This window comes from Portunus trituberculatus, chromosome 12 (genome assembly GCF_017591435.1).
Source record: "Portunus trituberculatus isolate SZX2019 chromosome 12, ASM1759143v1, whole genome shotgun sequence".
NCBI classification, from domain to species: domain Eukaryota; kingdom Metazoa; phylum Arthropoda; class Malacostraca; order Decapoda; family Portunidae; genus Portunus; species Portunus trituberculatus.
In genome coordinates this window covers 13,179,535-13,310,219 of record NC_059266.1, presented here as the reverse complement: position 1 = coordinate 13,310,219, position 130,685 = coordinate 13,179,535, and the positions used below count along the sequence as shown (strand labels likewise).

General features: G+C 40.1%; 2 protein-coding genes across 3 annotated transcripts in view; one reads left to right on the top strand and one right to left on the bottom strand.

The window, feature by feature from the left end:
• The first annotated feature begins 10,573 nt into the window (after positions 1 to 10,573).
• LOC123502805 (protein CIP2A-like) lies at positions 10,574 to 92,812 on the top strand. Its single transcript, XM_045252070.1, has 13 exons — positions 10,574 to 10,753; positions 17,324 to 17,623; positions 18,861 to 18,975; positions 23,321 to 23,491; positions 23,687 to 23,800; positions 25,773 to 25,906; positions 28,122 to 28,277; positions 36,827 to 36,956; positions 56,348 to 56,616; positions 74,240 to 74,399; positions 76,252 to 76,367; positions 78,003 to 78,183; positions 92,783 to 92,812. The coding sequence occupies exons 2-13, from the start codon at positions 17,337 to 17,339 to the stop codon at positions 92,810 to 92,812; spliced, it is 1,863 nt and encodes a 620-aa protein (XP_045108005.1). The 5' UTR covers positions 10,574 to 10,753; positions 17,324 to 17,336.
• Positions 92,813 to 130,532: 37,720 nt separating this feature from the next.
• Positions 130,533 to 130,685, bottom strand: part of LOC123502602 — a 37,883-nt gene continuing 37,730 nt past the window's right edge. For both annotated transcript variants that reach the window (XM_045251766.1, XM_045251767.1), the window contains exon 4: positions 130,533 to 130,685. This exon is cut by the window's right edge. The gene's annotated coding sequence lies outside the window, so the exon portion shown is untranslated.

Sequence of the window (130,685 nt, the reverse complement as noted above, 5' to 3'; positions counted from 1 at the left end):
TTTTATTCTTCCTCTAATAACATACTGCCCTCTTGCCTTGTCTCTCTCAGCCCCTTCCAATCTTCTAAAACTACAAAAGGTCCAGAACCGAGCAGTTCGTTTCGCACTTGGAACGAAGTGGTTCGATTTCCGGACCTCTTCATCTCTTCATGAGGAGTCCAACATCCTACCACTAAACATCACACTCTACAACAGAATAAACAAACAACTAAACACGTTTCCAGACAGACACACAGACACATACAACTTCCTGAAAAACCTTCCACGACCACACAGACGTCTACCCCACACCACCCTCCTTGACCCCACAGATGAACCTCCTGATCCTATCTACAGATAACGGACTCCTCTTCCCCTCTTTCATATCCTCCATCTCACCTTTCTTTCACTCCCTCTTACTAACTAACTCCTACTCCTATCCATCCTCCCTATCACTTCTTCACTAACACACCTTATTTTTTTCTCTATCCATCCTCCTTTCACTTCCATTCACACTCTCCTCTCACTTATCTTCATTACTAACAGTACCACTCCAGGTGTCAGAGTGGCATCACCCACACCCCCATCACATGCCCCTTCCTACGGGAGTGGGCCCGCGTGCCAACGCCTAGTGGTGTTTTCATATTTTTTGTCTTATGGCTTTGTATTCATCTTTTTGTTTTTATGCATTATTTTTCCGTCTCGCAGCCTAGGCTTTAAGGGGGCACCGGACCACCTCCAAGGGTCGGGGACAGCATTACCGCTCCTCCCAGTGACGGCACGGCATGGGGCCCCCGGCCGTCTGCATGACGTTCCGGTAGTGGCACCCCCTGTGTCTGTTACTGCGGAGCGGCCAGTACTGATGGAAGGTACTGTGAACGCACAAAATGCGGGAACATTTTCATCACCTCCACAGAGGTAGTTGGGAGCGGCCAATGCTGGGCGAATGACGAGAACAACCGCACCCCTCCCTCTGACGGCGCGGCAATGGGGCCCCCCGGCCGTCTACATGACGTTCCGGCAGCGGCACCCCCCCGCGTCTGTTATGGAGGGGCCAGTACTGATGGAAGGTACTGTGAACGCACAAAACGCGGGAACATTTTCATCACCTCCACAGAGGACGCGGAACTGTTCGGTCATCTCGCCGTCACGTCATCCACCCTCACAAACAAACCATCTCCATCCAATTGACCCTTTTAATCCTTTACTTATATCCATAGCAGGTTGATCTCCCCAGAACAGGGTGATACTCCAGGACCGGACCACTCCCGGCGGACACCACCAAACACCAATATCCACTCATCACATGCATTTAATCACAAATAAAATATTCATAACCCCCCTCACCAACCTCGCTAATAAAGTTAAACCATATCCTACAACCCCAAATCACCAATTCTACTACTATCCGTGGTTCGGAACCCACGTAAAACTGTAGGTCCCTCCGCTATACGGAAGTACTTCTCACCCCATCCTCTCTATGTGTCATCCTTTCCCTCTACTATCACGTACTTCACTCTTCCTGCTTCACGGTGTTTGTTGTTTGCACTGAAAACGAGAGGGTTTGGCCGCCACTTCCGTGTGGGTGCGTCGCCCTCGTCCGTGGCATTGGCGGTCCTTTGCTCTTGCGTGCTCGGTAGTAATGCGCTCTGCTTGGCTCCCCCTGGTCTGGTGCCGGCCTCCCTTGCCGCGTCCATCTCTTCTATAAAGAACATATAATAGACCAAACGCTCAGTAACCACAAAAGTCCATCTTGCGCCTGGGTCAAGCCCCAGTGACTTTATCCTCTTACTGAAGCTCCCTTCTTATCACCCATCTATTCTTGTTCTGTCCCCACTTCCCCCTCTCCATCTTTTCTTTTTTAATTCTGATTCTGATTCTGAGGCCTGTCATTCTCTCTGAAAAAGCCCTATGGGCGAAACGTTGGAGAAATAAAATACTCCTGCTACTCCTGAGTTTCTTTCCACCACTCACCAACCCACCTGTTCTACATTGTTACATATATATATATATATATATATATATATATATATATATATATATATATATATATATATATATATATATATATATATATATATATATATATATATATATATATATATATATATATATATATATATATATATATATATATATATATATATATATATATATATATATATATATATATATATATATATATATATATATATATATATATATATATATATATATACACACACACACATACATACATATATATATATATATATATATATATATATATATATATATATATATATATATATATATATATATACATACATATATATACTCGTCCCTCCAACTGCTTACTCTGTATAAGGGCCTTATCCGTCCCTGTATGGAGTACTCTTCGCATGTTTGGGGGGGTTCCAGTCACACAGCTTTGCTTCATAGGGTGGAATTGAAAGCTCTTCGCCTCATCAACTCCCCTCGTCTCACTAACTGTCTTCAACCTCTTTCTCACCGCCGGAATGTTGCATCCCTTTCTATCTTTTGTCGCTATTTTCATGCTAACTGTTCTACTGATCTTGCTAACTGCATGCCTCCCCTTCTCCTGCGGCCTCGCTGCACAAGGCTTTCTTCCTCTCATCCCTATTCTGTCCAACTCTCTAATGCAAGGTTTTAACCAGTACTCTCAATCATTCATCCCTTTCACTGGTAAACTCTGGAACTCCCTCCCTGCATCTGTATTTCCGAATTCCTACAACTTGTCTTCTTTTAAGAGGGAGGTATGGAGGCATTTGCTCCCCTAATTCTGGCTGACGGTTTTGGCACTTTTTACACTTTCTAGAGGGCCAGCACTCTCAAGTGGGCCTTTTTTTAACTTTCTATTTTTTGCTCTTGGCTGGCCCTCTTCCCTACGTAAAAAAAAAAAAAAAAAAAATGTTCCACTGTCTCGATCGTCCTCTCCGAGTCACACATCAGGCGCACTTTGCTGCGGGACTCAGACCACCTGTAACTCCTTGCATTCACATCCATACACTGTGCCCTCGCTCTGAAGAGATCACCACCCAGGCTTCCATCATATACTACCTTTCATACATTGGGCCCGGCCTCTTTCACCTTGTACCATTCCAGAGTAGTCTTTCGTTCCATCTCATTCCTCCATTAATTCAGTCCCATATTCTTCATATCTCTGTCTATCTCACTCCTCCACTTCCTCACATCCCATTCAGTTCCCACTCTGCCTCCTCTTGTCACGACCCATTCCGGCTCATTCTGATTCATCCCAGCCATTCTCACAGCCCACCCAACCTGTAGACCATTCCTCTCTGTCATTCCCATGCACCTCTTCCTCCGTTTGCTTTAACTTTCACTCCACAGATACACCTTCCTTGCTATTCTTGCATCATCTCACCACTCAGGCTTCCCTCGTACCACTTTTCATACGGCCTCTTTCTCTCTTTACCACTCCAAAGTACTCTTTTGTTCCATCTTATCCTTCCATTCACTCAATCCCACATGTGTCCCTACTATGTCAATCTCACTCTTCCACTTTCTTACAGCCCTCTCTCTGCCTTCCCCATTTCTAGTAACCATGCTCCAGTCACTCTCAACATGCCTCTTTTCAACACGCTGAAAAGCCCTACCTACCCACTGATTTTCCATACTTATCTTCTCATTCTTAATCTTTACACAGCCATCCGGACTCATCCACATCCCCAGATACTTATATTCATCTGTCTGCTGCACCTCATTCTCTCCTAATCTCCACACATGGTTCCTCTCATCCTCTGACCTATTCACAACCATTACCTTACTCTTTTCACTACTAAATCTCACTCCAAAATCTCTTCCATACCCATCTACTACATCAAGCATACTCTGTAGCTCTTCTGCTGACTCACTCATGACTACAACATCATCTGCATACAAGAGCACATCTATCTTATCATTTCCCACATTTACACCTGCATTCATTCTCCTCATTCTAGCAGCCAATTCTTCTGTATATAAGCTAAAGAGGGTTGGTGATAATATGCAACCCTGCCTAACTCCTCTTTCACTCTTCACCCAGTCTGTCGCTATATCCCCTAGTTTATACTTAGCTCTTGTATCCACATACCGTCAGGGTAGAGCATGGATATCTGAACTTGATTCATGCATTGTATCCTTAGACATAGTAAAACAAGTAGGTAGTTTTGTTATTGATCAGAATACAATGCTGCCCTCGGATCATGCACCTGTTTATGTTGGATTCAAAATACCTGATGTCAATATGGATAGTCTTGAAACCCGTGCATCCTGGTTGGGTGACCACGCTGTCTTGCACAATAGGCAGACTTGCTCCTTACTTAAGCGTCCTGTCAAGTTTAGTACTGTAAATGCTGAAAGATATGTCAATGCACTACTACAGCGTGGTCATCTTCACCTGGGTGGTGACATTGATGCTCAAGTGAAGGCGTTTAGCGATGTGGTGTATGACTGTGCCCGTGATAGTAAATGCCAAAAACCCATTCCTGTGACTGGAACAACTGAAAGGTGGGATCGGTTGTTAAAAGAAAACGATGAGGCTCAGTTGTGGAAAGCGATTAACTGGCAAGGTGAGGTGGAGCTGACGTCACTTGCGTCAAACGGCGTGTCACTCCCTACTGATGAAGATTTTAAGAATCATTTTGAACTTATATACAACCCTCCAGATGTATGTTCTCCTAATGTTGATAACGTTTATAGTGATGTGTATATGCCAGTGTTAGACGACCCAATAATGCCAGAGGAGGTAATGAAGCAGGTGAATAGACTCAAATGTAACAAGGCGTGTGGTCCTGACGGTGTGCCTGCCGGTGTTTTCAAACTGTTGCCTCCGGCATGGATTATGTCTCTGAGTATTTTGTTCAGCAGTATTTTTATATCAGGCTTGTATCCATCGTCGTGGGTTACAGCCAAACTGTTTGCTGTGTTTAAGCGTGGGTCTCATTCGGTGGTATCAAACTACAGAGGAATCAATGTCATCAATAGCGTTGCGAAACTGTACGACATGGTATTGTCAGCAAGGCTATATGAGTGGTTTACGCCATGTCGTGAACAAGCAGGTAGCCAATCAGGGAGAGGATGCCTTGAGCATATTGTTACGTTGCGTTTGCTGTGTGATGTAGCTAAAAGGAAGAAATTTAAGTTGTTTGTTACGTTTGTTGATTTTTCGCAAGCGTACGACAGAGTGCCCCGTGATATTTTGTTTAGTATTTTAAAACGTTTGGGTTGTGGTTGCACTATGCTGTTGGCTTTATTTGCAATGTATAGTCTCACGAACTCAGTTATAGGCTCAGCAATTATTGTAGCTACTATAGGAGTACGTCAAGGATCCCCGACATCTTGTTTGATATTTATAATCTTTGTGGATGATATGATAAGACTGATAAAGCAGAACTGTGACATGGATGGTTTCCTGTCTTGGCTGCATCTCCTTGTTCTCATGGATGATACAGTACTTTTATCCACTAGTAGAAGAAATATGATCCGTAAAATTGGACTTTTGAATCAGTTTTGTGCGTCACATGGTATGAGAATTAATGAGTCCAAGACCAAGTTTTTTGTTGTTAATGGAGATGACGCAGATAAGGAGACCATGCAGTTGGATGATATGAGTGTTCGTGCATGTGATCACTATATATATTTAGGTAGTCCTTTTGCTAGTGATGGTTCAACAAGTACTGCCATTAAATTGCATGCTCAGAGTAAGATGTGTCATGCACTGAAATTTGTGTCATTTATCGATAAAACAACGATATCCCATTTTATGTTAAATGCAAAGTATTTCAAGCTGCTTTCATGTCTACAATTTTATATGGCTGTGAATCATGGCTGAGTGGCGACACGAAACCTATCAACAAATTATACATGTGGTGTATTAAACAATTATTAGGAGTAAGGAAAACTACATGTAACGACCTCTGCCTGATGGAGCTCGGTTATGCCCTTTGCGTGCCCTCATCAAGGCCAAACAACGCAAGTTCTTCAAACAAATGTGGAGGGACAGAAATGAAATGAATGACGATCCTCTGGCTCACGCCATTCGTATTGTTTTAGACAATGGCGGTCACACTTCACGGTATATAAGAGACTTATTGAATTGTGATACAGATGATGTAAACTTTGCTATTGATGAAATTAAAATTAAATTATCAACTTCAGAATCAAATAGAGTAAAGTTGTACATGTCAATAAATCCTGAACTTAAAGTCCATGAGGTGTATAGATCTAAAATTAAAGTAAATGAAATAGAAAGGATTTCATGGACTCGATTTAGAATAAGTGCCCATTCTCTTGCTGTTGAGGAAGGCCGATGGAACCGTCGTGGTAGAGGTCGCTTGCCATTAGAAGAACGCTTGTGCTCTTGTGGAAATATTCAAACTGAGCAACATGTAGTAGCTGACTGTCAAAGAACATTGCATATACGCCAACAATTCAATTTGATATCTTTTAAAAATTTGATGCTAGAGAGGCAAGATTTTATCAGTGTATGCTCTATTGCTCACCGCATTCTTGCTGAGTTCTTGTAGTTTTATCTACTTTTTGCTTCTGTTTTATTCGTTTATTTTTGTGTCGGTTTTAATATTTTGTATGCTCTTTGTTGTTGGTTTTAAGTACTATTCTTATCGTCAGTTTTCTTGTAATCTTTAGCTTATAGTTTGTTAATTTTTTACTAACTTGAGTTCTTGTAGTTTTATCTATTTTTTTGCTCCAGTTTTATTCGTGTAAATTTTATGTTGGTTTTAATATTTCGTATGCTAATTTTTGTTTGTTTGTTTAAGTACTATTCTTACCGTCAGTTTTATTGTAATTTTCAGCTTATAGTTGTTAATTTTTTACTTTCTATTTCAAACATGTCTGTGTTATCTTTTATTAATGTTTTATATTAATTTTAGTACTTTTAGAGTCGAGTTAGAATTTCACTAACCAAAGTTTAGCTGGGAGATTAATTAGTATTTAATGATTAAGAAATTATTAAGAATCTTGATGTGCGCATGTGTAGAAAAGCGAAATACTAAATACAAATGTGACCAGAATATTATTTTGTGGACCATTGGAATGTATTGTTTATACAAGAAGTTGTAACTATTTTGTGGTCAATAAATCTAATCTAATCTAATCTAATCAAACTTGCCAGTGCCCCATCCTCTCACATTCACACACCCAATCCTCATGCATCCTGACGCCCTGTGGGTACCTCCTCTTCCTTTTACATTTACACACTCTCCTCCCGCAGGTTCCCTTTCTCTCGGTAACCTGCTCTCTTTCACGCTTCTGTCCTCCTCTCTCATACAAACACCTGCCCCTTCTCTCTGGATTCTGTCCTATTCCTGCTGCCTTCCTCCCAACGCTGAGCCCACTCCACCAAGTTCCAGGCCACCCACACCTTTCCAATAGTGGACATGTGTACGCCATCCTGTGTCCACACCTGCCTCCAGTCCATCCTCTCCCACAGCTGCATCCCATCACATTTCCAGTCTTCCAGTCTTTCTACTACCTTTCCATTCACCCATCTCCTCTCCCGGCCAAAGACCTGACCCTCCTTGTCCCTCCTCTTAGGGATACACATCACCAGGGGCCTCCTGTGTGTTTTACGCTCCACCACTCTGACTATCTCCTCCATCACTCTCACTGTCTCTCGTCCTCCTATATCCTCCAGCCCGTTTCCTCCTCCCTCTACCACCACCAGGTCTTCAGGCTCCATCTGGTGAAGGGAGCTCATCACCGCCTAGGGAGCTCATCACCGCCTGGTGGGGTGGTGTAGGCTTAAAAGGGTCAGGCGATCTCTAATCCTTTTTAATTGCCCTAGTACTGGGAGAGATTTGGCACCGCTGTAGCCGGGAAGTCCCCTTTTCCGGTCCCACCCAAAGTGACTCCAGAGCGTGGTTTGACTATAGTTGGGCTTTTCAGCGTGTTGAAAAGAGGCATGTTGAGAGTGACTGGAGCATGGTTGCTAGAAATGGGGAAGGCAGAGAGTGGGATGTAAGAAAGTGGAAGAGTGAGATTGACATAGTAGGGACACATGTGGGATTGAGTGAATGGAAGGATAAGATGGAACAAAAGAGTACTTTGGAGTGGTAAAGAGAGAAAGAGGCCGTATGAAAAGTGGTACGAGGGAAGCCTGAGTGGTGAGATGATGCAAGAATAGCAAGGAAGGTGTATCTGTGGAGTGAAAGTGAAAGCAAACGGAGGAAGAGGTGCATGGGAATGACAGAGAGGAATGGTCTACAGGTTGGGTGGGCTGTGAGAATGGCTGGGATGAATCAGAATGAGCCGGAATGGGTCGTGACAAGAGGAGGCAGAGTGGGAACTGAATGGGATGTGAGGAAGTGGAGGAGTGAGATAGACAGAGATATGAAGAATATGGGACTGAATTAATGGAGGAATGAGATGGAACGAAAGACTACTCTGGAATGGTACAAGGTGAAAGAGGCCGGCCCAATGTATGAAAGGTAGTATATGATGGAAGCCTGGGTGGTGATCTCTTCAGAGCGAGGGCACAGTGTATGGATGTGAATGCAAGGAGTTACAGGTGGTCTGAGTCCCGCAGCAAAGTGCGCCTGATGTGTGACTCGGGAGAGGACGATCGAGACGGTGGAACATTTTTTTTTTTTTTTTTTTTTTTTACGTAGGGAAGAGGGCCAGCCAAGAGCAAAAAATAGAAAGTTAAAAAAAGGCCCACTTGAGAGTGCTGGCCCTCTAGAAAGTGTAAAAAGTGCCAAAACCGTCAGCCAGAATTAGGGGAGCAAATGCCTCCATACTTCCCTCTTAAAAGAAGACAAGTTGTAGGAATTCGGAAATACAGATGCAGGGAGGGAGTTCCAGAGTTTACCAGTGAAATGGATGAATGATTGAGAGTACTGGTTAACCCTTGCATTAGAGAGTTGGACAGAATAGGGATGAGAGGAAGAAAGCCTTGTGCAGCGAGGCCGCAGGAGAAGGGGAGGCATGCAGTTAGCAAGATCAGTAGAACAGTTAGCATGAAAATAGCGATAAAAGATAGAAAGGGATGCAACATTCCGGCGGTGAGAAAGAGGTTGAAGACAGTTAGTGAGACGAGGGGAGTTGATGAGGCGAAGAGCTTTCAATACCATCCTATGAAGCAAAGCTGTGTGACTGGAACCCCCCAAACATGCGAAGAGTACTCCATACAGGGACGGATAAGGCCCTTATACAGAGTAAGCAGTTGGAGGGACGAGAAAAACTGGCGGAGACGCCTCAAAACACCTAACCTAACCTGAATGCAGGAGTAAGAGTGGGAAATGAGAAGATAGGTGTGCTCCTTTATGCAGATGATGTGGTGGTCATGAGTGAGTCAGCAGTTGAGTTGCAGAGAATGCTAGATGTTGTGGATGGATATGGGAGAGACTTTGGAGTTAGGTTTAGTAGTGAGAAAAGTAAGGTGATGATAGTGAATAGGTCTGAGGATGAAAGCAATGCAGTATGGAAAATTGGAGAGAATGAGATGAATCAGGCACGAGAATATAAGTACTTGGGGATGTGGGTGAGTCCAAGTGGGTGTGAAAAGACAAAGAATGAAAAGTTAGGTTTAGTGAATCAGTGGGTAGGACGATTGGGGAGTGCAGCAAGAATGAGAGCAAGCAAATATGATGTGCTGAGAGAGGTGTGGAAGAGTGTGGCGGTGCCCAGCATAATGTATGGTATGGATGTGATTGCATGGAATGAAAGTGAAATTGACAAGCTAGAAGTGGGACAAAATAGAATAGGTAGAATGGCACTGAATGCTCCAAGGTACACAGCAGTAGAAGCTTTGAGAGGGGATATGGGATGGAGCACCTTTAGGGAAAGACTAGTTAAAGCCACACTTAGATACAAGGTCAGGCTGGAAAGAATGGATGAGGAAAGAATAGTGAGGAAGGTGTACCTGTGGAATGAAAGTGGGAGTCAGTGGAGGAAGAGGTGCATGAGAATGACAGAGAGGAGTGGTTTACAAGTGGTATGGGGGATGAGAATGGCTGGGAGGAATCAAAGTGAGCGTGAATGGATCGTGACAAGAGGAGGCAGGGTAGGAACTGAATGGGATGCAAGGAAATGGAAGAGTGAGATAGACAGAGAGGTGAAGTGGGTGGGACTGAATATATGGAAGAATGGGATGGAACGAAAGAGTACCCTGGAATGGTACAAGGAAAAGGAAGCCCCGATGTATGAAAGGTGGTATGATGGCAGCCTGGGTGGTGACCTTCTCTTCCGAGCTAGGGCACAGTGTATGGATGTGAATGCAAGGAACTACAGGTGGTCTGAGTCCCGCAGCAAGGTGTGCCAGATGTGTGACATGGGGGAGGACGAGACGGTGGAGCATGTCATGCTGGAGTGTGAGAAGTATGAGAGAGACAGGCATGAGATGATGCAAGTGATCTTGAGTGAATTAGGGCATAATAGGAATGAAAGAGTGGAGAAGACAGGAAGGGAATGGATGGTGTTGCTGCTGGGACTGTGTAGAGAGACGAGTGAAAGGATGATGGAGGCTGTGAAGGAGTATCTGGAAAGAATGTGGCGAGCGAGGTGTAGGGATCATTAACGAAGAGAAATGCTACTTTTTTTCTTTCTTTTTTTTTTTTTTTTTTTTTTTTTTTTTGTCCTCTACAGGAGCAGCCGATCCAAAGGCTTGGCTCTGGAGCGATCCCGAGCCACCTGTAGCATCAAGATCAAGATCAAGATCAAGACAGTTGAAGACAGCCCGCGGCCCGCGCCACACAATACAAACACAGCCGAGCGGGGTGGAGCCGCGCCACAAACACTCTAATATTATAGAGCTGTGAGTATCAAGTCAGTTTAAAGGTATTGTAAAATACTGAGTGAACAGTGAAGGTGTGTAACATGGAAATAATCTTGTAGTTAACGAAGCATGAATGGTAGAGAAAAGGAGACAAAGGTTTAGGAAACCTTGCCCTACAGCCTCTTGGTGCACACTTACCTGTTGTGTAGCCGCCTCTGTAGGCCTCACCAACAGTTACACCGCCTCTGTAGGCCTCACCAACAGTTACACCGCCTCTGTAGGCCTCACCAACAGTTACACCGCCTCTGTAGGCCTCACCAACAGTTACACCGCTTCTGTAGGCATCACCAACAGTTCACCACCTCTGTAGGCATCACCAACAGTTACACCGCCTCTGTAGGCCTCACCAACAGTTCACCACCTCTGTAGGCCTCACCAACAGTTACACCGCTTCTGTAGGCATCACCAACAGTTCACCACCTCTGTAGGCATCACCAACAGTTCACCACCTCTGTAGGCCTCACCAACAGTTACACACAGGTGTCTGGAGCTTACTTAGCCTCTTGAGGTGGAGGAGGTGATGGTTTGTGACTAACATAACATAAATAATAAGATAACAAAGGGCCACCAGGGCCCATGTAGGTTATCCTGTATCAGTCGCACAGCGACCTCGTCATCAGTACTTAAAGATACACTTACAAGTACACAATACATTATATACTAATTCTAAATATTTGGCCCATTAACAGGGCTAAGTCCTGCAGCGAAATCCTCTACAATTTGTGGTCCCCATACATGGGGATCATGTCTTATTTAACTATAGTAAATTTCTTATAAAAACTGTCATGCAGTTTGCCTGATTTATGTCTATGTTTTTTAGTAGAGTTTGTTTTGAACATAAGTGGACAGCGGCAGGGAAAGCGTTGTTAAGTCTTCCTAACAACAGTCAATGGTACATCCATTATCTGTTTTCTTTGTTACTGTCTCATTAATAAGAGAAGGACTTGTGTCACCGTAAGTGGCAGGACTTGTCATGCTTTGAAGTAAGTGATTAAAGTCACTTAATCTATTTTATCAGTTTCAGTTAAAGTATAGAAGAAATATTTTAGGTAATGGTTCAGTGTAGCTGGACTACACCTCCTTATTCTTGGATTGTTTCCTTCCACTCTTTCACAAAGCCCACCGTGCCAAGTTTTTGTATGTAGCATGAAGCAGGACCTGTGGGAAAGGAAACATTTCATGCCATCAGGAAAAATAGATCTACTATAAGAAAATAGGTCAATACTGTGCTTTACATCTCATCTAAGGTCTCTTCTCCTCAGTAAGGTAAGATCGGGTTGCATATATGTTACGTTTATATTAGAGGTTAGGTTAGATCAGAGGTTCTCAAGTCAATCCCCCCTAATAAAGTTTTAAGGTTTTCATCACCCCCTATCTTTTAATTCAAGAACAATTGTTCCATTGGCAGAAACCATGTGCAATAGTAGTAGTTTTTGACATCAATGATGGCAGCCAAGAAAAAAACAAAAAACATTACATGATAAAAATTACTATGTGCCATCAAAAAGAATAAGACGTGGTGTATCCAGAGCCAATTTAGTTACCAAGGGTTGTTGATGTTGCTCTCTTGAAAGCTGTCATGTTGTAGGAATGGACAGTAAAGCTGTGAGACATTGAGGATTGGTGGAAGGTTGAAGGTAGTGTTGACAGTACGGCTTCATTTTCTTAAGTTTATTTACTGAAAATAGTTACTTATGGTTTGGTATTTCTATTAATCAAATGGTACCAGGATTTCTTCGGCATTTTACAGATTTTACCTAATTTAAATCATAAAATTTTCAGATGGAAGCTTCAATGGTCCCTTTGACCCCAGCAGTAATATTCACCAAGGAGCTTAGGTTAGGTTTGAGTTAGAATAGGTAAAGTAGGATAGTGATTTGTTTTCAACATGGCATGAAATGTTTCAGTTCCAATATGTCCTGCTTAGCGGCAGATGATAAAACCCGTCTACAGAAAAATTCCCGGTTGTTTGTAGCATCAAGAGGGTTGGTGACATTCTTCTGCCACTTTGTACCACTGTATATATATATATATATATATATATATATATATATATATATATATATATATATATATATATATATATATATATACATACAGGTGATCACACCAGAAACACCTCACCTCATCCAGGACAGTTAGTGATGCATGAAGAATGTCATCAGAAAGATCAGCATATGCCATCTTGCTGTTGGTTACACATCATTACTCTAGCACTGACGATCTTTTGTTTATTTCAACTGAGAGGCACACTTTGATAGAGGATACATGCTGCCGGGAGCATGGGGTGCATGCTGAGTCAAGGTGTATTTTGGCCAAATCTCGGCAAGAAATCAACCAATTGGTTTGGCCATAGACATTTCCATGTATTATTTGGCAACCAAGTTATAGTATGACAGCTGGGGCAATTTTGAGCTCAAAAATTTTGTTGTGAAATCAATTTTTTTTGAAAAGGGAGACGTTCAGCAACCAAGGTTCCACTGTACTTAAGTTTAAAGCCATGGAAAGCTCTCACTGCCTGATTTAGTTTAAGATAGTACAGATAATAATAATAATGATAATGATAAACGGTTTATTTAAACATAAGCAGCTCGGAAGCTGAAAATATACATCTTACAGGGAGAAATATCTTAATATTACATACTTGTAATTACATACTTAAAATTAAGCACAAGTACAGTGTTCACGTGTTGAGCATGTGCAAGTGGTCACAAAACACTCCTGCTACAGATTATTAGATTCATAGTGATGTCAAGTACTACATGGCTTCAATGACCATTACTGCTCAGTCACACAGCATGCCCTCTGCATAGTGCATACATCAACATTTTTAACATATCATGGAATTAGCCTTAGAACTTTGATACCATCTTGTATATTCTCAAGTTTTCTATCTCCGCTGATGCCTTGCTCCCTCAAGAAGTACAGGTAACTCTCAATTTACGCGATAGATGCGTTCCAAGAGGCATTGCGTATATCAAAATTTGTGTAAAACATACTTGTAATTCTCATAAGAAACAATAAATAATATGGGGGATTTGGGATGTGGTCCCAAAAATTTTGCAAAATTCTCTATTTATTTGGCTAAATTAACATGTTTTTATTATTTACCATTCTAAGTACTAGAAGTGTATTTAAAGTAAAGGGAAAAGCAAGAAATAATAAGAAAAAGCAAAAAAATAATAAGAGAAAACAACAAAACAAAGAATATGTAAACACAACACCCACTGCGTCACTGCCTTCACCGCTCACACCACAGTCAGTCACCATCTTCCTCTGAGCTTTTCCACTTTATCAAAAATCCACTTATCAAAAATAACCCCACAGTATAAAAGTAAACACTAGGAAAAAAATAAACACAGGACGCCAATGTTTTCACCCCTCACAAGCACTCACCGTCGCTGTCCACTCTTTGGTGCACAGTTTGAAAATGCAGTTAGGCCAAAATGCATATAAGCAAACCATTCGCGCAAATTTGATTAATTACAGTGATCCCTCGTGTATCGCGGTTAATGGATACCAGAACAGCGAAGTAGGATTTGCCTCCCTTAAGGAATTTTTGTGTATGTGTATGTGGGTACCAGAATGTTTAAAATATTTAAACAGTATTTATACTTTACATATACAGTATTTTACTTAAATCTATTTAATTATAAAACCTTATACAGTAATTATACATTTGCTCTCTCTCTTTCTCCCCTCTCGTACGATACGTAACACTCACCCTCTTCTGCCCTCTTTGATCATATCCAAAAGTTTAACTTTTTCACTGATGGTCATCATCTTCCTTTTTCTAGAGGAAGCTTTCGCAGGGGCACAGCGCTTAGGTGGCATTGTAAGGGCTTAACGAATCACTACTTAAACAAAAAAAAGTTATCGCAAACACAAAACTAAGAAACAGTATGCGAAACAGTCAACAGCGTGGATGAGACTGGGAGACTGGCGAGATACAACAAGGGAAGATGTTGGGTGAGGCTCCAATGATGTGCAGCCAATCAGCTGATGGGGTAAATCCATTCTTGCTCTCATTGGTCAATCTCGTGCCAGGAACCAATCATGCGCCTTGTATGAGTGCCCGTGGGTATGTACAAAGCCTCTGAGTCAATTCATCTTTTTGTTTGGCATGCTGGGAAACCTTCTCTCTCACGCATCAGCACGAAACAACGTGTTTTCCCGCAATATGGCTGTATTTTTTTCATTTTTATTGCAAACCGCAAAGCAGCGGGGAACCCGTATATGTATACAAACAATACTTGCACAGTACTTAACATTCATAGTAATGTACATTGTTGTCGTTATTACACACCAAATTACCAAATTACTGTACGTACAGTATTTGTAAGTGATGCCACGGACCCCATGTTATAGCGAAAAAATCCGCAGAACTTATCTATGAGTATGTATAAAATCTGTGAAACAGTGAGGCCATGAAAGTTGAACCGCGAAATAGTGATAGTATATAATATTTTTTTGGTTGCGTATTAACAAAACCGCGTAAATTAAACACGCGTAAAGCAAGAGTTACCTGTATCCTCTAAAAGGTTGGCTACAACAAAGAAGCCTTCAAACATTCTGTTCTAGCTTATACAGATGTTGGCCTCAGGTATCACCAGTTTCACATACTGCTCTGACATACACATTCTTAATAAAGTGTTTGCTCTTTGTCTTTTCAGTGTAGCCATACCTTCCTAGAATTTTTCCTTCCCACCATTTCCCTTCACAAATTTATTGCACTTGTACATGCACTCATTCCATGTCTTATTATCACTCCACTTCATTAATTGCCACAGTACACACTCTTGATAACTGTTTCTAACTCATACACACACTCATTCCAGGTCTCATTATCACTCCATTTCATTGATTGCCACAGCACACTCTTGATTACTGTTCCCTAATCCATGTCCAATTCACAAGTCAGTGTTGGAGGATGGATGCATTGTATTCCTTCAGCTACACCTTCACAGCCTTATACATGTTTCTTCCTTTCATGATCCCTGCAAGTGAGTGATACTCTGGCATGCCTTCATTTTACTGATCTCTTTTATATTTTCTTATTGACCTGGAAATGATGGTATCACTCTGTATCTTTTCACATCTTTTCTGAGACATGCAAACATTCAGGAAGTAAGCAGTTCATGCAGGGAAGCCACAGAACACCAGACTTGATGTTTCTAAATATTATGACCAGGTCAAATTATATAAATCAAGTAACTTCCATCTTATATTGAGAGCTAAAGATTTAAAAACTGATTAAAAATAATAATGGACTGTCCTCCAGATAACTATCACATCTTCTTCTTCAGTGACAATCCTCTATCTTCCTCCTCTAACTCGAACACCCTCAGTCTGCCCTTTACTAGTAATCTAACTTGAGAATTTTATCAACTCCCTTCTTCCAAGTCATTGCAGTCTGTGTTATTGCCTCAGTGTTGTACATCATGCTATCTTTTATTGTTATTTTGATACTGACTGCTCTTTTGATTTTTGTACCTGGATAGTTTCTACTGTCTCTCACCCCTATTCTGACCACCTCTCTAATCCAAGAATTAACCAGTATTCTCAATCTTTGGTAACTTTTCTGGTAAACTTTGGAATTTTCTGTTTGCTTCTGTATTCCTCGTTCCGATGCCTTGTCAAAAGGGAGGTTTTGAACATTTATTCTCCAACTTTGGATTGTTTATTTGGTTGTTCTCTTTGGGAACTGACTCTTTTTGCTGTAGGCCAGAGGTTCTTTTACATAATGATTTAAGAAACTTTTTCCATTCTAAATCTTTCTTGTGCCTCACCGACCATTTATTCCATTAATATTTTAAATCTCTCCCATAAATTCCTGGCATATTTAGCAAAATTTTTCTCTATTCACAATTTCACTCTCCTGTAATCGTTTTCTTAAAAAAAATTGCAGTAATAACTACATTGTTCCTTCATGTGGTAGTTCTTGCCTCCTTGCCAGGTCACACAATGGGAAACATCCGACCACCTACTGCATCATTTCCACACTTTATAATTTTCTGGTGGTATGCTATCAGTTCCTGCACCTTTATTGTATTGGCTTGCTTATATTGGCCATGGTTCATTGTAGTGGTGGTCAAGAGAAATCATGGCCAATAAAAAGAACTAGGTGATGGTAATCATCTTAATCTCCCAACTTAATAGAAGCAGTTTTAGCAAGAGATGAGATGTGAAGTTTCCAGTTTACATTATAAGTAAAGGACAGACCAAGGTTGTTCAGTGAAGAAGAGGGAGACAGTTGAGTGTCATTGAAGAAGAGGGATAGTTGTCTGGAAGGTTGTGTCGAGTTGATAGATGGAGGAATTGAGTTTTTTAGGCATTGAACACTGCCAAGTTTCCTCCGCTCCAGTCAGAAATTTTAGAGAGATCTCAAGTCTGGCATTCTGTGGCCAATAAAACTTGGCTTCTTCTTATTGTTGTTATTGTTGTTATTATTATTGTTATCATTATTAATATTATTATTATTATTATTATTATTATTATTATTATTATTACTATTACTACTACCACCACCACCACCATCTTATCTTCCAGGCGTGTTACTGGCATGATGATTACCTCCAGGCAGCAGATCAAAGACTGCACCACGGCTGCCTATGACTACCTTAGGAGCAGGTCAGACAAAAACTCTGTTGCCCTCCAGAAGCAACTGCAGAGCTTGTCTTTGGTGAGCAATGTGGAAGTGTTTGAGCCCACTTCCCTGGAGAGTGTGGAGCTGTACATGTGCCTGGAGAAGCTCCTCACCCACGCTGAGACCAAGTCAACCATGGTGGGGAAAGTGTTAACCCTCCTCACTCACATCTCAGAGTCCCACACCATTAGGGAGGCTCTCAGGTAACACACCATTGCTTGCTGTTGGTAGATGGTTCTTAAACATCTTTTTATTATGAAGGAATGTCAAGAGATGTGCTGATTTTTTTAGATCTGTTAAATACCAAATTTTGTGCTTATACATCTGAACATATTAAATTGGCTTACTGTGCCAGAGACAGAGGTGAGTCAGGAGTAACTTGAGGATTGGCACGTTAGTGGACCTTTCTTTGCCCTTGGCTGGTGTCTCCCTCAAAACAAAAAATAGATAAATAAAACAAATAGATAAATAAATATAAGTGAAAATAGATACAGGTATTTCTTAATTTATGTGAGGGATACATTCTTGAAGAGATCATGTAATGTAAAAGTCACATGAAGTAAACATGATTACTGAACCAAGCTGTACAGTATATACCAAGTGTGGAGCATTGCATTCACCTCACAATCTTCTCTGCCTCTGGGTGCCACATGTTCAAACCTTCTTCCGTTATATCACAATGTAAAGAAAGCTGCCAGCGACTGCTCAAGACAGTGTGTCAGTCTTGTTTTGCTAGTATCAGCTCCAGCCCCCGGGCACTAAATTCAACCCGATACCTCTAGCGGGCAACATTGACAGCCGCATATTGACATGTGTGAACCCACCTTAAGTTGAAGGATATGAGTTGTGGGATGTGTACGATATGCTTGGCAAGGCACTGAGAAAGAAGAGCAGAGAGACATCAACACTTTGTTTGTAACATTTTTATCATCTCTTATAGATGCATATGGTAATTACAAAATAATCATTATTGTTTTAGGGAACTCATATAAAGGGGCACCATGCAAAGGGACAGCATGATGGCTGAGGGAACACCTGGTGGCTGCATCACCAAACTAAACCATTTGCCATAATTGCATAATTTGAAAAAAAATGACAAGGCTTTTTACCTTGTGATATTTCAAAATAGCATAATCTAAACATGCATAAATTGAGAAATACTGTATCTGTTGATGGAAATTTTGACAACTGAGTCCAGAAAAGGGATACGTTTGTGGAAGCCAGGATGGATGCATTTGAGGCAGTGTGGCAACTGTTCATGCTGGGAGTGGTGCACCCTTATTGCAATAGAAGTAATGGAAATGAAGTGATTGGAAACCATTATCTCTTATTGTGTGTGGATTACTTGGTTGTTATTTGTTTTTGCAGTGCAGATATTTGAACATTTTACTGTGTGTGTGTTCAGTAAGTGAAGACTAATGGTTAATATCTTCTCTTCAGAGACAATGTGAAGATAGTTCCTGTCTTGAGCAATTTTCTGGTGGAGTCAAAACTCTCCAAAGAAAATCACCTCAAGACTTTAAATCTTCTGAGCATGACCTCTTACAAAATTAAGGTAAGGAGTAGTTTCTAAGTATTGTCCATTAATGATCAAGCTTTTCAAAAGGAGACCCACATTCTTGAATCTTCCAAATTTTCCACCATCTGGCTTCAACTCAATAGTCACTATTTAACTAAATTTATGTGCTGTCTATCTCTCCCTTAACTCCTCTGACTATAGTAAATTCTTTGACTTTTTTAATTATAAAGTGGAGCACATTGTCTATATCCTTTTGTGGTAATCTCTATTCTTGGAGATTTCAATGTTCACCACCAGCTTTGGCTTTCCTCTCCCTACACTGACCATCCTGTTGAACTTGCCTTCAACTTTGCTATCCTCCATGACCTAGAGCAACTGGTGCAGCACCTGACATTCTTGATCTCTTCCTTACCTTTAATCCTTCTGCTTATGCCGTTACCTTATCTTCTTTGTTGGTTTCCTCTGATCACAATCTCATTTTTTGTGTCTTGTCCTATTTCTCCAATTCCTCCTCAGGATCCCCCAAAGCAGAAGTGCCTCTGGTGTTTTGCCTCTGCTAGTTGTTGTGGGAGCTGAGAAGATTTTACTCTGATTTTCCCTGGAATGATTACTGTTTCCGTGTCAGAGACCCATCTCTATGTGCTGAACTCATAACAGAGGTGATATTGTCTGGCATGGAGGCATACATTCCCCATTCTTTTTCTCAGCCTAAACTTTCTAAACCTTGGTTTAACACAGTCTGTTCTCATGCTATACATGATAGAGAGGTTGCCCACAATAGGTACTTGAGCCTTCCGTCTCCTGAATCTCACGCCCTTTATATATGTGCCCGGAATCATGCCAAGTCTGTTCTTCAACTTGCCAAACATTCCTTCATAAATAGAAAAACGTCTATGATAGAGAGATTGCCCACAAATGGTATTTGAGCCTTCCGTCTCCTGAATCTCATGCACTTTATATTTGTGCCTGGAATCATGCCAAGTCTGTTCTTCAACTTGCCAAACACTCCTTCATAAATAAAAAAATGTCAGAATCTTTCAAACACCATCTTCCCTCTTGACTTCTGGCATCTAGCCAAAAACATATCCAATAACTTCACCTCTTCATCTTTCCCTTCTTTATTTCATCCTGATGGCAACACTGCCATCTCTTCTGTCTTTAAAGCTGAACTCTTCTCTCAAACCTTTGCTTACAACTCCCCCTTGGATGATTCTGAGCTTGTCCCTCCCTCTGACTTTTTCAGGCCTACAATTCAAGTTCTTCTTTGTAATGATGTTTTCCATGCCCTCGTTGGCCTAAACCCTCGGAAGGTTTTGGTCCTGATGGGGTCCCTCCTGTTATTCTCAAAAAATGTACTTCCTTGCTTGTACCTTGCCTGGCCAAACTCAACTTCTACCTTTCCCTCTTGCTGGAAGTTTACTTACATTGCTTTAATCTCCTGCTTATCTTTTTTTTTTTTTTTTTTTTTTTTCTCTCCTCCATATATCTCAACAAAAAGATTCTTAAACACTTCACAATCTTCTATCTGATTTCTAGTATGGTTTCTGTCAAGAATTCCCTTCTGCTGATTTTCTGGCTTTCCTTACTGAGTCTTGGTCTTCTTTTAGAGATTTTTATAAAACTTCTGCTGTTGCCATAGACATATCAAAAGCTATATTGATAGAGTCTATCACAAATCTTTGAATTCCAAACTATCTGCTTATGGCTTCTATTCTTCTCTCTCTAACTTCATCTCAAATTTTTGTGTGGACTGTTTTATCGTTGCTGTGGTTGATGGTCACTGTTCTTCTAAATCCATTAATAGTGGTGTTGCTCAGGGTTCTGTCTTGTCACCCACTCTCTTCCCATTATTCATCAGTGATCTAAACTAAACTTCTTGTCCTATCCATTCTTGCACAGGTAATACCACTCTGCACCTTTCCAAGTCTTTTCATATACTATTCTTCCTTTCAGGAAGTAAACAGATCTCTTAGGGGAGCTACAGAATGCCTGAGTTTTGATCTCTTTAAAATTTCTGATTGTGGCAGAGGAAACTTAGTTGTGTTCAGTGCATCAGAAACTCAATTCCTTCATCTATCAATTCAACACAAGCTCCCAGTCAACTATCCCCTCTTTCTCAGTGACACTCAAATGACCCCCTCTTCTATACTTAATATGTTTTGGACTTTATCTTTGCATAAATGGGTTGAATCATAAGCCTTTCAGCTCATTAACTTGTCTTTTTCTAATTGACTGTCTTCAACCTCTTTTCCATCCCTACAATGTTGCATCTCTTGCTATCTTCTGCAGCTTTTTCCATGGCAACTGCTTCTCTGACCTTGTTAACTGCATGCCTCCCCTCCTTGTACAGCCTCGCTGCACAAGACTTTCTTCTTCCTCTCATCCCTATTCTGTCCAACTTTCTAATGCAAATGCTGATCAGTATTCTGAATCATTCATCTCTTTCTCTGGTGAATTGCAGAACTCCCTGCCTGCTTCAGTATTTCTATCTTCCTATGTCTTGAACTTTTTAAGAGGGAGGTTTCAAGACACTTATCTTCAGTTTTTTTATCATTGTTTTTGTCTCTATGGAAATTGTCACTTCAGTGGGCATTTTTTAAGCTATATTTGTTGACCTTGGCTGGTATTTCTCCTACATAAAAAAGACACTACAGAGGACACAACTTGTGATCTTTGCACATGATTTATAAATTGGTCTTTGAGAAATTTTGTTTAGATATCTTGCCTTATCGCATTTTACAAGTTAAAATATTGGAGGTCAATTGTTTCCTTACTGTCCCATTGTCTCCTTGTATGCCATGCAGCAAATACAAAAGTATCCCAAATGGCAGTTGATATAGGTTTAAATTTTGTGTGGCATTTAATGAGCAATTGTTTTGACTACGGAAATTAGATCCTCAGTATAAGAATGATGCAACTCAGTTCTGTAATGGTCACCACACACAATTCATGATCAATAAGCTCTGGGTTTGAATTTCTGGCAGTGAAGACTCTATTGTGTTCATGTCCTTTAACAAAATAGCCTGTGTTACCTGGCAGAGAGTAGGGGAGAGACAAAAGTTAAGGAGTTTACCTTGTAACCCAGCAGTACAGTACCAAAATGGCCATTGTTCATGCCATGTCCAGTAAGAAATGGTGGCATGTACTGGCGTATACCTAGACGTCCACATATCTCATAGTTTAGAAAGATGATTAATAATTGAGTGGAAGTATTGATGTGTTCTTGGCAGACATCTCTCCCAAGTTATCAATCTGTTCATACTCAGCCTTATAGTAGTCATTATTGGTGTTGAGGTGTTCCTGTGTGTGGTCACTCATGGGACAGTCTCCCATCAGTCTTTTCATACTTAATTTCATATAGTAAGGCCCCGCACTTGGCGAATCTCAGCTTGTCGAAATTCACTTTTGGCGGTAGGGCCGCCACGGACCACCAAGTGCACGCTTGGCGATTTTAATTTAAACTTGGCGGCCACACGGCAAACCACGCGGCTCTCCGGTGACGTCAGACCTCTCTCTAAACCTATCAGAACGCAGTGTGAGTCCCCTTCAGCCATATTGTTTTTTCTACTCTCTGTTCTGCTAGCGTGGGAATGAATTATGGTGATTTACCGCCAACATGGCTTCTACCAGCACAACAGGTGATACTGATGGTGGGAAGGACAATGGTGGTGGCGCCACGACAAGGATGAAAGTGGGTGAGGGAAACGGGTGGAAAAATGGGAGTTACAGCCTTTTATGTCATGTCTTATTAGCTTTATTTATTGTTTATTGGTCTGTTTTGTACATGTGTTCTAATATGTGAAGGCAAAAGATTTTAATTCAGCTGGAAAGATGGTATTTTAGGGGACAAAAGAGGGACTTTGGCATTGACCAAAGACTGATTGAGGCATTTTTTAAGCAATTTGTATGGTATAATGAATTCGTGTTTGGCGAAATTCGCATTTGGCGGTAGTTTCGCTGGACTAATTAATTTACCAAGTGTGGGGGCTTACTGTAATAGTGTGAAAATACTTAACCGCTTCAATACTGGGACACATTTTTACCTTGAGATTTGTGTACGATTAGGAAAGGTCTGTGGAGGTCTGAAGATGAATGGCCACAGACTTCACTATTTTAGTAACCCACATAAGTTTCTGAAGCTGTATAAAATAACCAAATAGTAAGCAGAATGAATATGGAAACACATCATGGTATTGAAGGGGTTAACTTTGATATACTGCGAACTGAATTGGTGTTGAGGTTGAGGTGTTCCTGTGTGTGGTCACTCATTGGATAGTCTCCTCCCAAGTTATCAATCTGTTCATACACAGTCTTATAGTAGTCATTATTGGTGCTGAGGTGTTGCTGTGTGTGGTCACTCACTGGACATGCTTGATGGCAGATTGCATATTTGGAAGGATGGATCATGGAGCTGGTCCCATTCTTGGCAGCCACAGTGACAAAGGGGATTGCTGGAGAGGAGTCCCTTCTGGCAGCCATTCAGATCTTGGCCAACCTGTGTCGATCCAGCTCTGATGTGGTGGAGTATTTGCGTCGTATCCCCAATAACAAGGTAAGGGACAAATAAAGGCTAAGCTCATGACACTATTTGTAATGTGTATTTGAGCACACCTATCACTTTGTCTGTGGTTGATGCAAATAGATATACCGTGTTCATTGGTCATAGATCTATTGGTGGTACATTTTTATTTTGTAAGTTTTTAGGCCATGGGGAGCATAAATAATGGATGAATTACCTTGTTTTTAGATGCTGCTGACATCTTTGTCTGGCATGAAGAATGCAACAATGTACGTCAGATTGCTGGTTTTGGAAGTGATGTTCCTTGTTCACCCTGAATTGAGTGAGGAAATTTTCTCAAATGTGAGTAATGACATAAAAGATTGAGTTCATAGTTTAAAATTAAAGTGTGAAAATTCTTAACCGCTTCAATACTGGGACACATTTTTACCTTGAGATTTGTGTACGTTTAGACCATTGTATTGACATTAGGGAAGGTCTATGGAGGTCTGAAGATGAATGGCCACAGACTTCACTATTTTAATAACCCACAAAAGTTTCTGAAGCTGTATAAAATAACCAAATAGTAAGCAGAATGAATATGTAAACGCATCATGGTATTGAAGGGGTTAACTTTGATAATCTGCAACCTGAATTTAAAATGGATCAGATGTTTATACAAAAACACACACAAAAAAAAAGTTATAAGTTAAAACAAAGAGGAGTGGTTCAAAATTTAGTATGCCTTGCTGCCAAACTGTTGAAATAGTGTGAGTCAAGAGGCAGGATAAAGTGTGGAAGCAGCCAGGCAGGGATTTATCAAGATTAGTCAAGAGGCAGGACAGTGTGGAAGCAGCCAGGCAGGGAGTTCTCAAGATTAGTCAAGAGGCAGGACAGTGTGGAAGCAGCCAGGCAGGGAGTTCTCAAGATTAGTCAAGAGGCAGGACAGTGTGGAAGCAGCCAGGCAGGGAGTTCTCAAGATTAGTCAAGAGGCAGGACAGTGTGGAAGCAGCCAGGCAGGGAGTTCTCAAGATTAGTCAAGAGGCAGGACAGTGTGGAAGCAGCCAGGCAGGGAGTTCTCAAGATTAGTCAAGAGGCAGGACAGTGTGGAAGCAGCCAGGCAGGGAGTTCTCAAGATTAGTCAAGTGGCAGGACAGTGTGGAAGCAGCCAGGCAGGGAGTTCTCAAGATTATATGTAAAAATTGAGAATACTGGTTTGTTCTTCAGTTCTTGAGATTATTTGTGAAGATTATTAATACTGGTTTGTTCTTCAGTTAGGGAGATGTACTTCTCTTCAGGGTCTCCCGAGGTTGAGGTGTATCCACCAGTTTTTTCTCAGCCAATTTAGGGAACCTGAGGAGGTGTTTTGCAATTTTTTTTATTTATTTACATTATTATATAATGTGAAGAAATGATAATAATTACTATCTTTGTTATTATTATTATTATTATTATTATTATAATTATCAGAGATGGGTGAGATTCAAAATATAGCATTCTGATTAGTGATTACTGATTGGCCAGCTCATCAGTCTGATTTGATTATCTGGTTTGGATGCCAAAAATCTTTTAAATCCAGTTAGTGATTATATGATTATCTGATTTGATTAAAATTTTTAAAAGCTATTTGATATTTATAAAGCAATGAAATGTTTTTAAACCAATTTTCAATGTTTTTTAAAGGAAATCTAATGTTTTTTTTACCCTAGATAAGCCATTTGTAACTAATACAAAAAGAATAAACATTTTACTTTAATTAAAATATAACAAAAGTTTGAACTATACAGTACATATTACACAAGATACACACACTAATACTAATATTTTCTCTAAGAAAAAAGATAAGGTCAACTTTGTTCCTTATATACCTCATAGTATTTAAGGTTGCCTAGTCTGCTGTAAGCCTACCAGCTTAGTCCTCGTCTTTCTTAATTCATTTATTTATTTCAATTTTTTTTTCTGGGGAAGACAAAATTAATAAGAGGAAAGGCATACTATTGTGCCTCAGTTCACTGAATCGTGTTAACTAGAGGTGAATACAAAGGTGTGTTTGTTATGTTGCAACAGAATACTAAAGACTCAATGAACATTCTGTGGTGGGAAATGTTCTGGTCTTGTGTGAGGAGGTTGTGAACTCAGTCCATCATATCACATCACTTGATTATTGCCCATGTTTATTGATTAAAGAAGCAACCATTCTCTGCACTTGGTATGATATGAATTAAAACAAAATGGAAATCCCATTCCAATTGACTAAGAACTTTTAATTAATGTTTCAATAGAAACTGTTGGTTCATTAGGATATCTGATCCTTAAGATGGACTCTCTTCTACAGAGTAAAACTGTTGATATGATCTTCACTGTTGCCATTGAGGGTTTTAAAGAGAAGAGAGTGGCATGGCTGCAGCTTGCTGCTGATGTCTTTGAAGAGTTGGCTCTGGTTACATCCTTTGAACCCGTCCTCAGAGAGTAAGTACACCTTGTTGCAACAATACTAAAAATATCATTGTATGTCCATTTTTCTTTGGTACATTGTTTCAATATACCAGTCATCTAAATTTATTAATCAGTTATCATGTGAGGCAGTCAACTTTTATCCTGTAGAGCCTTGTCACTTATCAAAAGGCTGAATGTGTAGTATGGTCAGGATGTGTTGTTGAAGTAGGTCAGTATAATGATGCTACTCTCTTGTTATGAGGGACGGAAGTCACCATTTGTTGGGACTTACTCCATTTCCTTGTTGACACTGTTGAAAGCATCATAGTAATACAACTACATCCTTGAGAAAGAGAGAGAGAGAGAAAATTGCATTGTATTGCATTGCATTCCTGACGTGTAGTCGAGTGTCCCACTCCCCAGTTCGCATATAAATTCAGTGTCATCTTTCTCATTACATTTTGACCATCTTTCTTGTTTCTTTGTTTTGAGTCTTGCATACTGTTTAGTCAGAGTTGCTCTTAATAATGATAAAGTCAAAATTCATCCAAAACCTAAAGAATGCCACTAGAATTTTTTTTAAATCTAATTGTTTCTGTTGTATGAGTAAGCATGCCTTGAAGGGAGGAGTTGTGCAGCCGGCCTGTGTCCAGCCCTCTCTGAGTGTGCCTGACTCAGAGTAATGTGCTCTGTACTTGGCTACCAACCTGATGTCAGAGAGAGAGTGTGTTATTGTCAGTGTAGAAAGAGGTAGGGGGAGACAGATGGGATGCAAGTGGGTGGGTTAACAGAGTATATGATTTATATTATTTGGCTTCATTGTATATGCACTAGTTTCTTTGCTTTTAACACACTATTTGATGCCTTGTAAGACACCTTTTTCCCACAAGAAAGTCATAGAGAATGGACCTACGTCTTACAAGGCCAAGGTTCAGCTCAAGCCAGTGGCTGGTTGTAAGTCTAGGGCAACAGTGGCCCTTGAGTCAAAGCCAAACAATGTGTGATCACTTTTACACCACAGAAACAGCCCCTTCCCCCCAACTTCAATGCCTGCCCAAATTGAGATGTGTCTTGTAAGCCGTCATGTGGTGATTACTGTTGGTGTTTGCCCAAAAGCTCTCTGAAGCCATTTAGTCCTTAGGTTCAACATTGTGAGCAACTGTAATTCCCCAGCAAGGTGAGTTGGGTCTTTTGTGAGATGGAGAGGGCAAAGATTATCCTCTGTTTTATTTTGTTGTCTAAATGTTCATGTTTCCATGTTGTATTACTGAATGGTGCTGGCTTCAATGTCCTGAACAGTTTATGCATGTTGGCAGCTGTGTATGCACATATACTCCCCTGATTTTGATTGTGTGAGGTGATGTCTAAGAGGCTGTACATAATATTACCCAGCTGGAGACTGTGTGATGTTATATAGGTGGATTTGTTCTGTTGTCTCTTGTGACAGCAGTATTTCACAAAATACTACAATCCTCATCGCTGTGTGTTCTGTGTCATAACTGTTTGACCCCAGAACACGGCAGGCTGTTCTTTCCAGCAAGTCAATTTAATTTGTTGCATTGCTTCCTTGTTGGTGGGAAGATCAAACTGAGTGGTAACCTCAATTGTTTATGCTTTGTTTTATATCCCGCACTGGATTATAAGGCAACTCAGGGAGAGGAGGCTGGCTCAGAGAGTGGCAGATGTAACAGGGAACAGAATCTGCAACTGTTAGTTAGCCACTGCAGAAGGCTAGAAGGCCCCTGTAAGTGTGTATTTGAGCACTGCACTAGGCTATGGAGGTGATAGCCTGGGGAAAGGTAATCTAGTTGTAACAACGGCCAGAGGGGTGATAACAACATACAGTGGAACCTCTGTTGCTGAACGTCTCTCTTTTCAAGTAAATTGGTTGTTTAACAAAATTTTGAGCTCTAAATGGCCGCACTTGTGCTTTGACTTGGCAAACAATCCATGGGAATCTTGTGACTTCCAAGACTTGCCATACCAGCAAAACATCTTGGAAATCATTTTTCTAGTTTAAATTTTTTCTAGTTTTTCTACATTTGCAATAAAATTCTTATTTTCTGTGCTAGTATGGCAAATCTTAGGAATCACATGATTTTGCAAGATGTTTGTTTGGGGTTCCATATTGGTTTATGAAGGAATCACAGCTGATTGCAGCACAGAGGCACCTCATCTGTTCCAGGAGAGCTAGTGATGCATGCAGAACATCATCAAGAAGTAAGTCATAAAATGTTTTTCTTTTCAGGTACCAGAATTATGACACTTATTTGCAGCTGCTGCTCAAATACATGACACACGATATTTCTGAGCTGCTCGCTGAGGCACTCCTGAACTTTATGTGCTGCCTTGTCAAGTTCAACCATCAAGATACCAAGTCACTCCATGAAGATATATTTGTGAAGTAAGTATATGTGTAACCAGTTAGGCACTGGACTCAGCTGGAATGAATTACAGGTATCTGTGGTTTATCTAAATACAATGTTCAGAAAAGCAGTTGGCATGAAAATAGGGACACATGATAGTAAGAGGTGCAACATTGCAACAGTAAGAAAGAGGCTGAAGATGGTTAGTCAGAGGAGAGGAATTGATAAAATGAAAACTTTTATTATACCCTACCTAAAAAGTAGCAAGTGGAACCCCCCCCCCCCCATACATGTGAAGCATACTTCATGCATGGGTGGATGAGTCTGTACAGAGTTAACTCTTGATGGGGTGAGAGAAGCTGCTGGAGATGACTCAGAATGTCTAGCTTCATAGAAGCTGCTTCAGCTAGACATGAGATGTGAAGTTTTCAGTTTAGATCAAAAGTAAAGGAAAGATGTCTAACTTCTGCAACATTTATAGTCTTAAGATCTAATTTTCAATCTGTAGAACACCACCACTCCTCTATTAAACCTCATCTTTTCCTCACCAAAACACAGCTGTCTCAGGCAACTGACAGTAGCCTCTTCTTTGTTCCCTCCTACTTTCTCTGTTCTCATTTTTGTTCCAAAGCTGGATGTTGCGTGTATGTGTGCAACGACTTAACTTGCTCTCATGCCCACGCTCTTGAATCTTACAAGTTTTTCACCTTCTGGCTTCAACTCGTTCTCTAATTTCATCTGTGCTGTCTGTCTCTTGCCTAACTTGGACTATAGTAAATTTTATTACTATTTAAACTCCAAAATGGAGCATATTTTGGCCCTCTACCCCTTCACGGAGATCTCCATTCTTGGAGATTTCAATGTTCACCACCAGCTTTAGCTTTCCTCTCCCTTCTCTGACCATCCTGGGGAAATAGCCATCAACGTTGCTATCCTCCATGACCTAGAGTAACTGGTGCAACACCTTACTCATATTCCTGACCGTCTTGGAGACATGCCCAACATTCTTGATCTTTTCCTTACCTTTAATCCTTCTGCTTATGCTATCACCCTATCTTCTCCATTGGGCTCCTCTGATCACAACCTCATATATATATCATAGTAGTGTTCAGTACCTCTAAAACTCAATTCCTCCATCTGTCAACTCAACACAGCCATCCAGACAACTATCCCCTCTTCTTCAATGACACTCAGCTGTCCCCATCTTCGTTGAATATCCTCGGTTTGTCCTTTACTCATAATCTAAACTGGAAACTTCATATCTTATCTCTTGCTAAAAGAACTTCTATGAAGTTAGGCATTCTGAGGCATTTTCACCAGTTTTTCTCACCCCTCCAACTGCCAACTCTGTACAAGGGCCTTATCCATCCTTGTATGGAGTACTCTTCACATATTTTGGGGAGTTCCACTCACACAGTTTTATTAGATAGGGTGGAATCAAAAGCTTCTCATCTCATCAACTCCCTTCTAACCGACTGTCTTCAGCCTCTTTCTCAAAGCTGAAATGTTGCATCCTTTGTTATCTTTTATTGCTATTTTCATGCTAACTGCTCTACTCTAACTGCCTCCCCTCCTCCTGCAGCCTCGCTACACAAGACTTTCTTCTGTTCAACTCTAATATAAGAGTTAACCAGTACAGTGGAGTCTCCATACTCGAACTTGATTTGTTTCAAATGGCTGCTCGAGTATCAAAAAGTTCAACTATTGATACCTATAAATCAGGCAGTTCATTCTAATCTTAACAAAACCTCAACATATATATATATATATATATATATATATATATATATATATATATATATATATATATATATATATATATATATATATATATATATATATATATATATATATATATATATATATATATATATATATATATATATATATATATATATATATATATATATATATATATATATATATATATATATATATATATATATATATATATATATATATATATATATATATATATATATATATATATATATATATATATATATATATATATATATATATATATATATATATATATATATATATATATATATATATATTTATTTTTTTTTACATTACAAGGGCACTGGCCAAGGGCAAACACAGTGTTGGAAAAAAAAATCCCGCTGGTTGCCAGGCCCTGTTAAAAGAAAAGTAGAAAGAGAAAAACAGAAAAATCTAAAAGGAGGGTCCAGTTAACGTAAGAGGTGTCTTGACACTCCTCTTTTGAAAGAGTTTAAGTCATAGGCAGGTGGAAATACAGACACAGGTAGAGAGTTCCAGAGTTTACCAGTGTAGGGAATGAAGGAGTGAAGATACTGGTTAACTCTTGCATTAGGAAGATGGACAGAATAGGGATGAGAAGAAGTAGAGAGTCTTGTGCAGCGAGGCCGCAGGAGGGGGGAAGGCATGCAGTTAGCAAGTTCAGAAGAGCAGACAGCATGAAAACAGCGGTAGAAGACAGATAAAGATGCAACATTGCGGCGGTGACTTAAAGAATCAAGACAGTCAGTTAGAGGAGAAGAGTTGATAAGACGAAAAGCTTTAGATTCCACCTTGTTTAGTAAAGCTGTGTGTGGATCCCCCCCAGACATGAGAGCCATACTCCATACACGGGCGGATAAGGCCCTTGTACAGAGCAAGCAGCTGGGAGGGAGAGAAAAATGGACGAAGACGCCATAGGACACCTAACTTCTTGGAAGCTGATTTAGCAAGAGTAGAGATGTGAAATTTCCAGTTTAGATTTTTAGTGAAGGATAGACCGAGTGTGTTTAATGTAGAGGAGAGGGGAAGTTGAGTGTTATTGAAGAAGAGAGGATAGTTGTCTGGAAGGTTATGTCGAGTAGATAGTTGTAGAAATTGAGTTTTGAGGCATTGAACAAAACCAGGTTTTCTCTGCCCCAATCAGAAACAAGTGAAAGATCAGAAGTTAGGCGTCCTATAGCATCTCGCCTTGAGTCATTTAATTGTTGTTGGGTTGGGCGTCTGTTGAACGCTGTTGAATAATGCAGGGTGGTATCATCAGCATAGGAGTGGATAGGGCATTGAGTCAGATTTAGGAGATCATTGATGAATAATAGAAAGAGAGTGGGTGATAGGACAGAACCCTGTGGAACACCACTGTTGATAGTTTTAGGGAAGAACAGTGACCGTCTACTACAGCAGCAATAGAACGATCGGAAAGGAAACTGGAGATGAAGGTACAGAGAGAAGGATAGAATCCGTAGGAGGGTAGTTTAGAAATTAAAGATTTGTGCCAGACTCTATCGAAGGCTTTCGATATGTCAAGGCCGACAGCAAAGGTTTCACCGAAGTCCCTAAAGAGGATGACCAAGATTCAGTTAGGAAAGTAAGAAGATCACCAGTAGATCTGCCTTTACGGAAACCATACTGGCAATCAGAGAGAAGGTTGTGAGCTGATAGATGCCTCATTATCTTCCTATTAAGGATAGACTCAAAGGCTTTAGAAAGGCAGGAAATCAAAGCTATAGGGCGGTAGTTAGAAGGATTGGAGTGGTCACCTTTTTTAGGGACAGGTTGAATGTGAGCAAACTTCCAGCAAGAAGGATAAATAGAAGTAGAGACACAGATGAAAGAGTTTGACCAGGCAGTGAGCGAGTTCGGAAGCACAGTTTTTGAGAACAACAGGAGGGACTCCATCCGGACCGTAAGCCTTCCGAGAATCAAGGCCAGAGAGGGCCAGGAAAACGTCTTTATAAAGAATTTTAATTTTAGGGATGAAGTAGTCAGAGGGTGGAGGAGTAGGAGGAATATGCCCAGAATCATCCAAAGTTGAGTTGGTAGCAAAGGTTTGAGCGAAGAGTTCAGCTTTAGAAAAAGAAGAGACAGCTGTAGAGCCATCTGGATGAAGTAAAGGAGGGAAAGACGAAGAAGTAAAGTTGTTAGAGATATTATTGGCTAGATGCCAGAAATCTCGAGAGGAGTTAGAATTGGAAAGACTTTGACATTTTCTATTGATGAAAGAGTTTTTAGTAAGTTGGAGAATAGATTTGGCATGATTACGGGCAGAAATATATAGGGCATGAGTTTCAGCAGTTGGATGGCTACGGAACCGTTTGTGAGCCGCCTCTCTATCATTGACAGCACGAGAACAAGCAGAGTTAAACCAAGGCTTTTTAGCTTTAGGGTTAGAGAAAGTATGAGGAATGTATAGCTCCATGCCAGAGATAATCACCTCTGTTATGCGCTCGGCACAAAGAGAAGGATCTCTGACATGAAAACAATAATCATCCCAAGGGAAATCAGAATAGTACTGCCTTAGTTCCTCCCATTTAGCAGAGTTAAAATGCCAGAAGCACCTCCGCTTAGGCGGGTCCTGAGGCTGCACTGGAGTGATAGAACTGGTAACGGAAATTAGATTGTGGTCGGAGGAGCCCAACGGAGAGGAAAGTTTAACAGAGTAAGCAGAAGGGTTGGAGGTTAGGAAAAGATCAAGAATGTTGGGCGTGTCTCCAAGGCGGTCAGGAATACGGGTAGGGAACTTCACTAGCTGCTCTAGGTCATGAAGGATAGCAAAGTTGAAGGTTTGTTCACCAGGTTGGTCACCAGCCAAAGCTGGTGGTGAACATTGAAATCCCCTAAAATGGAGATCTCAGCAAAAGGAAAGTGAGATAAGATGTGCTCCACCTTGGAAGTCAAATAGTCAAAGAATTTTACATAGTCAGAGGAGTTAGGTGAGAGGTATACAGCACAGATGAATTTAGTTAGAGAGTGACATTGAAGTCTTAGCCAGATGGTAGAAAATTCTGAAGATTCAAGATTGTGGGCACGAGAGCAAGTGGTGTCGTTACGCACGTATGCGCAACATCCAGCTTTGGATTGAAAATGAGGATAGAGCAAGTAGGAGGGAACAGAAAAGGGCTGCTGTCAGTAGTATATATATATATATATATATATATATATATATATATATATATATATATATATATATATATATATATATATATATATATATATATATATATATATATATATATATATATATATATATATATATATATATATATATATATATATATATATATATATAATATAAATTTTGCTTTGTACATAGCATAAGTGAAGGCTGGTTATGGATAACATAGAATAGGAGAGGAGAAGGGTGGGGAGGAGGAGGGAGGTCATTGAAGGACAAGTCACCATCCATGAAAACATCTTTGTAACTTTTCTCCTGATGTGATTCCTGTGAACCCACTAGTGGAGTGCTGTGGCTCACTAACACTTGCTCTTTCATTAGATACCTTATTTTCACCACTAATAAGCCTCTTTGGTGCCATCGTAAGTTTCTAAATGAAAAACTACTGAATGCAGAAGAATGTTGTTTTGTCTCAAGACTGCGGCAGGACAAAGGATGTGCACTGTCATCCAGTATACCATAGTACTGGTATTACTGGGAATACAGTATTAGAACAGAACAATGGCAGCGGTGAGAAGGGAGAGGCCAGAGCTTTGTGTATGACCATATGTGCAGCCATTCGATTACCAAATATTTTCACCTCTAATAAGCCTTTGGTGATAATGTAAGATTATAAATGAAAAACTATGACAGAAAGTACAAAAATGTTATTCTGATGACCAAAACAGCACAACTGGCAGAGAAGTGGGAGGGAGAGGCCAAGGAGCTTTTGTGTACAATCACATGTGTGGCTGTTCAACTTTCAGGCTTTTTTTTTTTTTTTTTTTTGAGTATTAAATTGAACTTTTGTGTGCGAGTAATAAAAAAATTAACTGTTAAGACATTTGAGTATTGAGTCTCCATTGTACATTCATACCTTCCTCTAGTAAACTTTGGAACTTCCTGCCTGCTTCTGTATTTCCATCTTCCTTTGACTTGACTTCTTTTAAGAGGGAGATTTCAACATATTTGTCCCTGAATTTTGGATAACTCATATGACCTTTTTTTTTCCATCTTTTGTTGCAATTTGCCAGTTTTCCCTCCTGCATAAAATAAATAAATAAATAAATAAATATTGTTCTATTTCTCCAGTCCCTCCTCAGGATCCCCAAAGTGGAGGTGCCTCTGGCATTTTATCTCTGCCAGTTTGGGGGACCTTAGGAGGTATTATGCTGATTTTTCCTGGTGTGATTGCTGTTTCTCTGTCAGAGACCCATCTCTTTGTGCTGAACATATAACAGAGGTGATAGTGTCTGGCATGGAGGTGTACGTTCCTCACTCCTGTTCTCATCTGAACCTTCTAAACCTTGGTTTAACACAGCCTGTTCTCGTGCTATACATGATAGAAAGGTTGCCAGCAAAAGGTACTTGAACCTTCCATCATCAGAATCTCATGCACTTTATAAATTAAGCACACTAGGACTGCCTCGTATGGGCCTGGCGGCCTCTTGCAGCTTCCCTCCTTTCTTATGTTCTTATATTTCTGCCTGGAATCATGACGAGTCTGTTTGTTCTTCAACTCGCCAAACACTCCTTCATAAGTAGAAAATGTCAATAGAAAATGTCAAAATCTTTTAAATTCCAATTCCCCTCGAAACTTCTGGCATCTGGCCAAAAAGTTCTCCAATAATTTTACTTATTCATCTTTCCTTCCTTTATTTCATCCTGATGGCACCATTGCCATCTCATCTGTCTTTAAATCTGAACTCTTCTCTTCCTCCCTCTCCTCCTCCCTCTGACTATTTCATTCCTTCAATTAAGATTCTTCATAATGATGTTTTCCATACCCTCACTGAACTAAACCCTTGGAAGGCTTATGGACCTCATGGAGTCCCTCCTATTATTCTCAAAAACATGTGCTTTCGTACTTGCACCTTGCTTGGCTAAACTCTTTTGACTATTTCTGTTGACTTCTATCTTTCCTTCTTGCTGGAAGTTTGCCTACATTCAGCCTGTTTCTTAAAAGGGTGACCATTCTAATCCCTCAAGCTCTTGTCCTATAGCTTTAATTTCTTGCTTATCTAAAGTTTTAATCCATCTTCAATAGGAAGATTCTCAAACATGTCACCTCACAATCTCCTATCTGGCTTCTGTCATGGCTGCTCTACTGGCTTTCATTACTGAGTCTTGGTTATCCTCTTTTAGAGATTTCAGTGAAACCTTTGCTGTTGCCTCATACATAACTGAACTTCTTGCCCTATCCACTCCTACACTGATGACATCACCCTGCACTTTTCCACATCTTTTCAGAGACAAACATCCCTTCAGGAAGCCAACAGATCATGCAGGGATGCTACAGATTGCCTGACTTCTGATCTTTCTAAGATTTCTGAATGGGGCAGAGAAAAGTTAGTAGTGTTCAATGCCTCAAAAACTGAATTCCTCCTTCTAACAACTTGACATAACCATCCAGACAACTATTCCATCTTCAATGACACTCAGCTGTCCCCATGTACCACACTGAATATCTTAAGTCTGTCTTGTACTCATAATCTTAACTGGAAACTTTACATCTCATCTTTTGCTATATCAGCTTCTATTAAGTCGGGTGTTCTGAGGTGCCTTTGCCAGTTTTTTTTCATCCCCCCAACTGCCCATGTATGGAGTACTCTTTGTATGTGTACAGGGTTCAACTTGCACAGTTTTGTTTGATAGGTGGAATCCAAAACTTTTTAGTCTCATCAATGCCTTTCTTCTGACTGACTGTTTTCAGTCTCCTCACTGCTGCAATTTTGCATCTCTTGCTAATTTCCTATATTTTATTGTTGTTTTCATGCTAACTGCTCTTCTGATCTTGCTGTTTGCATACTTCCCCTCCTCTGTGGCCTCGCTGCACAAGGCTTTCTTCCTCCTCTCACCATTATTCTGTCCAACTCCCCAATGCAAGAGTTAACCAGTACTCTCAATCATTCATTCTTTTCTCGGGTAAACTCTGGAACTCCCTGCATGCTTCTGTATTCCCAATATCCCAGTGAATTTAACTCATTTAAGAGAGAGGTTTCAAGAAAATTTACCCCTTTCTTTTGGCTAACACTTTTGAATCTCCACAGGAATGGCAACTAGCTGTGTCTTTTTCTAACTTTTTGTTTCCCTTGGCCAGTTATTAAATTAAAAAAAGCAAAAATGAGGATCTTATGTTTAAAAGAGAGGGACATTTAAGTCTCATTGAAAAAAGAGTCATAGTTGTGTGTAAGGATGTGTTGAGTTAATAGATTGAGGAATTGAGTTTTTGAGGCATTGAAAACTTAAGTTTGCTCTGCCCAATAAGATATTTTCAAGATTTATGAAGTTAGATATTCTAAATTGTGTGTGTGGCTTCCCTGTGTGATGTGTTTTTTTCCCGTAGGCTTAATCATCTCTAGAAAGATTAAGAAAAATGAACTATCTGTTGTAGACTTTAGCCCCTTCAATACTGGGATGCATTTTTACCTTGACTTCTGTATATGATTAGACCATCTTAGTGACATTAGGAAGAGTCTATGGAGGTCAGAAGTTTAATGGCCACAGTCTTCACTATTTTAATCAAGACGCGAGTTTCTGAAGGTGTATAAAATCATCAAATAGTGACCAGAATAAATATGGAAACATGTCATGGTACTGAAGGGGTTAACTCGGAGATGCTTGAATTCTTGATAAGAAATATAAGGTTTACCATTGAATTATGATTTTCAGTGTGACTAAATGGATAAAGTGCCAAGGATGTGGAGAGATTGCTATGCAAGTAGTTAGAGAGTTGCTGGCGAAGGCTGCTGCCAGTACTCTGACTGAAGCATCCAGGGATACTTTTGTGGAGGCCATTAAGGTTTGTTTTGCTCTGACTGTCTTTGTGTTTGTATCTCCCTTATGGTTAAAATCTAGATCTCAAGGGTCTGGACTTGTTGCTTCTAGAGACCAATCACTATCTACAGTACAGGTTTCCCTCTTTTTATGATTCGGTTATGTTTCTAAAAACATTCTTTACTCATTTTCTCAAACTAAATCTTCCAAACCTTGGCTTAACACAGTCTGTTCTCATACTTTACATGATGGAGAGGTTGCCCACAAAAGGTACTTGAGCCTTCCATCACATGAATCTCATGCACTTAATATATTCTCCTTTAAATCATACCAGGTCAGTTCTTCAACTTGCCAAACACTTCTTAATAGAAAATGTAAAAATCTTTTAAAATCCAGCTCCCCTTGAAACTTTTGGCATTTTGTCAAAATCATCCTCAGTAACTTTACTTCTTCATCTTTCCCTCTTTTATTTCATCCTGCTGGCACCACTGCCATCACATCTGTCTTTAAAGATTAACTCTTCTCTCAAACTTCTCTCCTTTCTTGATATCTGAACATATTTGTTCCTAGCTTTAATGTATTCCTCCTATCTATTCATAGTTTTTCTTTTTCCTTTTATTCCAAGCATTGATTTTAGTTATTGTAACAATCTTGCATTCTGTAATGAACCACTCCCTCTTGTTTTTTGCTTACTCTTCCTCTTGGCACAAAGTAGCCCTCTTATTTTTAATATTTTGTTGCCCTTGACAATTCTCCCTCTTGCATAAAAAAAAAAAAAATTCTCCACAGCAGTGTTGTATATCTTCTAAATTTACTCTGTTTTTCTTGAATGTCCTGTGCCTGCTTGATATTTCTCCAGTTGATCGCAACAAAGAAATCTCTTAATTTCCCCAAATCAGTTTTCCCATATCTAAATTTCTGTACACAGGTGTAGGTACAGTAATACTCCACTTAACGACCGTTTGTTTAACGAATTTCTGGTTTAACGTACTATATAAAGTTTGACCAAAAAGTCCGCATAACGTACAACCACATCCGTTTTAGTGAATTTTGTGGGTTTGAATTTGCTGGATGAAGAAGGACTGAATGTGGTAGCTTCGCTGTGATTGTCTGGCTCCCGCCTCTGTCTCTAGCACTCCTGGAGCTGGATCCAAGATTCTTCAACGTCAGAGCAACCTCTTGCAGCGAAATGGTATCCATGAACGCTTGGAGGGACGGTGACAAGGTTGCTATCAGGTTGCTCTGAGGTTGCTGGGAACACCACCTCTCCAGGTGGTGTTACTGTCTTATATATGCAGTTATGTTCACAAAACAACATTTCTATTAGCTTTTTACAAACCTTGCCCCCAAGAAAGGATTGTTTTGTAATGCATAAAGTGAAATCTTACATGGAATATAAAAAAATAAAGAGATGAGCCACAGACGAAGCGGGAGACTGTGCCACTCAGCCGCTTCTTCTTCTTGTGATCTTTTAGCCTGCGTGTTGTATTACTGTGTTTTGGAGCCTAGGCATTCTGGGTCAAATTTGGATCAGTACCACGCTGCCGCTCATTGCAAGCACCACTCCCCAGGTGTATAAACATTTTTTTCTGTAATATTTGCCTCTAAGCATGGCTTCCAAGCGACCAGGAAGTGATAGTGATGTGTGTAAACCAAAGAAAAAGTGCAAACATATGACAATATCAGTGCAACAGAAAGTGGACCTATTGAGGAAGCTAGATAAAGGTGTTTCAGTGCAGACCCTATGCCAACAGTACGACATTGGCTCATCAACCGTTTATGATATAAAAAAGCAGATGAATCAACTTCTCAAGTTTTACAGTGAGTGTGAGAGCAAGAACATGGAGGTTCATAGAACACTTAAGGAGGGTAAAGCAGTGATTTAGACAGTGCTCTCATACAATGGTTTAAGCTTCGGCTCGCTGGTAACGTCCCTGTGTCCGGCGATATGATAATGGCGCAGGCAAAAATTTTCCATGCTGAACTTAATTTACAAGAACGTGTTTTTTAGATACTTCTGCATGTATATTTTCATGTACAACTATCATATATCAAAACAATGTTACAGCTACCTTTGTATAATGCAGTATATAGAGTGTGTTTTGGGGACCACTTATAGTTCGGAATTTTCCATGGTCCGGCAAGTCTAAGGTCCGGTGGTTGCCAGATTTGGGAGGTTCAACCTGTATATATATACAGTAAGTCCTTGTTATACAGTAGTTCCTTATCCGGTAAATTCACAGTTACAGTATTTGAAAATTATTACCCTCGATTCGATATAGGGTAAGAAAAATTCACAGATATGGTATCCGCTCATGTCATCCGAGAGGGCCCAGTGCGGGGAAGCAGGGGTGATGATGTCATCTACGCCACACCTCCCCACTATTCACAGTACTGACATCAACTTGACCACCCTTGGAGCTTCTTATCTCTTCCTCTCCCCCCCTTTTTTTTTTAACTGCATTACATATTACTTACATGCATTACTAATTAGATGAATAAATGGAATATTAAAGGGTCTATTGTAAGCACAAATATATTCATAATAATTATGGCAAACATTAAAAGCCTACTACCAGTGGCCAACCATGCAGCAATTGATAAAGGGCACAGATGGGCCTGGCAAGCCCACTATCAGAGAATGGTGGAAGTCGTATAACATCAAGCACGCCTTAGATAGCATCAAGTCATCTTGGGATGAAGTGAAGACATCTACCATGAACTTGGCGTGGAATAAAGTATGGCCAGAATGCCCGCGTGACTTCCCAGGCTTCCCTGAAGATGACATCAGTGTGATCAGAAATAACAGTAAATCTGTGCCATAAGGCTTGCTTCGATGAAGTTGATGATGTTCAAGATCTTTTGGAAAGCCATGCTGAACCTCTCTCAAATGAACTTATAGAGCAAGACAAGGCATCACAAGAGAGAAAAAGAGGTAGACAAGGAAGAAATACCTGTGCGTGGCCTGGACATCAAAACTTAGAGAATGTCTCGGTGGTATCGAAAAAGCTCTAGAACCCCTGAAGGAACGTGACCCAAATCCTGCCAGGAGTAGCAAAGTGGCTCATGACATAGAGAAAAGTGTCAAGGTTTATTAAGAAATCTATGATGAAAAAACAAGAAAAACTAAACAGTCCTCCATTTACTCGTTCTTCAACCAGTCAGACATGCCGTCCCTGTTACACCTGCCGACCCTGCTACAGCTGGCTGTTCCACATCCACTACTGATGGTTTTACAGCTGGCCCTTCATCCATATCCTCTTCAAACCAGTGAAACGTGCAGACTCTGCTACAGCTGGCCCTTCCTCCATATCCTCATTTTTCAAATCAGTGAAACGTGCAGGCCATGCTACAGCTGACTCTTCCACATCTTCCGACAGTGCAGATGATGACGTCTGCACACTCAGCAGAAGATGAGTAAGGGCTGAAATCCCTATTGCCCCTTAGCCTCAGGAGGGACATCATGTGATAGAATGCATGGCGAGTGAAAGGTAAATAAAAACGTTTTGTTTATTTCTTTTGCGCAGTACTTTACATTTATTTATTTTTTTATGACGATTTTCATGTATTTTCATTTCTGTAGGGGTGACTTTTGACGTGCTGCAATGCATTCCCTATTATTACATGTTACAATGGGTTCGGTATACGGTAATTTTGATTTACGGTAAGGTATCCAGGAACGCATATGTGTACCGTATACTTACTGTATACTTAGTGTATATATATATATATATATATATATATATATATATATATATATATATATATATATATATATACAGTCAGCGCCCAAAGTGATGGCGCGAAACATCCCGCTCCATAATTTTCGGCGGGAATCAAACCACACCCTAGCAACAAGAATCAAATCCGCCGATTTTGTTGGCGCATAAATAGTGGGCTCATACACGTGACCTTGAGCAGCTGATGAAGTGTAACTGTCTCAGTGTGAGGCATTACTTCATACGGGCTGGGTATGTCTGACTGTCTATGTTGCACCACGTGTTTTTTCTTACAAAGTTTGCATTGCTAACCTATCTTGTGCGTAGCAATGGGGCCAAGGAAGGAGCTGACAAAAGATCAAATTGCAGCTATAAGTACCCTGAGCCAAATAGGAAAAGGAAATAAAGAAATTGCTGCTATCACGGGTGTTACACTCCGTAGTGTGCAGCGTTGGACGAAAAAATGCAGGGATGTGGGAGGGAGTGTCCCGCCGCCTTCTGAGAAGAAGAGGACTGGGAGGCCTCGTGTCACATGTACAAGGACCCTGAAGATACTGAAGCGTCAAGTGGACAATGAACCACGCATCAGTGCCAAAGAACTCAAGGAAAAGAACCCTAGGCTCCTTCAGGAAGTCTCAGTGTGAACAGTTCAGAAACGCCTTCGTGACGACCTAAAATTCTGGTATCGTGCACCACGAAAGAAACCCATTTTAACAGCGGTACAAAAGAAGAAAAGGCAGTTGTTTTGCCGTAAACATTTAGCATGGGATCCAGAGAAGTGGAAAACAGTTCTCTGGTCTGATGAGGCAACTTTTACAGTGACTGGCAACCGAGGAGGGAAAGTTAGGCTTCGTTATGGCTCAGATCCTTACCTCCCTAAGTACACTGAGGGAACTGTAAAACACCCAGCAAATGTTATGGTATGGGGAGCATTTGGGTATCATGGCACTGGGACATTGGTAGTGTTGCCAAAAAATGTCACTATTAACAAAGATCGCTATCTTGAGCTTCTTGCCGAACACCTTGAGGACTGTTTCACTAAGTGCAACAGTGAAATATTTATGCAAGGCGGTGCACCAGCTCACACCGCCAAATTGATCAAAAATTGGTTTGACTGGGTACACATTGAATACATCAAAGATTGGCCAGGTAATAGCCCTGATTTAAACCCGATAGAGAACATCTGGAGTTTGATAAAGCGCCGCTTACGTTGCCGTGACACCTCCTTAGTGGACAAACTTGTCAACCACATCCAGGAGATTTGGGAAAACCTGGAGCCTTCATTCCTACAAAACCTGGCTTTATCTGCTCCAAAACGTTTACAGAGTTGCCTGAAGAGGCATGGTAACCCAACCAAGTACTAGAGGAAAGATAAATACCATGAAAATAACTTTCTTTCTATTTTTCTTTTGTTGCGAAGCGAAAAAACATGCTGCGCCATCACTTTCGGCGCTGACTGTATGTGTATATATATATATATATATATATATATATATATATATATATATATATATATATATATATATATATATATATATATATATATATATATATATATATATATATATATATATATATATATATATATATATATACAGTAAAACCTCAGCTCACGACCATAATTCGTTCCTAAATCCTGTTCGTCACTCAATTTGTTCGTCCCATGAATCAATTTTTCCCATAAGAATGTATTGAAATACCATTAATCCGTGCCAGACCCCCCCCCAAAATAAAAATCATACTTTTGTCCATAAAACCCATTCAAAATAGACCTTAAATGTATGCATGACATGAACGAAATAATTATAAAAAGCCTAAATTGTTTTACTTACCTAAATGCTTTCAAAATTATAATAAAATGAATAAAAAAGAAAAGGTTATTTACTTGAGAGACTGGACGTTGATGGCATGATGGAATGGAGGAGAGGAGGATGAGGAGGAGGACAGATAAGATCCGAGAAGACAGTCATGAGAGAGGACTTTGGATGTGCGCAGTGTGCCAGAGCTACACAACAGCTGGCAGCTGTGTAGTGTCACAAGTCAGTGCTGCTTTGTGGGACCCCATTATAGTGAACATCGGCGTGGGAAACATGGAAAGATTGCCAGTCTTCGTCTCTGCCTTGGAAGACCCTTGCCTGCTGGGGATTGACTTCCTCACGCGTGTGGGAGCAAGTTTAGACTTCCAAGAAGGGAAATTAAAGATACGTGGCCAGGAAGTTTCTTTGATCCTTGGAGGTGATGCTCAGCAGTAGGGCGGTGTTCCTTGCCAGGCGAGCAATGAAACAGCTGCGATGGATGTGCCACAATCTGCAGTACCTGGACATGGCCAGGATGATGATGACAGCAACACATAGAGCCACCAGAGCAACGAGGATAACGCCGAGAAAGCTACAGTAGAGCGCGCCGGTAACATCACCATGCACAGGAAAACAGGAGAAAATCGTGGTGGCATGGAGATTGTGTTATGTAATATTTTTCGTAGGCTCCTGTTTCTATTTTCTTTTGTGCTTATGTTTTGTTTTGTTGTTGTATAATAGCCGCGTAGGCTATCACACAAACCGCGTTCGTCCCCCGAAATATCGTTCGTCCCCTGGGTCGATATATTGACAAATTTTTTTGTCGTCTCCCGAATTGTTCATCCTTAGAGACGTTCATCAAGTAAGGTTTTACTGTATATATATATATATATATATATATATATATATATATATATATATATATATATATATATATAATATAGATAGATAGATAGGTAGATAGATAGATAATTGTTCATCCTTAGAGATGTTCGTCAAGTAAGGTTTTACTGTATATATATATATATATATATATATATATATATATATATATATATATATATATATATATATATATATATATATATATATATATATACAGTAAGGTCCCGAGTTACGTCAGAGTTACGTTCCTGAAACATGACGTAAGTCGATTTTGTACGTAACTCGAGTTTTTGTACTTTCAAAGCATATTATCGAGTTTTCAACCAATCATTTTTTATGGTTATTCAGGTAAGTAAAAGGTTATATTGTTATATTGGTATATTATTTACAACTATTTAGGAATATAATTGATTAGGGCTGCGAACGCAAAGGACTGCAGGTTGCCGAGAGGAGCGGCCTGAGGCCGCCAGGAGGGTGGGCAGGTCGAATGTTGTGACGCCCAGGGCGGACAGCTGGGAGCGTTATATAAGTAAAAGGTTATATTGTTATATTATTTACAAGTATGTAGGAATATGAAACACAAGCTTGTTTTTGTTGTTGATTAGGGCCGCGAACGCGAAGGACTGCATGTTGCCAGAGGGGTGGACGCCTGAGGCCGCCAGAAGGGAGGGTAGGCACAGGTTGAATGTTGTGACGCCCAGGGTGGACAGCTGGGAGCGTAGTGCAGTGCGGTGGGAGTAGAAGCGTGGGCAGCGGAGCAGGAAATGCAATAGGAAAGGGCAATAGGGATCAGCAGACAGGCGCAGACGGTGCAAGTGACCTGCAAGTGCCGTGTGGCCCAGACGAAGGCTCTGGAGTTGTTATTGTTGTGATAGGTGCGCGAGCCCTCAAGGTGGTCAACCTCCCTGTTGTCATGGTAATGGGCTTCCCATTTTCTTCTTCACTCCCTTATACACAGCTGCTGCCTCCCTTCTCATGTCTTTTAATTATGTCCACTTTTCTTGTAGCGTAATGGTTTTCCTTTTCTTAGCATCACTGCTATCACTCAGGAGTTTTCATTTTGGTGCCATTGAGCAAGATACTAAGATAGTCAGCAAACGCAGATGTAGGAACACTCTTGCCAGGGGCGACGGTGTGGTGGAACTGAGGCACGAGAGTGTTATTGTATTCAAGCATGAGGTGGGCGGTGTGGTGGATAACCACTAGTGACGCCTGGCCAACAATAACAATAAACCCGCTTTACGATTTATAAATTTTCAATTTTTTAAATCTTAAATTGCCTTATAGTGGACTGACGTAAGTGCGAGTTTGACGTAACTCGAGACCGACGTAACCCGGGACCTTACTGGATATATATATATATATATATATATATATATATATATATATATATATAGATAGATAGATAGATAGATAGATAGATAGATAGATAGATAGATAATATAAACATGTTTTATTAACACGAGAGAATAATAGAGGGAAAGAATAGGGGTAGGGGGGAGCTGAGCATGGGAGAAATCTTCATAAGTTACTCCTGAAAATGTTTCTACCAACAGTTGGCAGTACTGCTGCTGTCCTCCAAACTTTAGCCCACACCACAACTTGTTCTCCACCGTGTGTGTAAGCACTGTGCATGCACAGCTTTCACTGCTGATTAGCTGTTACTGTGACTCTGCTTGTAACCTACCAAATGGTGCAATGGTTGGAACAATGCTGGAGACAGATCAGTGACAGCAGAAAGAGAGGCGCAGCTGCATCATGGCCAAAATAACCCAGTTTTGAATTTGTCTTTTATCGTCCGTCAATTAAAAAAAAAAAAAAAAAGCTGATGTCGATATGCGTCAAAATGCTTAATATCAGTGCCGATAATTGGTCGATCCCTAGTCCATTTACATTTGTATAACATATTCTGTACTGATTGATGTACTTTTCCTTATTCTTACATCTCTTACTTCACAGTAATACTTTTTCTTCTCCTCTGTCCATTGTTTTCTTTCTTTTTTTTTTTACGCTCATTTATCAGTTCCCTTTACTTCAACCTTCAGTCTCATCCAAGTCCCTATTTATTCGTGTACTTTTATAGTCCTCATCACCAGAGAGCTTCCATGACCCATTTATCACTTTGCCTGTACAGTACCTGTGTTGTAACTTTATCCTTATAGTTCTCACCTTGTCTTCCTCATATTTTCCAATTCTGTAGAACTTGATGCACCACCTGACCTTCTCCACTTGTCACTTTCTTTAGTACCCTGCTCAACTCATTCCTTTACTTTTCCTCTCTGTGTATTTACACAATTTTGCAAAACTTTCCCACAACACTTGCCAGTGACTCTTGTTTATAGTTTAGGGGCTTGGTCTTTTTCCCTCCTTTGTATATAGGCACTATATTTGCTCTTTTCCACTCCCTTGGTACTTCCCTTCCAGCAAAGAACTGTTGCTCACATCCCAAATTGGTTCCACCAGTTCTCTACATTCTCTAAGTGTCCATTCTGACATTCCATCTGGCCCCATTGTTTGTTTTTAAATCCATTTTTGTAATTATGTTTTTTTTTTTTTTTTTTTTTTTTTGCACCATAACATTGCTAGCCTTTCCTACGTCACTTCATCCTTTGGTTCTATAAAATTTCCATCTACATTAGATACAGATCTAGACCTCTCTTTCATGTGTTCACTCACTTTTTCTGTTGTTTCATATATACATTTCCCTTAATTGATTTATCAATGGTCTCTCTGTTTGTCATCTTTCCATTTTTATGCTTGTAGCTATATTCTTTTCAAACTCTTTTTCCTTCTTGTGTGTGTGTGTGTGTGTATTTACCTAGTTGTATTTACCTAGTTGTAGTTTTACAGGGCCTGGGCTTTATGCTCGTGTGGTCCCGTCTCCATATCTACACTTATCCAATTTTTCTTTAAAACTATGCACACTCTTTGCTGACACCACTTCCTCACTCAAACTGTTCCAAGTCTCAACACATCTTTCTGGGAAACTAAATTTTTTAACATCTCTCAGACATCATCCCTTCCTTAGTTTCTTACTATGCGATCTTGTGCTTCTAAAGTCAAATTCTTCTCTCAGGATCAGTTTCTCATTATCCACTTCATCCATTCCATTAATCAATTTATAAACTTGTATCAGATCCCCTCTCTCTCTTCTCTGCTCCAAGGTTGGTAGATCCATTGCCTTTAGTCTCTCCTCATATGCCATCCCTTTAAATTCTGGAACCATTCTTGTAGCCATTTTTGTAGTCTCTCTAATTTTCTTATGTGTTTCTTTTTATGGGAGTCCACACAACTCCTGCATATTCCAATCTAGGTCTTATTTTAGTACTTATCAATTTCTTCATCATTTCCTTGTCCATATAGTGAAATGCTACTCCAATATTCCTTAGCAAATTATACGTCTCTCTGAAAATTCTATCAATATGGCTTACCAGTTGATTATTTTCTTCCATTGTCACTCCCAAGTCCTTTTCCTTTTTTACTTTTTCTAGTTCTACTCCATCTCCCATCTTATAGATTCCCACTGGTCGTCTTTCACTTTTTCCCATTTCCATGACATGGCTTTTGTCCACATTGAATTCCATCTCCCATTTTTTGCTCCATTTCCAGATCTTGTTTAAGTCTTCCTGTAGTATTTCACAATCCTCTTTTGTTTAATGACTCTGCACAGTTTCGCATCGTCTGCAAACAGATTTATGTAGCTGTTCACTCCTCTGGCATGTCATTTATATATACGAGAAAAGTATTGGTGCCAATACTGACCCCTGTGGCACTCCGCTGTCTACTGTTCTCCACTTGGACTTCATATCTTTAACTATCGTCCTTATTTCTCTCCCCTTAAGTAATTCTTCATCCATCTCAATGTGCTTCCTTTTAAGCCACCCTTCTCCTCTAACTTCCATAGTAATCTTTCATGTGGCACTTTATCAAAAGCCTTTTTTAGATCTAAATAAATACAGTCAACCCATCCTCTCTCTCTTGTACTTTATCAACTATTCTAGAGTAGAAACTCAATAAATTTGTCACACATGACCGACCTTTTCTAAAACCAAATTGGCTATTTGATAATATTTTGTTGTCTTCAAGAAACTCAATCCATTGCTTCTTTATTACTTTTTCACACATCTTGCATATTACACTAGTTAGTGATACCGGTCTGTAATTTAAAGGTTCTTCCTTCCTTCCGCTCTTATATATGGGAACCACCTCAGCTCTTTTCCACTCCACTGGCACTGTTCCATTTTCTATTGAGCATTTTATGATGTTGTATATTGGACTTGCTAGTTCTTCCCTACATTCTTTCAGTATTCTGCCTGAGACTTCATCCGGTCCCATTGCCTTTTCCTCATCCAATTCCATCATCAACTTTTTTATTTCAAGCTTGGTTACTTTAATCTCTTTCATATGGACAGTCTCTCTATTACCCTGTGGTCTTTCAAATTTGGATTCCTTAGTAAAGACCTCATGAAATTTACTATTTAACAGTTCTGCCATACTTTTGGGTCTTCCACTATTCCGTTTTCTCCTTTTAACCTTTCTATTGTTTCTTTTTGTCTTATTTTTCCATTTATGAATCTGTAGAACAATTTTGGTTGTTCCTTACATTTTTGACAATGTCCTTTTCATAGTTCTTTTCTTCTTCCTTTCTCACCTTAGCATATTCATTTCTTGCTGTTTTGAAGTTTTCCTTATTTTCTGGATTTCTGTTTCTTCTCCACCTTTTCCATGCTCCATCTCATTTCTCCTTTGCCCTAGCACATCTTGCATTAAACCAATCTTTCTTTCCTTCTTCTTTAGGTCTATATTTGGAACATATTCCTGACCCCAGTTTTGTATATTTCCAAAAATAAGTTATATTTCTCTTGAACCGTTAATGAGTTTTCCATCTCCTCCCAGTTTACGTTTTTAAAATAGTTCTTGAGATTCTCAATATCAGCCTTTCTGTAATTTAATCGGTCTCCTTTGTATGATTCATCTCTATCTTCCTTTCCTTCTTCTGTGTGTGTGTGTGTGTGTGTGTGTGTGTGTGTGTGTGTGTGTGTGTATTTATCATTGTATTTTATATCTCTTATGCTCTGGTCTCTCTCCATATCTACACTTATCCAATTTCTCTGTGTGTTGTGTGTTGTGTGTATTTACCTAATTGTATTTACCTAATTGTAACATAGGAGCTATCTCGTGTTGTCCCCTCCATATCTATTAATGTCCAGCTTTTCTTAAAATCATGAATATTCCTTGCTTGACCACTTCCACGTCTAAACTATTCCATGCTTCCATTCTTCTATGAAAGCTATATTTTTCACATCTCTCCTATAAGTGGCCATTTTTAGTTTTTTCCCATGCCCTCTCGACATTCTTCCATTCCACATACACAGATCTTCCCTATCCATTTTTCCATGCCAATCATCACTCTGTATATTGCTATCAGGTCTCCCCTTTCTCTTCTGTTTTCCATTTGGAAGTTGCATTCTTTTCAGTCTGTCTTCATAAGTCAAATCTCTTAAGTCAGGCACCATTTTCTTGCAGCCCTCTGTACTTTCTCTAGTTTCCTTATGTGTTTCTTTAAGTTCGAGCCCACTGTATTGTTGCATATTCAAGCCTTGGTCTTATCATTGCAGTAATTATTTTCTTCATCATTTCTTCATCTAGATATCTAACGCCACTCTTATGTTCCTCAATAAGTTCAATACTTCTCCAATTATTTTGTTTATATGTCTCTCTGGCGATCATTGGTAATTGTCACCCCAAGGTCTTTTTCTTCATGACTTTTTTATGTCTTCATTTCTATCTTGTACATACTCCTGATTCTTCTTTCACTCTTGCCAAACTCTATTTTCTTGCATTTTGTCTTTGAACTCCATTTGCCATGTACAGCTCCATTTCCATATTCTGTCCAAGTCTTCCTAGTAGTTCGCAATCTTTGTCACATCTCACTTTTCTAATTTTGCATCGTCTGCAAATAGGCTCACATAACTGGACACCCCATCCACCATGTCATTTATGTAGATCTAACATTACTGGTGCCAACACTGATCTGTGGAACTCCACTCTCCACCAATCCCATTCTGATGGTCTGTCCTTAATTATTGTTCTCATTTCTCTTCCTACCAAAAGTCTTCCATCCATTTTAGTAAACTGCCATGCACTCCTCCTACCATTTCAAGTTTCCAGATCATCTCTTTTACTTATCAAAGGCCTTTTTAAATCCAGATATATTCCATCAGCCCAACCATCTCTTTCCTGTATTACATCTATCACCTATCAGGTTTGTGTGTGTGTGTGTGTGTGTGTGTGTGTGTGTGTGTGTATTTACCTAGTTGTATTTACCTAGTTGTAGTTTTACAGGGCCTGGGCTTTATGCTCGTGTGGCCCCGTCTCCATATCTACACTTATCCAATCTTACTTTAAAAGTGTGCACACTCGTTGCAGACACTACTTCTTCATCTAAACTGTTCCACGTCTCAATACATCTCTGCAGGAAACTATATTTTTTAATATCTCTCAGACATCTTCCTTTCTCAGCTTTTTACTATGCGATCTTGTGCTTGGTGTCATATTCTTCTCTCAGGATCAGTTTCTCATTATCCACTTGGTCCATTCCGTTGATCAATTTATAGACTTGTATCAGGTCTCCTCTCTCCTTCTTTGTTCCAAGGTTGGTAGATCCATAGCCTTTAGTCTCTCCTCATATGTCATCCTTCAAGTTCTGGGACCATTCTTGTAGCCATTTTTGTAGCCTCCAATTTTCTTATGTGTTTCTTTTTATGAGGGGTCCACACTACTCCTGCATATTCCAATCTGGGTCTTATTATAGTATTTATCAATTTCTTCATCATTTCTTTGTCCATGTAGTGAAATGCTACTCCAATATTCCTTAGCAAATTATATGTTTCTCTAAAAATTCTATCAATATGGCTTACTGGTTGATTGTTTTCTTCCATCGTCACTCCTAAGTCCTTTTCCTTTTGACTTTCTCCAGTTCTACTCCATCTCCCATCTTATAGATTCCACAGGTCGTCTTTCACTCTTTCCCATTTCCATGACATGGCTTTTGTTCACATTGAATTCCATTTCCCACTTCTTACTCCATTCCCAGATCTTATTTAGGTCTTCTTGCAGTATTTCACAATCCTCCTTTTGCTTTATAACTCTGCACAGTTTCGTATCATCCATAAACAAATTTATGTAGCTGTTCACTCCTTCTGGCATGTCGTTAATATAAATGAGGAAAAGTATTGGTGCCAATACTGACCCTGTGGCACTCCGCTTTCTACTGCTCTCCACTTGGACTTCATATCTTTAACTACCGTCCTTATTTCTCTCCCCTCAAATAATTTTCTATCCATCTCAATGTGCTTCCTTTTAAGCCACCCTTCTCCTCTAACTTCCACAGTAATCTTGCATGTGGCACTTTGTCAAACGCCTTTTTAAATCCAAATAGATGCAGTCAACCCATCCTCTCTCTCTTGTACTCTATCAACTATTCTAGAATAGAAACTCAATAAATTAGTTACACAAGACCGTCCTTTTCTAAAACCAAATTGGCTATTTGATATTAATTTGTTGTCTTCAAGGAACTCGATCCATTGTTTCTTTATTATTCTTTCACACATCTTGCATATTACACTAGTTAGTGATACCGGTCTGTAATTTAAAGGTTCTTCCTTCCTTCCGCTCTTATATATGGGAACCACCTCAGCTCTTTTCCATTCTACTGGCACTGTTCCATTTTCTATTGAGCATTTTATGATGTTGTATATAGGACTTGCTAGTTCTTCCCTACATTCTTTCAGTATTCTGCCTGAGACTTCATCCGGTCCCATTGCCTTCTCTTCATCCAGTTCCTTCATTAACTCTTTTATTTCAAGCTTGGTTACTTTAATCTCTTTCATATAGATTGTCTCTATTACCCTGTGGCCTCTCAAATTTGGATTCTTTAGTAAAGACCTCCTGGAATTTTTATTTAATAGTTCTGCCATACTTTTGGGTCTTCCACCATCCCGTTCTCTCCTTTTAACCTTTCTATTGTTTCTTTTGCCTAATTTTTCCATTTATGAATCTATAGAACAATTTTGGTTGCTCCTTACATTTTTCGACAATATCTTTTCAAGTTCTTTTCCTCTTCCTTCCTCACCTTAACATATTCATTTCTCGCTGCCTTGAAGTTTTCCTTGTTTGTTGGATTCTATTTCTCCTCCACCTTTTCCATGCTCCATCTCTTTTCTCCTTTGCCCTAGCACACTTTGCATTAAACCAATCTTTCTTTCCTTCTTCTTTTGGTCTATATTTTGGGACATATTCCTGACTCCTGTTTTGTATATTTCCAAAAATAAGTTATATTTGTCTTGCATTGTCTCTGAGTTTTCCATCTCCTCCCAGTCTACGTTTTAAAATAGTTCTTGAGATTCTCAATATCAGCCTTTCTGTAATTTAATCGGTCTCCTTTGTATGAATCGTCTCTATCTTCCTTTCCTTCTTCTATATCTATTTCTAATATTGCATGGTCACTCTTTCCCAATGGGCACTTATATCTTATATCATCATTCATTTGTATACCCTTGTAAAACTAGGTCCAATCTCGCTCGTCGTTTCCTCTGAATCTTGTGCATTCCTTTACTCTCTGGTCCATCATATTGTCTATCATTAGGTTCAAGAATCTTTCTCCCAGGCTTCTTCCCCATACCACTTTCATAATTTTCCCAGTCCACTTCTTTACAGTTGAAATCTCCTACTAATATCACTTTTCTCCTTTCTTTAATGATTCTCATTAGACTCCTTATTGTGTCATCTATCATGTCTTTATATTCTTGATTGGTCCATGAATTTGTTTTTGGTGGCACATATGTTACAATGATTGTTAACTCTTTTTTATTAATATGCATCTTAATATACAATACTTCTGCTTTTCCTTCCCACATTCCACTTGGTTTATCACTATCTCCTTCCTTAACATTATCATGACTCCTCCTCCTCCTTTTCCCACTCTGTCTCTTCTCCATACATTATACCTATTATCCAAATCTATTTTGATTGCCTCATTTAGTTTTGTTTCAGCCAGGCATACAATATCTGGATTTTCTTTCCTTATGTAATCTCTTAATTCTAATTTACTTGATAAAACCCGTCTGTGTTCGTATACATCATTTTTAGTCTTTTGCCTTTATCATTTTTAGTTAAACTTGTTCCACTTTTTCTCTTCCTTCTCGTTTATATACCATTTCCTTATCCTGTCTCCTAGAATTCTCCAAAAATGCCTTCTTCTCCTCTTCTGACCTTTCATTATTCTTTTCCTGCTGCTGCCAGTTCATTGTATCTCTTCCTTTCTTCCTCATTTCTATTTTTCTTTATATAGATATCCTTACAGCCTTCTGTTTCTCTAAGTTTTGTTGTTCTATATAATATTTCTTCTGTTGCTGCTTGTGATTTTAGTAGTATTTTAATTGGTCTCGTTTTCCTTCTTGATATGGTCCCATTCTGTTTATTTCTTCTACTTCCTCTTCCAAGTTCTGCCTATCTTCGTCATTAAGATTCTTCAGTAGGTCTTTGACTGATTTCATTTCTTCTTTTCTCTTTTTGGTCTATATTTTATATTTTTTCTTTTATTCCAAATACGACTACACTCTTCTTTTTTCTGCAATTTCTCTAACTAGATTTTCTTTTGTCTTGAGGACTCCTATCATTTTGTTTGTCATATTTTCTTCTTTTTCTTTAAGTTGTTCTTGAATCACCTCCTGAAAATCGGCCTTATCTTTCTTATCTTGGACTCTCCATGCTTGTACTTCTTTTTAATCACGTTCTGTACTCTTTCCTCTTCCTTGTTTACTAGATCTTTCAGCTTCTCCTTTTCTTTCTCGGCTTTACCGAGTCCTTCTTCCATCTGCTTCTTGTAGTTAGCTACTTCCTTTTTTAGTTCTTCGTTTTCCGCTCTTAGCCTAGCTTCATTTTCTTCCACTTTTCTTATCCTTTCTCTCAGTCTTATAAACTCCATTTCCTGTTCTTTATTCTCTTTCATTTCCATCTTCTCCTTTATCAGTTTATCTAGTTTACATTCAATATTGAACACTCTCTTAAGTAGTGAAGTTGTCGTCGTATCAAACCCTTTGAATACACGTTTTCCCTCACCGACATAGTCATCATCAGCCCCTTCTCTATTCTCATGTCTGCATTTGGATGGGATATCTTTTTCTCTCATTATTCCTTACTAATTGATTTCATGGAGGAAAAAAAAAAAAAAATGAGTCCACACTACCTGCCCAGGCCACTGTAAATACTACACAACAGGTGTAGTGAAGATCAGCTGATCGTCGGAACTGCGCCAATGCGTCCGCTCCCAACCGTGTCTCTCGTGTGTGTGTGTGTGTGTGTGTGTGTTTACCATGTTGTATTGTACAGGGTTCAAGTGGGGCTTATAGTGTCCTGTCTCCAGGTTTCCATTTATCCAATTTTTATTTAAAGTTTTGCACATTATGTGCTGTAACAAATTCATTATCCAATGCATTCCACTTTTTCACCATTCTGTGTCGAAAACTATATTTTTCAATATCCTTCTCACACTGCCTCATCCTCATCTTCTTTACATGTCCTCTTGTCCTTCCATCATCTTCTGTCACCAATACCAGGTTCAATGCCATTGACTATCTTGTACAGTGTTATTAGGTCCCAACATTCTCCTCTATCTTGTAAGGTTGGTAGTCCCATTTCCTTCAATTGTTCTTCATATGTCAGGTCCTTTAGTTCTAACACCATCTTTGTAGCAATCTCCTGTATCCTTTCTAATTTTCTTATATCCTTTTAGAGCTCAGAGACCACACCACGCCTTGGACGTATCATGCTTGTGATGATTTTTTTCATTATATCTTTGTCTATGTATTGAAATGCCACTTAAATTAGTCAACATTTTATATGATAATCCAAATATAATTGCTTATGTGCTTTTCAAAGCTTAGATTTTCCTGTATAATCACTCTCAGATCTTTTTCCTCTTTAGTCTTCATTATTTGTTCCTCCCCCCTATATTATAGGTCCATACCTGTCTTCTTTTGTTCTTTCCTAGTTCCATTATGTGACATTTCTTGGCATTAAACTCCAATTTCTACTTCCTATGCCACTTATAGATCTTGTTATGTCTTCCTGTAACAGCAGACAATCCTCTCTGGTTTTTATAACTCCTAGCAGCTTTGCATCATCAGCAAATAAATTAATATAACTGTTTACCCCATTGTGAATGTCGTTTACATAAACCTGAAACATAATGGGGGCTAACATTGACCCTTATGGCACTCCACTTGCTACTTTATCCCAAGATGAGTATGTATGCGTGATCACAGTTCTCATTTCCTTATCCTTCAAATAATCTTGTCCATTCTAGCAGACTTTCTTGCACTCCTATGTTCTCTAGTTTCCAAAGTAGTCTTCCATGAAGGCCTTATCAAAAGCCTATTTTAAATCCAGGTATACTGTGTCCACCCATCCATCTCTATTTTCCAGTTCTGTAATAGCTCTCGAGTAGAAGCTTAATAAGTTTGATACACATGACCACCCCGTCCTGAACCCAAATTGCCCGTTTGATATGACTTGCTCCTCTTCTAGAAATTCAATCCATTTTTCTTTGATAATTATTTCACATAACTTCCCCAAAACACTTATAAATGACACTGGTCTGTAGTTTAGTTGTTCAGTTGCCTTTCCTCCTGTAAATATTGGTATTATGTTGGCTCTCTTCCACTTGAGTGGAACTTTCCCTTAATTTATTGAACTTGTAATTATTTCCTAAATTGGATCCAGTAGTTGCTCTTTACATTCTTTTGACACCCAGCCTGATACACCATGTGGAGCCATTGCTTTAATGACATCCAACTTATCTAATAATCATCCTGTATCCTCATTTTGCACTGCAATTTCCTGTAATCCTTGGCAATGCAATGTCCTATTAGGTTCTGTGAACTCTTCTGCAGTGAATACCATTTTGAAGCTCTCATTCATTATTTCACACATTTCTTTCTCTGTTTGGTATGTCTTTCCTTCTTTAATTATTTTTTCAATTGTTTCCTTGTTCTTTGTTTTGCCATTTATTAACTTGTAGAAAAGTTTAGGTTCGTCTTTGCTTTTATTCACCACATCTTTCTCAAATTTTTTTCTTCCTTTCTTCTTACTCTAATATATTAATTTCTATCATCCTTGTACTGCCGTCTGTTATTGTCATTTCTCTGTTGTATAAGTTTCTTCCACGCTTTATCTTTTGCCTTCTTAGCTTGTATGCATCTAGCATTGTACCAAGCATGTATTTTTTTCTTATAAACAGGTAATTTTTTTTCTTTACTCCTTTATTATATTTCTGCAAGAATATGTCTTATTTCCCTTGTACTGTCTTTCTGCACATAATGTTTCTTCACTCAGTATCAGCAAAAGAGATCCATCATTTCTCAAAAATTAAAGATGTGTGTGTGTGTATTTACCTAGTTGTATTTACCTAGTTGTAGTTTTACAGGGCCTGGGCTTTATGCTCATGTGGCCCCGTCTCCATATCTACACTTATCCAATCTTACTTTAAAAGTATGCACACTCGTTGCAGACACTACTTCTTCATTTAAACTGTTCCACGTCTCAATACATCTTTGCGGGAAACTATATCTTTTAACATCTCTCAAACATCTTCCTTTTCTCAGCTTTTTACTAAGCGATCTTGTGATTCAAATGTCATATTCTTCTCTCAGGATTAGTTTCTCATTATCCACTTGGTCCATTCCGTTGATCAATTTATAAACTTGTATCAGATCCCCTCTCTCCCTTCTCTGTTCCAGGGTTGGTATATCCATAGCTTTAGTCTCTCCTCATATGTGTGTGTGTGTGTGTGTGTGTGTGTGTGTGTGTGTGTGTGTGTGTGTGTGCATATGCCTGCATGTGTGTGTGCATGCGTGCGTGTGTGTGTGCATGCACATGTGTGTGTGCATGCGTGCGTGTGTGTGTGCATGCATGCACAATGGCTCTTGAACTTTACTTGTGGCTTTATTCTCCAGATGAGCCTTACATCCAGTGAGGATTCTGACATGACACCACCTGAGTTGCAGCGCATTATCATCATCTTGGGTTCAGTGGATACTATTTGTGCTTCAAATGAAGTTCTGCAACTCAAGCTAGCTCTGAAACTTGAACCAAGCCTATTTTCAAACTTGCTTAAAAGAACATTATTGCTTGACTCCCACTGCCTAAATGATGGTCAAGAAGATGTCACACATAGTGAGAGGTCCTCTACAGCATCTTCAGGATATGAGTCCACAACCTGCAGGTTAGTTCCCTCCTTCCTGTTGTGCTTTTTATGTAGGAATGTTACTATTATGTTTGATTAAAACACTGATTCTAATGCTGGTCTGAATGTTTTGTTTGTTCTGACATATACTAATTACCCATATGTAATTACATATGCCTGTATGCCATTATTCCCACACTCAGCACAGAAAATCAACCTGCACCTCTATATATAGAGATTGTGCCTATAGAAGTTCTATGTCACCTCTGTGCGCATGCACACCGGGAACCACCAGCCCAGCTGGCCAACCATACCTCAGATCCTTTCTGTGCTCAACACGGTGTTCACCTGCGCCTCGTCTCGCTTCTTCCTGCCTTCCTTTTGTGCCCGCTTCTTTGCTGCTTCGGAGTTGTGTTGGATGCAAGAGGTGGTTGCCCTGCGGGGCTTTAGAGCCACATTCCTGCTGTGTGGCTTGTCGGCCTGCCATATGTTCAGCCAAGGACTGGTGTAGTGAGTGTTTCCACCTCTTCCTTCTCCAGTTCCAAGCATATGTGAAGGATGCTGAGAAGCATTCTGCTAAGGAGAAGAAGTGGGCCAAGTCGTTATGCGGTTCCAGTGAGAAGCGTTCTCATCAGCAGAAGCCGGCTTCTGAGGCCCCGTAGGCCAGCAGGTTTGTCGCTGTAGAGGCTGATCTGGCTGCTATGAAGGCTTCTATTGGTCAGTTGTCAGCAGTTTTGTTGCCCCTTGCCTCTGGTTCCGCGTTTTCAGGGTTTGCAGAAAGCAGAGCGAGTGTGCATCCGCCCCCCAGGTTGGTGCCGGCTGTAGCAGGGTCCCGGTCTCCCCCCGGCTCAGACCCTTCAGTGGTGGCTGCTGGTAGTAGTGGAGCAAGTCTCAGTGTGTGCCCTCTTCCTGGTTTAGTTCCAGGAGTGAGTGGGGGCCAGGCTCTCTATGTTCCAAGCCCTGCCCCGGAGTTGGCAGTCAGGTGAGTGAGTTTGATGGCGGCCCCGTTTTCTGCCCTGCCACCAGTAGTGAGTGGCGTGCCTTCTCCCACTGTTCCTGGCCCTCCACGGAGTTTTTGGGGCTTGGTGGAGTTAGTGTATGTGCGATCCTTCTCTCTAGTCTGGCTCTGGGAGGGAGGGGGGTCCAGTCCTCTACTGTTTCAGGCTCTTCCTTGGACTTTTCTGGTGTGAGCTTCAGTATGGACCCGCTCTACTGTGGCCCCAGCAGTGAGTGTGGTGCAGACTCCCACTGTGTCAGGTGCTTCCAGGGAGTTTTCAGGTCTCGGTGGAATGAGCTTGCGTGCAGCCCCACTTCATGGAGTGGCTCCGTGATTGAGTGGTTTGCAGGCACCCTCGGATCCTGTTTCTTCCGTGGCCAGTCCTGGGGTCGGTGGATCGAGTCTACGCACTGCTCCTCTCTCTGGTAAGGCCTCGGGGGTTTGTGCGGAGCCAGCTCCCACCGGGCCAGTCTCCTCCTTGGGCCTTGTTGGTGGTGGAGAAACGGGACTTCATGCAACACCACTCCCTGGTGGATTGCCGGGTGATGGCAATTTTGCAGGCTCAGCAAGCGTGTCTTCCATGGGCCTGCCTCATGCTGGTTTGCTGCATGGGTCAATGCCCTCGCAGGTCCCGCCCCGGCCAGTTGATACGGGCGTGGACGCTGGTGGCACAGTAGTTAGTCAGGCTGCTGCCATGGGCTGGCCTTCGTTTTCTGAAGAGGTGGATGAGGTTTTTGAAGATGTTCCCTCTGGGGAGGCTGGCACTCCAGATGAGGAGGGTGCATCCTCCTTTCATGACCTTATTACCTCAGTGAGAGAGTCTTTGGGTCTCCCCATGCCCTCTTCTCTTGCCTCCACTCTTCAGACTGGTGTCAAGCACACCTCTGGGACTTCTTGGCCTCGCCCCACTCCCTTGGTGCTGCCTCGTTCTCCTTTGGCTCTGGAGGTTTGCAGGGAACAGCTGGGCTGTTCCCTGGGGATCTCTAATCCAGCTTCTGCCAAGCTCGCCTTGCCCAGGAGGTGGGCTTCAAGGGCAGAGAGGTGGTACACTCCAGAGGGAGATTCCCGTGGGGCTCCTCCTCTCAATGATGAACTGCTTCATTTGGTGGAGAGTAAAGATCTGTCTGCGAGTCTTCCCTGGCATATGGCTACTCAGTTAGATGGTATTTTGAGTACAGGCAACCCCCGCTTAACGAAGGGGTTACGTTCCTAAAAAACACTTTGTTAAGCGAAACTTTGTTAAGCGAACCAATTATAACAAGTTTAACCCCTGATTTGAACTTCCATTGAGAGTAATCAAAGCGAGAGTGCATCATAGTACAGTGAAAGGTTTAACGAAAGTAAAAATTATGAAGTTTAACATTTAGACAGTTAAATTAAATTTAAGTCATTATAATGTACACTAATGTATGTATGTATGTAGCTTTATAATGTTGATGATCTTAAATTTATGAAGGAAGGGAGAGTGAAACGGGAAAGACACTAACAGGCAACCTGTGGAATGTAAACAAAGTGCGCATCATTGTACAGCATACAAAACTTATGTACCACATTTCCACAAGGCTTTCCATTTTATCCATTGTAGAGTCATGAGTTCAGGTGGTTCTTTTACCTTGCAAGGAAGATACAGTCTCACCAGCCTTCTTAATAGAGTCTGCTGACTTGAAAATAATAGAGACAGTATATGGAGTCAGATGGTGGCCAGCAATGCTATAGTTTTCTCGCCTCTCTCATGTCTGTGAATAATATCCAGTTTCACTTCGAGAGTAAGAGACTTCCTGGTCTTCATAGGAACACTAGGCCACATTGCAAGGCGTTTTGGTGGTAAATTGAGCGAGTGGAGATGAGCTGCTGCTGACGCTGTTATGGGCGTGAGTGGTGCGTGTGTTGTGATTGTTGTCCACGAGAGGATCTTGATCTTGATCTTGATCTTGATTCTACAGGTGTCCCAGGATTTCTCCTGAGGCAGGCCTTAGTATTTGTGGCTCCTGGTGTATTCAAAAGCTTGTCAGCTTGCGTGATATGACGGGGCTTCCAAACTTGGAAAAAAGTACCTGGATAAAACTTCATTAAAGCGAGTTTGGTGTTTGTTAAACGAGCAGATGGTAGTAAAATGAAACCTTTGTTGTAGCTAAATTTCGTTGTGTGAACCTTTGTTAAACGGGGGGTTGCCTGTTACCTGGTTGATATCACTTCCTGGACGGATCAGGTTCTGGAGGCCTTTGCTGGCATTTCCAGTGCTGCCTGGGAGCTTTTGCCAGGGGAAATTTAGATATTATGCAGCCCTGTGAAATGCTCTGTTTGAGGATGATGATGTTATGCAGGCAGGCTGTGGTGAGAAACCTCCCTAATACTTATGGTGATCGAGAGAAACGGCAGTTGATGTCTTTTTCCATTGGCCCCCACCTTTTTGATGGTCAGACTCTTGCAGCAGTGGAGCAGAGGGAGTTTAAATCCTCGCAACGCTCACTCGTTTCCCAGATTGTTCGTGGCTTGGCTTCCTCAGCTTGGGGTGTCAAGGCTAAGGCCAGTGGGGCCGTTGGTTCCTGACGCCTTGCGCCGGTTGCGCCTCCTTTGGTTCTGCTCCCTCCTGTTCCTAAGGTGAGGGGATCCTTTCGCTCTCGAGGAGTCTTCCGTGACCGCTCAAGGGGCCATTGGGGCTCTCGCTAGGGACACTGTGGAGGTGCCGCTAGTAGTTGGGGCTTGTCTGCAGCAGCTCTGGCAGGAGTGGGAGAACATTGGGGCCTGCGAGTGGGTGGTCAAGACCTTTCGGTATGGTTACGTTCTCTCCTTCCTTAGGGATCCACCCCTCTTGGGCACGCCTGTGGAGTTTCCAGCAAACAGGAGGGCTTGGACCATCATTCAGCTCTGGAGGCCATGGTTTCCGAGATGCTGATAAAGGGAGCTATAAAACCGGTGGTAGACGCTCAGGCCGTGTTCTATTCTCACGTCTTCCTTGTGCCCAAGTCTACAGGGGGCTGGAGACCGATTTGTGACCTTTTGGTCTTAAATTGTTTCCTGGTGGTGACCCACTTCCGTGTGGAGACAGTTTTGTCAGTGCTGGAGTCAATGGCCAAGGGTGAATGGATGGTGTCCTTGGACTTGCGGGATGCTTACTATCAGGTTCCTGTCCACCCTCGGTCATGCAAGTACATGTGGTTTGTCTGGCAGGGCAGAGTTTACCAGTTTTGGACTCTGTGCTTCGGCCTTGCCACGGCTCCTCAGGTATTTACCAAGATGATGGCTCCCGTGTCGGCTTGGGCCCATCACCTTGGCATACCTTTGCGTCATTATCTGGATGATTAGCTGATTTCCGGTCCTTCTTGGGCTTCATGCCTCAACAATGTCCGGTCTCTTCTGTTTCTGTGTTCTTGAGTGGGGATTCAGGTCAACTGGGCCAAATCCAATCTGTCTCCCAGCCAAAGAAGCAGTGTTTGGGTATGGCTCTTGACACTGGCAGAAACAGAGTCTTCCTGTTGCCAGATCGGGTCAACAGTTTTCAGGCTGTTGCTTGACAGTTTCTGCTAGCCAAGGCTCCACCAGTGTCCTTCTGGAGGTCTTTGCTGGGACATCTTGCATTCTTAACACAGTTAGTGCCAGGCGGGCTCCTGCGGATGAGAGCTATGCAGTGGTGCCTAAAGAGGCATTGGTGGGCTACTTCCAACCCAGATTGGTGGTGAGTGGCTCCAAGTTGTCAGCGTTTGCAAGACCTTGCTTGATGGTCGGTTCTGGATCAGCTTCTGAAAGGCGCCCTGTTTGTATTGCCGGCCCTGGAACAAACCCTGTTCTCAGATGCTTCCCAGCTCGGGTGGGGAGCTCACCTGGGAGATTCTCTGGCTTTGGGAGTCTGGTCTGTGGAGGAGCAGGGGCTCCACATAAATCATTTGGAGCTTTTGACAGTCTTTTTTGGCTCTCCAGAGTTTTCAGCAGGCCTTGTCGGGATCGGTGGTGTCTGTGATGTCTGACAATTCAACAGTGGTCACCTATCTTAGGAGGTCTGGGGGCACTCGTTCCAAACCTCTGTCAGCCTTAGCAGGGACAGTTCTCCGCTGGTGTGAGAGCCGGTCCATCTCTGTGCCCTGTTTTCGTTCCAGGATGCTGTAGTGTAATTGCGGATGTGCTCAGTCCAGTGTGTCGGTTCAGACTGGACCCTACATCCCGAAGTTTGTAGGAAAGTCTTCCAAGTGTGGATATCTCCTCTGGTAGATCTGTTTGCCACAGCACTGACTCGTTGTCTGTCCCTATATGTTTCTCCTCTTTCGGATCAGGGGGCCTGGCAATAGGATGTGTTCTCTTTTCCGTGGGATGGTCTGGATCTGTACGCCTTTCCACCGTTCACTCTGATCTGCCATGTTCTGGTGAGGGTTCGCAAGTCACAGGCTGTGCGTATGACACTAGTGTTTCCTCTTTGGCCTCAGGGAGACTGATTTCCCCTGTTGCTGGACCTGCTCGTGGACAGTCCCCAGATTCTTTCCATGTGGCAGTCTCTCCTTCGACAACCTCACTGTCCACTCTTCCACGGTTCTCTGGAAAAGCTCCATCTTCACAAGTGGCGACTCTCCAGGGTCTCTTCCAAGCGCGAGGTTTTTCACGCAAGGCTGCTAAGTTCATGTCTCGACCAGTCAGGCAGTCTTCCGCCTCAATTTATCAGGCAAAGTGGAGAGTCTTTTGTGGTTGGTGTGAGTTGGGGGGGTTTGGATTCGTGCTCTGCCTCTGTAGTGCAGCTGGCAGACTTTTTCATTTAACTGTTTTGAGTCAAAGCGCCTGTCAGTGTCAGCAATTATGGGTTATTGTTGTGCCCTAGCTTGTTTTCTGCGTCAGTCAGGCATAGACCTTTCCACTGATCTAGATCTTTCTTCTCTGTTCCGCTCCTTTGTGGTCTCTTGTCCACTTCGTTTGCCTCAGTTACCTGCCTGGGACCTTTCTCTGGTACCTTCGATCCTTGTTACATCCTCCTTGTGAGCCTTTGCGGTCAGCCTCACTGAGGGATGTCTCACTTAAGACCGTGTTTCTTCTGGCGCTGGCATCAGCTCGTCAGGTTAGTGGGCTTCACGGCCTGTCGGTTGAGGTGCGTCACTCCAAGGGATGGACGTCCATGACCTTTTCCTTTGCCCCCGATTTCCTGGCTAAGACTCAGTGTCCGGGCCAGCATTCATTTGATGAATACACAATTTCTGCTCTTCTTGATTTTGTTGGGGAGGATGAGGTAGACCGTCTTCTTTGTCTGGTCCGGGCAGTCCGTGAGTATCTTCACAGGACTAGGGATTGTCGGCCGTCCTGCTCTAGGTTGTTGGTCACAGTTTTGGATCCCAGACAAGCTGTCCACCCTCATACCTTGTCTAAGTGGATTTATCAAGGGATTTGGAGGGCTTATGTGAGTGTCTCGGAGGAGGAGTCGTGCCTTCTGAAAGTGAACACACATGAGGTCTGGGCCATTGCGACCAGTGTTCTCTTTAGAAAAGTTAAGAGTCTGGACTTGGTCCTCAAGGCTGGCACGTGGAAGAGTATGACCACCTTTGCCTCTTTTTACTAAGAGATGTTACTCATAGGTATTTAGATACTTTTTCCCTTGGGCTGATAGTTTCAGCACTGAGGGTTGTTCACTGATGCTGGTTTAGTTTCATTCTGTTTTTTCCTTGTTGTCAGCAACAAGATTTACGGATACGTTATTTTTCCCGTTTGGGGGTATTTTGGAGATCGTGTTTGCTATCTTCGGGGTTGTGTTACACCCTCTCACCTATACTTGGGAATCTGGCATATGTAATTACATATGGGTAATTAGTATATGTAACAACAAAATAGTTTTTAAAGTAAAAACTTTTTTTTGTGAATATATTTACCCATAAGTAATTGCATAGTAAGAGGTTCCCTTCTTCCCTCCCCTCTGTGTTTCTGTCAATTTTGGCAGAAAGGATCTGAGGTATGGTTGGCCACTTCTATAGGCACGATCTCTATATATAGAGGTGCTGGTTGATTTTCTGTGCTGGGTGAGGGAATAATGGCATATAGGTATATGTAATTACTTATGGGTAAGTATATTCATAAAAAAAGGTTTTACTTTAAAAAAAAATTTTTTCCTGATGTAAGACAACAAAAATGAGTAACACCTTCGTTTGTCAGGGTCACCAAATGTTCGCATCTGGTTGATGTGAATATATGTCTTACAAAGTACCTTCTGCATCTGGGACTTGTGGATACAAGTCCTGGTTTAGCAAGAGATGAGATGTGAAGTTTCCAGTTTTGATCATTAGTAAAGGACAGACTAAGAATATTCAGTGTAGAAGAGGGAGACAGCTGAGTGTCATTGAAGAAGAAGAAAGTTGTCAAGTTCATAGATGCAGGAATTGAGTTTTTAAGGCATTGAACACTACTAAGTTTTCTCTGTCCTACAATCAGAAATATTAGGAAGATAAGAAGTCAGGTGTTCTGTGGCATCCTGGTGTGATCTGATGACTTCATGAAGGTTGGTCGTCTCAGAAAAATGACGTGGAAAAGTGCAGAATGGTGTCATCAGCATAAGAGCGGATAGGACAAGAAGTTTGGTTAAGATCATTAATGACTAATAGGAAGAGAGTGGGTCACAGGACAGAACCCTGAGGAACACCACTGTTAATAGATTTAGGGGAAGAACAGTAGCCGTCTACCACACCAGCAATAGAACGGTTGGAGAGGAAACTTGAGATAAAGTTGCAGAGAGAAGGATAGAAGTCGTAGGAGGGCAGTTTGGAGATCAAAGGTTTGTGCCTGACTCTATCAAAAGCTTTTGATATGTCTAAGGCAACAGCAAAAAGTTCACCAAAATTTCTAAAAGATGACCAAGACTTGGTAAGGAAAGCCAGATGATCACCAGTAGAGCAGCCTTGACAGAAGTCATACTGGTGATCAGATAGAAGATTGTGATGTGATAGATGTTTAAGAATCTTCCTATTGAGGATAAATTCAGAAACTTTAGACAAGCAAGAGATTAAAGCTATAGGACGGTAGTTTGAGGGATTAGAATGGTCACCTTTTTTTGGAACAAATTGAATATAGGCAAACTTTCAGCAAGAAGTTAATAGACATTGTAAAGCATGGAAGAAATCAGTACAAAGAATTTGAATTGAAGGCATGGAATAGATGGATGGAGAAGAGAGAGGGACAAGCCCAGAATCATCCAAGGTAGAGCTAATAGCAAAGGTTTGAGAGGAGAGTTCAGCATTAGAGACAGAAGAGATGGCAGTGGTGCCATCAGGATGAAATAAAGAAGGGAAAGATGAAGAAGGGAAGTTATTGGAGATGTTTATGGCTAGATGACAGAAGTCTTTAGGGGAGTTATAGTTTGAAAGATTTTGACATTTTGTATTTATGAAGGGAGTGTTTGGCGAGTTGAAAAACAGACTTGTCATGATTCTGGGCAGAAATATAAAGTGCATGAGATTCAGATGATGGAAGACTCAGTACCTTTTGTGGTCAACCTCTCAATCATGTATAGCATGAGAACAGGCTGTGTTAAAGCAAGGTTTGGAAGGTTTCATTTAAGAGAAAGAGTGAGGAATGTACTCCTCCATGCTGGACACTGTTATGCGTTCAGCACACAGAGATGGGTCTCTCACTTGGAAAAAGTAATCATTCCAGGAAAAATCAGCATACAGGCAACCCCTGTTTAACGAAGGTTCACACAACGAAATTTAGCTACAACAAAGGTTTCATTTTACTACCATCTGCTCGTTTAACGAACACCAAACTTTCTTTAACAAAGTTTTATCCAGGTAATTTTTTCCAAGTTTGAAAGCCCCGTTATATCACGCAATCTGACAAGCTTTTGAATACACCAAGAGCCGCAAATACTAAGGCCTGCCTCAGGAGAAATCCTGGGACACCTGTAAGATAAAGATCAAGATCAAGCCTCGTGGACAACACGCACCACTCACTCCTATAACAGCGTCAGCAGCAGATCGTCTTCCCTCGCTCAACATGCCACCAAAACGCCCTGCAATGAGGCCTAGCGTTCCTAAGAAGACCAGGAAGTCTCTTACTCTTGAAGTGAAGCTGGATATTATTCACAGACACGAAGAGGCGAGAAAACTATAGCCACCATCTTGACTCCATATACTGTCTCTACTATTTTCAAGTCAGCAGACTATTAAGAAGGTTGGTGAGACTGTATCTTCCTTGCAAGCTAAAAGAACCACTTGAACTTGTGACTACAATGGATAAGATGGAAAGACTTGTGGAAATGTGGTACATAAGTTTTTAATGTGGTACAATGATGCGCCCTTTGTTTACATTCCACAGGTTGCCGGTTAGTGTCTTTCCCGTTTCACTCTCCCTCCCTTCATAAATTTAAGATCATCAACATTATAAAGTTACGTACATACATATATTAGTGTACATTATAATGACTTCAACTAAATTTAACTGCCTAAATGTTAAACTTCATGATTTTTACTTTCATTAAACCTTTCACTGTACTATGATGCACTCTCGCTTTGCTTACTCTCAATGGAAGTTCAAGTCCAGGGTTAAACTTGTTATAATCGGTTCACTTAACGAAGGGTTTTTTTAGAAACGTAATCCCTTCGTTAAGTGGGGGTTGCCTGTACTTCGTCAGGTCCCACCAACTGGCAGAGGCAAAATTGACAGACACCTCAACTTCTTCTTCTTCTTCTTTTTTTTTTTTTTTTTTTTTTTTTATACATGTTTTCAGGTAAGAAAAATGTATTTATAAATAATAATTACTGCATAGAAACATGGTGTGCGTATCTTTGACTTGGCCCTTTGTGCTAAAGCTAGTAGTAACTGTAAAGTCAAACCATTGTTGGTGTATCATTCTGAGAACCCCAGGGCCTTTAAAGCATGTAAGGTGTTAAAAGAGAAACTCCAGGTCATGTGGTGTGCCAATAGTAAGGCATGGGTAACTCGCCAATTCTTCCTCTGTACTACATATACAAAGTTTTATCACAGCGTTGGTAAGTACAAATGCAAGTTGGGAGTTTTTGCTTGTGCTAACTCGGCAGGTTTGGCGAGAAACACACAAAATAGTCTGTATTCACATACTGATTACACTTGGAAATTCAATAAACGAGTGAGTACAAATGGTGTTCTGCCCACAAACAACACTTCTTCTTTACAATGCAAAAAAAACAGAAGTCTCTAGATGCTATGGTTACCAAAATATCACAGGTTGAATGAGGTGGTACGTTGCTGTACGTGGCCTTGCGTCCATCAGGTTCAGCGGCTTTGGATAGACTGATAGAAAATGGGCCCTTTGCATCTCTCTCTCTCTCTCTCTCTCTCTCTCTCTCTCTCTCTCTCTCTCTCTCTCTCTCTCTCTCTCTCTCTCTCTCTCTCTCTCTCTCTCTCTCTCTCTCTCTGTTTTATTATTAGTAGTAAGTATTAGTGAGGTGCACGGGAAAGGTGGAGGAATCGGACACCGTGAAATCACCGTTGCTCCCACCTTTCATTTGGTGACACAATGATGTATAGCATATGTTTACTCCTGATGAATGTTGCCAGCTCACAAGTAAAGAAGACGGGAAGAAAATAGCCAGAATATAGCCCAAAAACGCCTAAACATCTATCGAAGTGCCCCAAGTCTTGCTTGATGAACGTCTATCGATGTGTCCCAAATTTTGTGGGTGAAGTTGTTATTTTGGGCAATATAGTACAAACCGCCGTGGCACAGTGGAACCATGCGTGCTTTGGGATCTGAGGGGTCTCCAAGCACACGGGTTTGAATCCTGTCCTCGGTCCGAGTGTAGGTTGGGCTTCCTCACTCGGGGCAACGGTTTCCTAGCGGGTGGGCTTTGAGATAGGAGGTACCCCCCAAAAAAGTATCCTCTTTAGCCCATAAATTCTCGTGAAAAGCCCACATGGTATAAAAAAAAAAAATTATATCATGCATACAATAAACATTGTATTTATCTTATATTAAATCTATATTTAGTTGGTATTTAAAGCATGTTAATTTTTTGGATGGGTAAATTCTTATCACTAGAACTAATAAATTTTATTTCCATTAATTTCTATGGGAAAAATTGATTTGATATACAATTTTTTTTAAATGTAATTATTGTCACAGAACGAATTAAATTCGTATGTCGAAGTACTACTGGATATATGTAAGTAACTTTATAATGTTGATGATGTTGAATTTATGAAGGGAGGGAGAGTGGAGTGGGAAATATGCTAGCTGGCAACCTGTGGAGTATAAACAAAGGGCGCATCATTGTACCACATAAAAAACTTATATACCACATTTCCACAAGGCTTTCCATTTTATCCATTGCAGAGTCACAAGTTCAGGTGGTTCTTTTAGCTTGCAAGGAAGATATAGTCTCACCAGCCATCTTAATAGAGTCTGCTGACTTGAAAATAGTAGAGACAGTAGATGGATGAAGATTGTGGCGAGCAACGCTATTAGTTTTCTCGTCTCTCTTGTGTCTGTGAATAATATCCAGCCTCACTTTGAGAGTAAGAGACTTCCTGGTCTTCTTAGCAATGCTAAGTGACATTGCAGGGCATTTTGGTGGCATGTTGAGCAAGGGAAGACGAGCTGCTTAATTAAGATTAAGCAGCTTGCTTGATTAAGAACATAAGAAAAGAGTAGTAGCTGTGGGCACATGACACTGTATCAGTGTTTGAGAACAAAGCCTCTTATGTTCTTAATATTTGCTTATATATGGTAGCAAACAAAGTGAGCTGATTGCTTATTGTTTCATCTTGACCAAATTGCACATGGAATTTATCTAATGTTTTGGACATTACTTTGAGTTAAAAGAAAATATATATTTTTCTTTACCTTTTTCACTTTGAGTTAAAAGAAAATATATATTTTTCTTCACCTTTTTCAAACATTATGTATGTTTTGTATGGATATTATTCTATTTCTTGACATAACTGCTGAAATATGATTTATTTCACATTGCTGTCAAATGGAAGTGTTAAGGTTAGGGAGGGTTAGAATGGGTGCTGATAAATGGAAGCAGTATTTCATTAGTAATTCACTATCACTCAGTGCCACAGAATCAAGGTTATTCTCATGGCATGAGCATCTATGAATATTAAGATATGATATCCATTATAGCAGGCAATAGAGGAGTGGAAACATAAAATATCGTGGTGAAAGCAACACGCAAGCTAAAAGGGTCACAAAAAGAAGAAAAAGTAGCCGAGTTGCTGCGAGTCTCCACCTCGTCTGTGGCCGATCTCATCTCTGCTTTAATTTTTGGTATTCCATGTAAGATTTCACTTTATACATTACAAAACAATCCTTTCTTGGGGGCAAGGTTTGTAAAATGCTAATAGAAATGTTGTTTTGTGAACATAATGCATTATATGTATAAGACAGTAACACCACCTTAAGAGGTGGTGATCCCAGCAATCTGATAGCAACCTTGTTACCGTCCCTCCAAGCGTTCATGGATGCCATTTTGCGGCAGGATGTTGCTCTGATGTTGTTTAAGTTTCTTGGATCCAGCTCCTGGCAGCCAATAAACACTTTTAGGCGGGCTACTAACCTCCACCCGCCAACAGCAACGAATCTTTGTGGATGCTATTTTACGAAGGTATGTGAGTAGGAGGTTGCTATGGAGGTTGTCTGTACCAACATAGACAACAACCTGCTTCTTGGATCCGGCCCTGGAGCTCCCACCTATTGGCCAGCTGTGGAACTTTCTGGCGCGCAGCTTGAAATTGCGTCTGATGCTCAGTTTGAAAATGCGATTGGGCCAAATCGCGTATAAGCAAACTGATCGTGCAAATTAAATTATTTATAATATTTTTTTCAGTCGTGTTATAACAAAAACACATAAATCAAGTTACTTGTATATACAGTAATACAGGCAACCCCCACTTAATGAAGGGGTTACGTTCCTAAAAAACACTTTGTTAAGCGAAACTTCATTAAGCGAACCGATTAGAACAAGTTTAACCCCTGATTTGAACTTCCATTGAGAGTAAGTAAAGCGAGAGTGCATCATAGTACAGTAAAAGGTTTAATGAAAGTTAAAATTATGAAGTTAAACATTTAGATAGTTTAATTTAAGTCATTATAATGTACACTAATGTATGTATGTACGTAACTTTATAATGTTGATGATCTTACCTTTATGAAGGGAGGAAGAGTGAAACAGGAAGACACTAATCGGCAACCTGTGGAATGTAAACAAAACAAAGTGCACATCATTGTACTGCATACAAAACTTATGTACCACATTTCCACAAGGCTTTCCATTTTATCCATTGTAGAGTCACGAGTTCAGGTGGTTCTTTTACCTTGCAAGGAAGATACAGTCTCACCAGCCTTCTTAATAGAGTCTGCTGACTTGAAAATAGAGACAGTATAATATGGAGTCAAGATGGTGGCCAGCACTGCTATAGTTTTCTGGCCTTTCGTGTCTGTGAATAATATCCAGCTTCACTTCGAGAGTAAGAGACTTTCTGGTCTTCTTACGAACACTAGGCCACATTGCAGGGTGTTTTGGTGGTAAGTTGAGCTACGGAAGACAAGCTGCTGCTGACACTGTTATGTTTTGACTGGGGAGTGAGTGTTGCGTGTGTTGTCCACGAAAGGCTTGATTTTGATCTTGATCTTCATTCTACAGGTGTCCCAGGATTTTTTCTGAGGCAGGCCTTAGTACCAGCAGCTCCTGGCGTATTCAAAAGCCTGTCAGCTTGCATGATACGGTGGGGCTTTCAAATTTGGAAAAAAATTACCTGGATAAAAGTTCGTTAAAGCGAGTTTGGTGTTCGGTAAACGAGCAGATGGTAGTAAAATGAAACCTTCGTTGTAGCGAAATTTTGTTGTGTGAACCTTCATTAAATAGGTTGCCTGTACTCCGCTTAACAAACAGGATAGGGGGTGTCAAAGCTGTTCGTAGAGCGAAAATGTGTTAAGCGGACGTAATTTTCCCATAGGAAATAATGGAAATAGGGGGGAGATGCATTCTGGGCTGGTCCCTAACATACCACATGGGTTAAAAAAAAATTATATAAACGTTTGGCAGCATATGGGGCCACCAGTGTACCACTGCTTTTATGATGTCATATGAGTCATTGGAAGTTAGAGGAGCTACGTACAAATTCTCTCACATTATCACATTTATGTTCACAAAACATTTCTATTAGCTTTTTAGAAACCTCGCCCCCAAGAATGGATTGTTTTGTAATGCATAAAGTGAAATCTTACATGGAATACCAAAAAATAAAGCAGAGATGAGATGAGCCACAGACGAAGCAGGAGACTCGGCCGCTTCTTCTTCTTTTGACCCTTTTAGCTTGGTGTGTTGCCTTTCCCCATGATATTTCTTTCCACTCCTCTATTGCCTGCTATAATGGATATTATATCTTAGTATTTATATATGCTCATGCCATGAGGATAACCTTGACTCCGTGGCACTGAGTAATAGTGAATTATTAATGAAATACCACAGTATTTCATTAGTAATTCACTATCACGGAATCAAGGTTATCCTCGTGGCATGAGCGTATATGAATACTAAGATATGATATCCGTTATAGCAGGCAAGAGAGAAGCGAAAACATAAACATCATCATGAAAGTAACATGCAAGCAAAAGGGTTACAAGAAGAAGAAGAAGCGGCTGAGTGGCCGCGAGTCTACCACTTCGTCTGTGGCTCATCTCATCTCTGCTTTATTTTTTGGTATTCCATGTTAGATTTTAATTTATGCTTTACAAAACAATCCTTTCTTGGGGCAAGGTTTGTAAAAAGCTAATAGAAATGTTGTTTTGTGAACATAAATGCATATATAAGACAGTATTGCTGCTGTGGTAGACGGCTACTGTTCTTCTCCTAAAACTATCAATAGTGGTGTTCCTCAGGGTTCTGTCCTGTCACCCATTCTCTTTCTATTATTCATTAATGACCTTCTTAACCAAACTTCTTGCCCTATCCACTCCTACGCTGATGATACCACCCAACATCTTTCCATGTTCTTTCAGAGACGACCAACCCTTCAGGAAGTCAACAGATCATGCGGGGACGCCACGGAATGCCTGACTTCCGATCTTTCTAAGATTTCCGATTGGGGCAGAGAAAATCTAGAAGTTTTCAATGCCTCAAAACTGAATTCCTCGACACAACCTTCCAGACAACTATCCCCTCTTCTTCAATGACACTCAACTGTCTCCCTCTTCCACAATGAATATCCTCAGTCTGTCCTTTGCCCATAATCTTAACTGGAAACTTCACATCTCATCTCTTGCTAAAACAGCTTCTATGAAGTTAGGTGTTCTGAGGTGTCTCCGCCAGTTTTTATTGCCCCTCCAACTGCTTACTCTGTATAAGGGCCTTATCCGTCCCTATATGGAGTACTCCGCATGCTTGGGGGGATTCCAGTCACACAGTTTTGCTTGATAGGGTGGAATCGAAAGCTCTTCGTCTCATCAACTCCCCTCCTCACACTAACTGTCTTCAGCGTCTTTCTCACCGCCGAAATGTTGCTTCCCTTTCTATCTTTTATTGCTATTTTCATGGTAACTGTTCTACTGATCTTGCTAACTGCATGTCTCCCCTTCTCCTGCGGCCTCGTTGCACAAGGCTTTCTTCTTCCTCTCATCCCTATTCTGTCCAACTCTCTAATGCAAGAGTTAACCAGTATTCTCAGTCATTCATCCCTCTCACGGGTAAACTCTGGAACTTCATCCCTGCATCTGTATTTCCGAATTCCTACAACTTGTCTTCTTTTCGAGCGAGGTATCGAGGCATTTGCTCCCTTAATTTTGGCTGACAGTTTAGGCACTTTTTACACTTTTTAGAGAGCCAGCACTCAAGTGAGCCTTTTTTTTTACTTTCTTTTTTTTGCCCTTGGCTGGCCCTCTTCCCCACATTAAAAAAAAAAAAAAAAAAAAAAACACCTTGAGAGGTGTTCCCAGCAACCTCAGAGCAACCTGATAGCAACCTTGTCACCATCCCTCCACACGTTCATGGATGCCATTTCACTGCAGGAGGTTGCTTTGACATTGTTAAAGAATCATGGATCCAGCTCCAGGAGCGCTAGAGACAGAGGCGGGGAGCCAGCCAATCACAGCGAAACTACCGCGTTCAGTCCGTCACCTGGGAAATTCAAACCCAGAAAATTTGATAAAACTGATGTGTTTGTACGTTATGCGGACTTTTTGGTCTAACTTTATATAGTACGTTAAACTGGAAATTCGATAGATGAACGTTCGTTTAGCGGATTATTACTGTATATATGTATATATAGGAGAGGCAAGACAGCACAGGTGGTTCTGCTTTTGGGGGATGATGAAGAGGGATTGTTTAAGCTAGAATTAGATTGTTCCTCAAAAATTGCTCTCAGCATGATGAATAAATGTGAAACGATGTGCTGAGAAGGGTAGGGAGAGTGGTGAAAGTGTAAAAATATAGATTTAAATTTAGGGACTGGATGTGATTTTTAGGTTTATGGGAGCAGTGTGTGTGCCAAAACGTGTAAGTAATGTAAATGTAAGCTAGCTTTGGTAATGCTGTATTAGACAAGAATCCCTAAGGAGTTCCTAGGCAGGCAGAATGTTTGATAATGTTAGATTAGTCACCGTAGGCTTATATATGAAACATTCCCTAACCAGTGGGACCTTTGTCACCCCTGAACCCATGAACCCATGAACCCTTGAACCCATGAACCCCTGAACCCCTTTCAAGGATTCTAGATAGTCACTGCCATATGCATTGTGATTGTTTCCAGATTGAAGTGAGTGGTTTAGGAGGCAGGAGCGGATTTAGGAATTTTGGGGCCATAGGTAGAGGTAGGCATGGGTGCCCCTCCCTCTGCACCTTTTATTGTAGGGATGCTTCCTCAATCCTTTCTTTCTGCACAAGCTGAGATGGACTAATCCAATATAGTGAGGACTGAATGGGGCCCCATTTTCTTTATACATCCATAGGATCACCACTCTGCTGGCATTTTAGCTAATGGATTTTAATAAAAAACATAAATAATGTGTGCAAATAATAAAACCTCTATTAGCCATAAGTGTATGAGGAATTTCATGGGGCCCCCAGAAACTCAGGGCCATAGGCAACCACCTGGTGTTGCCTAACAGTAAGTCTGCCATTGTTAGGAGGGTCAGGGCACATAACAGGGGCAGGGGGAGGGGGCCTAGGACTTGGGACTTGCCTGGCACAGCAGAGCAGCACTGAGTTGTATGTTGTATGCTTTCCATTCAGATATAAGTTTGACTTCAATATAAGGACATTAAGAAGTAATAAATAATCACTGTGTAACATACTTATCCCAAAGTCAGATTGATAGAGTTGAGGTGAAAATTTTACTGTGATGTGGCAACTAGTAACAGGCACCCCAGGAACCACTCATGATGTATTGTGGTAGTGGTGATCAGTAGCCAATGTTTTCAGTACACGTCATTTTGGGTCTTGTGAGTTGTGTGAGCTGGTGAGAGACACAGTGTTTGGCGTGTGCAGCCTATGATATACAGATGAAAAGAATGAAGACCTTGAAGTCTCAGAAAGAATGTTTATGTCTGACTGGCTGTGGTTATCATATATTGATTAGATTTTTTTTTAAGGAGTGAGTGATATTTGTGCTCTTACTGTGAAATTAAATGCACATCTAAAGTGCCAAGTTCTTGACAACAAAAATTTATATATATTCTGTTATTACTCTATAGTCCCTCCTGCATACAAAAAAAAGTTTCTTTTGCAGCAATCATGGAATAGCTTCTTGTGTGGCTGAAGAGCTGAGCTCCAAATGGGACCTTCAGATGACCTTGAAGAAGACAGTGTCCAAGGCTGTCATTCTTATCCTGGCAGTGATGAAAGGTCTTGGTGCCATCAAGTCGGAACACTTGGCCGAGTACAGGAAGGTACAGTACTCTGGGTATTAACTAGTGTGGATTGGTATTAGGAAAAATAGTTTTACTTTGGTACTGATTGTATAATATAATGTGTTGGCATCCTTGGTCCTACAGTCATGAATCAGCTGTTTCCTTGTAGGCTATAAGAAGATAAATAAATAAAAATAATAATGTGTTTGGTGTTCCAAAGAAAGTTTGTTTTAATGAAATGAGGGTTAGTATACAAAATGAAAATTTAGCTTGCTGAACTTGCTAATATATTCTGCTGCTCCTTTCTCATATTTTAGTGATCATTTTTCACCAAAAGCCTTATTCCTTGAAGTGCTGTGGGACTTATTAAATCTGCATTTATTTAAACAAATTCAAAGAAACACCTTAATCACTCTATAACTTTAATCTCTTGCTCACTGAAAGTTTTTGAATCTATCTTCAGTAGGAAGATTTTTAAATATTGTCACTTCACAATCTTCTATTTGATCGCTAGTATGGCTTCCATCAAGACCACTTTACTGGTAATCTTTTGGCTTTCTTTACTGAGTCTTCGTCATCCTCTCTAAGGGATTTTGGTGAAACTTGCTGTTGCCTTAGATATACCAAAAGCTATTGATAGAGTCTGCCACAAAGCTTTAATCTTATAACTTCCCTCTTGTGGCTTTTATCCCTCTCTCCGCAACTTTATCTCAAGATTCCTTTCTGACTCTTCTATTGCTGCTGTGGTAGACAGCCACTGTTCTTTTCCTAAATTTGTTAACAGTGGTGTTCCATTCTCTTTCTGTTATTCATTAATGATCATCTTAACCAAACTTTTTGTCCTATCCACTCACACTGCTGATACAACCCTACACTTTTCCATGTCTTTTCAGAGACAACCAACCCTTCAGGAAGTCAGATCTTGTAGGGATACCACAGATTGCCTGACTTCTAATCTTCCTAAAATTTCTGATCAGGACAGAGAAAACTTAGTAGAGTTCAAAGCCTCAAAAACTCAATTCCTCCATCTATCAACTCGTCACAACCTTCCAGATAACTATTCCCTCTTCTTCAATAACACTCAACTGTCTCCCTCTTCTACACTGAATATCCTCCATCTGTCCTTTGCTCATAATCTTAACTGGAAACTTCACATCTCTTCTCATACTAAAACAGCTATAAAGTCATCTCAAATACCCAAACACTTGCCAGCATTGCCTCTCAGGGCCGGTCACTGCTTGTGTTTTGTTGATGGTGTATGTGTTATGCACATAAGCTAATATTGGAAATTTTTGCATTTTTCCACTTCTATTTATCATGTCAAGGAGAAAGAAGTGTACCACACACTAGCATTGTTGCCTAAGAATGAATAGGTACGAAACAAAAACATATGTAAAAAATACAAAGAAAAGTAGAAGTAAATTACATCCAGGTCACAAGTCCTAGATGTGAGTAACTCCAAACATTCATAGAAATATATTGACATACATTATCATCAATCAAACACAAATAACACCTACATATATATTCAATTGTTTGTTCAGTTTTGCAGCAGAGTCTATGTATAATGTCAATCTGGAATACCCATTTGTTGGGAAACCATATAAAGACTTATGGATGAAAGTTGGTAGAGTCTTTATAGAGACAATTTTTTATTTGGTAGTACACTCATCTGCCCTGCCCCCCTGAAGGGGTTAATTGTTTTATGATCCAATTTTCAGGAACCAATTCCAGTTGCCTATTGGGAATGCCTCTATATTCCATGGATGAAAACTTTTTAAATGGACATCACTTCTTCATAGTATTACAAGTAAATATATTCATAATACTCATAACCACTTTAGAGGTGAATGACATTGGAGTGTTCCTTTAACCTTGTTCTCTTCAACAGGTGATGGGGTTGCCAGTGGTGATGAGCCATCTGATGTGGGGCGGGCAGTCAGGATTGACGGAATATGTTACCAGGGCTTGGACAATTATCTCTGATGGCAGTCTCTCAAAAGAATGGTATGATATTATTGAGGTTTTCTTCATTGGCATCTCTGTTTGTTGTTGTATTGTGAGAGATACATGTAGACTTAATTGTTCTCATGGACAGAATGTATTCTTTGATAATGATATGAGTATTAGCCTCATGTATGAATTTCTTGTATACTTAGGGATGTATGCCGTGCCTTTGCTAAGCTGCTGGAGTGACTCGACTTAAAGACTTGATTTCCAAACTATGCTCCAACAGCCTCTAGTGTTACAGTAAGCCCTCCATGTAACGGATCTCGATATACCGGATATCCCATATAACAGACAAAAATTTGACCAGACAGACCATCGCTATAACAGACTTTCATTCGTTATAGCGAGGGCATCGTCCCATAACATGTTGCAGGAACTCCATGTGGCGTGCTGTGGGAGCGGGGCAGCGGCAGTTATAAATACCGAACAAACTTTGGGATATGACGGATCTCTCCGGTATTTGCATTGGATATAACAGATCTGTCTGGTATTTGTATTGGACATAACGGATCCCTGGTTATAATGTATCTTGGGATATAACGACAGACCCGTCCCCATATTGCCCGTTATGTCGCGAGTTTACTGTACTTAGAGTTATGTCCTGTTACCCACTCTCTTATTAGTTATTCATCAATTATCTCTTAAACTGAATTTCTTGTTTATCCACTCCTATTTAGTAATCCCTCATCTATTGCAGGTGTTTTGTTCCAGAACCAACTGAGACAGGTGGAAATCCACAAAATAGAGACAGTATTGGTTAAAGTGATCCTTCGGAGTATTGCGATGTTTTATCTTATTTTTTATTTATTTGTTTTTTCCCATAAGCCTCCACAACCTCTTACAAACCTTATCTTCTAAACACTTAAAACTTTTTTTTACACTCCTAAACACTTTTTAAACATTCCTTCAGCACGTGAGTGAGTTTCAGTTTTCCTGCTATCGTAAGGCTCTTCCTCTGTTTCTTGCTGGCATGAAGTGTTCTTGATCTTGATGCTACGCATGACTCAGGATTTCTCCTGTTGTATTGGCAACTCCTGTAGGGATGCTGAGAGCTATGTTGCTGGGAGTGGAGGCTACAGTCACTGAGCCAGTCAGCACCCAGGATACAGAACAGCATGCTCTCACTTATGTATATAATCTGGAATGTGAATATGTATGTACATGTGTTGTCTTAGTTATTAGTTAACATCCTTTGGTGCCAAATGACACCTTAGTATGTAGCAGATGAATTTATTTATACAGGTAACTCTTGATTTACGTGTGTTTAATTTACGTGTTTTTGTTAATACACGACCAAAGAAATATTATAATCAATTAAATTTGCGCGATTGGTTTGCTTATACACAATTTGGACCACATCCCACGTCCCCCTTATTATATATTGTTTCTTATGAGAATTGCAAGTTTGTTTTACTTGAATTTTGAAATATGTGATGCCATTTGAAACGCATCTCGTGTAAATCAAGTTACCTGTATATTTATTTGTTTATTTCTATTTTATTGACTTTTCATGGCCTGTGGTCTGTTTTCCCGTCATATGTAAGAAGGCCTCTGTATTAGTATGATTATTGAAAGATGAACAAATTTCTGTAGCTAGCTATTGGCTGTAACCTATAACCATTACACTTTCAGCCTAGAGGCTCTTGTTGCTGCCACAGAAGAAATTCCCTCAAGGACAGACAGTGTGTCTTGGTCTCCCACCAGAATGTTGGGCTTAAATTTTCACTCAGCAGCATCAACTTTACCTCTAGACTTTGAGGAAAAAGTGGACACCTTGATTGCTCGACTTGGAGGCACAGTCCAGAAGATGGAGGTGAGGTGTTTGCATCTTGTTACTTACCATTACATGATGGAGTAATGTGAGTGAAGGAGGCAGATGAAGCAGAGAGTGAAGTGGGTAAAGGAGGAATAGGAGGAGTTAAAGTTTGATTAAATACTCTCCTTTCACTAGTTTTGCATCGCTTTCTTCCCTATGTATAGAATTAAACTTGAGGATTGTGAAACTTAAGATATTGAAAATACTGAAAAGTACATTTTCATTCCAGTCCATAAAGAAATTGTCTTCCTCACACTATACTCCTTTATCTTAAAGTACAGTGTGTGTGTGTGTGTGTGTGTGTGTGTGTGTGTGTGTGTGTGTGTATTTACCTAATTGTAACATACGGGAAAAGAGCTATGCTCGTGTTGTCCCGTCTCCATATCTATTAATGTCCAGCTTTTTCTTAAAATCATGAATATTCCTTGCGTTGACCACTTCCACGTCTAAACTATTCCATGCTTCCACCCTTCTATGAGGGAAGCTATATTTTTTCACATCTCTCCTATAAGTGGCCATTTTAGTTTTTCCCATGCCCTCTCGACATTCTTTTATTCCACATACACAGATCTTCCCTATCCATTTTTCCATGCCAATCATCACTCTGTATATTGCTATCAGGTCTCCCCTTTCTCTTCTGTTTTCCAGGGTCGGAAGTTGCATTCTTTTCAGTCTGTCTTCATAAGTCAAATCTCTTAAGTCAGGCACCATTTTGTTGCAGCCCTCTGTACTTTCTCTAGTTTCCTTATGTGTTTCTTTAAGTTCGGAGCCCACTGTATTGTTGCATATTCAAGCCTCGGTCTTATCATTGCAGTAATTATTTTCTTCATCATTTCTTCATCTAAATATACGAACGCCACTCTTATGTTCCTCAATAAGTTCAATACTTCTCCAATTATTTTGTTTATATGTCTCTCTGGCGATAGGTCATTGGTAATTGTCACCCCAAGGTCTTTTTCTTCATGACTGGTTTTATGTCTTCATTTCCTATCTTGTACATACTCCTGATTCTTCTTTCACTCTTGCCAAACTCTATTTTCTTGCATTTTGTCGTGTTGAACTCCATTTGCCATGTACAGCTCCATTTCCATATTCTGTCCAAGTCTTCCTGGAGTAGTTCGCAATCTTTGTCACATCTCACTTTTCTTAACAATTTTGCATCGCCTGCAAATAGGCTCACATAACTGGACACCCCATCCACCATGTCATTTATGTAGACCGCGAACATTACTGGTGCCAACACTGATCCCTGTGGAACTCCACTCTCCACCAAGCCCCATTCTGATGGTCTGTCCTTAATTATTGTTCTCATTTCTCTTCCTACCAAAAGTCTTCCATCCATTTTAGTAAACTGCCATGCACTCCTCCTACCATTTCAAGTTTCCAGATCAGTCTCCGGTGTGGTACCTTATCAAAGGCCTTTTTTAAATCCAGATATATTCCATCAGCCCAACCATCTCTTTCCTGTATTACATCTATCACCCTCGAATAGTAACATATCAGGTTTGTCGTGCATGAACGCCCTTTTCTAAAACCAAATTGACACTCACAAAGTATGTCATTTTTCTCCAAGAAGTCTGTCCATCTATTCTTCACCACCCTCTCACACATCTTAGCTACCACACTTGTAAGTGACACTGGTCTATAGTTCAATGGGTCTCTCTTGTTACCTGATTTATAGATTGGGACAATGTTAGCTCTTTTCCAGTCTTGGGGCACTACACCTTCCCTTAATGAGGCATCAATTACTTCACAAACTTTTTCTGCCAGTTGCTCCTGCATTCTCTTAAAATCCATCCTGATACCCCATCAGGTCCCACAGCTTTTCTCACTTCTAAACTCCCCATCATATTCTTGATCTCCTCCACAGTTACTTGAAACTCCTTCATAATCCCTTTCTGTTCCATTACCAGTGGTTTGTCAAAAGCAGTCTCCTTTGTGAATACCTTCCGAAAGCATCCATTCATAGCCTCTTATCTTCTTTGACCCACTGAGTTAACACATTTTCCATTGTGTGTGTGTGTGTGTGTGTGTGTGTGTGTGTGTGTGTTTACCTATTTGTGTATTACAGGGCCCGAGCTAAGCTCTCTGTGTCCTGTCTCCTTGTCCATTCCTGTCATATCTCTCTTTCATCTGATTGACACACACCGTCAACGACATCACTGCTCAGTTTATTCCACTTATCAATGCTACGATGCGGAAACTGTATTTTCTCACGTCATTTAGACAGATGTCTTTTATTAGCTTTTTCCATGTCCTCGGAGATGATTACTTGTGGTCACCTTTATCAACTCTCTGTCCAGTATGTCAATCTTGTTCACCAATTTATACATAGTTATCATGTCTCCTCTTGTTCTTCTCTCTTCTAATGTGGTCAGCCCCAGCTTCCTCAGTCTTTCCTCATAGTCTAACTCCTGAGTCCTGGTACCATCCTTGTTGCCAGCCTCTGTACCCTTTCTACCTTCTTCACATTTTTCTTCATATGTGGTGACCAGACACAAGCTGCATATTCTAACTGGGGTCTTATTAAGGTACATAATATCTTCTTCATCATTCCTTCATCTAGGTAGTGGAATGCAAGGCCAATATTTTGAAGCATGTTGTATGTTTTCCAAAAAATCTTGTTAATGTGTTTCTCCAGTGACAAAGTGTTTTGCACGTTACTCCTAAGTCTTTCTCCTCATTGGTCTCTTTAATTTTCTCATCACCCAGCCTGTAATCCCTGTTTGGTCTGTATCTACTTCTTCCCATTTTCATAACATGGGTCTTGTCTATATTAAATTCCATCTGCCACTCCTTACTCCACTCATATATTTTATCAAGATCTTCCTGTAACTTGTTACAATCTTCCACATTCTTTACTCTCCTCATAATTTTAGTATCGTCCAAAACATGTTCATGTAACTGTCAATTCCTACTGGCATATCATTAACATAAATCAAAAACATGATGGGACCAAGCACTGACCCTTGTGGAACTCCACTGGTTACCTTCTTCCACTCGGACTTCCTTCCTCTCACCACTGTTCTCATTTCTCTTCCCATTAAGTAATTTTCCATCCATTTTGCTAGTTTATCATTTACTCCTCCAATCTTCTTTAGTTTCCACATCAGTCTATTGTGTGGTACTTTATCAAAGGCCTTTCTCAAGTCCAGGTAGATAGCATCCACCCATCCCTCTCTATGTTGTAGTATGTCAGTCACTCTTGAATAAAAACATAATAAATTGGATACGCACGATCTTCCTTTTCTGAAACCAAACTGTCTTTCACTCAGAATGTTTTCACTTTCTAGATACTCACTCCACTTAGCTTTAATTACTTCTTCACATACCTTGCACAATATACTAGTCAACGATACTGGTCTATAATTTAGCGGTTCCATTCTACTACCATTCTTATATATAGGCACAATGTCAGCTCTTTTCCACTCTTTCGGGACTAATCCTGTTCGTATGGAGGTTTCCACAATATCAAATACGGGTTCAACAATTGATCCTTACATTCTTTTAGCAACCTCCCAGATATGCCATCAGGCCCCATTGATTTATTAATATCCAGATTGCTTATAATTTTCCTTACATCTTCCTTAGTAACCATGATGTCCTGCATTTGCCTTATTTCCGTAGGCCTTCCTCCCATAAAATGCTCCTCCTTTGTAAACACTTTGCAAAAGTTGTCGTTCAAAATTTCAGCTATATCTTCAGCATCCTCATATACTTCTTCCCCCATTTTTTACCTTTACTATTTCCTCCCTTATATTTAGTTTTCCATTTATGAATTTGTAAAACATTTTGGGTCACTATCACAGTTTTCCACCACCCTCTGTTCATATTCCTTCTGTGCTGTTCTCCTTACTTCAACATATCTATTCCTTGCTGTTTTGTAAACTTCTCTTGATAATACATCACTGTTTTTCTTAAGTTTCTTCCATGCCTTTTCTTTGTTCTTTTTGCTTCTTCACAATTTCTATTAAACCACTGTTTATTATTTAAAGTCCTCTTTCTGTGATATGGCACAAACTTTTTCACAGCAGAGTTATACAAATCCATAAATTTATCGTATTTCAATTGCATATCCCTTTCCTGGTATACCACGGACCAGTCAATTTCATTAAAGAACTCCCTTATATGGTTATAATTTGCCCTAATATAATTTAATTTTTCCTCCTGTGTTCCACAATCTTATTCGTGCTTAATTCCGTATCCAGCTCAAAGCTTAGGACATCATGATCGCTTCTCCCCAAGGGACATTTATGTTCAATTTCCTCTTTTAGAGATGCCCTGGTAAATACCAAATCCAACCTTGCTGCAACATCTTGTCCCCTGCACCTTGTTGGTGATCTCACCCACTGTGTCATCAAGTTATTTGTTGCTACCTTTAACAATTCCTCTGCCCACTCACCACCGTTCACCACTTCGTAGTCTTCCCACACTATTTCTTTACAATTAAAGTCTCCGACTATCATCACTCTATCCTTTCTGATGAGTTCTTGCTTCATTCTGTCTAGAGTATTTCTCATCACCATTTGGTACTGTTCATATTCCCAAGCACTGGTTCTGGGTGGTATGTATACTGTTATAATATTAATGTCCCTCTTGCCATCTGTTATAAGCATACTTATCACTTCCTCATTTCTCTTACTATAGTTCACCTCCTTCACTATCAGATCTTCCTTAGTAAGAACCATTATACCACCACCTCCTTTATTTTTCTATCATTTCTCCATACTTTGTAGTGTTTTACAACAAACCAGTCTAGCTTTATTTCGGGCCTTAGCTTTGTTTCCACTACACACATTATGTCCAGTTCGTTATTTCTTAGGTAATCCATACATTCTAGCCTCTTAGACAGAAATCCATCTATATTCATGTAAGTCACTTGTATTCCATTCCTAGTCTCTTTCTTCCATGTAATGTCTATTCTGCCTGTTTTATCCACCACTTCTTTAGCCTCCCATTTCTCATCATCCAAAAAAACTTGGTCTTTTCCTCCTCTGTTTTTTCGTCATTCCTCTCTTTCACTTCAGTTACAAGCTCTTTCATTTTCATTTGCTCATCCTGTGACATATTTCTTCTTATGTAAATTGTTTTGGTTTCTTCAGAGTTCTTAAGTTTCCAAGCCCTCCTCAACAAGGCCTCAACTGCCACCTGAGACTTTAATTTCAATTTTAATGGTCTATTCTTGCCTTCCCCAAAAGCTCCCAATCTCACACTTTCTTCTACCTCAGCATATAGGTCCTCTTTCTCCACAGAGATCTTGTTCAGTAAAGACTTAATCCTGTCATTTTCCTTATTCCTCCTATCCTGCCAGTTTCTGTTAGTTTCCTCCCTCAATCCTGTTATGATCACACATTTTTTCTTTTCAGCAATATCTCTCACCACATACTCATTTTCCTTTAGTGCCTTTACCATTTCACTCTGCGTAATCACTTTATTTTCCTCTTCCTGCTTTTTCACTATCTCCCTAAAGGACCTTTGTACCTCCTGATGTTCATGGTTCACTTCTTTCATCCTGGCATCAATTAGATTAAGGCATTCCTCCTTCCTCAAGTCCCCTTCGGATATTTTCATTTCCATTTTTAGGAGTTTAGCCTTCATCTCTTCACATTGTTTCCTTAGTTGTTGGTTTTCCTTCTCCATCTCTACTTTTTCCTTCAATAGCTCTTTATTCGCTATCGTTAACAAATAGATCTCTTTTTTGAACGAATCATTCTCGGCTATAACTCTATCCAGTTTTTTTTCTATGGACAAAATGTTTAGGAACTTACTTTTCAGTGCCTGGATTCTTGCATCCATATCTAATTTCTCCAGTCATCTTGGAGTAGTTACAAAACCTTCAAAATCCTTGGGTTGCCTAGGAGTAGCCGCCATGTTTGTTATCGTCAGCTGATTACGGCCAAAAAGTCACCGCCCACACTCTCCTCTCAGGGACCACTCTCCATATCCCTCACTTTCAACACTATGCGACAGTAGGGCATCAACAGGACACTAACTCAGAGGTACCCGGGCTCTGTAACACCATAGGTATTTTCACTTCTTCCCGTCCGCAGCCGGAGACGAGCCGTCCTCTGTCAGTGTGTGTGTGTGTGTGTGTGTTTCACTGTTTGATCTGCTGCAGTCTCTGATGAGACAGCCAGACGTGTGTGTGTGTGTGTGTGTGTGTGTGTGTGTGTGTGTGTGTGTGTGTGTGTGTGTGTGTGTGTGTGTGTGTATTTACCTAGTTGTACCTAGTTGTAGTTTTACAGGGCCTGGGCTTTATGCTCGTGTGGCCCGTCTCCATATCTACACTTATCCAATCTTACTTTAAAAGTGTGCACACTCTTTGCAGACACTACTTCTTCATCTAAACTGTTCCACGTCTCAATACATCTCTGGAAACTATATTTTTAATATCTCTCAGACATCTTCCTTTCTCAGCTTTTACTATGCGATCTTGTGCTTCGGATGTCATATTCTTCTCTCAGGATCAGTTTCTCATTATCCACTTGGTCCATTCCGTTGATCAATTTATAGACTTGTATCAGGTCTCCTCTCTCCTTCTTTGTTCCAAGGTTGGTAGATCCATAGCCTTTAGTCTCTCCTCATATGTCATCCCTTCAAGTTCTGGGACCATTCTTGTAGCCATTTTTGTAGCCTCTCAATTTTCTTATGTGTTTCTTTTTATGAGGGGTCCACACTACTCCTGCATATTCCAATCTAGGTCTTATTATAGTATTTATCAATTTCTTCATCATTTCTTTGTCCATGTAGTGAAATGCTACTCCAATATTCCTCAGCAAATTATATGTTTCTCTAAAATTCTATCAATATGGCTTACTGGTTGATTGTTTTCTTCCATCGTCACTCCTAAGTCCTTTTCCTTTTGACTTTCTCCAGTTCTACTCCATCTCCCATCTTATAGATTCCCACAGGTCGTCTTTCACTCTTTCCCATTTCCATGACATGGCTTTTGTTCACATTGAATTCCATTTCCCACTTCTTACTCCATTCCCAGATCTTATTTAGGTCTTCTTGCAGTATTTCACAATCCTCCTTTTGCTTTATAACTCTGCACAGTTTCGTATCATCCGCAAACAAATTTATGTAGCTGTTCACTCCTTCTGGCATGTCGTTAATATAAATGAGGAAAAGTATTGGTGCCAATACTGACCCCTGTGGCACTCCGCTTTCTACTGCTCTCCACTTGGACTTCATATCTTTAACTACCGTCCTTATTTCTCTCCCCCTCAAATAATTTTCTATCCATCTCAATGTGCTTCCTTTTAAGCCACCCTTCTCCTCTAACTTCCACAGTAATCTTGCATGTGGCACTTTGTCAAACGCCTTTTTAAATCCAAATAGATGCAGTCAACCCATCCTCTCTCTTTGTACTCTATCAACTATTCTAGAATAGAAACTCAATAAATTAGTTACACAAGACCGTCCTTTTCTAAAACCAAATTGGCTATTTGATATTAATTTGTTGTCTTCAAGGAACTCGATCCATTGTTTCTTTATTATTCTTTCACACATCTTGCATATTACACTAGTTAGTGATACTGGTCTGTAATTTAAAGGTTCTTCTTTCCTTCCACTCTTATATATGGGAACCACCTCAGCTCTTTTCCATTCTACTGGCACTGTTCCATTTTCTATTGAGCATTTTATGATGTATATAGGACTTGCTAGTTCTTCCCTACATTCTTTCAGTATTCTGCCTGAGACTTCATCTGGTCCCATTGCCTTCTCTTCATCCAGTTCCTTCATTAACTCTTTTATTTCAAGCTTGGTTACTTTAATCTCTTTCATATAGATTGTCTCTTTATTACCCTGTGGCCTCTCAAATTTGGATTCTTTAGTAAAGACCTCCTGGAATTTTTATTTAATAGTTCTGCCATACTTTTTGGGTCTTCCACCATCCTGTTCTCTCCTTTTAACCTTTCTATTGTTTCTTTTTGCCTAATTTTTCCATTTATGAATCTATAGAACAATTTTGGTTGCTCCTTACATTTTTCGACAATATCTTTTCAAGTTCTTTTCCTTTTCCTTCCTCACCTTAACATATTCATTTCTCGCTGCCTTGAAGTTTTCCTTGTTTGTTGGATTCCTATTTCTCCTCCACCTTTTCCATGCTCCATCTCTTTTCTCCTTTGCCCTAGCACACCTTGCATTAAACCAATCTTTCTTTCCTTCTTCTTTTGGTCTATATTTTGGGACATATTCCTGACTCCTGTTTTGTATATTTCCAAAAATAAGTTATATTTGTCTTGCATTGTCTCTGAGTTTTCCATCTCTTCCCAGTTTACGTTTTTAAAATAGTTCTTGAGATTCTCAATATCAGCCTTTCTGTAATTTAATCGGTCTCCTTTGTATGAATCGTCTCTATCTTCCTTTCCTTCTTCTATATCTATTTCTAATATTGCATGGTCACTCTTTCCCAATGGGCACTTGTATCTTATATCGTCATTCATTTGTATACCCCTTGTAAAACTAGGTCCAATCTCGCCGGCTCGTCGTTTCCTCTGAATCTTGTGCATTCCTTTACTCTCTGGTCCATCATATTGTCTATCATTAGGTTCAAGAATCTTTCTCCCAGGCTTCTTCCCCATACCACTTTCATAATTTTCCCAGTCCACTTCTTTACAGTTGAAATCTCCTACTAATATCACTTTTCTCCTTTCTTTAATGATTCTCATTAGACTCCTTATTGTGTCATCTATCATGTCTTTATATTCTTGATTGGTCCATGAATTTGTATTTGGTGGCACATATGTTACAATGATTGTTATCTCTTTTTATTAATATGCATCTTAATATACAATACTTCTGCTTTTCCTTCCCACATTCCACTTGATTGATCACTATCTCCTTCCTTAACATTATCATGACTCCTCCTCCTCCTTTACCTTCTCTGTCTCTTCTCCATACATTATACCTATTATCTAAGACTATTTTGATTTCCTCATTTAGTTTTGTTTCAGCCAGGCATACAATATCTGGATTTTCTTTCCTTATGTAATCTCTTAATTCTAATTTACTTGATAAAACCCCGTCTATGTTCGTATACATCATTTTTAGTCTTTTGCCTTTATCATTTTAGTTAAACTTGTTCCACTTTTTCTCTTCCTTCTCGTTTATATACCATTTCCTTATCCTGTCTCCTAGAATTCTCCAAAAAAATGCCTTCTTCTCCTCTTCTGACCTTTCATTATTCTTTTCCCTTACTGCTGCTGCCAGTTCATTGTATCTCTTCCTTTCTTCCTCATTTCTATTTTTCTTTATATAGATATCCTTGCAGCCTTCTGTTTCTCTAAGTTTTGTTGTTCTATATAATATTTCTTCTGTTGCTGCTTGTGATTTTAGTAATATTTTAATTGGTCTCGTTTTCCTTCTTGATATGGTCCCATTCTGTTTATTTCTTCTACTTCCTCTTCCAAGTTCTGCCTATCTTCATCATTAAGATTCTTCAGTAGGTCTTTGACTGATTTCATTTCTTCTTTTTCTCTTTTTGGTCTATATTTTATATTTTTTTCTTTTATTCCAAATACGACTACACTCTTCTTTTTTCTGCAATTTCTCTAACTAGATTTTCTTTTGTCTTGAGGACTCCTATCATTTTGTTTGTCATATTTTCTTCTTTTTCTTTAAGTTGTTCTTGAATCACCTCCTGAAAATCGGCCTTATCTTTCTTATCTTGGACTCTCCATGCTTGTACTTCTTTTTTAATCACGTTCTGTACTCTTTCCTCTTCCTTGTTTACTAGATCTTTCAGCTTCTCATTTTCTTTCTCGGCTTTACTGAGTCCTTCTTCCATCTGCTTCTTGTAGTTAGCTACTTCCTTTTTTAGTTCTTCGTTTTCCGCTCTTAGCCTAGCTTCATTTTCTTCCACTTTTCTTATCCTTTCTCTCAGTCTTATAAACTCCATTTCCTGTTCTTTATTCTCTTTCATTTCCATCTTCTCCTTTATCAGTTTATCTAGTTTACATTCAATATTTCACACTCTCTTAAGTTTTCTCTTCTAGTGAAGTTGTCTTCCAGTTCGTATCTTGAACCCTTGAATTTAAGTCATCATGAAGTTGTCTCCCCTCACCTCATCACCGCCATAGTCATCATCAGCCCCTTCTCTATCCTCATGTCTGCATTTGATGGAATATCTTTTTCACTCATTATTCTTTAATAATTGATTTCATGAAGAGAGAAAAAAAAAATGAGTCCACACTACCTGCCCAGGCCACTGTAAATACTATAGAACAGGTGTAGTGAAGATCAGCTGATTGTCGGAACTGCGCCAGTGTGTCTGCCCTCAACCGTGTCTCTCGAATGTGTGTAATTCACTGTTTGATCTGCTGCAGTCTCTGACGAGACACCCAGACGTTACCCTACGGAACGAGCTCAGAGCTCATTGTTTCCGATCTTCGGATAGGCCTGAGACCAGGCACACACCACACACCGGGACAACAAGGTCACAACTCCTCGATTTACATCCCGTACCTACTTACTGCTAGGTGAACAGGGGCTACACGTGAGAGACACACCCAAATATCTCCACCCGGCCAATCGAACCCTGGTCCTCTGGCTTGTGAAGCCAGCGCTCTAACCACTGAGCTACTCCGTGTGTGTGTGTGTGTGTGTGTGTGTGTGTGTGTGTGTGTGTGTGTGTGTGTGTGTGTGTGTGTGTGTGTGTGTGTACCTATTTGTGTATTACAGGTGCCCGAGATAAGCTCTCTGTGTCCTGTCTCCTTGTCCATTTCTGTCATATCTCTCTTTCATCTGACTGACACACACCGCATCAACGACATGACTGCTCAGTTTATTCCACTTATCAATGCTACGATGCGGGAAACTGTATTTTCTCACGTCATTTAGACAGATGTCTTTTATTAGCTTTTTTCCATGTCCTTGGAGATGATTACTTGTGGTCACCTTTATCAACTCTCTATCCAGTGTGTCAATCTTGTTCTTCTCTCTTCTAATGTGGTCAGCCTCAGCTTCCTCAGTCTTTCCTCGTAGTCTAACTCCCTGAGTCCTGGTACCATCCTTGTTGCTAGCCGCTGTACCCTTTCCACCTTCTTCACATTTTTCTTCATATGCGGTGACCAGACACATGCTGCATATTCTAGCTGGGGTTTTATTAAGGTACATAATATCTTCTTCATCATTCCTTCATCTTGGTAGTGGAATGCAAGGCCAATATTTTGAAGCATGTTGTATGTTTTCCAAAAAATCTTGTTCTCTGGTGACAAGGTGTTTTGCACGGTTACTCCTAAGTCTTTCTCCTCATTGGTCTCTTTAATTTTCTCATCACCCAGCCTGTAATTCCTGTTTGGTCTGTATCTACTTCTTCCCATTTTCATAACATGGGTCTTGTCTATATTAAATTCCATCTGCCACTCCTTACTCCACTCATATATTTTATCAAGATCTTCCTGTAACTTGTTACAATCTTCCACATTCTTTACTCTCCTTATAATTTTAGTATTGCCTGCAAACATGTTCATATAACTGTCAATTCCTACTGGCATATCATTAACATAAATCAAAAACATGATGGGACCCAGCACTGACCCTTGTGGAACTCCACTGGTTACCTTCTTCCATTCAGACTTCCTTCCTCTCACCACTGTTCTCATTTCTCTTCCCATTAAGTAATTTTCCATCCATTTTGCTAGTTAATCATTTACTCCTCCAATCATCTTTAGTTTCCACATCAGTCTATTGTGTGGTACTTTATCAAATGCCTTTCTCAAGTCCAGGTAGATAGCATCCACCCATCCCTCTCTATGTTGTAGTATGTCAGTCACTCTTGAATAAAAACATAATAAATTGGATACACACGATCTTTCTTTTCTGAAACCAAACTGCCTTTCACTCAGAATGTTTTCCCTTTCTAGGTACTCACTCTACTTAGCTTTAATTACTTCTTCACATACCTTGCACAATATACTAGTCAACGATACTGGTCTATAATTTAGCGGTTCCATTCTACTACCATTCTTATATATAGGCACAATGTCAGCTCTTTTTCACTCTTTCGGGACTAATCCTGTTCGTATGGAGGTTTCCACAATATTAAATACGGGGTTCAACAATTGATCCTTACATTCATTTAGCAACTGACAGTGATTTTCCCTTCTTGAGTGTCACCGAGCCTCAATACTCACTGCGTTCATACTCAGGGATGGATGGTAACTCCCTGCTGGAAAGAACGAAATGGACCATGTATAACAATAGTATGACTCAAAGCAGTTAACGGATATGAATATTGTCAGAGTAAACACTGATACAACACTTACTTTTTGATGTTAATTGTCACGCCTCGTAATGCAACCTAAGACTCACCCTAATACCTACAGACTGGCCAGCTGATGTAAAGGGGTTCTTAGGCAGCGAGCCGGTGACCGAAAGTATCGCTATGTGTGGTTAACCGGCTATGATATATTATGTTGACTTATAACGTTTGTGGTTGGTTATAATAGTGAGGGTTATTTCTGTACACTTTTATGTCTGTCACAATTTTCTAAGTTTCACTGTTCACTGTGGTGGTGTAGAAGTAACTTTCTCTCCCATCACTCTTTCCCCTCCAACTCCCCACGCTGCTTAGTCACGGTGGCGAGTTTCATGGAGATCTGAAACCTCAAACACCGTTCATACCATTCCACTTCATTATTAACAATGTTTCATTCACACATTACCACAATTTATACATTATTTACATAAACACATATGTATGACCAATAAACATCGGTCTCTAATACTCAAAATAGAGTAAATACACTGTCACGTCTTCATTTCTGTGGAATAATTTCCACATCCTGGGGGCCACAAGAGCCAAGTTCGTTTCATTTAGACGAGTGGTCGCATTTTTTTTTCTAAGTCATTAATCCTATACTCATGCGCATCAATAGATATCAAGCACTATCAGTCTGCCTTTGGAGTCGTGCTTGTGTTGCAGCTTTACGTAAAGGCCTCGTTTGCGTATTGCTTAATTCTTCATCGCTGGATACTTCAAGAGGAAGTATTTTGTTGACTGTTCTTATAGATTCGACGCCTTTCGAGAAAACCCTTACCACTGTAAGCGATTCATATCTATCTGGCATAATACTGATTATTTTTTCAATGGGCCATGTGGATGTGCTTGTATCACAGTCAATTAGGACTATGTCTCCAGGTTTCAGTTTGGTGGGTGATGATGTTGACAAACCATAGTGATGTTCTCTGAGAGAGGTCAAATAGTCTTCCTTCCAGACTTTACTCCACTGTTTTATTATCTTATTGAGTTTATTGAAGTGAGTGATTAAACTTTCTTATCCCACAGTTTGTACATAGTCTGGATCCTTATTTTTTTCTCGATTCATGAATGGCGGTATGATATCTATTTGAGACCCCTGTATCAAATGATTCGGACTTAACGGCTCGGGCTCATCTATGTTCTCTTGTATGTAAGTGAGTGGCCTATTGTTAATTCTGGCTTCTATTTCTACTGTGACAGTCCGCAGTTCATCCACCGAGATTCTCTTATTATGAAGCACTTTCCTGGGGCTTCTCTTTACTACACCAATCATGCGTTCATAGAATCCGCCGTGCCATGGAGCTTTAGGCGGGATAAACCTCCATTCACATCTACGAGACTGGAAAAATTCTTGTACTTCAGGAAGACTAAAGTAACTTTTAAGTATTATTTCTGAAGCTTTGAAAATTGATCCATTATCTGAAATCACAAGCTCAGGGCATGATCTCCTCCCAGTGAATCTCCTAAAGGCTCTCAAAAACCCACTGGCAGACATATCGGTTACCAATTCCAAGTGAACCGATCTTGTGTATGCACATGTAAATAAGCATATGTACACTTTAGTAGGGAGTACTCCACAGTCACTAGCATCTGTAGGGTCCCTTAAATATATTGGCCCTGTGTAGTCAACTCCAACAACTTGAAAGGGTTTACAACTCGTAACTCTTTCTTCAGGTAGTGGGGGTTGGCCTGGGTATGCTATAGGCCTTGAGTCGTACCTTATTGTGGATTTCACCGCTTGACGAGCCTTTGGTATCCAAAAGCTCTTGCGAGCGTTAGTAAGAGTATCAGCAACTCCTCCATGTAGTGAAATTCTGTGGCTTTCTTTTATTACTAAATCCGTGAAGTGATGGTGTTTGGGCAATAGGACGGGATGCTTTGCGCTATACATTAATGGCGAATTATGTAATCTATCACGACATCTTATAACACCATTATCGAGAAATAACCCCAAATCAGTGACAAGCTTCCTTGCCCCCAGTGTCTTTCTAGACGTCTCGAGACAGAAACCTTGTTTTACAGCGAGTGTCTTTTTAGACGTCTTAGATCCAGAGCTAGTCCCCAACAAAATGTGTAAGATATCAGAGTAACACTCTGCTTGTACCTGTTTCACCAAGATTGTTATGGGTGAAACGCTCACGCGATTCGTCCATCCCTTCCTCGCGTAAATGTTATTTATAAAATTCATAACATAAGATGTGATACGAATCAACTTTTCTACAGAAGAGTAATGATTTAAGTCTATCAGTGTTCCTGGTTGGTCACAGTCTTTCGTGGAGAGTACTTGTGTTATCTCAAAGTTTGATACGACATACGCTTTCTGTTCAGGCCAATCTGTTGAAGTATGAAGCCATTTAGGTCCATGAAACCATAAGGTGTCCTTGGTGAGTTTCTCTATAGTAGTAGCTCCTCGACTTTATAGATCTGCAGGATTTGATTTTGTACCCACATGCCGGAAGCAAAAGTCTGTTTGCAGCTTTGCAATATCACTCACATGATTTTTTACGTAAGGGATCTTAGAGGTGTCACCTTTTATCCACTGTAACGCCACTTCATTATCCGACCATTTGTAAGTTGATGTGATATTCATATGATCCAATGTTTCACAAACGTGTTTGTCGAGTCTGACTCCAATCAATAAGGCTGTTAGCTCTAATTGTGGAATAGTTCTGGGTTTTGTTGGTGCTACACGAGCTTTACTTGTTAAAAGTATAGAGCTTGCATCAGTAACTATATACACTGCAGCCCCGTAGGCTTTCGTTGATGCATCGCAGAAAATGTGTAAGGTACAAGTATCCATTTTGTTTGCTGTAGCCCTTGGTACCTCAAACTTGCATACTCGAAGTAGCTCATTCTCGATTAGTTCCCATCGTTCAGCAAAACTAACAGGTAACTCATCATCCCAATCAACCTTTAAGCTCCACGATTCCTGAAGCAACATTTTTCCTCTTATAGTTATAGGAGTAAATAATCCCAGAGGATCAAATACTTTGCTGACATTTGATAATAAGAGGTGCTTGCACAGTGGCTCTTGCTTTGGAAATTTAACTGGTTTGATTTTCAAGGTATCCTCCTCAGTATTCCATTGGAGTCCGAGGACAGAGGAAAGCTCTGGTACTTCGTATTCAGGGAAATCGTTCCTTATTTGCTCTCTAAGCACATTATTATTGGTGGACCACTGTCTCAAAGGCATGTTTGCTCGATTCAGCTCTGCATTCGCTTCTTTGTATATTTTTATTAATTGATCTTCACTACCAGTAGATCCTTGAAAGTTATCCACATAAAAGTTGTTGGTCAAAATATCCTTCAGGGTATTAGCAGAATTCCTTAAGTGAAAGTCTATGGTAGCTTGAAGTAGAAATGGTGAGCTGGTCGCTCCAAACAATACCGACTTAAAACGATACGTCTTAATAGGACCCTCCAAGTTATTCGTATCTGCTGGCCACAGAAACCTAGTGTAGTCTCTATCTTCTTGCAGGCCAATCCTTAAGAATGCTTTTGAAATATCCGCGCTATACGCATACTTCGTCAGTGTAGGACCAGTCATGAGACAATCATTCAATGATGGTGTGTGTGCATTACTCCTTGAGCTACAATTGAATACTATTCTTAGAGGGGTTGTAGCAGAATCCTTTTTTACCCCATGATGAGGCAAATAGTGACTCTTATCTGTCGGATGAGCATTCGGTACCTCCGCAATGAACTCGCAGGCATTCTGTTCATCCAATATCTTCTGGTAGTCACTGATTTGACCCTTCCTTTTAAGTTCTTTTACCAATGAATACATCTGACCCTTAGCCTTGCAATAGTTATTTTCTAGTTCTGGCTTATTAATTTTCCAAGGTAATTTTACCCAGTACTGTCCAGATTCGTATTTCACCGAGTCAAGGTATTCCTGGTAAGCAATTCTCTCCTCTTGGAGTGTCTGAGTGGCATCTATGCCTATTACATCCAAATCCCATAATTTATGGATGGGAGGATCAGTGAGTAATTGAGTTTCTATGTCCATCATAGGGTCTGGCTCTGCGGATATTTGCATCACAAGTACTGCTTCTGGTGTAATGGACTCAGCTCTGTTGGTTATTCCCTCGCTGTCACTAAGTCTGAATTTGGAAGGAATCTGACCTGTTATTATATAACCCGAATGTAACTTTAGCAGATGTATACCATCGTATAGAGATGTATGGAGTGATATAAAGTCATAATAATGATCAGCTCCAATAAGCAGGTCTATTGTTCCTATTTTATCGTCTTTCACAACGGATTCTGCGAGGGTTACGCCTTTCTTTGTCAGGTGCTGAACGGCATTTGTCAGCCCTGCAGTCACAATGCTTGTTGGGAGCTCCGGTACAACCACTGCAGTAATTCTCTTAATTCTGTTTCCCATTTTTTATCATTGGTTTCACTATGTCCACTTCCTTGCTAAGAGGTTGACTCATAAATCCTTTGAAAGTCATTCTTGTGCTTTGTTTAATAGGTAGGCCAGTTTCTTGTACTAACCTTGCAGTGATAAAGGTTTTCTGAGAACCGTTGTCAAAAAACACTCTGACACGTCTCTCTCCATTTGTTAATTTTAACTCGGCCCAAGCTGTTGCTAAAGCTACTCCACTAGAGGTTGTCCCACTTGCTACATTTACGTGACTTGTGCTTGGTGTATCAGAGTGGTCACGTTCTGTATTATCAGATGACTGTTTATTATTTTGAGGGCCTGTGCAAACTCTAAGTTTATCATATGTCCGGCAAAGCGTTGTGTGATGATTGCCCTTTTTGCATCTTCGGCAAAGTTGAAGTTTTGTTTGGCAGTCTCTAGTATGATGACTACCTATGCATCTGGTGCATAGTTTGAGGTCCCTTAGCCTCTGTATTCTTTCTCCTCCAGTGGCAAATTTGGAGCACTGATAGTCTTTATGAGATTCTCTGCAAAACCTACATTTTTCTTCACCTGAGGGTTTACTATATTTGTCATCTTTACTAGTTTTATAATAAAGACCAATGCCTTTTTCCTTGACTTGTTCTGTAAGATTTGTTGTTGAGATCTCTTGCTTTGGTTTTCTCGGGGTTTTATGTTGATTTTCGATCTCCATATGTGAGATGAGATCTCTCAGGCCCTCGTTCAACTGGCTGAGGGTAAAAAAGTTAACTTCATATTTCAGGTAAAGCTGCCTTATGGTTGCATTAGGAAGTTTGTGCTGAAACATGGACGCTATAACCCATTCACAACATGAATAATCATGTTTGTTCTTCAAGCTTCTTGTTAGGTTTAACATACTTACTCTGAATGAATTCATCCTTATTTGGCCTTAGGCTTTCCATTTTGATTATACTCTGTAGTAGACAGTGCTTTACCTTTTCCTCATCTCCATAGGTTTCCTTTAAACTATCCAGTGCACTCTGATAATTTGCCAATGTTGAGCTATATCCTTTCACGAGGTCCAACGCCCTGCCCTTCAATTGAGATTTTAGGTATTGAAGCTTCGTTACCGGTTCCAAGTCTTGCTGACAACCTATTTGAGTCTCAAATTGATCCATAAAGGACTCATATTCTGTGAGATCTCCATCAAACGTTGGTAGTTGGATGTTCGGAAGCTTTGATATGATTGAAACGCTACCTGCGTTTCCTGTATTAGTAGCCTGTGTTTTATTCGAGACTAAAGAGCCTAGTGTTTCCTTCAGATTGGCATGTTGATGTTCATAAAGGCTATACAATGGGTAATAATTTTCTTGCAGTGTCTCCAATTCTTCTTCATTCTCTTTTCCTTCAAATAAGGTTTCCTCGAGTTGTTTCTATACCTCATTGTAATTCTTCCATCTTGTTTCCAAAATGTTAATGGTGGCTTGTACTTCACTTGATGTGGGATTAGATTTGTTTATTAAAGTCTCAGAGTCGTTATTGGCTCTGGTAAGATAGCCCTTAAATGCCTTCAAAAGACCGTTTCAACTTCTCTTCAGTCATTGTTAATGATTACTGGCTGTTAACCGAATCCGTATCCACTAATCGCTTGATTGTGTTCTGAAATTTTATCTTCAAATGTTTCTTTGTCTCGTAATTAAAGTGCACTCCATCTGTCACTCCACATTGAAAGGGTTTTGCACCAACACTCAAAAATTGAACGTAAGGTTTACTTTTAAGCTTACGTTTCAGTCGGTTATTAACGTTACTAGCTATTCTATTATAATTCTCAGCAGTAACATTAAATCTGTTATGTGGTGGAGGATTCCTGTGCTCTATCAACACTAAGGCAATATGTGAACCACAACTACTATGAAGCTGTTCAACGACCTTAATAAGATCGCTAGCGATTATGGATAGTGTGCAGTTGTCATGAATATCGTTTCCTCTGAGGAACAAAATAATCAAGTCGTAGGGAGCTCCGATTACTCGAGACAATATACGATTTGTATCAAAGTCAGCCGCTTTTGCACCAGGTGAACAATAAATATAAATGTTCGCACCGCTCACTCGGTTTATAGCCTGAGGCACTAGACTGTGTCCAACGATTGCTACAGATTTATCACTGCTCATTGTAATTAGTTAACACGTCCACCTCATCCTATATGGTTCGAAGGACCATGACAGTGATTTTCCCTTCTTGAGTGTCACCGAGCCTCAATACTCACTGCGTTCATACTCAGGGATGGATGGTAACTCCCTGCTGGAAAGAACGAAATGGATCATGTATAACAATAGTATGACTCAAAGCAGTTAACGGATATGAATATTGTCAGAGTAAACACTGATACAACACTTACTTTTTGATGTTAATTGTCACGCCTCGTAATGCAACTTAAGACTCACCCTAATACCTACAGACTGGCCAGCTGATGTAAAGGGGTTCTTAGGCAGTGAGCCGGTGACTGAAAGTATCGCTATGTGTAGTTAACCGGCTATGATATATTATGTTGACTTATAACGTTTGTGGTTGGTTGTAATAGTGAGGGTTATTTCTGTACACTTTTATGTCTGTCACGATTTTCTAAGTTCCACTGTTCACTGTGGTGGTGTAGGAGTAACTCTCTCTCCCGTCACTCTTTCCCCTCCAACTCCCCACGCCGCTCAGTCACAGCGGCGAGTTTCATGGAGATCTGAAACCTCAAACACCGTTCATACCATTCCACTTCATTATTAACAATGTTTCATTCACGCATTACCCCAATTTATACATTATTTACATAAACACATATGTATGACCAATAAACATTGGTCACTAATACTCAAAATAGAGTAAATACACTGTCACATCTTCGTTTCTCTGGAATAATTTCCACAGCAACCTCCCAGATATGCCATCAGGCCCCATTGATTTATTAATATCCAGATTGCTTATAATTTTCCTTACATCTTCCTTAGTAACCATGATGTCCTGCATTTGCTTTATTTCCGTAGGTCTTCCTCCCATAAGATGCTCCGCCTTTGTAAACACTTTGCAAAAGTTGTCGTTCAAAATTTCAGCTATATCTCCAGCATCCTTATATGCTTCTTCCCCATTTTTTACCTTTTCTATTGCCTCCCTTATATTTAGTTTTCCATTTATGAATTTGTAAAACATTTTTGTGTCACTATCACAGTTTTCCACCACCCTCTGTTCATATTCCTTCTGTGCTGTTCTCCTTAGTTCAACATATCTATTCCTTGCTGTTTTGTAAACTTCTCTTGATAATACATCACTGTTTTTCTTAAGTTTCTTCCATGCCTTTTCTTTGTTCTTTTTTGCTTCTTCACAATTTCTATTAAACCACTGTTTATTATTTAAAGTCCTCTTTCTGTGATATGGCACAAACTTTTCCACAGCAGAGTTATACAAATCCATAAATTTATCATATTTCAATTGCATATCCCTTTCCTGGTATACCACAGACCAGTCAATTTCATTAAAGAACTCCCTTATATGGTTATAATTTGCCCTAATATAATTTAATTTTTCCTCCCTGCATTCCACAATCTTATTCGTGCTTAATTCCGTATCCAGCTCAAAGATTAGGACATCATGATCGCTTTTCCCCAAGGGACATTCATGTTCAATTTCCTCTTTTAGAGAGATGCCCCTGGTAAATACCAAATCCAACCTTGCTGCAACATCTTGTCCCCTGCACCTTGTTGGTGATCTCACCCACTGTGTCATCAAGTTATTTGTTGCTACCTTTAACAATTCCTCTGCCCACTCACCACCGTTCACCACTTAGTCTTCCCACACTATTTCTTTGCAATTAAAGTCTCCAACTATCATCACTCTATCCTTTCTGATGAGTTCTTGCTTCATTCTGTCTAGAGTATTTCTCATCACCATTTGGTACTGTTCATATTCCCAAGCACTGGTTCTGGGTGGTATGTATACTGTTATAATATTAATGTCTCTCTTACCATCTGTTATAAGCATACTTATCACTTCCTCATTTCCCTTACTATAGTTCACCTCCTTCACTATCAGATCTTTCTTAGTAAGAACCATTATACCACCACCTCCTTTATTTTTTCTATCATTTCTCCATACTTTGTAGTGTTTTACAACAAACCAGTCTAGCTTTATTTCGGGCCTTAGCTTTGTTTACACTACACACATTATGTCCGGTTTGTTATTTCTTAGGTAATCCATACATTCTAGCCTCTTAGACAGAAATCCATCTATATTCATGTAAGTCACTTGTATTCCATTCCTAGTCTCTTTCTTCCATGCAGTGTCTATTCCGTCTGTGTGTGTGTGTGTGTGTGTGTGTGTGTGTGTGTGTGTGTGTGTGTGTGTGTGTGTGTGTGTGTGTGTGTATTTACCTAGTTGTAGTTTTACAGGCCCTGGGCTTTATGCTCGTGTGGTCCCGTCTCCGTATATACGCTTATCCAATTTTTCTTTAAAACTATGTACACTCTTTGCTGACACCACTTCCTCACTCAAACTGTTCCAAGTCTCAACACATCTTTGCGGAAAACTAAATTGTTTAACATCTCTCAGACATCGTCCCTTCCTTAGTTTCTTACTATGCAATCTTGTGCTTCTAAAGTCATATTCTTCTCTCAGGATCAGTTTCTCATTATCCACTTCATCCATTCCATTAATCAATTTATAAACTTGTATCAGATCCCCTCTCTCTTTTCTCTGCTCCAAGGTTGGTAGATCCATAGCCTTTAGTGTCTCCTCATATGTCATCCCTTTAAATTCTGGAACCTGTCTTGTAGCCATTTTTTGTAGTCTCTCTAATTTTCTTATGTGTTTCTTTTTATGGGGGGTACACACAACTCCTGCATATTCCAATCTAGGTCTTATTTTAGTACTTATCAATTTCTTCATCATTTTCTTGTCCATATAGTGAAATGCTACTCCAATATTCCTTAGTAAATTATACGTCTCTGAAAATTCTATCAATATGTGTGTGTGTGTGTGTGTGTATTTACCTAGTTACCTAGTTGTATTTACCTAGTTGTAGTTTTACAGGGCCTGGGCTTTATGCTCGTGTGGCCCTGTCTCCATATCTACACTTATCCAATCTTACTTTAAAAAGTGTGCACACTCTTTGCAGACACTACTTCTTCATCTAAACTGTTCCACGTCTCAATACATCTCTGCGGGAAACTATATTTTTTAATATCTCTCAGACATCTTCCCTTTCTCAGCTTTTTACTATGCGATCTTGTGCTTCGGATGTCATATTCTTCTCTCAAGATCAGTTTCTCATTATCCACTTGGTCCATTCCGTTGATCAATTTATAGACTTGTATCAGGTCTCCTCTCTCCCTTCTTTGTTCCAAGGTTGGTAGATCCATAGCCTTTAGTCTCTCCTCATATGTCATCCCTTCAAGTTCTGGGACCATTCTTGTAGCCATTTTTTGTAGCCTCTCCAATTTTCTTATGTGTTTCTTTTTATATTCCAATCTAGGTTTTATTATAGTATTTATCAATTTCTTCATCATTTCTTTGTCCATGTAGTGAAATGCTACTCCAATATTCCTCAGCAAATTATATGTTTCTCTAAAAATTCTATCAATATGGCTTACTGGTTGATTGTTTTCTTCCATCGTCACTCCTAAGTCCTTTTCCTTTTTGACTTTCTCCAGTTCTACACCATCTCCCATCTTATAGATTCCCACAGGTCGTCTTTCACTCTTTCCCATTTCCATGACATGGCTTTTGTTCACATTGAATTCCATTTCCACTTCTTACTCCATTCCCAGATCTTATTTAGGTCTTCTTGCAGTATTTCACAATCCTCCTTTTGCTTTATAACTCTGCACAGTTTCGTATCATCCATAAACAAATTTATGTAGCTGTTCATTCCTTCTGGCATGTCGTTAATATAAATGAGGAAAAGTATTGGTGCCAATACTGACCCCTGTGGCACTCTGCTTTCTACTGCTCTCCACTTGGACTTCATATCTTTAACTACCGTCCTTATTTCTCTCCCCCTCAAATAATTTTCTATCCATCTCAATGTGCTTCCTTTTAAGCCACCCTTCTCCTCTAACTTCCACAGTAATCTTGCATGTGGCACTTTGTCAAACGCCTTTTTTAAATCCAAATAGATGCAGTCAACCCATCCCTCTCTCTCTTGTACTCTATCAACTATTCTAGAATAGAAACTCAATAAATTAGTTACACAAGACCGTCCTTTTCTAAAACCAAATTGGCTATTTGATATTAATTTGTTGTCTTCAAGGAACTCGATCCATTGTTTCTTTATTATTCTTTCACACATCTTGCATATTACACTAGTTAGTGATACCGGTCTGTAATTTAAAGGTTCTTCTTTCCTTCCACTCTTATATATGGGAACCACCTCAGCTCTTTTCCATTCTACTGGCACTGTTCCATTTTCTATTGAGCATTTTATGATGTTGTATATAGGACTTTCTAGTTCTTCCTACATTCTTTCAGTATTCTGCCTGAGACTTCATCCGGTCCCATTGCCTTCTCTTCATCCAGTTCCTTCATTAACTCTTTTATTTCAAGCTTGGTTACTTTAATCTCTTTCATATAGATTGTCTCTCTATTACCCTGTGGCCTCTCAAATTTGGATTCTTTAGTAAAGACCTCCTGGAATTTTTTATTTAATAGTTCTGCCATACTTTTGGGTCTTCCACCATCCGTTCTCTCCTTTTAACCTTTCTATTGTTTCTTTTGCCTAATTTTTCCATTTATGAATCTATAGAACAATTTTGGTTGCTCCTTACATTTTTCGACAATATCTTTTTCAAGTTCTTTTCCTCTTCCTTCCTCACCTTAACATATTCATTTCTCGCTGCCTTGAAGTTTTCCTTGTTTGTTGGATTCCTATTTCTCCTCCACCTTTTCCATGCTCCATCTCTTTTCTCCTTTGCCCTAGCACACCTTGCATTAAACCAATCTTTCTTTCCTTCTTCTTTTGGTCTATATTTTGGGACATATTCCCTGACTCCTGTTTTGTATATTTCCAAAAATAAGTTATATTTGTCTTGCATTGTCTCTGAGTTTTCCATCTCTTCCCAGTCTACGTTTTAAAATAGTTCTTGAGATTCTCAATATCAGCCTTTCTGTAATTTAATCGGTCTCCTTTGTATGAATCATCTCTATCTTCCTTTCCTTCTTCTATATCTATTTCTAATATTGCATGGTCACTCTTTCCCAATGGGCACTTATATCTTATATCGTCATTCATTTGTATACCCCTTGTAAAAACTAGGTCCAATCTCGCCGTCGTTTTCCTCTGAATCTTGTTTATTCCTTTACTCTCTGGTCCATCATATTGTCTATCATTAGGTTTAAGAATCTTTCTCCCCAGGCTTCTTCCCCCATACCACTTTCATAATTTTCCCAGTCCACTTCTTTACAGTTGAAATCTCCTACTAATATCACTTTTCTCCTTTCTTTAATGATTCTCATTAGACTCCTTATTGTGTCATCTATCATGTCTTTATATTCTTGATTGGTCCATGAATTTGTTTTGGTGGCACATATGTTACAATGATTGTTATCTCTTTTTTATTAATATGCATCTTAATATACAATACTTCTGCTTTTCCTTCCCCACATTCCACTTGATTGATAACATAATCATGACTCCTCCTCCTCCTTTACCCACTCTGTCTCTTCTCCATACATTATACCTATTATCCAAGACTATTTTGATTTCCTCATTTAGTTTTGTTTCAGCCAGGCATACAATATCTGGATTTTCTTTCCTTATGTAATCTCTTAATTCTAGTTTACTTGATAAAACCCCGTCTATGTTCGTATACATCATTTTTAGTCTTTTGCCTTTATCATTTTTAGTTAAACTTGTTCCAGTTTTTTCTCTTCCTTCTCGTTTATATACCATTTCCTTATCCTGTCTCCTAGAATTCTCCAAAAAAATGCCTTCTTCTCCTCTTCTGACCTTTCATTATTCTTTTCCCTTACTGCTGCTGCCAGTTCATTGTATCTCTTCCTTTCTTCCTCATTTCTATTTTTCTTTATATAGATATCCTTGCAGCCTTCTGTTTCTCTAAATTTTGTTGTTCTATATAATATTTCTTCTGTTGCTGCTTGTGATTTTAGTAATATTTTAATTGGTCTCGTTTTTCCTTCTTGATATGGTCCCATTCTGTTTATTTCTTTTACTTCCTCTTCCAAGTTCTGCCTATCTTCGTCATTAAGATTCTTCAGTAGGTCTTTGACTGATTTCATTTCTTCTTTTTCTCTTTTGGTCTATATTTTATATTTTTTTCTTTTAAACCAAATACGACTACACTCTTCTTTTTTTTCTGCAATTTCTCTAACTAGATTTTCTTTTGTCTTGAAGACTCCTATCATTTTGTTTGTCATATTTTCTTCTTCTTTTTCTTTAAGTTGTTCTTGAATCACCTCCTGAAAATCGGCCTTATCTTTCTTATCTTGGACTCTCCATGCTTGTACTTCTTTTTTAATCACGTTCTGTACTCTTTCCTCTTCCGTGTTTACTAGATCTTTCAGCTTCTCCTTTTCTTTCTCGGCTTTACCGAGTCCTTCTTCCATCTGCTTCTTGTAGTTAGCTACTTCCTTTTTTAGTTCTTCGTTTTCCGCTCTTAGCCTAGCTTCATTTTCTTCCACTTTTCTTATCCTTTCTCTCAGTCTTATAAACTCCATTTCCTGTTCTTTATTCTCTTTCATTTCCATCTTCTCCTTTATCAGTTTATCTAGTTTACATTCAATATTTGACACTCTCTTAAGTAGTGAAGTTGTCGTCGATCGAACCCTTGAATCGCGTTCTCCCTCACCGTCATAGTCATCATCAGCCCCTTCTCTATTCTCATGTCTGGATTTGGATGGAATATCTTTTTCACTCATTATTCTTTAATAATTGATTTCATGAAGAGAAAAAAAAAAAATGAGTCCACACTACTTGCCCAGGCCACTGTAAATACTATACAACAGGTGTAGTGAAGATCAGCTGATCGTCGGAACTGCGCCAGTGCATCCGCCCTCAACCGTGTCTCTCGAATGTGTGTGTGTGTGTGTGTGTGTGTGTGTGTATTTACCTAGTTATATTTACCTAGTTGTAGTTTTACAGTGCCTGGGCTTTATGCTCGTGTGGTCCCGTCTCCATATCTACACTTATCCAATTTTTCTTTAAAACTATGTACACTCTTTGCTGATACCACTTCCTCACTCAAACTGTTCCAAGTCTCAACACATCTTTGGGAAACTAAATTTTTAACATCTCTCAGACATCGTCCTTCCTTAGTTTCTTACTATGCGATCTTCTGCTTCTAAAGTCATATTCTTCTCTCAGGATCAGTTTCTCATTATCCACTTCATCCATTCCGTTAATAAATTTATAAACTTGTATTAGATCCCCTCTCTCTCTTCTCTGCTCCAAGGTTGGTAGATCCATTGCCTTTAGTCTCTCCTCATATGCCATCCCTTTAAATTCTGGAACCATTCTTGTAGCCATTTTTGTAGTCTCTCTAATTTTCTTATGTGTTTCTTTTTATGGGAGTCCACACAACTCCTGCATATTCCAATCTAGGTCTTATTTTAGTACTTATCAATTTCTTCATCATTTCCTTGTCCATATAGTGAAATGCTACTCCAATATTCCTTAGCAAATTATCGTCTCTCTGAAAATTCTATCAATATGGCTAACCGGTTGATTATTTTCTTCCATTGTCACTCCCAAGTCCTTTTCCTTTTTTACTTTTTCTAGTTTTACTCCATCTCCCATCTTATAGATTCCCACTGGTCGTCTTTCACTTTTTCCCATTTCCATGACATGGCTTTTGTCCACATTGAATTCCATCTCCCATTTTTTGCTCCATTTCCAGATCTTGTTTAAGTCTTCCTGTAGTATTTCACAATCCTCTTTTGTTTAATGACTCTGCACAGTTTCGCATCGTCCATAAACAGATTTATGTAGCTGTTCACTCCTCTGGCATGTCATTTATATATACGAGAAAAAGTATTGGTGCCAATACTGACCCTGTGGCACTCCGCTGTCTACTGTTCTCCACTTGGACTTCATATCTTTAACTATCGTCCTTATTTCTCTCCCCTTAAGTAATTCTTCATCCATCTCAATGTGCTTCCTTTTAAGCCAGCCTTCTCCTCTAACTTCCATAGTAATCTTTCATGTGGCACTTTATCAAAAGCCTTTTTTAGATCTAAATAAATACAGTCAACCCATCCCTCTCTCTCTTGTACTTTATCAACTCTTCTAGAGTAGAAACTCAATAAATTTGTCACACATGACCAACCTTTTCTAAAACCAAATTGGCTATTTGATAATATTTTGTTGTCTTACAGAAACTCAATCCATTGCTTCTTTATTACTTTTTCACACATCTTGCATATTACACTAGTTAGTGATACCAGCCTGTAATTTAAAGGTTCTTCCTTCCTTCCGCTCTTATATATAGGAACCACCTCAGCTCTTTTCCACTCCACTGGCACTGTTCCATTTTCTATTGAGCATTTTATGATGTTGTATATTGGACTTGCTAGTTCTTCCCTACATTCTTTCAGTATTCTGCCTGAGACTTCATCCGGTCCCATTGCCTTTTCCTTATCCAATTCCGTCATCAACTTTTTTATTTCAAGCTTGGTTACTTTAATCTCTTTCATATAGACAGTCTCTCTATTACCCTGTGGTCTTTCAAATTTGGATTCCTTAGTAAAGACCTCATGAAATTTTCTATTTAACAGTTCTGCCATACTTTTTGGGTCTTCCACCATTCCGTTTTCTCCTTTTAACCTTTCTATTGTTTCTTTTTTTTTTTTTTTTTCCATTTATGAATCTGTAGAACAATTTTGGTTGTTCATTACATTTTTCGACAATGTCCTTTTCATAGTTCTTTTCTTCTTCCTTTCTCACTTTAGCATATTCATTTCTTGCTGTTTTGAAGTTTTCCTTATTTTCTGGATTTCTGTTTTTTCTCCACCTTTTTCATGCTCCATCTCGTTTCTCATTTGCCCTAGCACATCTTGCATTAAACCAATCTTTCTTGCCTTCTTCTTTAGGTCTATATTTCGGAACATATTCCCCTGACCCCAGTTTTGTATATTTCCAAAAATAAGTTATATTTCTCTTGAACCATTAATGAGTTTTCCATCTCCTCCCAGTTTACGTTTTTAAAATAGTTCTTGAGATTCTCAATATCAGCCTTTCTGTAATTTAATCGGTCTCCTTTGTATGATTCATCTCTATCTTCCTTTCCTTCTTCTATATCCATCTCTAATATTACATGGTCACTCTTTCCCAATGGGCACTTGTATCTTATATCATCGTTAATTGATATATCCCTTGTAAAAACTAGGTCTAATCTTGCCGGCTCATCGTTTCCTCTGAATCTTGTGTTTTCCTTTACTCTTTGGACCATCAAATTATCTATCATTAGGTTCAGGAATCTATCTCCCCAGGCATCAAATCAAAATTTAATAATGGCTTCACCACGCCCTGCCTCGGAGTCCCCCTCTGGGGAGGGGACCATAAATGTCCCCAGGTCGGACTGCCCCTCTGCTGTCGACCTTGGGTGTCTTGACACTTCATCTAATACTTTCACTATCAATTTCTGCAACATTCGTGGCCTTCGTTCTAATTTTCAATCTGTGGAACACCACCTCTCCTCTACTAAACCTCATCTTCTCTTCCTAACCGAAACACAGTTGTCTGCGACTACTGACAGCAGCCCTTTTCTGTTCCCTCCTACTTGCTCTATCCTCATTTTCAATCCAAAGCTGGATGTTGCGCATACGTGCGTAACGACACCACTTGCTCGTGCCCACAATCTTGAATCTTCAGAATTTTCTACCATCTGGCTAAGACTTCAATGTCACTCTCTAACTAAATTCATCTGTGCTGTATACCTCTCACCTAATTCCTCTGACTATGTAAAATTCTTTGACTATTTGACTTCCAAGGTGGAGCACATCTTATCTCACTTTCCTTTGCTGAGATCTCCATTTTAGATTTCAATGTTCACCACCAGCTTTGGCTTTCATCTTCTTTCACTGACCAACCTGGTGAACAAACCTTCAACTTTGCTATCCTTCATGACCTAGAGCAGCTAGTGAAGTTCCCTACCCGTATTCCTGACCGCCTTGGAGACACGCCCAACATTCTTGATCTTTTCCTAACCTCCAACCCTTCTGCTTACTCTGTTAAACTTTCCTCTCCGTTGGGCTCCTCCGACCACAATCTAATTTCCGTTACCAGTTCTATCACTCCAGTGCAGCCTCAGGACCCGCCTAAGCGGAGGTGCTTCTGGCATTTTAACTCTGCTAAGTGGGAGGAACTAAGGCAGTACTATTCTGATTTCCTTGGGATGATTATTGTTTTCATGTCAGAGATCCTTCTCTTTGTGCCGAGCGCATAACAGAGGTGATTATCTCTGGCATGGAGCTATACATTCCTCATACTTTCTCTAACCCTAAAGCTAAAAAGCCTTGGTTTAACTCTGCTTGTTCTCGTGCTGTCAATGATAGAGAGGCGGCTCACAAACGGTTCCGTAGCCATCCAACTGCTGAAACTCATGCCCTATATATTTCTGCCCGTAATCATGCCAAATCTATTCTCCAACTTACTAAAAACTCTTTCATCAATAGAAAATGTCAAAGTCTTTCCAATTCTAACTCCTCTCGAGATTTCTGGCATCTAGCCAATAATATCTCTAACAACTTTACTTCTTCGTCTTTCCTCCTTTACTTCATCCAGATGGCTCTACAGCTGTCTCTTCTTTTCTAAAGCTGAACTCTTCGCTCAAACCTTTGCTACCAACTCAACTTTGGATGATTCTGGGCATATTCCTCCTACTCCTCCACCCTCTGACTACTTCATCCCTAAAATTAAAATTCTTTATAAAGACGTTTTCCTGGCCCTCTCTGGCCTTGATTCTCGGAAGGCTTACGGTCCGGATGGAGTCCCTCCTGTTGTTCTCAAAACTGTGCTTCCGAACTCGCTCACAGCCTGGTCAAACTCTTTCATCTGTGTCTCTACTTCTATTTATCCTTCTTGCTGGAAGTTTGCTCACATTCAACCTGTCCCTAAAAAGGTGACCACTCCAATCCTTCTAACTACCGCCCTATAGCTTTGATTTCCTGCCTTTCTAAAGCCTTTGAGTCTATCCTTAATAGGAAGATAATGAGGCATCTATCAGCTCACAACCTTCTCTCTGATTGCCAGTATGGTTTCCGTAAAGGCAGATCTACTGGTGATCTTCTTACTTTCCTAACTGAATCTTGGTCATCCTCTTTAGGGACTTCGGTGAAACCTTTGCTGTCGGCCTTGACATATCGAAAGCCTTCGATAGAGTCTGGCACAAATCTTTAATTTCTAAACTACCCTCCTACGGATTCTATCCTTCTCTCTGTACCTTCATCTCCAGTTTCCTTTCCGATCGTTCTATTGCTGCTGTAGTAGACGGTCACTGTTCTTCCCTAAAACTATCAACAGTGGTGTTCCACAGGGTTCTGTCCTATCACCCACTCTCTTTCTATTATTCATCAATGATCTCCTAAATCTGACTCAATGCCCTATCCACTCCTATGCTGATGATACCACCTGCATTATTCAACAGCGTTCAACAGACGCCCAACCCAACAACAATTAAATGACTCAAGGCGAGATGCTATAGGACGCCTAACTTCTGATCTTTCACTTGTTTCTGATTGGGGCAGAGAAAACCTGGTTTTGTTCAATGCCTCAAAACTCAATTTCTACAACTATCTACTCGACATAACCTTCCAGACAACTATCCTCTCTTCTTCAATAACACTCAACTTCCCTCTCCTCTACATTAAACACACTCGGTCTATCCTTCACTAAAAATCTAAACTGGAAATTTCACATCTCTACTCTTGCTAAATCAGCTTCCAAGAAGTTAGGTGTCCTATGGCGTCTTCGTCCATTTTCTCTCCTCCCAGCTGCTTGCTCTGTACAAGGGCCTTATCCGCCCGTGTATGGAGTATGGCTCTCATGTCTGGGGATCCACACACAGCTTTACTAAACAAGGTGGAATCTAAAGCTTTTCGTCTTATCAACTCTTCTCCTCTAACTGACTGTCTTGATTCTTTAAGTCACCGCCGCAATGTTGCATCTTTATCTGTCTTCTACCGCTGTTTTCATGCTGTCTGCTCTTCTGAACTTGCTAACTGCATGCCTTCCCCCTCCTGCGGCCTCGCTGCACAAGACTCTCTACTTCTTCTCATCCCTATTCTGTCCATCTTCCTAATGCAAGAGTTAACCAGTATCTTCACTCCTTCATTCCCTACACTGGTAAACTCTGGAACTCTCTACCTGTGTCTGTATTTCCACCTGCCTATGACTTAAACTCTTTCAAAAGAGGAGTGTCAAGACACCTCTTACGTTAACTGGACCCTCCTTTTAGATTTTTCTGTTTTCTCTTTCTACTTTTCTTTAACAGGGCCTGGCAACCAGCGGGATTTTTTTTCCAACACTGTGTTTGCCCTTGGCCAGTGCCCTTGTAATGTAAAAAAAAAAAAAAAAAAAAAATAATTTATTGAGTTTCTATTCTAGAATAGTTAATAGAGTACAAGAGAGAGAGAGATGGGTTGACTGTATTTATTTGGATTTAAAAAAGGCATTTGACAAAGTGCCACATGCAAGATTACTATGGAAGTTAGAGGAGAAAGGTGGCTTAAAAGGAAGCACATTGAGATGGATAGAAAATTATTTGAGGGGGAGAGAAATAAGGATGGTAGTTAAAGATATGAAGTCCAAGTGGAGAGCAATAGAAAGCGGAGTGCCACAAGGGTCAGTATTGGCACCAAAACTTTTCCTCTTTATATTAACGACATGCCAGAAGGAGTGAACAGCTACATAAATCTGTTTGCAGATGATACGAAACTGTGCAGAGTTATAAAACAAAAAGAGGATTGTGAAATACTGCAAGAAGCCCTAAATAAGATCTGGGAATGTAGTAAAAAGTGGGAAATGGAATTCAATGTGAACAAAAGCCATGTCATAGTAATGGGAAAGAGTGAAAGACGACCCGTGGGAATCTATAAGATGGGAGATGGAGTAGAACTGGAGAAAGTAAAAAAGGAAAAGGACTAAGGAGTGACAATGGAAGAAAACAATCAACCAGTAAGCCATATTGATAGAATTTTTAGAGAGACATATAATTTGCTAAGGAATATTGGAGTAGCATTTCACTGTATGGACAAAGAAATGATGAAGAAATTGATAAGTACTATAATAAGACCCAGATTGGAATATGCAGGAGTAGTGTGGACCCCTCATAAAAAGAAACACATAAGGAAGTTGGAGAGACTACAAAAAATGGCTACAAGAATGGTTCCAGAATTTGAAGGGATGACATATGAGGAGAGACTAAAGGCTATGGATCTACCAACCCTGGAACAAAGAAGGGAGAGAAGAGACCTGATACAAGTTTATAAATTGATCAACGGAATGGACCAAAAGGATAATGAGAAACTGATCCTGAGAGAAGAATATGACATCTGAAGCACAAGATCGCATAGTAAAAAGCTGAGAAAAGGAAGATGTCTGAGAGATGTTAAAAAATATAGTTTCCCGCAAAGATGTATTGAGACGTGGAACAGTTTAAATGAAGAAGTAGTGTCTGTAACGAGTGTGCATACTTTCAAAGTAAGATTGGATAAGTGTAGATATGGAGACGGGGCCACACGAGCATAAAGCCCAGGCCCTGTAAAACTACAACTAGGTAAATACAACTAGGTAAATACACACACACACACACACATGAAGCTAAGGAAAAAAAATGAGAAGGAAATCAAGAAAAATAATTTCTACTGGAGGGTCAGGATATGAGACTAAAAAAGTTGGTATCTATGGAAGAAGGAGGAGGTCATGGAAGAGGCAAGAAATTAAGAGTGATTTATACTAATATAGAGAGGTTGTTGTCCAGCGTGTTGGAGGTTACAAATTATTTGAAAGAAAAAAGACTGAATGTAATGTGCATCTTTGAAACAAAATTAAAAGAGGAGATCCATGGTAGCTTCAAAGAAGAGGGATATAATAGCTGGAGGAGAGACAGGAAGGGAAAAGGGAAAGGAGGAGTGCTAATAAAGGTTCATGATAATATATGTGAGGAGGAAGTGCAATATGGTGATGGCATGGTGGAAGGAATGAGAGTAAAAATGAAGGCAGAGGAATTGAAAAAAAAGGAGAATCATAGTTACATATGTGCCACCTAAGACAAAAACATGGAGGACTGAAGAACATAAGGATATGCAAAGAGAGGTGATTAAGTGCTTATATAATATAAGAAAAAATGGAAAAATACTATTAGTAGGAAGCTTTAACTATAAAAGAGTAAACGGGAGAGAGATGGAAGTAATGTATAATGCTGGACAATGGAGTGAGGAGGTGTTACAGTTGACTATGCTAACCACAAAGGACCAGTGAGTGGAGGAGCCAACAAGTCACAGGGGGAAGAAGAACCATCATTGCTTGACCCAGTATTCATAAAGCCAGAGCCCCCTCCAATCATACAATATCTCAGTCCAATGGGAAGAAGTGATCGTGTAACATAAGAGTTGGTAATGCAGGAAGAGGATGGAATAAGATACATAGAAGACTACAAAAAAGAGATTAAATTATGCAAGAGCAGATTTTGAAAAGTTAAGAAAAATTTTTGCTGATATTGAATGGAGGAGGAACATTATGAATAGAAGGAGAATACAGGAAAAATATGAAATATTCTTACAGATATATAATGAAGGAGTGAAGAAATACATACCTATTTATAGAGAAAAGAAAAGTATACATGTTTGGTACAATGCCAGATGTACAGAAGCTAAAAAGGCAAAAGATAAGTTTGGAAGAAACTCAAAAAGCAAAGAAATGAAAATAACAAACAGCAATATAAGGATGCAAGAAATTAATACAGGCAACCCACACTTAACGAACGGGTTACGTTCCTAAAAAAATGTTTGTTGCATGAATTTTCGTTAAGCGATCCAATTATAACAAGTTTGACCCCTGACTTGAACTTCCATTGAGAGTAAACAAAGCAAGAGTGCATCATAGTACAGTAAAAGGTTTAATGAAAGTAAAACTTATGAAGTTAAACATTTAGGCAGTTTAATTTAAGACTAAGTCATTACAATGTACACTAATGTATGCATGTAATTTATGAAGGGTGGGAGAGTGGAGCAGGAAAGACACTAGCTAGCAACTTGTGGATTGTAAACAAAAGGTGCATCATTGTACCATATACAAAACTTATGTACCACATTTCCACAAAGCTTTCCATTTCATCCATTGCAGTCACAAGTTCAGGTGGTTCTTTTAGCTTGCAAGGAAGATATGGTCTCACCAGCCTTCTTAATAGAATCTGCTGACTTGAAAATAGTAGAGACAGTAGATGGAGTCAAGCCATGGTGGCGAGCAATGCTATTAGTTTTCTCACCTCTCTCGTGTCTGTGAATAACATTCAGCTTCACTTCAAGAGTAAGAGACTTCCTGGTCTTCTTAGCAACGCTAGGCGACATTGCAGGGCTGGTTGCAGGTTGTTTTGGTAGCATGTTGAGTAAGGGAAGATGAGCTGCTGCTAGACACTGTTATTGTTTTAAACTAATAAGAGCAGGGAAGGGTAGGGGGAGTAAATGGTGTGCATTTTGTCTACGAGAGGCGCTGGTGTATTCAAAAGCCTGTCAGCTTGCGTGATACAGCGGGGCTTTCAAACTTGGAAAAAATTACCTGGATAAAATTTCATTAAAGCGAGTTTGGTGTTCATTATACAAGCAGATGGTAGTAAAAGGAAACTTTCGTTGTAGCGAAATTTGGTTGTGTGAACGTTCGTTAACCGGGAGTTGCCTGTATATTAGAGTAAGGAGAGAGGAAGAAAAAAAAAACTTTGAGAAAGATGTGGTGCAAAAAAACTCTTCAAAAAATTCATAAATGGTAAAATGGAGAATAAGGAAACATTAGAAAAAATAACTGAAAGAGGAAAGACATACCCCTAGGATCCCCCCATAGTGGAGGGCCTGGGGACAGGAGCCAACAAAGAGGCACTAAGAAAGACATTCCTCCTTCTACCTTGTTCCCACGGGGCACAGAGATTGAACGCCAAAAAGAAGAGGCCAACCCCCATACCACAGAAGAGAGTGCACGTTGCTGAGAAGCCAAGTGCTCACTGCCATGCACCCTGGCCACCACAGCTGGGTCAAGTAGCACGTCAGTAAAGGGAGAAGAAAGAAGCTGGCACTTCTCCCTGTCAGAAAAGGTACAAGGCAACGAATCCACTACAGCCTGCCTCCATAACATAAGGAGTCTACAATGTAGCTCCTCAGCAGGACAAAGAATGTCCTTATTAGCCTTGGCCAGTGCCAACAAAAATTTCAAAACATCCTGGTCCGTGCTAGAAGCAGCACCAGCCCATGTAGCCAAAACCTGGTCCGTCCAAGAGGCAATGTCAGCCATGGAGCCACACGCTGTCTCAATTTGTGCCAACAGACGGGAGGAGACAGGGACCACTGGGTTGCCCACCAGCTGTATACACCCTAACTCCTAATTAACTGGAGGAGGAGCCAGTGAGGCCACCTCAGATAGACAAAAAGGCCTGGCTCTGCCATACCAGTCCCTAGACAATTAAAAATTGGCTGAGCAAGGCTTAGGCTCCTTCAGGAACTTGCATTGGGCTTCCTCACAAACAGCTTATGCCATAAGCGACCGTGGGAGAGTAAGTAAGGGCTGGCAGGATAAAACTGTGCCCCTGTGCCCTTTTTACACCCATAAGCTGGGATGAGGAAGGAGCCTCAGGTGAAGGAAGATGAAGACAGGCCCTCACTTGGCCTATGAGGTGCAAAAACAGGGAAACACCTTCTTGATTGGGAGGTAGTTCCTCCTCATAATCCCACTGTACCAGGCACAGGAGCTGGTTGGCCAGCCTCAACAGAAGCTTCCTGAATAAGTGGAAGGCCACCCAGCACAGACTCACCAGGATCCACATGGCCCAAACCACTGCAAGGAAGAGGATGGCCGCCAGGCATAGGAGGCGAGGGGTACCCAAACCCCTACACAAGGGACATGAGTCAAGTCACCCCGCATGGGAGCCTTGTGGCTGTCACCAACACTCATACTCTGGTTAGGGAGAAGGCCACCAGACATATTAGCAGCATAGCTGTGACCAAACTCCACCACCAAAGAAAGTGGAATGGTCTCACCTATACCTAATCCACATGAGGGGATGACAAGCTGGCTGCCAAGCATGGGAGCTGTGTGGCAGACACCAGCCTCAACATCCTGAGTAGTGGGGCGGCTGCTGGGCATGGGAGCCTGATGGCTGTTGCCAACCCAAACACTGAAAACACTGGCACAAATACCAGAAGCACCAGGCATTTCCTTACCTATACCATGGATAAAACCACAGGAGGGGATAAGAGGCTGGCCACCAGGCATGGGAGCCGTATGGCAGATGCCGACCTCTGTACCCTGCGCAGTGGGGCAGCCACTGGGCATGGGAGCCGGATGGCTGTCACCGACCCCATCACCATAAACAGTGCAAAAAGTACCAAGGGCACTGTGCACTGCCTTACCTGTCCCAGCAACTGGGGCATGGAATCCACCTGTTGTGCCCATGGCAGACACTGGCACCATCTCAACCTCAGGACCAGTGGCACCAGCTGGTCTGGCACACCCCAGCCTCTGCATAGTACCACTCGTTCCCAGCTGGGAACCATCTACCTGGGAAGCCAGAGTCTGGAAACCAGAGAAGGGAGAACCCTGGGAAGAGGAGAGAAAGAGGGAAAGCCGGCTCAACATCTCCATCTTTTTTTTTTTTTTTTTTTTTTTACATTACAAGGGCACTGGCCAAGGGAAAACAGTGTTGGAAAAAAAAAATCCCGCTGGTTGCCAGGCCCTGTTTAGAGGAAAGTAGGAGAAAGAAAAAACAAAAAAATCTAAAAGGAGGGTCCAGTTAACGTAAGAGGTGTCTTGACACTCCTCTTTTGAAAGAGTTTAAGTCATAGGCAGGTGGAAATACAGACACAGGTAGAGAGTTCCAGAGTTTACCAGTGTAGGGAATGAAGGAGTGAAGATACTGGTTAACTCTTGCATTAGGAAGATGGACAGAATAGGGATGAGAAGAAGTAGAGAGTCTTGTGCAGCGAGGCCGCAGGAGGGGAAGGCATGCAGTTAGCAAGTTCAGAAGAGCAGACAGCATGAAAACAGCGGTGAAGACAGATAAAGATGCAACATTGCGGCGGTGACTTAAAGAATCAAGACAGTCAGTTAGAGGAGAAGAGTTGATAAGACGAAAAGCTTTAGATTCCACCTTGTTTAGTAAAGCTGTGTGTGGATCCCCAGACATGAGAGCCATACTCCATACACGGGCGGATAAGGCCCTGTACAGAGCAAGCAGCTGGGAGGGAGAGAAAATGGACGAAGACGCCACAGGACACCTAACTTCTTGGAAGCTGATTTAGCAAGAGTAGAGATGTGAAATTTCCAGTTTAGATTTTTAGTGAAGGATAGACCGAGTGTGTTTAATGTAGAGGAGAGGGAAGTTGAGTGTTATTGAAGAAGAGAGGATAGTTGTCTGGAAGGTTATGTCGAGTAGATAGTTGTAGAAATTGAGTTTTGAGGCATTGAACAAAACCAGGTTTTCTCTGCCCCAATCAGAAACAAGTGAAAGATCAGAAGTTAGGCGTCCTATAGCATCTCGCCTTGAGTCATTTAATTGTTGTTGGGTTGGGCGTCTGTTGAACGCTGTTGAATAATGCAAGGTGGTATCATCAGCATAGGAGTGGATAGGGCATTGAGTCAGATTTAGGAGATCATTGATGAATAATAGAAAGAGAGTGGGTGATAGGACAGAACCCTGTGGAACACCACTGTTGATAGTTTTAGGGAAGAACAGTGACCGTCTACTACAGCAGCAATAGAACGATCGGAAAGGAAACTGGAGATGAAGGTACAGAGAGAAGGATAGAATCCGTAGGAGGGTAGTTTAGAAATTAAAGATTTGTGCCAGACTCTATCGAAGGCTTTCGATATGTCAAGGCCGACAGCAAAGGTTTCACCGAAGTCCCTAAAGAGGATGACCAAGATTCAGTTAGGAAAGTAAGAAGATCACCAGTAGATCTGCCTTTACGGAAACCATACTGGCAATCAGAGAGAAGGTTGTGAGCTGATAGATGCCTCATTATCTTCCTATTAAGGATAGACTCAAAGGCTTTAGAAAGGCAGGAAATCAAAGCTATAGGGCGGTAGTTAGAAGGATTGGAGTGGTCACCTTTTTAGGGACAGGTTGAATGTGAGCAAACTTCCAGCAAGAAGGATAAATAGAAGTAGAGACACAGATGAAAGAGTTTGACCAGGCAGTGAGCGAGTTCGGAAGCACAGTTTTGAGAACAACAGGAGGGACTCCATCCGGACCGTAAGCCTTCCGAGAATCAAGGCCAGAGAGGGCCAGGAAAACGTCTTTATAAAGAATTTTAATTTTAGGGATGAAGTAGTCAGAGGGTGGAGGAGTAGGAGGAATATGCCCAGAATCATCCAAAGTTGAGTTGGTAGCAAAGGTTTGAGCGAAGAGTTCAGCTTTAGAAAAGAAGAGACAGCTGTAGAGCCATCTGGATGAAGTAAAGGAGGAAAGACGAAGAAGTAAAGTTGTTAGAGATATTATTGGCTAGATGCCAGAAATCTCGAGAGGAGTTAGAATTGGAAAGACTTTGACATTTTCTATTGATGAAAGAGTTTTAGTAAGTTGGAGAATAGATTTGGCATGATTACGGGCAGAAATATATAGGGCATGAGTTTCAGCAGTTGGATGGCTACGGAACCGTTTGTGAGCCGCCTCTCTATCATTGACAGCACGAGAACAAGCAGAGTTAAACCAAGGCTTTTTAGCTTTAGGGTTAGAGAAAGTATGAGGAATGTATAGCTCCATGCCAGAGATAATCACCTCTGTTATGCGCTCGGCACAAAGAGAAGGATCTCTGACATGAAAACAATAATCATCCCAAGGAAATCAGAATAGTACTGCCTTAGTTCCTCCCACTTAGCAGAGTTAAAATGCCAGAAGCACCTCCGCTTAGGCGGGTCCTGAGGCTGCACTGGAGTGATAGAACAGGTAACGGAAATTAGATTGTGGTCGGAGGAGCCCAACGGAGAGGAAAGTTTAACAGAGTAAGCAGAAGGGTTGGAGGTTAGGAAAAGATCAAGAATGTTGGGCGTGTCTCCAAGGCGGTCAGGAATACGGGTAGGGAACTGCACTAGCTGCTCTAGGTCATGAAGGATAGCAAAGTTGAAGGTTTGTTCACCAGGTTGGTCAGTGAAAGATGAAAGCCAAAGCTGGTGGTGAACATTGAAATCCCTAAAATGGAGATCTCAGCAAAGGAAAGTGAGATAAGATGTGCTCCACCTTGGAAGTCAAATAGTCAAAGAATTTTACATAGTCAGAGGAATTAGGTGAGAGGTATACAGCACAGATGAATTTAGTTAGAGAGTGACATTGAAGTCTTAGCCAGATGGTAGAAAATTCTGAAGATTCAAGATTGTGGGCACGAGAGCAAGTGGTGTCGTTACGCACGTATGCGCAACATCCAGCTTTGGATTGAAAATGAGGATAGAGCAAGTAGGAGGGAACAGAAAAGGGCTGCTGTCAGTAGTCACAGACAACTGTGTTTCGTTAGGAAGAGAAGATGAGGTTTAGTAGAGGAGAGGTGGTGTTCCACATGCATTTATGCAGCTGACAGCAGAGGGCAGTGAGGAAGGGTCCCCTCCCAAGACTTACACTTACCATTATTAAATTTTGGAAGATGAGGCCTTCCTTCTCTCAGTATGGTCTTTAATACTCTCCAAAAGACATAGAAACTGGTCGTGGGACAAGGCCTTGCAGCAATCACAATGGGAAGCAAGGCTATAAAACACCTCCCTGCATGACAGACACGCCCCATGAGGATCCACAAGTGAAGAGAAAGTGTGAGAATACTTCACACACTTACGTGGTATAATGACAGACTTACAATCTCCCTGTAGAAGATGACAAACCCAGGAGCAACGGAAAGCAAACCCAATCACTAGTGAAAAAAAAAACAAAAACTAGTCGGTGCAAGCATTGAGCCAATGACAACGTGTAAGCCCTGTAACAGCAAGGAGGCAAATGAAGGGATCGGCCTGATGGGTGATACCTGAGGTAGTAAATGGGCTGGGTGTCTTCTCAAAGAAAATGAAAAAGGGCACCTCAAGTATTTCTTTTGTTTCTATTTCTCAAGCTGTTAGACATGGGTAAGTTTGCAATAATTAACAATTATGGGTAGTAGTATGTGTAATAACAAATGGGAACATTGGCCTTTCTTTCCCTAAAGGAACTGACATTAAAACTTGTGATGGTTATGACATTCATGCAAGCTGCCAGAATGCAAACATTACATTTGTTTTTTTGAGAGACATTCATATTCGGAAGGATTCTATTTCTTCTTTGCTAAGGGGCAACAATAAGCAACGCAGGCCAAAATTCAATCTGCGGGTTGTGACCTTTAAAGCATACACTAAGAAGAGTAGGTTATGTGTATGTGAAACACCAAAAATGTACATTGTAAGAATTGAAGAGTTCAGAAGTGCTTTGGATCAAGAGAAAGGGAATTTACTCATTAGCTTTATTCAGCCACACAGAAACATGACGAAAGACACTATTGCCAGATGGATTAGGACAATGCTTCACATGTCGGGAGTAGCCACTGAAAAGTTCTCAGCTGGCAGCGTTTGGTCTACTGCAACGTCATAAGCTAAGGCCATGGCTGTGCCAATTGCCCACATCATGGCAAAGGCTGGATGGTCACCTTTGCCAAGAATTATGATAAGGAGATCGTTTCAGATAGTGACACATTTCAAGAAGCTGTACTGCACCAGTAAGTGAGCCTTGGTTGGGATAAGAATGTTAGCTTTCTCATGGCAAGCTACATGGTTTGTAACCTTTCAGTTATATGGCAACCTGGTTCTTGGATGTCTTTTTTAGTTTCCCACATTCAAACCTACATATACTTTATTCTTATCTAACTACAACACCCACATGGCTTCGAAATCTCATGGGAAGGCACCCTCTAGCAGAGAAGTGCTTTGCTGATTTAAAATTGGTTAAAACACTTCAAGAAACAGAAAATGATGACTACTTTAATTCGGGTGATTGTACTCTTTAAACTCTGGTGGTGTGTAGCAGCAAAGCATATATCATGTGAAAGCTCCCTTCCAGCACAGGTGATCTGCTTTATAAAATTAGGACATATCAACTGACCTACAGCAAGTCTCATGTACTTCACCAATGATGTTTCAAGTACAGTATATATTAACGATGTGCAATAGGGTCTGAGTAGCTACATAAACTTGTTTGCAGATGATCCGAAACTTTTAAGGTGAACATCGAAGACTGTAGGGAATTGCAGAAAGATCGTTACAAGATCTGGAGGTGGAGCCAAGAGTGCAAATTATAATCTAATACTAGGAAATGCCATGTTATGGAAATGGGTGTGTCATGGTAAGCCCATGCCAGCGAATAAATTCGCAGAAAGAACCAACAGACGATGCCCACGCAAGGCTATTTTCGCCTGTCTTCAAGGTGGAGGAATACACATTGCTGGGAGAAGCTAGTTCTGGAGAACGAGTTATTCTCCCAGCTGATAGTACTGAGATGTGTAATTACATATTGTCTACAATATGAGAATGCTGGAAAGATGGCTAGAGTCATTATGGAGCTGCAATAATGAGAAAAAGCGGATAGGTAATTGGCAACTCTGAGTCTGGCGAGGAGGCCGATGGCAGCGCAAAGGGTTGCCAACCTCAACCTCAGCGCGATACTTAAATTTCCTCAACAATTTGTTTCTTTCATGTGCACACCATCGAGTTGTGCATATCTGTGGGCGTCTTCGGTGTATAGACTTGTCTGTGCAGAGTTGGGATGGTGTTAGAAAGAGGAATAAGGAGAATTAGAGGAAAAGCTATTGTTTAATGGGGTCAAGCCAGGGCGCGTGACCTGCAGTGGGTCCCCGCACAGGGAGTCTAGTGTGCGACTCGGTATGAAGTGGGTGTGTTGCTCACGAGGTCGGTAATTTTCCTCCGTATATTGCACGCGGCTACGATTCTATCATCTTATCAGAGGGAAAACAGCCTCTTAAGATCGATACGATTTGCCGAGCGTCGTGCAGAAGTGGAGGAGATACCGATCTCCAAGATAAAGACGGATAACTTTGACTCTGTGCTCACATGCTGAGGCCGCAGGACCACATGTATCATCCCTTTCACGTTTTTTGTGTGTGTTTACAGGTGGTTACCCAGATGAGTAGAGCTGAGAAGATAAACATTTCTAGAAACATTTGTGTTGTACATTCGTGCCTTTGTCCCCACATGGCGGAATGATCCCGGAGGTCCTGGAGTCCACGTGGGTGGTCGCTGCCTTTGTACAAGGTAGTGTTTAGTGTTCACGAGCTCATGCATGGCAGAGTATTGTACCCCACAGTGGTGGTAAGTCTTTTCTTAGTTATTCTAGGAATATTTAGTGTGTGCCTGTGTGTGTGTGTGTGTGTGTGTGTGCCTGTGTGTATGTGACCGCATGGCATGTATGGTGTTGTTATAATTTATCTAATAAAGTGAAAAGCGTAGCAACTGTGTTTGCTTCTGTGATTACCTGTCTGTGTTGGGTCCCGAGAGAGTGTTTCCTTAAAATAAATTCGAAATTGTGAAGATTGCAGGTACGAGTTGGTTAAAAGGTTCAGATATATATATTCGCCACAAGAACTCGATTCGAGCGATTTCTCTGAGTATATTCTGATCACACCTCCATAATCAATCATCCACCACCCCGTCGCCCTTTTCCACAGGGTGAAAGTAAAAGAAGACCTACGTGGGAATACAAAATGGGAGAAGAAATTATAATGAAAAGTAGTGAAGAGGGAGTGGGAGTGATTATACAAGACACCCTGACTCCAGAAAGACACATAAATGGACTATTTGGTTCAACATAAAGAACACTAGCTAATATCAGAGTGACATTTCATTACATGGACAAGAGTATGACAAAAAAGATCATTACAACTATGATTAGACCTAGACTAAAATATGCAGCAGTGGTGTGGTCACCATACAACCAGAAAGACATCAAAAGAATAGAAAGAATCCAAAGGACTGCTACAAAGATAGTGCCAGAAATAAAGGATCTTCCCTATGATGCAAGACTGAAGGAAATGGAACTACCATCTTTGAAGGAGACCTAGTAATGATGTATAAGTTAGTAAATGGTATGGAAAAGATAGATAAACAAGACCTGATATCACTGACAGAAGATGGAGGTAAGCAAACAAGAGGACACTCCAAGAAGATCAAGTAAAGTCAATGTTCAAGAAACGTTAAAAAGTTTAGTTTTCCACACAGGACGGTGGATATTTGAACAAGAATGAATGAAGAAATTGTATCAGCAGAAGGTGTGTACAAATTTAAGGAAAAGTTGGAAAAATATAGATAGGGGACAGGTCACTATGAGCCCCACTCAAACCCTAGGTAAATACAACTAGGTGAATACAAACACACACACACACACACACACACACGGGACACCGTCGATGGCGGATGTGGTCGCTGAGCTCCAGAGCAATCATCTCTAATTCTACAGTTACCATTGCCTAAGAGTAACCAAGGTGGGAAAGGAGCTTGTAATGTTTGTCCCGTCTCCATATAGTCATGTTAACTGTTGATTAGCAAAATAATGTCCAGGAAAGGTGAATATAAACTGTAGCCTGCGTTTGAGCCATCAGCTGGTTTGTTTACATCTGCGCAACATGGCGGCCGTGAACTCGAAAGATGAATCAGACTTCACAGGATTTCAAGGAATAATGGAGAAGAGCGTTTATGTGAAGAAAATTCTGGAGTTGGAAGGTAAAATTGAAAAACTGTTTGAAAAGTATGGGGGCCTGGAAACGAGTTATGACAATGTAATGAAAGAGTGCGCCGATATGAAGAAAGAAAATGAAGTACTGAAAGAGGAAGTTAAGCTAATTAAAGTGAATTGCGACAAATGTGGAGAATCTCTAGGAAAAGTGATGGAGAAGCAGGCTGAATGGAAAAAAAGTCAGGAAGTGGAAAGAAAGGAGGTAAATTACAAAGTTGCAAGTCTGGAAAAGGAAATCAAAGAGTCTGGGAGAAAACTTTGGGCCTTGCTGAAATTATAGATCAACAGATCATAGAAGAGAAGATTGCTGAGAAAGTGGTGAAGGTTATTAAGTCAAATGAGACATTGGTGAGGGAAACTGTAGACAAAAAGAGATGTGTGGTGATATTTGGTGTGGAGGAGGATAAGACACCGAGTAAAATGGAGAGAGAAAAACATAAAAAGGTGATAAATAATATCATTAATGTGGTGCAGGAGGAGGAAAAGACCTAGTACAAGAAATAGAGGACTTCCATAGAATTGGAAAGTTCACAGGAGAAGGTATGAGGCCAATAAGAATCAAACTTAAGTCACAAAAGGATGTAGATGAATTGGTGGAGAAGTCATGGAGGCTAGCCCAGCAGGAAACAACAAGGAAGATTTGGTTGAGAAGAGATCTCGGTGAAAAGGAAAGAGAAATGTTAAATGAGTTGAGAAAGGAGGCTTTGAAAAAAATGAAGAGAGGACAGAAGAGGAGAAGAAAGAGTTTTTCTGGAGAATCTTGGATATGAGACTGAGGAAGTGGTTCATAACCCAGAAAAGTACAGCAAGAAAGGACTAAAGAAACTTACGTATGAGCGGAATGTAATGTATTCCAACATAAATGGAGTGATATCGGGATTTTAGAACTCAACGATTACTTGAGGGACAAGAACCCAGATATTGTGGGTCTTACTGAAACAAAACTGAGAGAGGAGAAGACCTGATGATGGTTGGAGAAGGGAAATATAATGTTTGGAAAAGAAATAGAGTAGGTAAGATGGGAGGAGGAGTGATGTTGCTGGTTAAAAAAGATATAAAGGTGGATCAAGTGAAAGAAGGTATGGGAAAGGCAGAAGTGCTAAAGATCAGAGCAGAAACTAATGAAGGAAAAAGAGGCACTACATAGTGGTGTACGTACCACCTAAGACAAATGCATGGTCAGTACAGGAATATGAAGAAATGATAAGTGATACAGGAACATGTCTGGAAGAAATGTTGGGTGGCTGTGAACGAACTATAATGATGGGAGATTTTAATTGTAAAGAGGTGTGTTGGGAGGACTGGTCAATGGAAGGATCAGAGACAACATGGGAAATACACTATTGACACTGGCAATGGAAAATGTGTTAACTCAGTGGGTCAAAGAAGATACTAGGTTTGGAGGAGAGGGAGCATCGTCAAGACTGGACTTGGTCTTTAGTACAGAGCCAATGGTCATTGAGGAGATGAGGGTGGAGTGCCCTTTAGCAAAGAGTGATCATGCAGTTTTGGAGTTCAAGGTGATAGATGAAGAGAAATCTAGAAGAAATGAAGAATATAAAGTGGGAAGATGGAATTATGCCAAGACAGATTTTGGAAACCTAAAGAAATTCTTTCAAGAGACAAATTGGATGAAATTCAAGAGTGCTAAGGAGCAAATGAAAAGTGGAAGGAATTTATAAAAATATACAAAGAAGGTGAGAAAAATTTGTACCAATAAGACAACATAGAGAAGTTGGAAAGCAGGACTGGTTTAACGATAGATGTGAAAAGGCTAGAACAAGAAAAGAGGATGCATGGAAGAGGTGGAGAAGGAAAAGATGGATTAAGCAGTGGGAAAGTTACAAAAGAGCAAGAAATGAATATGTGTTGATTAGAAGAGAAGAAAGAAAGAAACAAGAAAAGGATATAATTGATAAATGTAAAGACCAACCAAGGCTTTTTACAGACATGTGAACAACAACATCAAAAATAGAGAAAGTATTGAAAGTTTAGAAGTAAATGGAGTATGCAGTGAGGATCCCAGGAAATGGCAGAGGCTATGAATGGATGCTTTCGGAAGGTATTCACAAAGGAGACTGCTTTTGACAAACCACTGGTAATGGAACAGAAAGGGATTATGAAGGAGTTTCAAGTAACTGTGGAGGAGATCAAGAATATGATGGGGAGTTTAGAAGTGAGAAAAGCTGTGGGACCTGATGGGGTATCAGGATGGATTTTAAGAGAATGCAGGAGCAACTGGCAGAAAAAGTTTGTGAAGTAATTGATGCCTCATTAAGGGAAGGTGTAGTGCCCCAAGACTGGAAAAGAGCTAACATTGTCCCAATTTATAAATCAGGTAACAAGAGAGACCCATTGAACTATAGACCAGTGTCACTTACAAGTGTGGTAGCTAAGATGTGTGAGAGGGTGGTGAAGAATAGATGGACAGACTTCTTGGAGAAAAATGACATACTTTGTGAGTGTCAATTTGGTTTTAGAAAAGGGCGTTCATGCACGACAAACCTGATATGTTACTATTCGAGGGTGATAGATGTAATACAGGAAAGAGATGGTTGGGCTGATGGAATATATCTGGATTTAAAAAAGGCCTTTGATAAGGTACCACACCGGAGACTGATCTGGAAACTTGAAATGGTAGGAGGAGTGCATGGCAGTTTACTAAAATGGATGGAAGACTTTTGGTAGGAAGAGAAATGAGAACAATAATTAAGGACAGACCATCAGAATGGGGCTTGGTGGAGAGTGGAGTTCCACAGGGATCAGTGTTGGCACCAGTAATGTTCGCGGTCTACATAAATGACATGGTGGATGGGGTGTCCAGTTATGTGAGCCTATTTGCAGACGATGCAAAATTGTTAAGAAAAGTGAGATGTGACAAAGATTGCGAACTACTCCAGGAAGACTTGGACAGAATATGGAAATGGAGCTGTACATGGCAAATGGAGTTCAACACGACAAAATGCAAGAAATTAGAGTTTGGCAAGAGTGAAAGAAGAATCAGGAGTATGTACAAGATAGGAAATGAAGACATAAAACCAGTCATGAAGAAAAAGACCTTGGGGTGACAATTACCAATGACCTATCGCCAGAGAGATATAAACAAAATAATTGGAGAAGTATTGAACTTATTGAGGAACATAAGAGTGGCGTTCGTATATTTAGATGAAGAAATGATGAAGAAAATAATTACTGCAATGATAAGACCGAGGCTTGAATATGCAACAATACAGTGGGCTCCCAACTTAAAGAAACACATAAGGAAACTAGAGAAAGTACAGAGGGCTGCAACAAAATGGTGCCTGACTTAAGAGATTTGACTTATGAAGACAGACTGAACAGAATGCAACTTCCAACCCTGGAAAACAGAAGAGAAAGGGAGACCTGATAGCAATATACAGAGTGATGATTGGCATGGAAAAATGGATAGGGAAGATCTGTGTATGTGGAATGAAAGAATGTCGAGAGGGCATGGGAAAAACTAAAATGGCCACTTATAGGAGAGATGTGAAAAATATAGCTTCCCTCATAGAAGGGTGGAAGCATGGAATAGTTTAGACGTGGAAGTGGTCAACGCAAGGAATATTCATGATTTTAAGAAAAAGCTGGACATTAGTAGATATGGAGACGGGACAGTCGAGCATAGCTCTTTTCCGTATGTTACAATTAGGTAAATACAATTAGGTAAATACACACACACACACACACGGTTGAGGCGGACGCACTGGCGCAGTTCACGATCAGCTGATCTTCACTACACCTGTTGTACAGTATTTACAGTGGCCTGGGCAGGTAGTGTGGACTCATTTTTTTTTTTCTCTTCATGAAATCAATTAGTAAGGAATAATGAGTGAAAAGATATTCCATCAAATGCAAACATGAAAATAGAGAAGGGCTGATGATGACTATGTCGGTGAGGGAGAACGCGTGTTGAAGGGTTCGATCGACAACTTCACTACTTAAGAGAGTGTTCAATATTGAATGTAAACTAGATAAACTGATAAAGGAGAAGATGGAAATGAAAGAGAATAAAGAACAGGAAATGGAGTTTATAAGACTGAGAGAAAGGATAAGAAAAGTGGAAGAAAATGAAGCTAGGCTAAGAGCGGAAAACGAAGAACTAAAAAAGGAAGTAGCTAACTACAAGAAGCAGATGGAAGAAGGACTCGGTAAAGCCGAGAAAGAAAAGGAGAAGCTGAAAGATCTAGTAAACAAGGAAGAGGAAAGAGTACAGAACGTGATTAAAATAGAAATACAAGCATGGAGAGTCCAGGATAAGAAAGATAAGGCCGATTTTCAGGAGGTGATTCAAGAACAACTTAAAGAAAAAGAAAATATGACAAACAAAATGATAGGAGTCCTCAAGACAAAAGAGTGTAGTCGTATTTGGAATAAAAGAAAAAAATATAAAATATAGACCAAAAAGAGAAAAAGAAATGAAATCAGTCAAAGACCTACTAAAGAATCTTAATGATGAAGATAGGCAGAACTTGGAAGAGGAAGTAGAAGAAATAAACAGAATGGGACCATATCAAGAAGGAAAAACGAGACCAATTAAAATACTACTAAAATCACAAGCAGCAACAGAAGAAATATTATATAGAACAACAAAACTTAGAGAAACAGAAGGCTGTAAGGATATCTATATAAAGAAAAATAGAAATGAGGAAGAAAGGAAGAGATACAATGAACTGGCAGCAGCAGTAAGGAAAAGAATAATGAAAGGTCAGAAGAGGAGAAGAAGGCATTTTTGGAGAATTCTAGGAGACAGGATAAGGAAATGGTATATAAACGAGAAGGAAGAGAAAAAGTGGAACAAGTTTAACTAAAAATGATAAAGGCAAAAGACTAAAAATGATGTATACGAACATAGACGGGTTTTATCAAGTAAATTAGAATTAAGAGATTACATAAGGAAAAAAATCCAGATATTGTATGCCTGGCTGAAACAAAACTAAATGAGGCAATCATAATAGATTTGGATAATAGGTATAATGTATGGAGAAGAGACAGAGTGGGTAAAGGAGGAGGAGGAGTCATGATAATGTTAAGGAAGGAGATAGTGATCAACCAAGTGGAATGTGGGGAAGGAAAAGCAGAATTATTGTATATTAAGATGCATATTAATAAAAAAGAGTTAATAATCATTGTAACATATGTGCCACCAAAAACAAATTCATGGACCAATCAAGAATATAAAGACATGATAGATGACACAATAAGGAATCTAATGAGAATCATTAAAGAAAGGAGAAAAGTGATATTAGTAGGAGATTTCAACTGTAAAGAAGTGGACTGGGAAAATTATGAAAGTGGTATGGGGAAGAAGCCTGGGAGAAAGATTCTTGAACCTAATGATAGACAATATGATGGACCAGAGAGTAAAGGAATGCACAAGATTCAGAGGAAACGACGAGCCGGCAGATTGGACCTAGTTTTTACAAGGGGTATACAAATGAATGATGATATAAGATATAAGTGCCCATTGGGAAAGAGTGACCATGCAATATTAGAAATAGATATAGAAGAAGGAAAGGAAGATAGAGACGATTCATACAAAGGAGACCGATTAAATTACAGAAAGGCTGATATTGAGAATCTCAAGAACTATTTTAAAACGTAGACTGGGAGGAGATGGAAAACTCAGAGACAATGCAAGACAAATATAACTTATTTTTGGAAATATACAAAACAGGAGTCAGGAATATGTCCCAAAATATAGACCAAAAGAAGAAGGAAAGAAAGATTGGTTTAATGCAAGGTGTGCTAGGGCAAAGGAGAAAAGAGATGGAGCATGGAAAAGGTGGAGGAGAAATAGAAATCCAACAAACAAGGAAAACTTCAAGGCAGCGAGAAATGAATATGTTAAGGTGAGGAAGGAAGAGGAAAAGAACTTGAAAAGATATTGTCGAAAAATGTAAGGAGCAACCAAAATTGTTCTATAGATTCATAAATGGAAAAATTAGGCAAAAGAAACAATAGAAAGGTTAAAAGGAGAAAACAGGATGGTGGAAGACCCAAAAGTATGGCAGAACTATTAAATAAAAAATTCCAGGAGGTCTTTACTAAAGAATCCAAATTTGAGAGGCCACAGGGTAATAGAGACAATCTATATGAAAGAGATTAAAGTAACCAAGCTTGAAATAAAAGAGTTAATGAAGGAACTGGATGAAGAGAAGGCAATGGGACCGGATGAAGTCTCAGGCAGAATACTGAAAGAATGTAGGGAAGAACTAGCAAGTCCTATATACAACATCATAAAATGCTCAATAGAAAATGGAACAGTGCCAGTAGAATGGAAAAGAGCTGAGGTGGTTCCCATATATAAGAGCGGAAGGAAGAAGAACCTTTAAATTACAGACTGGTATCACTAACTAGTGTAATATGCAAGATGTGTGAAAGAATAATAAAGAAACAATGGATCGAGTTCCTTGAAGACAACAAATTAATATCAAATAGCCAATTTGGTTTTAGAAAAGGACGGTCTTGTGTAACTAATTTATTGAGTTTCTATTCTAGAATAGTTGATAGAGTACAAGAGAGAGGGATGGGTTGACTGCATCTATTTGGATTTAAAAAAGGCGTTTGACAAAGTGCCACATGCAAGATTACTGTGGAAGTTAGAGGAGAAGGGTGGCTTAAAAGGAAGCACATTGAGATGGATAGAAAATTATTTGAGGGGGAGAGAAATAAGGACAGTAGTTAAAGATATGAAGTCCAAGTGGAGAGCAGTAGAAAGCGGAGTGCCACAGGGGTCAGTATTGGCACCAATACTTTTCCTCATTTATATTAACGACATGCCAGAAGGAGTGAACAGCTACATAAATTTGTTTGGATGATACGAAACTGTGCAGAGTTATAAAGCAAAAGGAGGATTGTGAAATACTGCAAGAAGACCTAAATAAGATCTGGGAATGGAGTAAGAAGTGGGAAATGGAATTCAATGTGAACAAAAGCCATGTCATGGAAATGGGAAAGAGTGAAAGACGACCTGTGGGAATCTATAAGATGGGAGATGGAGTAGAACTGGAGAAAGTCAAAAGGAAAAGGACTTAGGAGTGACGATGGAAGAAAACAATCAACCAGTAAGCCATATTGATAGAATTTTAGAGAAACATATAATTTACTAAGGAATATTGGAGTAGCATTTCACTACATGGACAAAGAAATGATGAAGAAATTGATAAATACTATAATAAGACCCAGATTGGAATATGCAGGAGTAGTGTGGACCCCTCATAAAAGAAACACATAAGAAAATTGGAGAGGCTACAAAAATGGCTACAAGAATGGTCCCAGAACTTGAAGGGATGACATATGAGGAGAGACTAAAGGCTATGGATCTACCAACCTTGGAACAAAGAAGGAGAGAGGAGACCTGATACAAGTCTATAAATTGATCAACGGAATGGACCAAGTGGATAATGAGAAACTGATCCTGAGAGAAGAATATGACACCAAGCACAAGATCGCATAGTAAAAAGCTGAGAAAGGAAGATGTCTGAGAGATATAAAAAATATAGTTTCCATGAGATGTATTGAGACGTGGAACAGTTTAGATGAAGAAGTAGTGTCTGCAACACGTGTGCACACTTTTAAAGTAAGATTGGATAAGTGTAGATATGGAGATGGGGCCACACGAGCATAAAGCCCAGGCCCTGTAAAACTACAACTAGGTAAATACAACTAGGTAAATACACAATCAACCGGTAAGCCATATTGGTAGAATTTTTAGAGAGACATATAATTTGCTAAAGAATATTGGAGTTGCAGTTCACTATATGGACAAACAAATGATGAAGAAATTGGTAAGTACTAAAATAAGACCCAGATTGGAATATGCAAGAGTAGTGTGGACCCCCTCATAAAAAGAAACACATGAGGAAGTTGGAGAGGCTACAAAAAAATGGCAATGCGAATGGTTCCAGAATTTGAAGGGATGACATATGAGGAGAGATTAAAGGCTATGGATCTACCAACCCTGGAACAAAGAAGGGAGAGAGGAGATCTGATACATGTTTAGAAATTGATCAATGGAATGGACCAAGTGGATAATGAGAAACTGATCCTGAGAGAAGAATATGATATTTGAAGCACAAGATGGAATAGTAAAAAGCTGAGAAAGAGTTATATGTCTGAGAGATGTTTTTCAGAGTTCGTTACAAGTTGCAATTGCGCTATCTTAGGTGAAGACTTATTCTTACTGTAGGTAATATATCATACTGTATTGCATTTTTTCATTTTAATTCAACTAAAATTAAACACACCACGTCTCAATGCTTCCAATAATGTCTCACCACTTCAATCAATATCCTTAGAAATGTCTAGGCTTATCTCCAAAAATCCTTCACCGATATTAATCACATAACACTAGAAATTTCACGAATTCATCACGTGCCAATTTCACAGCTGATGCATCAAATATCAAAGCAATGCTTGAACTCAACTCATATATATATATATATATATATATATATATATATATATATATATATATATATATATATATATATATATATATATAATGTCATGTGTAAATAACTCCTCAATATGAAATAATGCATCAACTGTCAAAATTGCACTACACATACATAAAATCTTAATACAACATCCTAGTAAATACACATCCTATAATTGTTTCCTCCTTTCACTTACATAACACATACAATGTCTTAGACTGCATTATCAACTATAGAGCTCTACTCACTAATACAAGGAAGAGTCTGTCCATGACTCAATGGTTCCTCTCCTCTCGTGAGGAACCGCAGCCTCTGGCTTCTGTCTCTCGCGCTCTCTCTCATCTGCCGAACCCCTTTGTTGTAGGTCCAGCCTATTTTATACACAATGTCTCGCACTTTTTCCTTCCACGCCTAGTTTACCATCCACCATTCAGAGATCACTCCACGTGGGGATCCACATGTGAACAACATAAGG

What these genes read in the sequence shown, in the direction of transcription:
- LOC123502805 (XM_045252070.1), top strand. Translation starts at nt 17,337, where the DNA reads ATGATGATTACCTCCAGGCAGCAGATCAAAGACTGCACCACGGCTGCC. An exon ending in ACCATTAGGGAGGCTCTCAG is followed by an intron (nt 17,624 to 18,860) that starts GTAACACACCAT and finishes TCTTCTCTTCAG; the next exon opens with AGACAATGTGAAGATAGTTC. An exon ending in CATGAAGATATATTTGTGAA is followed by an intron (nt 28,278 to 36,826) that starts GTAAGTATATGT and finishes TATGATTTTCAG; the next exon opens with TGTGACTAAATGGATAAAGT.